Genomic DNA, 144,179 nt, shown 5'->3' on the forward strand with positions numbered 1-144,179 from the left:
AAAAATCGTGCCTCATCTCAGTTAAATGGATGACCCCGTATTTTTACCTGGTGACCCCTAGTTGTAGAATCTTCACAAGATGAAGGACCCTCCCTGTTTCAATGTTTTTATGAAGCTTTGAAAACTTCTCAAAACAATCAAGGCTTTTTCATACAGTCTTCCAAACTCCTCTTGGTGGGTTGACTTTATAAATCCCAGATTCAGATTCAGATTTACATATCACATGTACATTGAAAAGTACAGTGAAATGTGTTGCAACACAAACAAAATGTTGGAAGAACTCAGCAGCTCAGGCAGCATCTATGGAAAGGAATAAAGAGTTAACATTTCCGGCTGAGACTCTTTGTAGGACTAGAAAGGAAGGGGGGAGAAGCTAGGATAAGAAGGGGAGAGGGTGGGAGGAAGGAAGCACTAGAAGGTGGCGGGTGACAGGTGAAGCCAGGTCAGCAGGAAGGATGGATGAAATAAGAAGCTGAGAGGTGATGGGTGGAAAATGCAAAAGATTGGAGAAGAAGGCATCTCCAAAACTTTCATTGGGACCCTACCACCAAACACAACTTTACCTCCCACTCACTCCATGTTTTCCACAGGGATTGCTCCCCCTGTGATTCCCTTATCCATTGACCCTCCCCACTAATTCCCACCTGGCACATCCCTGCAAGTGGAAGAAGTGCTACACCTGCTCATGTACCTCTTCCCTCGCCTCCATTCAGGACCACAGTCTGGCAACGCTTCACCTGCAGACCTGTTGGGGTCATCTACTGTATGCAGTACTCCCAATGTGGCCTCCTCTACACTGCTGAGGCCCGACAGGGGACCACTTTGTCAAACACCTTCGCTCCATCCACAAAAAGCAGGATTTCTCAGAGGCCAACCATTTTAATTGCAATTCCCATTCCCATTCTGAAACGTTGGTCCATGGCCTCTGGCCTCCTCTACAGCCGTGATGAGGCCACTCCAAGTTTGGAGCAGCAATATCTCATATTCTGCCTGGTCAGCTGCCAACTTGATGGCATGAACATCAATTTCTCCAACATCCAGTAACTTTTCCCCTTCACCTTCGCTCTTCTTCATTTCCCCACCTTAGTCTCTTACCTCTTTTCCTTACCTGCCTATCACATTCCCCTGTTGTCCCTCCTCTTTTTCTTCCTCCACATGGTCTACACTCCTCTCTTATCAGATTCCTTCTTCTCTGGCACTTCATGTTTTCTACCTATCACCACCCTCCCCCCAAACCATGTATTCCTTCTCTTCTCCAAGGTCTTGGCCCAAAATGTCAACTGTTTATTCATTTCCATAGATGCTACCTGACTGCTGAGTTCCTCTAGCATTTTGTGTATTGCTCCAAATTACCAGCATCTGCAGAATCTCTTGTGTTAATCAAATGTGTCATTTTCATTAACAACCAAAAAAACCTAAGGATGTGCTGGGAGCAGCCTGCAAGTATCAGCACACATATCGGTGCAGACACAACTTGCCCACAGTCTAGAGCAGAACAATGCACAACACAACAAACAACAAATCAGCAAAACAAGCCCCCTTTCCTTCCTCTCTCCCGCCCACCCACACACATGGACAGTCCTCCATCTCCAGGACCTCCAGTCTCCAGGCTTCAGACAACAGGCTTCAACTCCAAGACCTCCAATCAACCTTCAACCTTCGGTATCGACGCTCAGACTAGCTGATGACAGGACCCTGAACTCTATGCTCGAACACCACCGTAAGTGGCCACGGGCTGTAGTGCCTCCTCTTGCCGCCTGCTTGCATGGATATCCAATCCCAGGCCTCACTGATCTGGGACAACCCAACATCTCTGGTTCACCCATCCACATTGCTGGCCTTCAAGTGCAGAGCAGAGGCCTGGATGGCGGATATCTATTTCCTGAGTACACGGCTACAGCATGTTTGAACCCCACTAGATTACCATAAAATTCTTACATTGTCTTACAATGCTTCAATTGTGACCAAAACTATCATTGTGAAAATCTTGCCACTATCCTCTTAAACGTGGACACATCCCACGCCTGTCATAAAGAGTGGAGATACAAACTTCAGTAGCAATTACTAATCAGTTTTTATCCTGACTATAATGAACTTTTACCCTTAGATACATGAATGCGTGTCCTCATTAACTAATCTGTAACCTACACTTGTCATGCTAGATCTCAAGGTTTGCTACAGTTAAGTATATAATTAGCTTAGTAGATAATCCATGCAAGACAGGATATTATTAGGCAGCAACATTACTGTCTGGCTGTTATCACCCATATGGTTACTGCAGAAATATCTTGGCCTTGATGAAAGGCACACACCACCAGATTCAAGGAGAGCTTCTATCCAACTGTTATCAAACTCTGGAATGGATCTCTCATATACCAACGATGAACTCCTGATCTCCCAATTTACCTTGTTGTGGCCCTTGTTTGTTTACCTCCACTTCCCCTGTAACTACTATTCCGTATTCTGCTTCTTTCTACTGCCTCGAAGTACTTACATCTGCTTGGATGGCGTGTAAGCAAATTTTCATGTGACAATGATAAACCTATGTTACCAGCAACCTGAGGTGCGAGTGGTAACACCATATCCCCACAGGAAGATCCTCCACTCAACTGTTCCTTGCTCTTCTTTCCCTTCCCAGACTGTTGCAGTAATGATAGATATCTGCAAATTAGACCTTAGTTTAACCCTCTAATCTTTGGCCACTTTTGTTCTTGATTACCTATCCCTAAAGTAAAAAATAATTTTCCTTCAGCCTTAGCACCTAATAATTTAGTGACTTCAATTTCAAGTCAATGTACCTAATTCCACTTCTTCTGAAGTGGAGTTAATTGTATTGACTCCTGTTACCACTCTTTCCATTGAACATTCTTCATAATGCCATCTCATTACTCCTATCTTCTCAAGAGCAATTGTCCACCTCTTAACCACTTCATTGTATCGCTCTCAACTGAATTTCCGACCTTCCTTTTTCCTGTGTCCATCCCTGGAGCTCTCTCCCATACACAGGTATCTGCATTTTCAAAGCCGTGTATACTGAATCTTCATCCCCCATTTATCACAATATTTCTCCACCAGCTAATTTACTCAACCAGGTCCTGCATTCCCCTTTAATACCCCACCCCCATTAATACCATTGCCCCCCCTCACTCAGGCTACTCTTTTTGTACAGATGTTGTCTTGTGCCATTTATTCCAAGAGTCACAAAACTGAATGGTTATAACACACAAATAGTCTAGAATTGAAAGATTACATTTGACTTCTTCATGCACTGTACAAAGAACCTTTATAAAGCCCTCAATCCCATCTCCTCCATCCTTACTGATAGTGAGATACCTATGTGGTAGATTCATTTTTGTCTCAACGACTAAGACTGTCTGCTTCCCCTACATCACAAGGCTCAAATTCTAACTTCTTTTGACCTGAACTTGGATATCTCTCCACCCTCTATCTTACCTTTCCTTCTGTGAACTCATCAAAAAACACACTTCCTGCTCCATAGATCCTAATCTCACTGAACTACAGGCAGACGTTTTGTGTTGTAACCCCATCTTGGCTGTTAGCTTCGCCTCCATAAGAACTGTATCTCTTTTAAACCTGCAGTCATCACCCTTCCCCTCAGAAACACACGACCTTCTGCCCTTGCTAATAACCACTCTTATGTAACCTGCCTTTCCTTATAAGATTGTTTGACTATGTAATTACCTCTCAAACTAATGATAGTCTAACATGTTGAATCTCTCCAACCAGGATTTAATTCCTGACATGGTATCAAAACCAGGACTGTGACAAAAGGAACATGTCTCTTGAGATCTTTTTGAACTGTCAAGACCTGCTGGCATGGTTGACCACACCATTCAAAACTAATATCATGGCACAATATGCAGCTGGATGCAACTATGCTCAGTTGTTTCATTCTTATTTATTTACGTGCAGCTACAGAATCACGACAGCGTGCTCCATCCTTGCTCCCATTTTTCAGCAGTATGCTAGCACTTTCCAATTCTACCTGAAAGCACTTGTCATTTTCAATATCACTTTTCTTGTTCCCTCCATTGGTAGATTGTTTAATTTCATCCGACTTATCTTGGGAAGACCAAAGCCATTGATGTTTAACCTTACCACATTTGTTGTTCAACTGCAGTCTAGCTCTGTCCTTGGAAGCTTACTGAAATTAAAGCAAACTGTTTACTTCCATTAATCATATTTGACCTGGGCTAGCTCTCTGATGGCTTTCGTTTAGCTCCCTAATATCCCAAGGCTCTCTTCCTGCCTCAGCTAACTTGCTGAGGAAACAATGTATTCTTCTAACTTTCAGAGTGTTTCATTACACTCCTGGCTGCTTCCCTCAGCATGCTCTTTATAAACCTAATTCCTTCCAAGTCTCTGTTGCCCACAACTAACTTGTACGCTTTCATCTTACACCCTATTCTCATGGCCCTACAATGGCTCCCAGTTATTGTCAAGCTTTAATTTCAATATTTCCAAATCTCCACATAGTCCTCTCCCTCCATAACTCTAACTTCTTTCAGCCCTTTAGCATTCTGCACTGTCTCTGCTGCATCAATTCTGGTGTCTTGAGCATCCCTGAATTCGCACATGCCACCACTGACACCTTTGTAACCTTATTAAAACAATTGCCAAGCTCTTCAGCTCCAGATTTACCTCCCTAAGTCTCACAGACTCTTCATCCTTTTTCTGCTTTAATGTTTGACCATGCTTTTAGACCATAAGGAATAAGAGCAGAATTAGGCCACTCGGCCCTTCGTCTGCTCCACCATTCTATCATGGCTGATTTATTTTCCCTCTCAACCTCATTCTCTTGCCTTCTACCCATAACCTTTGATGCCCTGACTAACCAAGAACCTATCAATCTCTGCTGTAAATATACTCATTGACTTTGCTTCCACAGCCATCCTGGCAATGAATTCCAAAGATTCACCACCCTCTGGGTAAAGAAATCCCTTCTCAGCTCTGTTCTAAATGGACGCTACTCTATTCTGCGGCTGTGCTCTCCTGTCCTACACTCACACACTATAGGAAATATGTGCTCCCCGTCCACTCTAGGCCTTTCAATATTCGATCCATTTCAAAGAATTCCACTCTCATCATTCTTCTAACTTCCAGCGAGTACAGGCCCAAAACCAACAAATGTTCTTCATACGCTCTTTCATTCCTGGAATCATTCTCGTTAACCCCCTCTGGACACTTAACAATGGAAGCACATCTTTCTTAGATAAAGGGCCCAAAACTGCTCACAATATTTAAAGTGCAGTCTGACCAATGCTTTATAAAGCCTCAGCTCACATCCTTGCTCTTACATTCTAGTCCTCTCATTTGCCTTCCTTACCACCAACTCAAACCGCAAGTTAACTTTCAGGGAATCCTGCACAAAGACACTGAATTTCCTTTGCATCTCTGATTTTTGAATTTTCTCCATTTAGACAATAGTCCATGCCTTTATTCCTTTTATCAAAGTGTGTGACCATACACCTCCCTACATTATATTCCATCTGTCACTTCTTTGTCCATTCTCCCAATCTGTCCAAGTCTTTCTGTAGACTTCCTGCTTCCTCAACTCTACCTGCCCCTCCACTTATCTTAGTAACATATGCAAACATGGCCACAAAGCCATCAATACCTTTATCCAACTTATTGACCCCAGAAGAACACCACTAGTCACCAGCAAACAACCAGAATAGGCTGTCTTTATTCCGACTCTTTGCTTCCTGCCAATCTTCAATACATGTCAGTATCTTTCATGTAATACCATGGGGTCTTATCTTGTTATGCTGCCTCGTGTGCAGTACCTTGTCAAAGGCCTTTTGAAAATCCATGTAAGCAACATCCTCTGACTCTCCTTTATTTAACGTGCCTGTTATTTCCTCAAAGAATTCCAACATATTTGTCAAGCAAGATTTCTTCTTAAGGAAATCATACTTACTTTTACTTAAACAACAGGAATTCTGCAGATGCTGGAAATTCAAGCAACACACATCAAAGTTGCTGGTGAACGCAGCAGGCCAGGCAGCATCTCTAGGAAGAGGTACAGTCGACGTTTCAGGCTGAGATCCTTCGTCAGGACTAACTGAAGGAAGAGTTAGTAAGAGATTTGAAAGTGGGAGGGGGAGGGGGAGATCCAAAATGATAGGAGAAGACAGGAGGGGGAGGGACGGAGCCAAGAGCTGGACAGGTGACTGGCAAAAGGGATATGAGAGGATCATGGGACAGGAGGTCCGGGGAGAAAGACAGTGGGGAGGGAACCAGAGGATGGGCAAAGGGTATAGGCAGAGGGACAGAGGGAGAAAAAGGAGAGTGAGAGAAAGAATGTGTGTATAAAAATAAATAACAGATGGGATACGAGGGGGAGGTGGGGCATTAGCGGAAGTTAGAGAAGTCGATGTTCATGCCATCAGGTTGGAGGCTACCCAGACGGAATATAAGGTGTTGTTCCTCCAACCTGAGTGTGGCTTCATCTTTACAGTAGAGGAGGCCGTGGATAGACATGTCAGAATGGGAATGGAATGTGGAATGAAATGTGTGGCCACTGGGAGATCCTGCTTTCTTGGGCGGACAGAGCGTAGGTGTTCAGCAAAGCGGTCTCCCAGTCTGCTTTTGCTTACTTTATCATGCATTTCTAAGTACCCCAAAACTTCATCCTTAATAATGGACTCCAACATCTTCCCAACCACTGAAGTCAGGCTAACTGGCCTATAATTTCCTTCCTTTTGCCTCCCACCCCCCCACCACCCTTCCTAAAGAGGGGAGTGACATTTACAATTTTCCAGTCCTCCAGAACCATTCCAGGATCTAGTGAATCTGGAAAGATCATTACTAATGCCTCCACAATCTCTTCAGAAACCTCATTCAGAACCCTGGGGTATAGTCCATCAGCTCCAGGTGACTTATCTACCTTCAGACCTTTTGGCTTCCCATGCATATTCTTCTTAGTCATAGCAATGACACTGACTTCTGCCCCCTGACAGTTTCACATTTGTGGCACAGTGTTGATGTCTTCCACAGTGAAGACTGAAGCATAATACTTTGTCCCCCATTACAATCTCTCTAGCGTTATTTTCCAGTGATTCAATATCTACTCTCATCTCTCTTTTCTTCTTTATGTGTTTGAAAAACTTTTGATATCCTTTTTGATATTTTTGGTTAGCTTACCTTCATATTTCATCTTTTCTCCATTTATGGATTTTTTGCATTGCATTCTGTTGCCTTTTAAAAGTTCTAAATCCTCTAACTTCCCACTAGTTTTCACTATATTATATGCCCTCTCTTTTGCTTTTATGCTGCCTTTGTCTTCCCCTGCCACACACAGTTGCCTCATCCTCCCTATAGAATACTTCATCTTTGGAATGTATCTATCCTGCACCTTCTAAATTGCCTCCAGAAATTCCAGGCATTGCTGTTCTGCTATCATCCCTGCTAGTGTCCCCTTCTATTCAACTTCGGCCAGCTCTTCTCTTGTGCCTCTCTAATTCCCTTTACTCCACTGTAATATTGTTATATCTACACAGGTTGACTCTGTGGTTAAGAAAGCATATGGTGCATTGGCCTTCATCAATCGTGGGATTGAGTTTAAGGGCCAAGAGGTAATGTTGCAGCTATATAGGACCGTAGTCAGACCCCACTTCGAGTACTGTGCTCAATTCTGGTCGCCTCACTACAGGAAGGACGTGGAAACCATAGAAAGGGTGCAGAGGAGATTTACAAGGATGTTGCCTGGATTGGGGAGCATGCCTTATGAGAATAGGTTGAGTGAACTCGGCCTTTTCTCCTTGGAGCGACGGAGGATGAGAGGTGACCTGACAGAGGTATACAAGATAATGAGAGGCATTGATCGTGTGGATAGTCAGAGGCTTTTTCCCAGGGCTGAAATGACTAACACAAGAGGGCAGAGTTTTAAGGTGTTTGGAAGTAGGTACAGAGGAGATATCAGGGGTAAGTTTTTTACACAGAGAGTGGTGAATACGTGGAATGGGCTGCAGGCGGTGGTGGTGGAGGCAGAAATGATAGGGTCTTTTAAGAGACTTTTGGATAGGTACATGGAGCTTAGAAAAATAGAGGGCTATGGGTAAAGCCTAGGTAGTTCTAAGTTAAGTTCTCAGCTTGCTCCTGCCCCACCGAACTCGTTTCTGCATACCTCAACACGGTTTTATCACCCCTTGTTCAATCCCTTCCTACCTATGTTCGTGACACTTCTCACGCTCTTAAACTTTTCGATGATTTTAAGTTCCCTGGCCCCCACTGCTTTATTTTCACCATGGATGTCCAGTCCTTATATACTTCCATCCCCCATCAGGATGGTCTCAAAGCTTTACGCTTCTTTTTGGATTCCAGACCTAATCAGTTCCCCTCTACCACCACTCTGCTCCGTCTAGCGGAATTAGTCCTTACTCTTAATAATTTCTCCTTTGGCTCCTCCCACTTCTTCCAAACTAAAGGTGTAGCTATGGGCACCCGTATGGGTCCTAGCTATGCCTGCCTTTTTGTTGGCTTTGTGGAACAATCTATGTTCCGTGCCTATTCTGGTATCTGTCCCCCACTTTTCCTTCACTACATCGACGACTGCATTGGCGCTGCTTCCTGCACGCATGAAGAACTCGTTGACTTTATTAACTTTGCCTCCAACTTTCACCCTGCCCTCAAGTTTACCTGGTCCATTTCTGACACCTCCCTCCCATTTCTAGATCTTTCTGTCTCTGTCTCTGGAGACAGCTTATCCACTGATGTCTACTATAAGCCTACTGACTCTCACAGCTATCTGGACTATTCCTCTTCTCACCCTGTCTCTTGCAAAAACGCCATCCCCTTCTCACAATTCCTCCGTCTCCGCCGCATCTGTTCTCAGGATGAGGCTTTTCATTCTAGGACGAGGGAGATGTTTTCCTTTTTTAAAGAAAGGGGCTTCCCTTCCTCCACTATCAACTCTGCTCTTAAATGCATCTCCCCCATTTCACGTACATCTGCTCTCACTCCATCCTCCCGCCACCCCACTAGGAATAGGGTTCCCCTGGTCCTCACCTACCACCCCACCAGCCTCGGGGTCCATCATATTATTCTTCGTAACTTCTGCCACCTCCAACGGGATCCCACCACTAAGCACATCTTTCCCTCCCCCTCTCTCTGCATTCCGCAGGGATCGCTCCCTACGCAACTCCCTTGTCCATTCGTCCCCCCCATCCCTCCCCACTGATCTCCCTCCTGGCACTTATCCGTGTAAGCGGAACATGCCCTTACACTTCCTCCCTTACCACCATTCAGGGCCCCAAACAGTCCTTCCAGGTGAGGCAACACTTCACCTGTGAGTCGACTGGGGTGATATACTGCGTCCGGTGCTCCCGATGTGGCCTTTTATATATTGGCGAGACCCGACGCAGACTGGGAGACTGCTTTGCTGAACATCTACGCTCTGTCTGCCAGAGGAAGCAGGATCTCCCAGTGGCCACACATTTTAATTCCACATCCCATTCCCATTCTGACATGTCTATCCACGGCCTCCTCTACTGTAAAGATGAAGCCACACTCAGGTTGGAGGAACAACACCTTATATTCCGTCTGGGTAGCCTCCAACCTGATGGCATGAACATCGACTTCTCTAACTTCCGCTAAGGCCCCACCTCCCCCTCGTACCCCATCTGTTACTTATTTTTATGCACACATTCTTTCTCTCACTCTCCTTTTTCTCCCTCTGTCCCTCTGAATATACCTCTTGCCCATCCTCTGGCCCCCCCCCCTTGTCTTTCTTCCCGGACCTCCTGTCCCATGATCCTCTTGTATCCCCTTTTGCCTATCACCTGTCCAGCTCTTGGCTCCATCCCTCCCCCTCCTGTCTTCTCCTATCATTTTGGATCTCCCCCTCCCCCTCCAACTTTCAAATCCCTTACTCACTCTTCCTTCAGTTAGTCCTGACGAAGGGTCTCGGCCTGAAACGTCGACTGCACCTCTTCCTACAGATGCTGCCTGGCCTGCTGCATTCACCAGCAACTTTGATGTGTGTTGCTTGAATTTCCAGCATCTGCAGAATTCCTGTTGTCTAAGGTAAGGACATGTTCGGCACAGCTTTGTGGGCTGAAGGGCCTGTATTATGCTGTAGGTTTTCCATGTTACTATGTTCTATGTTTACTTTTATCTTGTCCCTCTCAAACAACAGAGTGAATTATATCATATTATGATCACTGCTTTTCAACGGTTTCTTAACCTAAAGCTCCCTAATCAAATCAACACCCAATCCAGAATTCAACTAGTGAGTTCAACCACAAGCTGCTCTAAAAAACCATCTTGTTGGCATTCTACAAATTCCCTCTCTTCCCTCTCTTAGCACCAACCTGATTTTCCCAAACTGCCTGCATATTGAAATCTCCCATGTCTGTCATAATATTGCTCTTATTACAATGTGTTTTCTATTTCCCATTGAAATTTATATCCCATATCCTGGCTCCAGTTCAGGGGCCTGTATATAACCCCCATCAGGGTCTTTTTACCCTTGCAGTTTCTGAACTCTATCCACAATGATCCTATATCTTCTGATCCAACGTCACCTCTTTCTAAGGATTTGATTTCATTTTTTCACCAACAGAGCCACCTCAGCTTCTACCTGCCTATCCTTCTGATACAAGGTGTATCCTTGGATGTTAAGCTCTCATCTGTGATCTTCTTTCAGCCACATCTCAGTGATGCCCACGTCACACCAGCCAATCTCTAACTGCGCTACAAGATCATTTACTTTATTCCATATACTGTGTGCATTCAGATATAACACCTTTTGACCAAAGTAGCTTTTGGTCAACTTGGCAATAGTAATTAAGCAGTTCAAATATTTTGTTATTGTAATCTGTTTCCTAGATGTGCAAGGACATTGTTAAAATTCATTGATTTTGATTCCAGTACTGATGGAAGAGGCTATGGCCAAAAATGTTGTGCCTACTGGAAGAATGGTTCTTTTGCAAGGTTGATAAATGACCTCTTCAAAAACTTTTAGTAATCCTGATACAAGAAGCATATTTTCTTATCAAGACACATCTCATGCACAACATATTTTACATATACTACAAACGTTGTAGAATTCTGATCCAATGAATTAATTACAAGACAATCAACCAAATCACTCTGGTAGTAACAAGAATAAAAAAAACTCCCAGTGAAGATGTAACTCCAGTGAATTTTAAGTTGAAGAAATCCTATCCAGATGAAGTTGTCTAGAGCAATTCATTAGGCATAGAAAGATATACGACTTTGTTCATCAATGTTAAAAACACTTTAAGATGTACTCTTAGATTTTATTTCATTAATTGCAATATTCATTTATATTGGTCATAATTGATAATATAACTATTCATTTTTCAAAAGAAATTGATTCGACTGGATATTTTTAATCTACTCTTTCACACGTCTGGGAGCTGCAGCAAACGTTTTGGATCAGATCCAATCCTTAGCTGCATGCTTCCATAACTTTGAGCTTCTCCAAGAGAGCAGAGAGATTAGTCTGAAAGCACAATGAAATTTAATGAAAATAGTGTAACTGGGATTTATCTGATTCTTGCCGTTAAATGAAGACACAGCACCCAGAGATTTTTCACAATGAAAAAGTAATCTGTACTCAGAGCATCTGATTAATATGCACGTCCTCACCAGACACGCATATTACCAGTTTTCAATCTCACTGGAATACCCCTAGAAAGAAAGCACAGCTGTAACACTCCGAACGTAGGAGCAGATAAAATCATGCGCCTTAGTTTCAAAAGAGGCTGCAATGTTAATTCTTCGTTTCAATCACCTTCAAAAGCATTACTGCATCCTCATTGATGTTGGATATTCCATATATGATTAAAATCAAGCAGCATTCCTGTATTGCAAAGCTATGCAATTTTAAAATCATACATGCCTATGAAACACTGAGCTCTTCAACAATTAAAACTAATTATATCCCTATTTTAGGCAAACAACAGAGATGCAATTCTTATTGGCTTCGATCAATTTGGTCTTACTGAGAGCAGTTGGGACGCCTTGTCGGGGCAAGTGAAACGAACTGCATGATGTTATTGGTAGATTCGACAAAGGGCGCCACGATGTAGATGTACCTCTAGAAATGGGATGGGATCAATAAAAATTTAAATGTTACCCTTGTCTACCGTAGTTAAGAACAATATGGGAGCTGTTCCTCGAGAGTAAGCGTTTGTAATTTGTCAGCATATTTTCTGTTTATATTCACCCACCCCTCCAGTCCCAGTGCTTAATAAGGTATTGAAATTTGAACAAAAGAATCCCGCAAAAGGCAACGAATATCCAAAATGATTTGGAATTACCAAGTAACTGGATGAGCTCAGTGATATTTTTGGTTGTCGAAGAAAATACGTACTTCCGGTTATTGGGGCTGTGCAGTTCACATTGTTTCACCGATCTGTCTTATTATTATTTCGTTACTTCAGCTCTCAGCTTCCGGAACAGCCGGACTCGCCACCCAGCCAAGGTAAGAGAAACATCTGGAGCTGTTTCATTTTAAACTACAAGGATCAATTGAACTCACTTTGAGTAGATCTTGGTCTTTGTGTTATTTACTCTTTGAGAAACCCTTTCTCTAAGATATCTTTATAAATCTATAGTTTTATTTTTGAGGTTTGCATGTCCCACTGCTCCGCAAAATTGCATTGCCTGGCAATTTTAATCCGCCTCCTTTGTTCGTGCTGCCACCGACTTTTGCCTTCCCATAACCAGTCAGTCAATCGTTACTTTGCCATACCAAGACCCGCAACTGGTCCTCCAGCGAAAACCGATTTTATTTTTGCGAAGGCTTTGTCTTTGTTACAATTGCACGTTCCGACTTTTGAAACCGCCGAGATAAAAGTGATGAAGTAGTTGCAGTCTGGCCATGTAACAGATTTGGAAATCAAGATTGCTGATTGAATTACAAACGATAGTCACTCCTCAGTATTAAGATTGTGGAAGTAGCTTTGAAATGTGCGCCTTAACATTGTTAGCCTTTGCTGGGAATAGTGTTTAACATTATTTTGACAATTATCGGCAAATGTTTGAAAACATAACTGCACCTGCGAAGCTGAGTAGCGTAAATCAAAGAAGACAGGCAAGGCTTCAGTGACTGGTAATGGAATAGGGTTGTTCGGTCTATGTGAAAGATTTTCCTGTCGCTAGCCTTTTTTTGTTACCCCAAGCGATCGCTTCACTGCACAACGTTATGGATTCATTAGACGGACGCACAGAGACGCATTACACCACCATTGGTGAACCAGGTTCTCTGTTCCCATTTATTTTGCATGGCGATGCCAAACGTTGAGTGACCTTCTTATTCTCAACTTATTTTTATATGCAGCTTAATTGTGTTTTCAACAGACAGATTGTTTGACGGCGACCTTACATTTAGATATCCTATTTGCTATTTCCGGATCTTAAACTTGAACATTGGAATTCTGTTTCCCTCCTACAGGCACGGCGGTTTACTCGGCGCGACTGGTATTGTAACGCCGACCGAGGGAGCTCGACAGACCAGCAGCGTTGAGAACGGCTATTTTACTGGCCAACAAATGAGTGCCAGGATACACAAGGATTTGTCGCTTTCTTTGTCCTCTTGTACTGGAAACAGGAACTTTTCTCCGAGCAATGGTACCTGTGTGACCGAGGTGGGAAAGTTAATCCACTCCTTCTCGGCGACTGTGGTTCTTATCGTGTTGGTGATGCTGATATTCGGCGTAATTGCCGTATCTCTGTTCACCTTCCACTTTCACAAAAGCAAAATGAAGAAGCGGAAAATGCAGAGGGCTCAGGAGGAGTACGAGCGCGACCACTGCAGCCCCGAGGCGGTGAAGGGCACCTCGCCAAAGAGTGTGGCGGTGAGCCCGGGCCCTAAGACGGCGGCGGCGGCGGCGGCGGCAGCGGCAGCAGTCTGTCTGCCTCCCGACATCCACAGTAAACGACAGAGTCTCGACTCTCGGACCGGCCCGGAGAGAGGAGAATCGGATTCAGCCCTCCACTGTACAGACGCTGCAAGGAATCCAGTGTTCCATTCCATGCTTTTGTAATGAACTATCGCCTGACTGCCGAGAAAACTGTTGTGTAAAATACTTGAAGATAGCATAGTTTCAAAAAAATTAGAGGGGAGGGGGTGGCGACGGCCACAGCGCATGGCAAATCACATTAAACCCGATTTCCTATTTCTGGAAATCATATATTTGTGTTTATAAAGGAGACGCACCTATAGCAGAAATGTATGTCAGTTAACTCCAGATTTCCACTTTCGTAATTTTTCGTCTATATATAAAGTCCGAGATACCCGCCAAACGGTGCGGTGCATGCAACGATGGAGACCAACAGGAACATTACACCAACACTCGCTCTGGGGACTTTACACACGCAGGAGAGCCGCGGACTCCATAGCAACCGGATTGAGGCGCTGTCCATTGACTATATTTGTATAAATAAAGGCAACCATCAAACTTTACAATTGCTTTATTCAGATTCCCAAATATTACGATGTTTGATGCTTTTTGTAAGTTTTGACTTTGAATTCAGTGAAGACTGGTGATCTCAGCACAGACCAAAGGAACACTTCAGATAGTCATAAGATCTAACCCTGTAAAACCTAGATCTTTGGACTCAAACTAAAAAATTAGAATTACTAATCTCGATTTGTTTTCAATTTTGCTTATTTTATGTGTGACTATTCACTCTTTGAACATTTTGATATATTTATGTTTAATATCTGTTCAACTTTAACTGATAAAGCCCGCTTATCTTCTTTTTGTTTAACACGAGGGAATTGAATACGCATTTCTAACAATAACCAATTACATGATTTTTACTGTGATGTATACAGTGGAAGAGGTACAATTAAAATCTATCCGGACATGTGGCCTTTATCAATAACATGTTTTATAAAAGGCTAACTCAAAAGTTTTAGCTGCGTCCCTGAGGTACTCTTGGTAAGGCATATGACCATTGCAGTAAACCATCGTATGCTGTCCAAACCTTTGGAAATCTTTTCCTGAAATATTATTGTGATATATTCTTCATGAAAAGTTACAGATCGTGAAACGTGAGTTGAATAAGAAAGCAATAAAACGTGGTACAGTACTCTTGCGGTGTACGTGCAGTTTAAATGTGCAGGACTTCAAATATAGCATTTCGAGTTATCCGGAAAATGTAAGAACCCAAGATTCCTGACTGTATTTTGGAAAATTCCACCATTTAACGCCTTTGTTACAAGGTGTTGCAATCGATTTAGAAATGACGACAGTATTTCAGTCATTTTAAAATGATGGGGTCTTGGTCGCCAAGCATGTGCAAAAACATATAAATAATATGCTGACTTAGTTAAACATAATACGATAGACAACGACCAAAGGGATTTTTTTGTACACATCACTGCCACTGCCACCTTGTCTGTTTCAAGAGGATCGCGCTTCTAAATGGCGGATGAAACGGCATACTAATATGGAGCTGTCCTCGGGTTCTGGTGCTGAAAATCAAATCCTCGAGAGACGGTCATCTGACAGATCATAAACCAACATTTACCGAGCAGTAATCTAATAGTTTTGCTGCTTCAGCCTTTCATTTGCTACAGCACAACTGGTAGTGTTATTCCCTTCGTAACGATTAACCAACCTAGAGAAGTTTGCCACTATTAGTTGCCATTTGGTTTACATTTTTGCACAGACTCAGATCCATTAAGATTGACCATTTGGATTAATTTTGTTGTCTTTCTAAGGAATTATTATTACCGCAATTATCTCAGTTCAGTTTATTATAAAAGTGTTCAATTGTCTGTTTGAGAGATGAATATTATATCTGACTATCGCCAAGCTAGCTTCCTATCTGAAAAAAACGTAATATTCAAATTTTGATTAGCTGTCTTTTGGATTATTTTCCAGTTTTGGGCTGAGTAATTTCCCAACGGCATTTATTGACGGACGAGGATAAAAATGTGAACCACCAGGGAAATGTAACCTCCGCTACCAGAAACTGTTGTTGCTCTGGTTTTAAGTATCCTGGATGCCGATTATCCACAAATGTAAATATTTGTTGATATTTACTCATTAAATGGATGTTTTTATTGACTTGCTGGAGTAAGCATATGGTACCAAGAGTAACACTATAATTGACAGTGATGATATTGGTTTATGTGATTTTGCAGAATTAGCATAAATATTAATACTTAGTAGCTTTCAATAGTATGTCAATCTTACCAAAAACCCAGTATAAAAGATAAATTATCCATTATCAAAGGGGAAGATTTTATTAATTTATTAATTTATTCCTTGCTGGCGATTTTACTTTAACAATGAGGTTGTTATGTTTGAAATTAGTAAGTAAATACTATTGAAACAGGAGAAATGATCATCTTTCATTTGTTGCTCCACGTTGTCTGTTTGTTGTGAAGGCCGCGTGTTCTATCAGTGACTTTATTCTTATAATATCTCAAAACAGAGCCACATTAGTGTAACTAAATCGTAGACATTCTTCTTGGAAGAGCCCAGTACTTCGTTTGTCGGGGGAACTGAGGAACTTCCGAAAAGGTAGCATTTATTCCAATCATATCAACATGATGATTGGTTTCAAACCCAATGGAGTACAGGTACGAATATACAGCTTTAAAAATATATCTACGTTTGAAGGAACATTGTCATTATCAAATAGCTTGTGATATCTTATGTGAGAAACTTACTGTACTGCTGAAAGTCCACTTAGCGATGATTTTAAGGCCCTTTGTTGAAGATTTTCTTGATAACCATATCTTTGATTTAAGTATGGCAATACCGAACGTTGCTCATCATGATAATGTTCTGGCCTTTAAAAATAACTTAATTTCACAGGTCATTTGTTAATTCCACTGTGAATTTATACTGAGCTAGCGTCCGAATCTTTTAATTTTCTAGTACCAAAGAGGACTAACACGTTATTCTTCCTTGGCACTTTAACCCATCTATATACTTTCTCCTACCTTCTAACCTGTTCTTCCATTTCCCCATATTTGTTCACCTGCTTATAAGACATCTATTTTCACCACTATTTCCTTGACCTAACAAAGCAACTAGTATTAAGATCTATTTGCTCACAACAATATGAATATAGATTTGACATTAACAGACATTTGGAATGATAAAAGTTTTCATAAATACCAATCAGCTTTATTGCTCATGTAATATTGCCTCGACTCGCCGGGTGTACGTGTATTAGCTCCTGGGATAGAAGAAAACTATTCATCAGAATGCGTTACTTCCAGGATTAGCTTGCGGGACCCCAGCCCTCGAACTGGCGTATTCATGGAAGTCATGGCAACATAATCACTGTGTCTCATTCTGAAACAGTTGGATACGATGACCAGTAAAGGACGCGGGGCTAAAGGTTCACCTTAAAGTGCTGGAAAAGGCGAAAGATATGCTGGTGCTAAAAGAAGAAAGGGGAGCGGCAATTGTATTGGCGTGCTTGCCTCCAGTCAAGTCGTTGAACCTCGTAAAGCACTGCTTTATAGTTGTGGAGATAGGGTGACGAGCAGTGTAACTAACATGTCGCTTACTAAGAACCCAGACATATTTTCTCTGACCTGTAACATAAGCGCCACACAGTATTTATCTCCTTTCAAATCTCCAACACCCTAAAATACAGCTTCGTTGAACCCTGCGCTTTTTTGTCTGTATGCCGTTCCATCCTCACCTAATGTTGACCTACTCATAGAGACTCAAAAGTCATACATGTGGACTCCTTTCCAGCTGTCGTATAAGCCCAACCATGTAGCTACTTGCCGAATGACTTGCTGCAATTGAGTCTATACTTGACATCTAAAGACCAAACTGTAAAGAGATCCACCAAAATGTTACCCTCATCTCACACCGAACTTATTTAAACTATTCAGTGGTTGTTCGGTGGTATAACGTGACTTCATAAGTGGGCCACAGATGGACTGATCACTTTACAGAAAGTCCGTCCCAGAAGCAGCATTGCCAAGAATTTCCACAGGGCTCTGCTGCCTTGATAGTCAGCTGTGTACACCGCCGACCACTGGGCCAGCCTTTGTACGGGCGAAGGAACGTACGATAATACACAACGGTGAACCCGACTTACTGTTTTCGGATCTGTGAATTTAAATCCACAAAGAATCTCCAGTAGTATCATTTATGAAATTGTATTTAACTTTTTTAATAAACCGAGAGCAGTTTCCCGGAGACTCGCGGCTTCGTTTCAACTTTTTCGGGCAGCTCCAACTTTCCGATTCGCTGGGGGAAGACATGGGTTAAAGCATCCTGACCTGGGGCGGGACGGGACGGCGACGGGAGGACTTGATTTTTGCCTGTACGCTTGCCTTCCAAGTCTCACGTTCGCCTTACAGTTACTATCTTTCCCTTTACTATAATGACGTGTGCTGCCGTTTATTATTCAGTTCGCCACTTCTTGGCTGACACGTTGAATGCGAAGTCGCAGGTGTGGCAACTTTCCTCTCAGTACTGTTCAGATGCCGACGAGCATGGTTGGACATCTTTTCTGTGCTGTATACTTACTTCAAAACTTTAAACATCTCTGACTTACTGACTGACTGACTTGGTTTTTCTAGGAGCCAACGGACTCCCTATTCGAGCTTTACACCATTCTCCCCTACGCTCTCCTCTCTCTTCACCCAGGTGTTTGGCGGTATGAGTGGCCCTGGTGAATAACTGCTCTATAAGGAAGAGTCTAATGGGTTCCTACTTATTTCAAAATTGTGTCGGATCCTTGCTTTCTTCCTAGCTAGCGAGCAATCCACTCGGGGGAAGTGTTTTATCGGATAACCCGATATCCACCGCGTTACCTCTGTGTAGTCTGGCAATTGATTCGATATTGAAACCTTGAACCCGACGGAAGCTGTTAATGTGCTCAGAAATCGCTATTGCTATATTCAGACAACGTTCTAAAGTTACCGGAACCTGTGTTTCAATGCTTAGAGTATTATCTGGTTATCAAAGCCGATGCAGTTTATGTTTAATGTTCTAAAACCATCTGGGTTTTCACACGTTCAAGAGGAATAATAATTGTGGAATGATAATTCAGTTAATTCGCTACCATGTATCATCACAAGTACCAATGCAATAATTTTTATTACAGAATTATATTTTCGGGTCAATTGTCTTCGGGGGATGGTATTTAATTGGAGACATCGTATTAAGCCTTCAAACGGGTTTCTCAGACTCTCCCCTTTTCTCTGTTCAACGTTCCTTGCTTCGGCTGTCCAAAAACACCACTGACATGGATTCCGATTGCATACTTTCAATCATAGCAACAGCTACCGTAATGACTGTAACCTCTCGGCGTGCTTTTCCAGCGACACTAACCAGTGAAATACATTTTGATATGGAGCTACAAAAGAAATAGAAAATATGTTGCAGCCTTTTCAAATGTCTTTTAACTGTTAGCAAATTGTCCGGTTGCTTTAGGGATATTGATTGAGAGAAAAATATTGGACAGGACACTGGGAGAGATCCTTTACATCCACCTGGGAGAGTGTGCAGGGCCTCGGCTTAACTTTTCAGTTGTGAAGCAGCACGTCCCACATTGCGGCAATCCCTCGTCGGCACTCCCGATTGTTGGTGTAATTTTTTTCATCTCAAGCCTCTGGACTCGAGTTGAAAATGAGCCCGGAACTTTCTGACGCAGACATCAGATAACTAGACAGAGATCTGTCACCTTCTTGTTTCCATTCTTTCTATAACTCATGAAAATAGATTGGAAAGTAATTTAGATTATGAAGACATTCAGTCCTTGTTTATTGTCATTTAGAAATGCATGCATTAAAAATGATACAATGTTCCTCCAGTATGATATCACAGAAATTTGAATTATTTACCCCAAAATGTGTTGAGCCTAATATTTGAAACTGCTTTTCATTATACATGGATAAATTGTAGGTCTTCTTACAAATGCTTTCTTTTTGTTATATTATAGTATTTATAAATTAATTTAGTTCAAACCTTTGACCATTAATGCAACTAACTACACATTATCACCAAAGGCAAACTAAGCTATAGCAGGAGTTCATTGTTGGGTAAAACTTTTCTTTGACCTCTTTGACCTTGATTTTACTCTGTCCATGAGTGTATGTATGCCCCTTTGCTAACACAAACTAATTCTTGTCTTTTGATATAGAGACAAGCTATCCCAACTCCTTTAAGACGATCAGGACATACTTGCTCTCAATCAAAGGATGTGCTTTACAGCTCCAGTCAAAGACTCCTGAGTCAGCTGCTATTCACTGAGAAGGCAGGGGAAATGGATTGAAAGGGATAATAAATCAGCCATGATGGAATGGTGGAGCAGACACGATAGGCACAATGGCCCAGTTCTGTTTCTATGTCTAATGGTCTTATGGACTCCAAGTGTGACCAACAAAACTTACAACCTCTGTGTGAAGAGGTAGGGGCTGAAACAAAATCTGCCCATAATTTCTTACCAGAATTTAAAACCTAATTTTATTATCTCAGGTGAACTCTTTTCTACCCTAAACTCCCGCAAGTCCCTCAGTGACCTGGCCTTCCTGGTCAAAATCAGGTTTTCTGTCCCCCAGCTCCAGGAGCAGTGCATCTCTAGTTGGCGTGGAATTTCAGAAAACATTCAGGAAAGTTTTGTGCTGGAGGTTTGATAGAAGAATCAATCGTGTGATCAAATAAATATAGCAGATTGGATAATGAAACGTTGATGGATAAATCAATTTTGCTGGGGCTACCAAGAGCAGTAATATTCCTAAATACATCTTGTTAACAGTGCCAGAAATTACAAAGACTGATCCCCTGAATGTTGAGCCTGGTGGGATGGAGGGCTCTGTCATAGCTGCCAAGTTTCTGAGTATTATTCGGCCTTGCCTCCTTTCCTCCCCTCAGATGCTGCTCAGAACCCGGGTTTGAGGAGCAATCACAGTTAAGGAAGAAGGAAGACTTCTGAGAACCCTGGTATGGGAAGTCTCATCATCAAGACATATAGTGGTATGCAAAGGTTTAGGCACACCTGGTCAGAATTTCTGTTACTGTGAATCATTAAGTGAGTAGAACATGAAATGATCTCCAAAAGTTATAAAGTTAAGATGAAACATTCTTTTCAACATTTTAAGCAAGATTAGTGTATTATTTTTGTTTTGTACAATTTTAGAGTGGAAGAAAAAGGAAAAGAGCACCATACAAAAGTTTGGGCACCCCAAGAGATTTGAGCTCTCAGATAACTTTTACCAAGGTCTCAGACCTTAATTAGCTTGTTAGGGCTATGGCTTGTCATCATTAGGAAAGGCCAGGTGATGCAAATTTCAAAAAGATTTATAAATACCCTGACTCCTCAAACCTTATCCCAACTATCAGCAGACATGGGCTCCTCTAAGCAGCTGCCTAGCACTCTGAAAATTGAAATAAATGATGCCAACAAAGCAGGAGAAGGCTATAAAAAGATAGCAAAACGTTTTCAGGTAGCCGTTCCTCAGTTTGTAATGTAATTAAGAAATGGCAGTTAACATGAACAGTGGAGGTCAAGTTGAGGGCTGGAAGACCAAGAAAACTTTCCGAGAGAACTGCTCGTAGGATTGCTAGAAAGGCAAATCAAAACCCCCGTTTGTCTGCAAAAGACCTTCAGGAAGATTTAGCAGACTCTGGAGTGGTGGTTCACTGTTCTACTGTGCAGCGACACCGGCACAAATATGACCTTCATGGAAGAGTCATCGGAAGAAAACCTTTCCTGCATCCTCACCACAAAATTCAGCATCAGAAGTTTGCAAAGGAACATCTAAACAAGCCTGATGCATTTTGGAAACAAGTACTGTGGACTGATGAAGTTAAAGTAGAACTTTTTGGCCACAAAGGTATGTTTGGAGAAAAAAGGGTGCAGAATTTCATGAAAAGAACCCCTCGCCAACTGTTAAGCACGGGGGTGGATCGATCATGCTTTGGGCTTGTGTTGCAGCCAGTGGCACGGGGAACATTTCACTGGTAGAGGGAAGAATGAATTCAACTAAATACCAGCAAATTCTGGAAGCAAACATCACACCGTCTGTAAAAAAGTGGAAGGTGAAAAGAGGATGGCTTCTACAACAAGATAATGAACCTAAACACACCTCAAAATCCACAATGGACTACCTCAAGAGGTGCAAGTGGAAGGTTTTGCCATGGCCCTCACAGTCCCCCGGCCTAAACATCATCGAAAATCTGTGGATAGACCTCAAAAGAGCAGTGCATGCAAGAGGGCCCAAGAATTTCACAGAACTAAAAGCCTTTTGCAAGGAAGAATGGGCAAAAATCCCCCAAACAAGAATTAAAAGACTTAGCTGGCTACAGAAAGAGTTTACAAGCTGTGATACTTGCCAAAGGGGGTGTTACTAAGTACTGACCATGCAGGGTGCCCAAACTTTTGCTTCGGGCCCTTTTCCTTTTTTGTTATTTTGAAACTGTAAAAGATGGAAATAAAAAAGTAATCTTGCTTAAAATATTAAAGAAATGTGTCATTTTTAACTTCATGCCTTTTGGAAATCAGGTCATCTTTTACTCGCTTAGCTATTCACAGTAACAGGAGTTTTGACCAGGGGTGTCCAAACTTTTGCGTGCCACTGTATGTGATAGAAACAGAGAAGCTGGGGGAATGAAATGGAGTCCATAGTGGATAGTGATGTAGTTGAGATAGTTTTGGGATTTGGGTTTGTAATGAGTATCAGTAAGATGAAGATTGGTAAGTCAAGAAAGGGAAGGGAAGGGAAGGATCATATATGAACCATGTGAAAATCAGAGAGACATGGAACTTGGAAGCAAGACTAATAAAATTAAGTGAGATGTAGGAAGCAGGAAGAATATTATCACCAATGTTCTGGAAAAAGAGCTGAAGGAGAGGGCTTGAGGAGGGAAGAGAGGACTATAGTAACAAGCATTGGCTGGCCCCATGGTATTTCCCATAGTCACACCTTTGATATTAAGTGAGTAGAGTTGAAGGAGAAGTTGCTTAAAGTAAGGAGTGTGTTGGTAAGAGAGGGATTGGTTGACCTACTATTCAGATGTTCTCCTGTTCTCTCTACAAAACCCTCACATATATTTGGCATGGAATGTTTTTCCTTTCTACATGTATGCTGATGGATCTACTGAGTGTTCTGTTTTCAGCACTTTTGGTTTTTATTTCAGATTTCCTGCTTTTGAAATTTCGTTCATTTTGTTTATTTTTGGAACAAGAGACAGAAAAAGAAATTTTGCTCTTCTTCCTTCATTGAAGGTTTTGGTAGTAGCAGTGATTTGAACATGGTTTTGTGTAATATCCCTGTGAACCTAATCCTTTCCCTAACCTGGCATAGCTCCCCATCACTTAGCAATAGATTCACCTCATGGATTTCAGCAGAACAAGGAAGCTCCAATACTATCTGGAGAATTGGGAATGGGAAAAAGCATCTGGCAACTGATACCTACATCCCCAGATTTATAGTCCTGTTGTTAACATGCATCTGAAATATTATTGGGTAAAGTATCATACGCCACATATCTGAAACAAATTTATCCAATCTGTTATCCTGAAGGCAGATCATTGGTGCATAGAACCAGTGGAGAATATGTACCAAATGCCATGGTGAAAGAAGATCCTAATTCATCTGCTGGGCTCCAGTTTTTATCAGGTGTTCAACTCTTGTAATTTCTCTTAATTAACTGCTCTTAACGAGGGAGCATGGGATGTTTTTAGTGTACATCTTGTTCGATAATCAACCACTTTGCAACCATATCAATGTACCTATTGATTACAATGACTTCAGTTGATAAAGATGTGTATCAATGATAACACCTTCTCCAGATCTATGGTAAATTCCATTTAACTCTACATTTTCCATTTTCAATACATGGATGATACCTCCAGTCGACTACTTTACATCTCCTTTATCCTCCACCCTCCCCCTGATGTACAATGCTCTCCGAATCAGCAGTGACCTTGAAAAACTTCACAATCAGAACATGCCCAGTTGGTGGTCGTTAAAACTTTGAACCATTCTGAATAGGATTTTTGAGGTCTTGTGAGTGTTATAATAGATATAGCACGACCATCTGCCTCTGCTGCCTAAGATTCAAAGCTTTCACATGAAAAGCACCCATGGGAAGACTCCTGCCAAAGATTTGTGGTGCTAATAAACTCACTAGCATTTCCTACATCTCCAGTCCTACAACTTGCAGCAATATTACTTTCTCCTCTTCAAGTAAGGTTGGACTGCTAATTTTGAAATCCCCAGTTATGTAATTAATTTAAATTCTACAGCTACTGTGGTGGGATTTGAGCTTGTGTTTCTGGATTACTGGTTTAGAATTTTAACCATTTGGCACTTCTGTTGGACTTTGTTGTGTGGTGACAGGACAAAGAGTCTGCAATAATAAGGACCGACCTGTAAGTGCCAGAGATAAAGGGAAAGTATTTGAAATTACCTTCACCCAGAATTGCTACATATTGTAGATGATTTATTTCACCCTCCTTCTGAGACCCTCATCATTAAAAAGCCAGTTTTCAGCCAATCTAATTCATATAACATAATGAACAGTTGAGAGCTCAGAGTGTAGCAAAGACTATAGAATCAGGCAGCATTCCAGCTGTTTCATTGATGATTTGTTCTCCAAAAACACATGTGCCTCCAGCTGAGCAATTCTAATACAATTCTGGCACCTGACAATATTGAACATTCCCAGATTCAGCCTATTGACAAAGAGCAAGACAAATCCAGTCCATCTAATTGCCAACCACTCAGTTTACTTCCAGTCATCAGCAAGGTGATGGAAATCAGAGATCTCATTTGGCATTAAATCAACATCACTAGTTCAAAATCAGCTCACTAATACTTGGTTTAGGTTTTACTAAGATTACTCATCCTGATCTTAACATGAACCAAAGATCTGAATTTCAGTAGTAGGGCTGCCTGTAATATTATAGCACCATTTTCCCATTTTCTTTTTTGAAATGTAGTCAACTTTTCCTTCATAATCAACAAGAGAAACGTGCTGCAGTGGATGTACTGGTGTGAATACGAACTAATATACTGTTTGCCTTTAGGACACCACCCAGAGGAACTCCTGTGGCTAGACGATTGACCTCCAAAATCAAAACAATCCCATGTACTCTATTTGATCAGCAATCACACATTGAAGAGGAAACAAATTTATTATTTTAATTAATTTATTTATTATTTTATAAATCAATTCCATCAATTTTTTATCAACTGACATGACTGTGTATCTCGTGATATTGTCAAGAGCATTGATATAACTGGACTGTAATATCAATAACTATTAACCCACTAACTAATTGTCTCTATCTAAGTTGCACGGGGAATACTGTGACTAATATTGTAAGAAGACTCCTAACCTATTTGGCCTCATCAAGAAACACAATTCAATTTAATCACAATTCACAGATCACAATGACAGAATTTTCTCACCACCATTCAGGACCCCAAACGGTTATTCCAGGTGAGGCAACACTTCACCTGTGAGTCTGTTGGGTTCAGCTACTCTATCCGGTGAGACCTAATGTAGATTGGGGAACTGCTTTGTTGAATACCTTTGCTCCATCCGCAACAAGTAGTATTTCTCAGTCAATGTTCCCTCTTATTTTTTTTACAGCTGTGCAGATCAACCATTACTCCGAGCAGGAAATTTCTACACGGTCTGAAACTGCAAAGCACTAGAATTCAGCTTGCTCCTGCCCCACCGAACTCGTTTCTGCATACCTCGACATGGTTTTATCCCCCCTTGTTCAATCCCTTCCTACCTATGCTCGTGACACTTCTCACGCTCTTAAACTTTTCGATGATTTTAAGTTCCCTGGCCCCCACCGCTTTATTTTCACCATGGATGTCCAGTCCCTATATACTTCCATCCCCCATCAGGAAGGTCTCAAAGCTCTACGCTTCTTTTTAGATTCCAGACCTAACCAGTTCCCCTCTACCACCACTCTGCTCCGTCTGGCGGAATTAGTCTTTACTCTTAATAATTTCGCCTTTGGCTCCTCCCACTTCCTCCAATCTAAAGGTGTAGCTATGGGCACCCATATGGCTCCTAGCTATGCCTGCCTTTTTGTTGGCTTTGTGGAACAATCTATGTTCCAAACCTACTCTGGTATCTGACCCCACTTTTCTTTCACTACATCGATGACTGCATTGGCGCTGCTTCCTGCACGCATGCTGAGCTCATTGACTTCACTAACTTTGCCTCCAACTTTCACCCTGCCCTCAAGTTTACCTGGTCCATTTCTGACACCTCCGTCCCCTTTCTAGATCTTTCTGTCTCTGTCTCTGGAGACAGCTTATCTACTGATGTCTACTATAAGCCTATCTGGACTATTCCTCTTCTCACCCTGTCTCTTGCAAAAATGCCATCCCCTTCTCGCAATTCCTCCATCTCCGCCGCATTTGCTCTCAGGATGAGGCTTTTCATTCCAGGACGAGGGAGTTGTCCTCCTTTTTTAAAGAAAGGGGCTTCCCTTCCTCCACCATCAATTCTGCTCTCAAACGCTTCTCCCCCATTTCACACACATCTGCTCTCATTCCATCCTCCCGACACCCCACTAGGAATCCACCTACCACCCCACCAGCCTCCAGGTCCAACATATTATCCTCCGTAACTTCCGCCACCTCCAACGGGATCCCACCACTAAGCACATCTTTCCCTCCCACCCCCCTCCCCCCGCTTTCCGCAGGGATCGCTCCCTGCACGACTCCCTTGTCCATTCGTCCCCCCCATCCCTCCCTACCGATCTCCCTCCTGGCACTTATCCGTGTAAGCGGAACAAGTGCTACACATGCCCTCACACTTCCTCCCTTACCACCATTCAGGACCCAAACAGTCCTTCCAGGTGAGGCAACACTTCACCTGTGAGTCAGCTGGGGTGATATGCTGCGTCCGGTGCTCCCGATGTGGCCTTCTATATATTGGCAAGACCCGACGCAGACTGGGAGATCGTTTCACTGAACACCTACGTTCTGTCTGCCAGAGAAAGCAGGATCTCCCAGTGGCCACACATTTTAATTCCACGTCCCATTCCTATTCTGATATGTCTATCCACGGCCTCCTCTACTGTAAAGATGAAGCCACACTCAGGTTGGAGGAACAACACCTTATATTCCGTCTGGGTAGCCTCCAACCTGATGGCATGAACATCAACTTCTCTAACTTCCACTAATGCCCCACCTCCCCCTCGTACCCCATCCGTTATTTGTTTATATAAACACATTCTTTCTCTCTCTCTCTTTTTTCTCCCTCTGTCCCTCTCACGATACCCCTGGCCCATCCTCTGGGTTTTCCCCCCTCCCCCTTTTCCTTCTCCCTGGGCCTCCTGTCCCATGGTCCTCTCATATCCCTTTTGCCAATCAACTGTCCAGCTCTTGGGTCCATCCCTCCCCCTCCTGTCTTCTCCTATCATTTTGGATCTCTCCCTCCCCCTCCCACTTTCAAATCTCTTACTAGCTCTTCTTTCAGTTAGTCCTGATGAAGGGTTTTGGCCCGAAATGTCGACTGTACCTCTCCCTAGAGATGCTGCCTGGCCTGCTGTGTTCACCAGCAACTTTGATGTGTGTTGCTTGAATTTCCAGCATCTGCAGATATCCTCGTGTAGGCACTATAATTCTTTTGTTTTTGTAATATTTAGAATGATGATTACTTGCCAAAAAATGGCAGAATATAGAATATTTCACATCAAAGAAACACAACCCACAACTCGCAACACAAGTAAACAATGTTGAGAAGTCGAAACAACTGAAAGGCATTGACAGATAAAAGTGAAATGTTTGACTAGATGTCGTCAGCACTTAGTAGGCCAGAAATTCATTAACAATGAGCTACCAACTTCCGTTCTGTGTTTATTGTTACAATTGGTAACATGCAGACACCAACAGAATCAACAAACTCATTCGTAAGGCCAGTGATGTTGTGGGGATGGAACTGGACTCTCTGATGGTGGTGTCTGAAAAGAGGATGCTGTCCAAGTTGCATGCCATCTTGGACAATGTCTCCCATCCACTACATAATGTACTGGTTGGGCACAGGAGTACATTCAGCCAGAGACTCATTCCACTGAGATGCAACACAGAGCGTCATAGGAAGTCATTCCTGCCTGTGGCCATCAAACTTTACAACTCCTCCCTTGGAGGGTCAGACACCCTGAGCCAACAGGCTGGTCCTGGACTTATTTCCTGGCATAATTTACATATTACTATTTAACTATTTATGGCTTTATTACTATTTAATTATTTATGGTGCAACTGTAATGAAAACCAATTTCCCCTGGGATCAATAAAGTATGACTATGACTATAACTATGACTATGCTGTAACTTGAAACACTGACAATGTAAATACATTGAAGCTCTAAAATGTTTCAAAGTAAAGATTACGGTACACATTATTTAGAAAATGTATGGTTTATAGTCACTAACACATAATTAATTAAGTGTTTTTCACAATTTTACATATTAACATAGATCTCAGTTTAAATTAATTAACATAATTTCAAAATTTATATTAACTTTATATAAAAAGAAAATTCCAGTTATGCAGCAGCAAAGGCTGTGTGCAGGGAAGTATTTCAGTTATTGCGGAGCCATATACCCTCACAGTTTAGAGGGAACAGTGCTCCCAGTGGTCAATCATTTTAGCTCCACCGCCCTTTCCCATTCTGACATGTTGATCCATGGCCCCTTTTACTGCCATGAAGGGGCCACTCTCAGGTTGGAGGAGCAACAATTTATATTCTTTCCCTAACCTCATTCCCACTCCCCCTTCTCCCTTTTTCCATTTTCCATTCAAGCACCTCTCTTACCCCTCCTGTACTCCTCTCCTGTGTTTCACCTCACTCTCGCGCCCCCTTCTTCTCCCTTTCTCCCACGGTGCACTCTCCTGTCCTATCAGATTCCTCCTTCTTCAGCCCTTTGCCTTTTTCACCTGTCACCTGCCAGCTTCTCACTACATCCCCTCTCCCCCACTCACCTGCCTTTCCCCTCTCCTGGCTTCACCTATCACCTTCTAGCTTGTACTTCTTCCCTTCTCCCCACCTTATTCTGGCTTCTTCCTCCTTCCTTTCCAATCATGATGAAGGGTCTTGGCCCAAAACATTGTTATTCCTCTCCATAGATGCGTCTGACCTGCTGAGTTCCTCCAGCATTTCTGTGTGTTAAGACTGAATTTTCTCCTTCTTCTCCAAATATTTTTTTCAATCTAATTCAAAATGTCCCCCCTCCTAGCAATGGGTGCCACGCTTTGAGGAACATAATCTTGCATAAAACGGATGCTATCGGTCCTTGTCATTATCAGATCCCTCACAGCTGCTCACAAGTGACTATTTCCATAGAGTTTCTTGGGGCAATGCTCCTCAAAGTCCACGTGTCCGAACAAATGAATTTAGAACCCCAAGTTATGACCAACATAGCAAATTGAATTAAATTAAATTACAAAATGATAAAAAAAAGCTCACTGAGTGCATTGCAAGGAGGAAGTGCTCGGAGTCATGAGCACTAGGCAGGGACTACTGAGGTGGTGATGCTACAGTGCTGGACTAAGTGTCAGAAGCAGTGTGCTATAAACAGAGCGATGGAATCCTGTAACCAATGAGCCGTAGTACGCACAGCAACATTAATATCTAGTCAAGAGAGTACGATATTGCCCTGACAAGTCCTGTCCTCAAAAATTGAAGTTGTCTAATTGTCAATGCTCTGGAGATGATAGCTGGCAGCACTTATTCCCTTTCTTCATTTGTGAGTACTCTGAAACAGATGTAATTACAGCTTTGGTCTGAATACAGATACTGGGAGTTCAATTCCAGAGGTTAGAGAAGATTTGGCTGTCCTTGACTCCATTAGCGCTGCATTGCTTGATCATGATGCCACTTGAAGTTAGTGAGGATCTGCAGGAAAACACTACAGTGGACAGAGTTACCCTGGCACAAAGGATGATGGTTTTGAAAGGAGCCAATCACCTCAGTCCCAGGATATATCCTAGCCCAAACCTCTCTAAACTGCTCCTCTAATGATCAACCATTTACTTTACATGTTTTGTTTTGTTCTTTAGTTATTGAAGCATTCCATGCCTGGCTACAGCAAGAATTGAGTGACCTTCAGCCATTGGCTGCACGATGGCAAGCAGCATTCTGATTTCCCAAGTCCTGGGCAATTACCATTTCCACCGAGAATGATCACCTCCATTTTATGTTCAATAATAATTCTATTTTCAGGTTCTGACCATTAGTATCAGTGACAAAGGCTCAATTAGAACAGCCAAATGAACGAATGTTTGACCTGAATAATTCACCTTCTGATTGCTCAAGACCTTCCTATGCCTATACATAAACAAGCAGAAGTCTGGTGTGTTTTTCTTCTCCAGTTTTGTGTGTGTTGTTGCTAATGTAGTTAAACCTTGAGCTACATAGAGCATTGTCCAAGTTCTCCGTATAGTTAATACTTTCTAATCCGAGCAGCATCCTGGTAAACTATTTCTGTACGATTTCCAAAGCCTCTGCATCCTTCCTGCAGTGGGGCAACTGGAACCCCTCTGTGTTGAGAAGTCTAGACACTGTGATTGGAACAGCGCCAACTACATCTGAAAATAAGGTGGTAGCCATGTGGCAGCAGACTCACCATGGTCAAGCTCTCCCCCATCCTGATCTCAGGTGATTTGGGGTGTGAGGTGCACCAAGTCTCCACTGGCTACTGCCTTATCCAATATATTTCTGACGTGGGATTCAGCCTCACTCTGTCACTGATGCTCAGTTAACAGCAAGTCTTTGGCACCTCTGACATGGTTATGTGTCCGATTTAAATTACCTGCCTCCAGGGTCCTGCTGTGTTTAGCTTTATCTATCTGACCTACTGGTTTTGCATTGTGTTCGGGTGTAAAAGTGACATCTTTCTGGTCAATGACAAATAACTTCACTTCATATCTCTATTGATTCTTTTGACTCATCATCATCAGGAAGTAATGCCAAGCCAATTTCCATGTAGTTTTGTACATTAATAGCACATGACTTACTGGTTTTAACTGCATCAACATGAGGATCGTGACTTGCCTGAAGAGGACATTACACATTATTTCATGTTGTCCCTAGTCAAGCTGATAGATTGCAACAACATCTTGCTCTAGGTCTATCCAAGTGAGCTTTATATAGGGTTGACATTGATCGGCACAGTGCACTTGTTATTCTGAACCTGAGCCTGCCTATCTCTCTGCATTGATCACCTTATCCACTCCATGGACTTGCAATATCCTCTCCATCGTGCATGCTTTGTAGAAATTACATTTCAATCTGCAATTTCCATACACTTTTATAGACAATAGGTGCAGGAGTAGGCCATTCGGCCCTTCGAGCCAGCACTGCCATTCACTGTGATCATGGCTGATCATCCACAATCAGTATCCAGTTCCTGCCTTCTCCCCATAACCTTTGATTCCGCTATCTTTAAGAGCTCTATCCATCTCTTTCTTGAAAGCATCCAGAGACTTGGCCTCCACAGCCTTCTGGGGCAAAGCATTCCATACATCCACCACTCTCTGGGTGAAAAAGTTTTTCCTCAACTCCATTCTAAATGGCCTACCCTTTATTCTTAAACTGTGGCCTCTGGTTCTGGACTCACCCATCAGCGGGAACATGCTTCCTGCCTCCAGCGTGTCCAATCCCTTAATAATCTTATATGTTTCAATAAGATCCCCTCTCAGCCTTCTAAGTTCCAGAGTATACAAGCCCAGTCGCTCCAATCTTTCGACATATGACAGTCCTGCCATCCTGGGAATTAACCTTGTGAACCTATGCTGCACTCCCTCAATAGCAAGAATGTCCTTCCTCAAATTTGGAGGCCAAAACTGCGCACAGTACTCCAGGTGTGGTCTCACCAGGGCCCTGTACAGCTGCAGAAGGACCTCTTTGCTCTTGTACTCAATTCCCCTTGTTATGAAGGCCAGCATGCCATTAGCTTTCTTCTCAGCCTGCTGTACTTGCATGCTTGCTTTCAGTGACTGATGTACAAGAACACCTAGATCTCATTGTGCTTCCCCTTTTCCTAACTTGACTCCATTTAGATAATAATCTGCCTTTCTGTTCTTACCACCAAAGTGGATAACCTCATATTTATCCACATTAAACTGCATCTGCCATGCATCTGCCCACTCACCCAGCCTGTCCAAGTCACCCTGCATTCTCATAACATCCTCCTCACATCTTACACTGCCACCCAGCTTTGTGTCGTCGGCAAATTTGCTAATGTTACTCTTAATTCCCTCATCTAAATCATTAATATATATTGTAGATAGCTGCAGTCCCAGCACTGAACCCTGCGGTACCCCACTGGTCACCACCTGCCATTCCGAAAGGGACCTATTAATCGCTACTCTTTGTTTTCTGTCAGCCAGCCAATTTTCAATCTATGTCAGTACTCTGCCTCCAATACCATGTGCCCTAATTTTGCCCACCAATCTCTTATGTGGGACTTTATCAAAGGCTTTCTAAAAGGCTTTCAGACACTCGCGTTGCTGTCCTCAATATTTGAAACATCTAAGCTGCTTCGGCAGCAATAAAACAGAAAGTACTAGAAGCAATCATCAGGTCACTCAGCGTCTGTGGAAAGAGGAACAGAGTCTCTTTCCCAGCTTTGATGAAAGACCTTGGATCTGAAACATCTGTTTTTCTTTCCACTGGTGTCCTGCCGAGTGTCTCTGGCACTTCAGAACAAAACTAATTGGCTATTTCAGGCATCTGCAGTTGTTTTGATTTTCAGTTCCCTTTTTCACCTTTTGTCTCATACTTTGCTTCCTTCTGCTAATAATCAGTGTATCCAGCCTGGCTTTGGACAGCTCCTCTCTCTTGTGGAGCATTTATCTGGAGTTACCTTTGACTCACAGGGTCAATGTTCCCTCAGAGTGGATTTAGAGTCATCACAGAGGTCAATCTCTTCAGTTCAGTGAACCCATCTATCTGCTGGCAACCATTAATAAGTTATCAAAGATTTCTCCCTACTCCTGATTTCAGGAAGAACTATTAATAACCAACTGTTTTTTTTTCAAAACGTGTTCTGCTGTCCTAACATCAAATGCCTTCTTTGGTGCATCATTTGTGGGATTTATGCTACAGTACAATTCTCTGACATTGTGGCCAATGTGATGTAACAACATTGGTAAACAGGAGAAAATCTGCAGATGCAGGAAATCGAAGCAACACACACAAAATGCTGGAGGAACTCAGTAGGCCAGGCAGCATCTATGGAAAAGAGTGCAGTCGACGTTTCAGGCCGAGATCCTTCATCTGGACTGGAGAATAAAAGATGAGGCGTCAGAGCTAAAAGGTGGGGGGAGGGGAGGGGAGGGAGAGAAACACAAGGTGATAGGTGAAATGGGGGGGAGGGGTGAAGTAAAGAGCTGGGAAGTTGATAGGTGAAAGAGATACAGGGCTGGAGAAGGGAGAGTCTGATAGGAGAGGACAGAAGGCCATGGAAGAAAAAAAGGGGGGAGGAACACCAAAGGGAGGCAATGGGCAGGAAGGAGATAAGGTGAGAGAGGGAAAACGGGATGGGGAATGGTGAAGGAGGGGGAGGAACCATTACGGGAATTTCGAGAAATCAAAGTTCATGCCATCAGGTTGGAGGCTACCTAGATACCCAGACGGAATATAAGGTGTTGCTCCTCCAACCTAAGTCCCAAACAGTTCTTCTAGGTGAGGTGACACTTCACCTGTGGATCTGTTGGGGTCATCTACTGTATCTGGTGCTCCTGGTGTGGCCTCCTGTATATCGGTGAGACCCAAAAAAACCATGATCTCCCAGTGGCCACCCATTTTAATTCCACTTCCCATTCTGACATGTCAATCAATGGCCTCCTCTACTGTCCTCTATGATGAGGCCTCTTTTCCTTCTCTCACCTTATCTCCTTACCTACCCATTGCCTCCCCCTGGGGCTCCTCTCCCTTTTCTTTCTTCAATGGCCCCCTGTCCTCTTTTATTGCCTTCTCTCTTCTCCAGCCCTGCATCTCTTTCACCAATCCACAGCTCTTTACTTCACCCCCCCCCAGTTTCACCTATCACCTTGTGTTTCTTCCTCCCCTCCACCCACCTTCTAATCTTTTTTCTCCAGCGCTGCTGAAGGCTCTCAGCCCAAAATGACCACTGTACTCCTTTCCATGGATGCTGCCTGGCCTGCTGAGTTCCTCCAGCATTTTGTGTGTGTTAATAACATTGTTACTCTCGCCTATCTTGTATAGCCACAGAGAAAGTGTAAACTGCTCCCTCCATTCTCTCGATTCCGATTACTTGCACAAGTGGCCTGAGCGCCTTTATTTGATGGTTTCATGTATATCTTAAATGAAAGGGCAACACACGCAAAATGCTGGAGGAACTCCGTCACCCAGGCAGCATCTCTGGAAATGAATAAACAGTCGACGTTTCAGGCCAAGAACCTTCATTAGCATAAAGAATAAGATCGGCATGAAGCCATTCGTCTGATGGAAGGTCTCAGCCTGAAACGTTGACTGTTTATTCACCTCCATAGATGCCTCCTGACATGCTGAGTTCCTCCAGCATTTTGAGTGTGTTACTGGAGATCTCCAGCACCTGCAGTACAGTGTCTCTTGCGTTTCTAACTCACAGAGCAGCTGCCTCTCCCTGCACAGTCAGTTCTTAATTTCCAGACACTTCTGACACCATCAGCTTCACTTTCTGAGGTACTGGAGGATCGAAGTTCTGTTACAACACCAAATGTGGCTTACTAAACAAAAGAACTTACAAAGAGATACTCTTCCTTTCTCTCGTGTCGATCTGTCACACGAAGACCATGCAGTAGCTTTTGTTTCTGAATACTCTCCCAAAGGTTTCAAGATTGTCAAGCCGAGGAGTGGTAGTGGGGACAAGCTCCCACTACCTAAAAGTGCTCCTCATGGCATGCGCCTCAAATAGCCTCTGACAACCAAGTCCAGCTCCTGGCCGTCTCGTGTGGCTTAGCCTCTAAGCCCGGTGTAGCTGTTTCTACTGACAGGAGAAGGGGTGAAGTCGGGTCCTGGTGCCTTAAAGCCAGTGCTTCGAGTAGATGGAGCTTGTCAGCCTGGAAAGGCAGTCCATCTTAGAGAGGGAAAACTCTGATTTCAAAACTCCGCTGCCTTGCGGCCATACCCACTCATGGGAAAGGCTTTGGGAGTAAACCCTGAGGACAAATCCGGAGCTGGAGTCCCTAAGGCAGTCCGACGTTGCCTTCAACCTCGTTCTGGCAACTCCTGCGACGACACTGGTGCCAAACTGTATCGGCCCTTGCCCTTCCCTTGGACAACATCGGTGTCGTGGAGAGGGGAGACTTGCAGCATGGGCAACTGCCGGTCTTCTATACAACCTTGCCCAGGCCTGCGCCCTGGAGAGGACACTCCAGCGTCGCATCACTGCGACGGTAGCAAGACTTTCCAGGTGCAGATCCATGGTCTTGCGAGAATAATGGATGTGACCACCATTCTCCCGAAACATTGTTGCAAAAACAATGCAGAATGCAGTTCACAAACAAGAGAAAATCTGCAGATGTTGGAAATCCGAACAACCCACACAAAATGCTGGAGGAACTCAGCAGGCCAGGCAGCATCAAGGGAAAAGAGTACAGTCGACATTTCAGGTCAAAACCCTTCAGCAGTTGATCATATCTATATCCTTAAAGGGGTACACACCCAACGTTATTTGCTAAACACGTTACAATTGCAATCAACACCATGTTTAAGTAATCAGTTTCGGTTCTCGCCAGACAACATATCTCCAAGCATTGGTGCACCTTTATTCCAAACATAGATGAAAGGAAAGTGAATTCCAACTGTGAACTTAGGCTGGCTGCATTCAATATCAAGATGGTATTTAACCAAGTGAAGACCTGAGGAGCCCTGGTGAAATTGGAGCAAGGAGCTCTGAATCACAGGGAGCCATGCCCAGCTCAGAATCCACTCACCTCATCGCCCTGTGTTGCCGCCAGAGCTTCTCGGAGCTCTGGTTGGGCTATAGAAACCCCTCGCTCAGTGCCCAGTGACTCACTTCTCCACACAGCCCCTCCACAGCTGAAACACTAAAATGCAGCAGCAAAAGGCGTCAGTCACACATCCATAACCCTACTGCCCACATCGAGGGAGATGAGGATACTCCAGGGGCCTCTGAGATGCTGTGATCACGGCCATTGTCAAGAAAGGAAACTGGACCAGATGTAACTACAGAGGGGTTTCGCTGCTGCCTGCCACAGGGAATGGTACCACCAAGGTTCTCCTCAACAAACTCCTCACAGAGGCTAAAGATCTGCCTCCTGGAATCTAGAGGCACAGTGGGCATGGCCTTTGTAACCAATGACTGCAGAAGTAAGGCAGAGACCACGCACCATAAATAGTCTTCATTAACCTCATTAAATTATCAGTGGGGGGAGGGAGCTATGGAATATCTGCTAGAAAGGTGACCCCTCTGTATCACACTGCCTATCAACTTTCTCATTTATTCTCCCTTTTCATGTCGAAGGAGGCTATTTGACCCATTCGCTCTATGCCCGCTCTCAAAACAATTCGAGCAATTCCATCCCCACCACCTTCTTACTTTCCTGCACTCTAACCTTTCCCACATGCTCACTAAAACACCAGGGGTTTAACTGGTCAGGTCACTAAACCTGGGAGCAACATTGCAAACCATCCAAGTTGCAGAAGAATCTCAGAAGATGCAGGTGCTTCTCTGCAAACGTCTGATTTAGTTGTGAATGTGAATGTGAGACTCCCCAGGTGACCCGGGAATGAATGCACAGAAACAGCAATAAACTAGACTGAGTACAGAGAACATCAGCACAACCTGCTTTACATTACGCATCAGATGTATACAAGACTATGCTCCAGACTTCACCTTATATTTGGTCAGTTCAGAAAGAGCATTTGACCAGAAGACAACAAAAAAGAAATGCAAAGTTGCAGCTGGCACTACACCTGGTGATGGCAGGTTCAAAGTTAAAAGTTCAAGTTTTTAATCAAAGTATGTATGTCATATACAGCCTTGAGATTCACCTCCTTGCAGGCATTCACGAAACAGGAGACGCAATAGAATCCACGAAAAACCCCGCACCACTGAGTCCCGGCAAGCATCCAATGTGCAAAAGAGGACAATGGTGAAAACGGTGAGCAAAAAGGTAAGGTGTCGAGTCCCCGTAAGTGGGTCCACAGCTGCAAGGTCAGCTCAGCGCTGAGGTGAGTGAAGCTGGTCCAGGAGCCCAGTGGTTTCAGGGCAACATCTCCCCCAAACCTAGCAGTGTGGGACCCAAGACTCCTGCACCTTCTACTCAATGGTAGGAGTGAGAGGAGAGGGAGAAGGGTCAAACACAGGCACACATCACAGAACACCAGTTCGTTTTCCTCTCTTGGGGCTTTAACGCTTTAATCTGACTCATCTGTTTAACTGGGTCGGAGTAATGAAACTGAGCACAGGTTCGTTTTCCACTCTCGGGCCCCGACACGGTGTCTGCCCCCAGTGATGGCCGCCCCGATAATGGCTGTGCCTACATCCTCAAGAGTCAAGTTTGCCGAATCCTTCATGAGATCATAAAATCACCAGTTCGTTCAGACGATTCAAACGTACGGTTCGTAAAGGGAAATTACAGGCTGCAGGTTGCAGTGATCGTAGTTCAGAAGTATATCCAGTAGAGTATCTAGTAGTTTTGAGTGTTGCCGGCAAAATGTTGCCACACGTCACCAGCACTATCTTGGTGATGCTGTGTTGAGAAAGAAGAAATTTTTGAGTGGAATCACTGTGTCTGTCTAAGAAGAAAAAACACTTCTCTGTTAGTCTGTTGTGGAAAAAGTGTCCATGGGATTGTTCTTGTTGTCAGCACTAATGTACGTTTTGTTCCCAGTGCTAACATTTCACAAAAGTCTTGCCATCGATATTGGAAGCATTTAGCATTTTAATTACAGATTTCTATACCAGCAAATCGTGCTTATTGTTTGCTATATATGTAAGTGCACATGTATTAGTTCTGAGGTACTTAAGAAACACCTGAGTACTTCACAGGATCATGGTCCTTGAAATGTTACATAAAATTCTAGAGTCATTGAAGTCGTACCTCATTAACAGGATCAATACTTCTAAGCTGCATTGAAATAGGGACATGTGAATGTGGTTATCAAGTGTTCAATTTAGTATTGCCCAATCAGAGCTGAGAGGAATGAATTAAATTTAAGATGAAGGACTCTGGAGTGGATTCATTTTGGCAGATGGTGGTCAGAGATACCAGCAGGATGCCAGAGGTGGGATCGGAATCAGCATCAATGGGGAGAGACACTGGCAACTCTGCCTACAAGTGCCAGCATTTCCCCTCATAATGATCATGTGTATAGAGAACCTCAACTTTCTCTGCAGTCCTCATTGCTGTCTTTCTAAATTGTGCTCCATATTTGGCTCCAACTTCCGACAGTCTCTAGCAGTTATAGTAGGAGAGGTACAAAGGAGAGTCAGTGGATGTTGCTTACATGGATTTTCAGAATGTGTTTGACAAGTGCTGCATATGAGGCCACTCAACAAGATAGGAGCCCATGGTATTACAGAAAAGATACTAGCATGGATAGAAGACTGGCTGACTGGCAGGCGGCAAAGAATTGGAGTAAAGGGGGCTTTTTCTGGTGGCTGTTGGTGACTAGTGGTGTTCCACAGGGGTCAGTGTGGGGATCACTTCTTTTCATGTTATATGTGAATGATTTGGATGACAGAATTGATGGTTCTATGGGCAAGTTTGCAGATGATACAAAGATAGGTGAAGGGACAAGTAGTGTTGAGGAAGCAGGGAGTCTGCAGAATGACTTAGACAGATTATTAGAATGGACAAAGAAGTGGCAGATGGAATATAATGTAAGGAAGTGAATGGTCTTGCACTTTGGTGGAAGGGAAAAAGGCATAGACTATTTTCAAAACAGGGAGAAAATTCAAATATCAGAGATGCAAAGCAACTTGGGGGTCCTTGTGCAGGACTCCCAAAGATAAACTTGCAGGATGAGTTGGTGTTAAGGAAGGCAAGTGCAATGCTTGGATTCATTTTGAGAGGACTAGAATATAAGAGCAAGGTTGTAATGCTGAGGCTTTATAAAGCATTGGTCAGACTGCACTTGAGGTATTGAGGGCAGTTTTGGGCACCTTATCTATGAAAAGATGTGCTGGCATTGGAGAGGGTCCAGAGGAGGTTCACAAGAATGTTTCCACGTATAAAAGGTTTAACATATCAGGAGCATTCGATGGCTCGGGGCCTGTACTTGCTGGAGTTTAGAAGAATGAGGGGGGATCTCATTGAAACCTATCAAATATTGAAAGGCCTAGATAGAATGGATGTGGAGAGGATGTTTCCTATAGTGGGGGGGGGGGGTCTAGGACCAGGGGACACAGCGTCAGAATTGAGGGCTGTCCATTTAGAACAGAGATGAGGAAGAATTTCTTCAGTCAGAGGTTAGTGAATCTGTGGCAAACTAGGGTAGATCTTACACAGTGAACGGTAGGGCACTGAGGAGTGCAGAGGAACTAAGGGATCTGGGAACACGGGTCCTTAATTCATTGAAAGTGGCATCATGGGTAGATAGGGTTGTAAAGAAAGCGTTTGGCACTTTGGTCTTCATAGATCATTGTGCTGAGTACAGGAGAAAGGATGTTATGTTGAAGTTGTCAAAGACATTGGTGAGGCCTAATTTGGAGTATTGTGTGCAGTTTTGATTAGGTTAGAATTCTATTCCCTAGAACACAGAAGACCAAGGGGAGATTTGATAGAGGAATACATAATTATGAGGGGTTTTAGATAGGGTATAGATGTTTCCTTAAGGTTGTTATAGCCGGAGGTGATAATGGGGACACTACCAATTAACTGTTCCCAATTGCATGCGCCTCAAGTTGCTTCCGATAACCAAGTCCAGTTCCTGGCCTTCATGTGCATCTTAGCTACTAAGCCCAGTGGAACTGTTTCTAGTGACAGGAGAAGGGGCAGAGGTGGGCTACTGGAGCCTTAAAACCAGGTGTTTCAGGCAGACGGGGCTCGTCAGCCGTGGTTGGCAGCCCACCTAGGAGAGGGAAAACGCTGGTCTCAAACCCCTCCTGTCTTGCATCTATACCCACTCATGGGGAAGGCTTCAGGAATAAACACCAAGGAAAAATCTAGAGCTGGGGTCCCTAAGGCAGTCCTACGTTGAGCTCAATGCTGACTAGCAACTCCTTCCAACGCTGCTGGTACCAAACTCTATCAGTCTCTGCTGTTCCTTTGGGATGCATGGAGAGGGGGAGCTTGCTACATGTGCAAAAACAACTTGCTCTCCATATCGTACTGCCCAGACTTGGTACCTAGACACGTAACACGCAATATCCATGGTCAACTCTGATCAACGGAGGTAAGGTAAATGCAAACAGGTGTCTCCTCGGAGGTTGGGTGAGACTGCAACTAGAGGTCATGGGCTAAGGGTGAAAGGTGAAATGCTTAAGGGGAACATGAGAGGAACTTCTTCATTCAGAGTGTGGTGAGAGTGTGGAACAAGTTGCCAGCACAAGTGGTGGATGCGATTTCAATTTCAATTTTTAAGAGCAGTTTGGATAGGTGCATGGATGGGAGGGATATGAGGGGCTATGGTCCCAGTGCAGGTCGACGGAAGTAGGCAGATTAAATGGTTCGGCATGGAGTAGATGGGCTGAAGGGCCTGTTTCTGTGCTCTAGTTTTCTATGGCTCTCTGACTCTAGAGTCAAGGAGTGAAGAATTTAGGCTTGGTATTTTGAATGTAATCCTTCAAATAGCCAAGCACAGCAGATATGCTTTAAAAGTTGGAAATCCTTGCAGCTAATGAACACTGTGATATTTTGTACAGGGACTAGCAACATCATGAACATCATTAATAATGTCCTTATGTGAATTCAAACAGTGATCACTCATCAACAATTCAGCAAGTTTACCTTAAGCGGAGCTATGCTGCGCTTCAGAAACAAAATAACACATTCATTTTTTTCAAACATTGCAATTACCATATGAGCAGTATTTTCAGCTTTAGATTTCTGAAGAGCAGAGGCACAATCTCACAATACAGAAATCCTCTGACGTAAATAAATATTTAAGAAATCATTGTGGAGCGTTATGTCTGTCTGTCTAGGTACCATATCCGATGCGGACTTTGGTGACCATGGTTTTCCATATAGATATATCCTTTGTTTTTTGGATGACTTCCATTTCCTCGGTGTGTAGCCACCTGGCTATGCTTTTGATGTACATAAGCCGAGGTCTTCCTCTGGGTTTACTCCCCTCTATCTTTCCAGAGAGTATGAGTTTTTCTAGTTCATCTTTCCGCGTGATGTGTCCTAGGAATCTGAGTTGTCTTTCTCTTATTGTTGGTATGAGTGATCGAACTGCTTGGGCTCTTCTGAGAACTTCTTCATTTGATGTGTGTGTGGTCCATGATATTTTTAACATTCTCCTGTAGAACCATAATTCAGCTGCTTCTAGTCTCTTTTCCATTGTTGGAGAAATGGTCCAGCATTCACTTCCATAAGTCAGGATAGAATAAATGTAGTACTGCAGTATTCTGTTTTTAGTGTACGTGCTCATCTTTCTGTCTGTTAATATGATCTTCATTTTTTGGAAAGCTTCTTTCGCCATTGCTAATCTGTATTTGATATCTGTATCACACCTGCCATTACTTGTTACTAGGCTGCCAAGATATTTGAATTTGTTGACTTGTTTGATGTTTGTATTTCCGATCTTGATCACACATTGTAGAGCATAATAGTTTTCCAAATTTATGGGTGACATAGAACGTGGAGGTGTGGTGAACTGTGAAAAGGGAAGCGATAGACTTCAGGGACATGTGGCTGGGCTGGAACAGAAGATAAAATTTAATGCTGATAAATGCAGCGCTACATGTTGACAGGAATAACCAGGGGAAAATAAACTGAAGGACACAATTCTAAAAGAAGTACGAGAACAGAGTGATGTGACGCACAGTTTGTTGTAAAAACATCAGAACAGGTTGAGAATATTTTCCTGATGCAGTTTTGGCCCAATATGTCAACAGTTCCTTTCCTCACACAGATGCTGCTGAACAGTCTGTGTTCCAGCACACTCTTGTGTCTCTCTTGAGAACTATTGTGACCATTTTTGTGTGCCACACTCTGGGAAAAGCAAAAAGGCTTATAGAAGATGCACAGGAAGGAATTTGATTAAAAGAATTCTAGGTATTAGAACTCCAAGTGGAACAATGAAAATTTGAAGGAGACTTGACCAAATTAATTGAAATCATGCGGGGTATAATAGACTAAAGGGAAATTATTTTCACCAGCAGGAAGGTCAAGAACCAGAGGACATTGAATGGATGGTAATAGAACTGAAAGCAGTATAAAGTGAATTTAAACGCAAACAACAGGAATTCTGCAGATGCTGGAAATTCAAGCAACATACATCAAAGTTGCTGGTGAACGCAGCAGGCCAAGCAGCATCTATAGGAAGAGGCGCAGTCGACGTTTCAGGCCGAGACCCAACGCAGCAGGCCAAGCAGCATCTATAGGAAGAGGCGCAGTCGACGTTTCAGGCCGAGACCCTTCGTCAGACGAAGGGTCTCGGCCTGAAACGTCGACTGCGCCTCTTCCTATAGATGCTGCTTGGCCTGCTGCGTTCACCAGCAACTTTGATGTATGTTGCCAGTATAAAGTGAAGCTCCTTTTGACACAGCAGGTGTTTCGAGTTTAACATGCATTGCCAGTGTAGCTGTGGGTGCAGAATCCGACTAAGTATTAAAAGGGGTCCGTATGAACTCCTGAAGGGGAGTGGGAATAGGAATGGCTGAATTACTCATGAACTTGATGGGCTGAATAGCCTCCTTCCAAGCTGTAACCATTCGGTGATTCTGGGATTCTTTAATGGAGCAGGAAAAGTGGTTTTGAAATGGCAGCTGAGAGTGCAGAAAAGCAATCATCAAGAATCCTGGACTGGAAATGGATCTGATTGGGACTTATGTTTATATATAACTTCCTACAACTACTTTTAAATATTTTGGAGCAGCAGTTTTTAAGGTAAAATTATGGTAACAACGTTCCAGTAATTAATTTACTTTTAAAGTATTAAATCAAAACAACATCCACAAAATGCTGGAGGAACTCAGCAGGCCAGGCAGCATTGATGGAAAAAAGTAGTCAACGTTTCAGGCCAAGACCCTTCGGCAGGGACCTTTGCTGGGTTCCTCCAGCATTCTGTCTGTATTGCTTGGATTTCCAGCATCTGCAGATTTTCTCCTATCTATTATTAAATCAAAATGTTATTTTGTAGAATACAATAGATAATAGACACTAGACAATAGGTGCAGGAGTAGGCCATTCTGCCCTTCGAGCCAACACCACCATTCACTGTGATCATGGCTGATCATCCACAATCAGAACCCTTTTCCTGCCTCCTCCCCATATCCCTTCACTCCGCTATCTTTAAGAGCTCTATCTAACTCTTTCTTGAAAGAATCCAGAGAATTGGCCTCCACTGCCTTCTGAGGCAGAGCATTCCACAGAACCACAACCCTCTGTGTGAAAAAGTTTTTCCTTAACTCTGTTCTAAATTGTCTACCCCTTATTCTTAAACTGTGGCCTCTGGTTCTGGACTCCCCAACATCCGGAACATGTTTCCTGCCTCTAGCCTGTCCAATCCCTTAATAATCTTATATATTTCAATCAGATCCCCTCTTATCCTTCTAAATTCCAGTGTATACAACCCCAGTCTCTCCAATCTTTCAACATATGACAGTCCTGCCATTCCGGGAATTAACCTCGTGAACTTACGCTGCACTCCCTCAATAGCTAGAAAGTCCTTCCTCAAATTTGGAGACCAAAACTGTACACAATACTCCAGGTGTGGTCTCACCAGGGCCCTGTACAACTGCAGAATGACCTCTTTGCTCCTATACTCAACTCCCCTTGTTATGAAGGCCAACATGCCATTAGCTTTCTTCACTGCCTGCTGTACCTGCATGCTTACTTTCAGTGACTGATGAACAAGGACACCTAGATCTCATTGTACTTCCCCTTTTCCTAACTTGACACCATTCAGATAGTAATCTGCCTTCCTGTTCTTACCACCGAAGTGGATAACCCCACATTTATCCACATTAAACTGCATCTGCCATGCATCTGCCCACTCACCCAACCTGTCCAAGTCACCCTGCATTCTCATAACATCCTCCTCACATTTCACACTGCCATCCAGCTTTGTGTCATCGGCAAATTTGCTAATGTTACTTTTAATCCCTTCATACAGTTTCACTAAATCCCCCCCCCCCTTATCTGAATAGTGTTGAGGTTTGGTTTACCTTTAGATATTTGTTGATCTCACAGTAATACTAAACACCACTTACAAACTAAAGAGTGTTCTCTCTTTGCTTATCAATGTCAGCCCAGAATAGAATTGTGGATATTTTAATCAATAGTGTCAAGGCCTCTGAAATCTACGAACCTTCATTTCTTGTCTACACAATATTTGATATGTTTCAGATCTGCAAGCTTGTAACTGAGATTCCCCCAAGCAAGTTAGTACAGCCTTTGATTCAGTCAGGTATCAGGCTGTGGACACATGTACTCTGTGGGTAGACTCTCATGGAACTCCATTTACAGTTCAGGCTTCCTCAGATTTCCCAGCCCACTGATCTGCATCGGGCTGTGGAGAGTGTAGAAGATCCAAAGAATTGAATGCTGTTCATAGATCTTTTTATTTGATTTAATTCCAAGTTAAATATATTATGTTGCACATTGCCGGGTGTTTAATTTGTACATAAAATTATAAATAACCTTTTTTTTCAAAAACATTTTTAAAAATATTCAGTATTCTTTGAATACTTGTGAATGTGAACCAGTCGCTCACTGAGATCCTAGTGGAGCACTCCATTGAAGACCACCTGAGACAATTTTAGACAAATCAGTGTAGTCAAGTGGCTGGTAATAAGGGTGCCAGTAATCCAAATTAAAGAAAAATGCTTGGAAACATTTAAATAGGTCAGTCAGAACTTACATAGAGAGATTCAGACAATATTTCATGTTGCTGACTATTCTGTATCTAAATTAAAGTTAGTGAGTTCCCCTGGAATTCTCAGTAAGTTCTAGTCCCAACAGTTGAAGTCCATGTGATCTCCTGGATTCTACACCAAAATCTACACGTGTTTTTAAGATATTCACAGGCTTTCAATTTCAGTGGCGAACTCACTAGCTATCAAAACCATACATGGCAGAGCCAGCAAGTTAACCCAGGGAGCTCTCTTTCTAACTACACCTTGAAAATCACCAAGGACATGGTCCCTCTACCAGGACCATGCTAGGACCATCAATGCATTTCATTTTGCTATATTCCATGTATTTAAGGGTGTTTCTGTTTTATTGCTGGTGTTATTTTTCATACTGTGTACATCATTTTCATCCTAAACTTTAAAACACATTTAATAGGGCTTGTATTGCTTTGCAAAGGCTTATGCATGTGAAACCTTTTTTTCAGGGAGGCCCTGTTCTGCCTCAGATCTTATGTATGAGCTAGGAGCTTAGCTCTCAGTGAAAGACCATCTCACCACACTGCAAGAATCTGTGTTAATCCAGGCATGGTTTCTGGGTGCTGGAAATGTGTAAGGTCATTCAGCATGGAAACAGGTTTTTCAGCCAATCACTTCCATGCTGTCCTTCAAGCACCATCTACAATAATCTTATTTTCCCTCTTTACGTATTCATCAACTTCCCATCCCTCTGCCTCTCCAGCCACCCAATTAAAGGCAAGTACAGTAGCCAATTATTCTGTCAATTTTCATCTCTTTGGAAGATTCTACGCCAGGCTACAACCATGTTTTTAAGACATTACGAATATTTAATCTCATTGCCAAATAGTGGATCTAAGAGCAATGCCCCATTTTGGGAGGAAAGCAGGACATTCAGGAAAAGCTACTAGACCTTCTGTGAGACTACTATAAGTTAAGGATGTTATGCGCATAACATTCCACACCTGAATGACTTATTGCTTATAAATGGCTCCCAGTTTGATTTATTATCAAACAATGTCAAAAGAATTGGCTTCAAATGGAACAGTTGTCAGTTCATTCACAAAAAGACCATTCAAAAAGCAGATGAGATAGGGATAGTCAAAGCTCAGAATGAAATATTGCCCAGCATTTCCATGGGAAAGCAAAAATGCCAACATGTAGTATACACCTGCAGTACCTTTGATGGAGATAACACCAAGAGTGCCAAACCAAAGTTGGCTCTTGGGGTTGAACAAACGCAGTTAAGCAAAGAACATCAGTGATGCTGAACCAGAAGGAACAGTCTCACATCATTGGGATTCAGAAACTATAGTAGAGATTAGTGGAAACAAAAGATGCTTGGTTAAAATTGAAGACAGGATCCAACGTGGTCTTATAGGTAAAATTATTTCTGATATAGACTAATCTGTCCAGATCAGGGCTTCCCAACCTTTTGTATGTCCTGGACCCCTACCATTAACCAAGGGTTCTGTGGACCCGGCTGGGAACCTCTCGTCTAGATAATGAAGCAATTAATCACGATGTTGTATCTGAGTTGGAACCAGTGCAGACTTCAGGAAGTGAAACTCCAATCCAAACAAGTCTGATTAGAAAGGTAAACCTTCCCTGTTTGATTCTGTATTTGAATTTAGTCCAAAAGTTAATTCAACACCAAACCTGTAAGGAGATCAGGAGAATTCTGAAAACTTGTTACTACAATAGTTTTGTAGTTGTTGTTCATTAAACATGTAAAATGACAAGTTAATTGTATCTCATTATTGAAACTATAGAAGGAATATAGATAAAAGTATTTTTCTCTATTTAATAAAAAGGAGAGAAGTATGGTGTGTGGTGTATTTATTTGCATGGGCATAGTGTAATTTACGTATCTGTATGTGAACATGCTGTGGTGGGGCTGTAAAACTATGAAAGTAACTCTGACGGGAACTAATAGTCTCTAGCAGGCACCTGAAGACTCAATGCCCGGGAAAGGAGTGTGGAAAAAGAGCTACCTGTCGATCAGGTCTGCGATCGAGATTTAAAAGGCAGAGCTTCGCGGCAGTTTCTCGGCATTGTCTGCGACCAATTAACAAGGATTCATTAGAAAGGGCGAACAAGAGTAACACAAGTGGAGCAGCCATTCTTTTCAGTGTGCCAGTGTTTAGTGTGGCTTTGGCTCATCAGGGTTAGGCAAGTTCAGGCTTGGGTGTTGTAAAGCTCCTCGCTTTTTGTGCTTCCTCTCCTTGTGTTCATTCTCAGTCTGTTAGGGCATAGTGGTGTAGCGAGGGTGGCTCCACGGGCAGTGTTTTGTACTCTGTGGCATGTGCGAAGTCTGGGAAACCTCCAGTGTCCTGGATAAACACATTTGCACCAGGTACACTGAGCTGCAGCTTCTGAGAGAATGTGTTAAGGAACTGGAGCTGCAGCTCGATGACCTTCAGCTCATACGGGAGACTGGGAAAGTGATAGATAGGAGCCACAGGGAGGTGGTCACCCGTAGGTTGCAGGAGACGGGTAAGTGGGTGACTGTCAGGAGGAGGAGGAGGGGAAATGCGCAGTCAGTGCAGAGTACACCTGTGGCTGCTCCCCTCAGTAATAAGTAATCAACCTTAGACACTGTTGAGGGGGACCACCTATCGGTGGGGGGGGGGGAGCGGGGAGCCACAGTGACCACGTCCCTGGTACTGATTCTGATGCCGTGGCTCAGATGAGCAGAGAAGTAAAGATGACTTCAGTGTGGATAGGAAATTCCATAGTCAGAGGAACAGAGATGTGATTCGGTGGGTGCGATAGAGACTCCTAGATGGTACGTTGCCTCCCAGGTGCCAGGGTCAGGGATGTCTCAGATCAGCTCCATGGTATTCTCAAGGGCGAGGGCGAACAGCCGGAAGTCTTGGTACATATCGGCACCAATGACAGAGGTAAACAAGGCAAGGGGGTCTTGAAGAGAGATTTTAGGGACCTAGGTAGAAAGCTGAGAAACAGGACTCCAGGGTATTAATCTCTGGATTTCTGCCTGTGCATGTGCCAGTCTGGGTAAGAAGGGAATGATTTGGCAGGTGAATGTGTGGCTGAGGAACTGGTGCAGGGGGCAGGGACTCAGGTTCATAGATCATTGAGATCTCTTCTGGGGAGGGTAGACCTGTACAAGAGGGATGGGCTTCACCAGAGCCCAAGGAGGTCCAATATCCTTGTGGGCAGGTTGGCTGGAGTTGTTTGGGAGAGTTTAAATTAATTTGGCAGGGAATGGGAACCGGATTGAGAGTGCTGAGGATGAGGTAGTTAATTCACTAACACAAGCAGTGTGAGACTTCTAGCAAGGAGAGGCTGTTGATAGGGCAAAATTGCAGTCAAAAAGATGAGTTGCAATGTAAAAGGCGGACAAAATCAAAAAAGGGTGAACACAGAACAGAAGGGGTTATATTTTGAAAGCACACAGTATATGGAATAAGGTAGATGAATTGTAGTAGAGTTACAGATGGACATGTATGATGTTGTAGGCATCACTGAATCATGGCTGAAAGAAGACTATAGCTGGGAGCTTATCATCCAAGGATGCACGTTGTATTAAAAGGACAGGCAGGTAGACAGAGGGGGTGGGGTGGTTCTGTAGGTAAAAAATGAAAGCAAATCATTAGAAGTAGGTGACATATGGTCAGAAAATGTTGAGTGGTTGTGGGTAGAGCTAAGGAACTGCAAGGGTAAAATGATCCTGATGGGAGTTATATACCGACCCCCAAACAGCGGTAAGGATGTGGCCTACAAATTACAACGGGAGATAGAAAATGCATGCCAAAAGGGCAATGTTACAATAGTTATGGGGGATTTCGATATGCAGATAGGTTGGGAAAATCAGGTTGGTGCTGGATTCCAGGAGGGGGAGTTTCTAGAGTGCCGACAAGATGGCTCTTTACAGCAGCTCATGGTTGAGCCCACTGGGGGATCAGCTATTCTGCATTGGGTGTTGTGCAATGAACCGGAATTGATTAGCGAGCTTAAGGTAAAAGAACCCTTAGGGGAAGTGATCATAATATGATTCAATTCACCCTGAAATTTGAGAATGAGAAGCTAAGGTCAGGTGTATCAGTAGGCACAAGGGAGGAGTTGGCCAAAATTGATTGGAAATGAACACTGGTAGGGATGATGCCAGAGCAGCAATGGCTAGAATTTCTGGAACCAATTCAGAAGACACTGGATATATACATCGCAAAGAGGAAGAAGTATTCTAAAGGCAACATTACAGTACTGTGGCTAAAAAGAGAAGTCAAAGACAACATAAAAGCCAAAGAGGGGGCATATAATAGAGCAAAAATTAGTGGGAAGTCATTCCAGGATTGAATGGCTTGTCATATGAAGAGCGTTTGATGGTTCTGTGCTTGTATTCACTGGAATTCAGAAGAATGAGGGGTGACCTCATTGAAGCCTATTGAATGGTGAAAGGCCTTGATGGAGTGGATGTGGGGAGGATGTTTCCTACGGTGGGAGAGACTAAGACCAGAAGCCACGGCTTCAGAATGGAGGGGTGTCCTTTCAGAACCGAGATGAGGAGAAATCTCTTTAACGAGAGGTTGGTGAATCTGTAGAATTGTTGCCACAGGCAGCTGTGGAGGCCAGGTTTTTATGTATATTTAAGGCAGAGGTTGATAGGTTCTTGATTGGTCAGGGCATGAAGGGGTACGGGGAGAAGGCAAGAGGTTGGGGCTGAGAGGTATAGGGGATCAGCCCCAGCCATGATGAAATAGCAGAGAAGACTCGATGGACCAAATGGCCTCTGCTCCTATACTTATAGTCTTATGGGATCTGTAGCACTGTTTTGGGTTTTTTTTTGCGGCATCCGTTAGTCTCGCGAGACCATGGATCTGCGCCTGGAAAGTCTTGCTTCAGTCTGTGTTAGAGTAGCGTCTGTTGTGGCTGTAGAGACCCACGTGGGAGTGACAGTCTCGGCTGCAGCGACTGCACTTGAAGGCGTTGTCCTCCAGTGTTGTCTTGGTGCTGTTTTACCGATGAGTGCGCTTTTCTTCAGCGGCAAGCCTCAGCTTCTCTTCTCCTCTTTTTAGACCTCTGCGTAGTTCCAGCCTCCAGCGAGAGCGATCACTTGCGAAGTACTCCCACCTCTCGATGTTCATGTTCAGTGACTTCATGTCTCTCTTGCAGACATCTTTGAAACGAAGATGGGGCCGCCATTGTGCTCTCTTGCAGGAGGCCTGTTCCTCGTACAGCAGGTCTTTCAGGATCCTCCTGTCTGACATGCGGTGTACATGGCCCAGCCAGCGGGGATGGCATTGTTGGAGCAGCGTGAAGAGGCTGGGTTTCTGGGCGCGGGCCAGGACCTCATTGTTGGTGACTCGGTCAGTCCACATGATGTCCAGGATGCGTCTCAGGCTGCGAAGGTGGAAGGCGTTGAGACGCCGCTCCTGTCTGGAGTAGAGGCTCCAGGTCTTGCTGCTGTAAAGCAGTGTGCTGAGGATGCAGGCCCTGTAGACTGCAACTTTGGTGTGCGTCGTCAGCTTTCTGTTCTCCCAGATTCTCTTTGTCAGGCTGGTGAATGTTGAGGCTGCTTGTCCGATCCGTTTGTTGATCTCGGGGTCTAGGGAGAGGATATCCGTGATGGTGGAGCCAAGGTATGTAAACTCGTGAACTACCTCCAGCTCGTAGTTATTGATGGTAATGGCAGGGGGGTGCTCAACGCCTTGGCCCAACACATTGGTCTTCTTCAAACTGATGGTCAAGCTGAAGTCCTGGCAGGCTCTTGAGAAGCTGTCCATGAGGCGTTGCAGTTGCACTTCAGGCTGTGTTGCCAGTGCTGCGTCGTCTGCAAACAATATGTCTCTGATGAGTACTTCACGAACCTTGGTTTTCACCCTCAGCCGGGACAGACTGAACAGCCTCCCGTCCAATCTGGTGTGGAGGTAGACACCATCAGTTGATGTTCCGAAGGCGTGCTTCAGCATGACTGTGAAGAAGATGCCAAACAGGGTGGGGGCAAGCACACAGCCCTGCTTCACACCACTGCGGATGTTGAAGGCCTCCGAAGAAGAGCCGTCGAACTGAACGTCGCCCTTCATGTCTGTGTTGAGTGACTGGACTATCCTGAAGAGTCTCGGGGGACAACCAATCCTGGCGAGGATTTTGAACAGGCCATCTCTGCTCACAAGGTCGAAGACCTTCGTGAGGTCAATGAAAGCAATGTAGAGTGGTTGTCTTTGCTCTTTTCATTTCTCTTGTAGCTGTCGAAGGAAGAAGATCACGTCGATTGTGGAGCGTTCTGACCTGAAACCGCACTGAGACTCGGGATATACCCTTTTGGCTATTTTCAGCAGTCTGTTCAGGATGACGCGGGCAAAGACCTTCCCAACAATGCTCAGCAAGGAGATTCCCCTGAAGTTGTTACAGTCACTTCTGTCCCCTTTGTTCTTATATAGGGTGACAATGTTGAAGTCTCTCATGTCCTGCAGCACTGCTCCCTCTGTCCAGCACTGGCACAGTAGTTCGTGCAGGTGGATTAGCAGGATGCCCTTTGGACACTTGATGGCCTCTGGTGGAATGCCATCCAATCCTGGTGCCTTCCCAGTGGGCAGGCTGTCGATGGCTTTACTCAGCTCTTCGGTAGTCAGCAATGCACCAAGTTCCTCCATGACAGGCAGGCATTCCACTGCGTCTAGCACGCTGTCTGAGATGCTGTTTTCTCTGGAGAAGAGTTCAGAGTAATGCTCCACCCACCTCTCCATCTGTTTGCCTTTGTCATTGATGGTCTCACCTGTTATGGTTTTCGGTGGTGCTGTCTTGCTCTGGGTTGGCCCGATGGCTTTCTTGATCTCCTGGTACACTCCATGGATGTTGCCTGTGCCAAATGATGACTGAATGCTTTCGCATAGTTGTAGCCAGTAGTCATTTGCACAGCGCCTGGCTGTTTCCTGGCCCTGCTTCTTGCTGTCCTTAGCGCTTGCAGTGTCGCCTGGGTGGGGTGGCATTTGTGCTCTAGTCGTGCAACTTGCTTCACCTCGATGACAGCGGTGAGCTTACTTGAGCTCACTTCAAACCAGTCCTGTGTCTTGCCCTGTTTCTTCCCGAAGGCCTTTGAGTGCAGTGCTGTGGATAGTGTCCCTGAGAGAGTCCCTGAGAGAGTCCCATCTCTGCTGAACATCTCCTTCTGGTGGGTCTGCAAGGAGAGCATCCTCCAGTGACTTGACGACCTCTGCAGCTTTGGGTGTTGTGTCTTACTGGCATCGATGCGCTGCTTGCCTGGAGGCTTGGTGCAGTGCATCTTCTTCGGCCAAAGTCTGATCTTGCAACAAACCAGAGAGTGATCCCTGTTACAGTCGGCATTCTGAAAGGAGCGAGTCATGAGCACGTTTCTCAGGTGATGGCGTCTTGTGATTATCAGGTCTAGCTGGTGCCAGTGTTTGGAGCGGGGATGTCGCCAAGACACCTTGTGCTGAGCTTTGGTCTGGAAGAAGGTGTTGGTGACACACAATTCATGGAGAATGCAAAACTCGAGCAGTCGTTGCCCGTTGTCATTCATGCTGCCAATCCCATACCGCCCCAGGCAGCTTGGCCAGGAGTCGTGGTCGGCGCCCACTCTGGCGTTGAAATTGCCAAGCAGTAGCAATTGTGCCTGACTTGGGATCTCCTGTATCATCGTTGAGAGCCGGTCGTACAACTTGTCCTTTGCGTCTTGTGCAGAGTAGACGGTTGGGGCATAGACGCTGACAAGGTTGACAGGCCCATCGGATGTGTGGAGTTGAAGTGAGAAAATCCGCTCTGTCCCTTTCTCACTAGGCTCTACCATCTTCAGCAGCAAGTTCTTCACGGCAAAGCCGACACAATGCTCTCTGGTTTCGTCTGAGCCCTTCCCCTGCCAGAAGAAGGTATAGTCTCTCTCACGTAGGGTTCCTGATTCTGTGAGACATGTCTCTTGGAGTGTTGCGACGTCCAGTTGAAGTCTTAACAGTTCAGTGTTAATCACTGCTGACTTGCGTATGTCGCTGATCTCCAGAAGGTCATCTGATATACCAGTGGTCTTGGTCCGTATATTCCAGCATCCTAGTCTGAGTGCTGGCTTCTTTCTTTGTCTTCTTGTTGTGCCTGGTGCAGTGTTTACAGTCCGCAGTTCGGGCTACTTGTACCGCTAAGCCCCACGCACCCAGTGGAGCGGGCGGACTGTGGCGGGACAGCACCTAATTGGCTGGGGGCTGCCCAGCTTGAGACGGGTGGTAGCTGTCCAGTGAGACGTGATGGTCTCTCCCTCTGTCAAAAGCAACCCCTGGCGCCTTGCTCTACGCCAGTCAAGCACAGGCTTATAACCGGTAGACTGCTGCTTTCCGTGTTGTGCCGTCGCGATGAGGCGGCGCTGGAGTGTCCTCTCCAAGGCGCAGGCCTGGGCAAGGTTGTATGGAAGACCAGCAGTTGCCCATGCAGCAAGTCTCCCCTCCCCACGACACCGATGTTGTCCAAGGGAAGGGCAAGGGCCAATACAACTTGGCACCAGTGTCATCGCAGGAGTTGCCAGAACAAGGTTGAAGGCAACGTCGGACTGTCTTAGGGACCCCAGCTCTGGATTTGTCCTCAGGGTTTACTCCCGAAGCCTTTCCCATAAGTGGGTATGGCCGCAAGGCAGCAGAGGTTTGTAATCAGAGTTTTCCCTCTCTTATTTGGACTGCCTTCCCAGGCTGACGAGCTCCATCTACCCGAAGCACTGGTTTTAAGGCACCAGGACCCGACTTCACCCCTTCTCCTGTCAGTAGAAACAGTTCCGCCGGGCTTAGAGGCTAAGACACACGAGAAGGCCAGGAGTTGGACTTGGTTGTCAGAGGCTATTTGAGATGCATGCCGTGAGGAGCACTTTTAGGTAGTGGGAGCTTGTCCCCACTACCACCCCTTGGCTTGACAACCTTGGAACCTGTTTGGGGTTTTAATGTCATTAAATGGCTCACTGATGTTGTTTAAAAAACTTCTAAAGATTTCAGGACTCTGAATGTTAGAAACAATTCTATCAATCTCCCTTGTGCTAAATTATTCAGTTTCACTATCGGTGGGTGTTACCTGTACAATCTGTCATGAAACTAATGCATGTCCTCATAATTCTGAGCTCAGGAAACAGCCCTCAAACTATAAACACCGTAATGCAAATAGAGAGCTTGTAACAGCCAGGGAGTGTTGAGAAATGAATGACAGTACAGTATGCTCCATTGATGGAGGGGAAGTCCGTGCCCTCCCAGGGCCGCTGAGAAACAAAATGGGTTTAAAGCATCTTTTTGTGCATGGCAAATTGCCAGGCATATGTTTGTAAGGATGTGAGTGCACTCCCTAAATACCTGCACTTTGGAGATACCTGAAGTCCTACGAATAGCCATGTCAAACAAGTAGAAAGAAAAACAAAGGTTTCCTGCCTAGAGATGAGAGTAGTTTTAAGATTATCTGATGATGTAGATATCAAAATCAGCAGTATGGAAGGATTACAAGCCTTAGGAGACTCAGAGGACCTATTGACCTTAACTTTGACTTTGTGTTTGTTCTTTAATTTTGCTGAGGTCGTAGATGTGAGACAGCAGCTGGAATTGTGCATTTCCGTTCATTTATTATTGAGCAAAAACCCACTCAATTTCCATCGGAATAGATGAGCTTTCTTTACTAAAGCTCTGCTTATAAATGTAGACGAGGTGTGACTATCGACTTAAAGAATGATCCCCTCAAGCCTTAAGCATTAACAGTTGATCTGGCTGTGAGTGAGTGGTGCCAGTTGTTAGTTAGACTAATGCAGCTGAGAATCTGAGGGCTGCTAAATGCCCAGCTGGAAGATAAGGTGCTGTTGGAGTCGTGAAGTCATACAGTAATAGAGCATGGAAATCGGATCCTCGGCCCAAATCATTCATCCTCAGGAGGTTAGTAGAGGGAGTTCCGAGAAATATGATCTGCTATCACTTAGATAATAAAAGCCTGATCAGGAATAATCAGCATGGGAGATCACCTCTGATGAATCTTGTGGAATTGGATTTGATTGTCACGTGTACCGAGGTACAGTAAAAAGTTTGTCTTACATGCTGTTCATACAGATCAAATCATTACATAGTATATTGAGGTAATACAAGCTAAACCAACTACAGAATGCAGAATAAAGTGCAACAACTACAGAGAAAGTGCAGCGCAGTTAGACAGTAAGGTGCAAGATCATAACGAGGTAAAATTGTGAGGTCAAGTGTCTGTGTTATTGTACAAGGGAACCATTCAAAAGTTTTATAACAGTGGGGTAAAAGCTGTCCTTGAGCCTCCTGGTACATACTTTCAGACTTTTGTATCTTCTTTGCAATGGGTGAGGGAAGAAGCGAGAGGGGAGGTGGAGTTTTTCGAAGAGGTAACTAAGGTATGCACTTTATATGCGCTTCAGTAAGGCCTTGATAAAGTCCCGTATGGCAAGCTAATCTGGAAAATCAGGTTGCATGGGATTCAGGGGAAGCTAGCAAGGTGGATTCTAAATTGGCTTGGTGATAGGAAGCAGAGGATGACGACTGATGGTCGATTCTCTGAATGAAAGGCAGAAACGCAGCTATATAGGACCCTGGTCAGACTCCACTTGGAGTACTGTGTTCAATTCTGGTCACCTCACTATAGGAAGGACGTGGAAATCATAGAAAGGGTGCAGAGGAGACTTACAAGGATGTTGCCTGGATTGGGGAGCATGCCTTATGAGAATAGGTTGAGTGAACTCGGCCTTTTCTCCTTGGAGAGACGGAGAATGAGAAGTGACTTGATAGAGGTGTACAAGATAATGAGAGGCATTGATCGTGTGGATAGTCAGAGGCTTTTCCCCAGGGCTGAAATGGCTAGCACGAGAGGGTATGGTTTTAAGGTGCTTGGAAGCAGGTACAGAGGAGATGTCGGGGGTAAGTTTTTATACGCAGAGAGTGGTGAGTGCGTGGAATGGGCTGCCGGCGGCGGTGATGGAGGCAGAAATGATTGGGTCTTTTAAGAGACTCCTGGATGGCTACATGGAGCTTAGAAAAATAGAGGGGTATGGGTGAAGCCTTGGTAGTTCTAAGGTAGGGACATGTTCGGCACAGCTTTGTGGGCTGAAGGGCCTGTATTGTGCTGTATGTTTTCTGTTTCTATGACTAGAGGTGTACATCAGGGATCAGTGTGGACACCTGTGTTATTCATTCATTACTTGTGTAAACAATTTGGATGTGAATATACATGGCATGATTTGCAAGTCTTCTGATGATACTAAATTAACGGTCTTGTTGATGGAGAAGCAGGTTACAATGAATTATAAAGAGAAATCTTGGTCAGTTAGGGAAGTGGAGCAAGGAATGGCAAATGGATTTCAATTCAGCCAAGTATGGGATGATGCATTTTGGACATTCAAACCAGGTAGGACCTATACAGTGAATGGCAGGGCACTGATGAGTGTCGTGGAGCAAAGGGACCTGGGATTACAAGTTCACAGTTCATTGGAAGCAGCCACACTAGTAGACAGGATGTTAAGGAAGACATTTAGCATGCTGGCTTTCATCAGTTAGGGCATCAAGTTTAGGAGAAGGAACATGATATTGCAGTTGTACAAGTTGTTGGTGAGACCACATTTGGAATTTTGTGTACAGTTTTAGACACACAATCATAGGAAAGCTGGAGAAGGTGCAGAAGAGATTAATGGGGATTCTGCCCGGACCAGAGGGTCTGAGTTGTAGGGAGGTTGGCACACTGGTACTTTATTCCTCGGAGAGTAGAAGAATGAGAGGTGACCCAATAGAAGTTTACAAATAGATAATGGGCGCAAATAAGATAGAAAATCATACTTTTCTCCAGGATAGGGGAGTCCAAACACAAAGGCACAGATAAAAGATAAGAGGTGAGAGATTTTAAGGAGATCTGAGAGGTAACTTCTTTACACAGAAGGTAGTGAGTAACAAGAATGTGCTGCCAGAGGAATTGGTCAAAGCAGGGACAACTGAAACATTTAAGAGCCATTTGTATAGGTACATGGAGGGGAAGGCCTTGGAGGGCTATGAGCCAAATTCAGGAAACTGGGATTAGCAGGCTGGATACTGTGGTCAGCATGGAGGGCCTGTTTCCATTCAATGACTCTATGACCCTGTCCTGATTATGGTGCTAGTTCCAAACTAATCATGTCTCTGTAAACTTCTATTATTGTATTTGTCCAAGTGTGTTTCAAATATTGCTATTGTACCTCCCTCAACCACTTTCTCTGGTAGCCCATTCCATATACACACCACCCATTGCAAAAAGAAGTTTCCCTTCATATCCCTTTTAAATCTTTCACTTTTCACCTGCAAACTATGCTCTCTAGTTTTTAGTTCCCCTTCCCTGGAGAGAAGACTGTGTGTATTTACGTATCTGTACACTGCTCAACCTCCTACCATCCAGTAGTCATTTGTTGGAAAAGTGTATCAGGCTAAAACCAGAGAGATCAGAATGGAAGTGGGATGGAGATCTATGTTTGGGATCTTAAACATCCTTATGGAGCGAACAACGATCACCTTTGTAACCTGAAGAAGCATCACCGCATCTGCTGTTTTGTCATGATGTAGCCTTTGCAACTCAATATTGCACTTTACAGTTTCAGGTACCCCAACATTGTGTCTCAGGATATTTCAGTTCCAATTTGTTCCTTTGTTTCTCTTCTCTTTAGTCTTTAACTGCTGGTTCCTAGGACAAGTTCGGGCTGTACTCAGTTGCACACAATCTCACTGGTTTTTGCAACATAAAATTCACCAGTGTTCTCATCTTTCCGGATCCAATGAAGGGGTAACGATCTGAAGCTCTGCTTCTGCCTCTCTCCTCATGGATTCTGCCCGATCTGCTGAGGGCATGGGGCATTTTCTGTTTTAGTTTCAGGTTTCTGATATCTGGAGTCTTTTGCTCCAATAGTTGAAGATATTTCTGAAAAGAAATTCTGTTCTTTAAAACCATTGTCTAGGATGGACAACTGAAAATTCATGCCAGGGTACAAGAAAACCTGGAATAAAAAAAGTGAAGTGATATTACTACTACTGTTACTCCCTGAAACATGAGCTAAGTGACTTAAAACTGCTTTAACAAAATAATTGCTGAACATGATTTTTCTCCAGCATTGTGCGAGGATGTCATGAACAGAGCAAGCACAAAAAGAGAAATAATGTATGAAATCATGAAAAGGCAAAGTAACTTCATTGGACGTGTGATTAGGAAAGGGGGGGGGTTAGAATGCACGGTAATTATGGGAAAGATTGAAGGGAAGAAAGCAAAAGGAAAGCAAAAACAAATGATGATGGAGACAGCAGCCAGTGAACTGGAAATAAATACCAATGAATTGATCCACTTGACCTGAAACAGAAATGTGTGGGCCATGGCAGTCAAAGCTCAGACTGGGCATGGCACCTGATGATGATGATGATGATGATGATGATGATGATGATGATGATTGTGCAGAAAGTATTCTAATCCATGATGCATATAATTTAAATGTTCTGCTTTGCAAATGCTTTGCTTCTTCTTTTGATGTACATGCATCATACCTCAATGCATTGTGAGCTCATTACATCAAACATGAAGAATCATTATTAAATATCATTCTACTACATAGAATATGAAACTTGTCTTAAGATAAGATGCATTTTCACATTATACATTTTAATTGTGAATGGTGTATTGTGTACATCTAATAGAAGAATATTTTAAGATCTTAGTTTTTTTTTGCTCTTTCATTTTTCATTCTAAAATCAATGAATGCTAAATTTCAGTAGCTACATAATGGCCAAAGTTCTGTATGCTTTGAATTAATTTACTTCAGAGCATTTGTAAGATGGAAGATTACTTACATTTCTTGATTGTAATTATTCTATGGATCACATCTGTAAAGGGGTCCAGCTTACCTTAGCTACAGCATTGACTCCAGCAGCATTGCAATGTATCTCAGAATCAGAATCAGGTTTATTATCACCAGCACGTGACATGAAATTTGTACAGTATACATATATAGATTTAAAATTATGCGAAAAACAGAAATACCATATATTTTTTTAAATGAGGTAGTGTCCAAGGTTTCAATATCCATTTAGGAATCGGATGGCAGAGGGGAAGAACCTGTTCCTGAATCGCTGAGTGTGTGTCTTCAGGCTTCTGTACCTCCTACCTGATGGTAACAGTGAGAAAAGGGCATGTCCTGGGTGCTGGAGGTCCTTAATAATGGACACTGTCTTTCTGAGACACCGCTCCTTGAAGATGTCCTGGGTACTTTGTAGGCTAGTACCCAGGATGGAGCCAACTAAATTTACAATCCTCTGCAGCTCCTTTTAGTCCTCTGCAGTAGCACACCATCCCCCACCATACTAGACAGTGATGTAGCTTGCCAGAATGCTCCACAGTACATCCCACTCTCTCCACTTCTGATCCCTCTATGAGGATTGGTATGTGTTCCTTCGTCTTACCCTTCCTAAAGTCCACAATCAGCTCTTTTGTCTTACTCTCGTTGAGTGCCAGGTTGTTGCTGCAGTACCACTCCACTAGTTGGCATGTCTTTCGTGGCCATTTACAATGGAATCTACACTATTAAGATCTACCAAACACACATGTATAAAAGATGAAAACCTGCAGCAAGTTACAGTCTATTTTTAATTCAGTACTCATTTGACTTTTGAACTCAGCAAAAATCACAAATCAATCAAGTCAACATTCCTCATTACTCCTTTCAGCCCTCTCCCTGCTCCTTATAAACAACCTAGTTCTTGCAAAAATCTCCGGGGAAACCTCTGCTCTTTGTTTGAAGAATTTTAATTTAACCAAGAAAAATAAGTGTTTAAATACAATTTAAAAAGAAAGCAGAAAACATAACCTTTTAAAGCAATGCTTTCTTATAAAATGTCATTAAATAATTTAACTAAGACAAATCTTCAAATAGAATTTTGACTTAAAATTGAACTGTTCTTTGTGATTCTCCCTCTCTTCTCCAGGGATTGTCACCAGACCTAAGGAAATGCATACACCTAAAGATGTGGCTTCATCGTCTAGTGCTCTTGTAACAGAAGTTGATTTCTCAAATAACTGTGTTGCTAAGGCAAGAATCATTCCATATCACTAACATTAGTGGATGGTCTTTGTGACTATCTCTATGTTTGGCTGATAATACAACTTACCTGCGTCAAAATGGCAGGGACACAAGAGACTCTGCAGATGCCAGAAATCTTGAGCAACACACAAAATGCTGGAGGAACTCACTAACTCAGGCAGCTTCTATGGAGGGAATAAACAGTCAACTTCTTGGGCCGTCAGGTCTCAGCCCAAAATGCTGATGGTTTATCCCCCTCCTTAGATACAGCCCGATTTTCCAAGTTCCTCAAGCATTTCGTATGTGTTGCTCAAAATGATAAGACCATAAGATATAGGAGCATTGGTCCATTGAGTCTGCTCTGCTATTTCATTATAGCTGATTCATTTGCCTCTCAACCCCAATCTCCTGCCTTCTGCCCGTATCCCTTCATACCCGGTAAACTCTGCAAAGTAGGGCATCCTCCCATTGTATCAGAATGGCTGCAAGGGTGCAAGTACTCATTCTGTCACAATGGCGGGGCATTGAGAGCAAGGGTGAACCCAAATGCAAGACACATCTTGTGATGTTACTTAGATTTAGTTTATTGTTCGATACCAAGAGAGCAAAGCAGAAGCAAGAATAGCAAACAGGATAAGGACTCAGGACTACGACTAGGCTGGGACAAGGGTCTGGACTTGGACTAGGAATTGGCTCCCAGAACTAGAGGAGACATGAAGAGGCTAGGGTGTGGACTCTGAGCCAGAGACTAGGCAAGGACCCAGTACCTGGGTCTCGCCTTGGGCTCGGACCCCAGAACCAGGCATGGACATGACATGGGCCAGGGAGAGGAGGAACATGGGAACACAGAGCCTCAGTCTTGGGAGAGCAGGTACATGGAACCATGGACACATACACAGAACACAGAGTCGGGACCCCTCCTTGGGTACAGTACATAGGGCTGGGACTCACACACAGAACAGAGAGCCGAGACCCCTCCTTGGGGACAGGACATAGGGCCGGGACTCATGACCCTCCGCAGGGCAACGGCAAGACGGCCTGAATTACCCCAACAGAGGCGAGGACTGGACACAACAAGACAGAACATGACCCCCCGCGGGGCAACGGCAAGACGACCTGACCTACCCCATGGAGGCAAGGACAGGACAAGACAAGACACGACTCCCCGCGGGGCAATGGCAAGACGGCCTGACCTACCCCATGGAGGCAAGGACAGGACAAGACAAGACACGACTCCCCGCGGGGCAACGGCAAGACGGCCTGACCTACCCCACGGAGGCGAGGACAAGACAAGACAAGACCAACACGAATGAGCACCAGACAGTACTTATCTAGCTCCGGCAATGGAACTAGACCAAAGTGCAGGCGGGGGCTGCAGCCGAGGGCTAGAGGTGAGTGGGGCAGAGAAGGGATTCAGACAAGAGGGAAGGACAGGAATCACAGACCACCAGGGCCAGGACTTGACTTGGTGCTAGAATGCCACCAGGGCCAGGACTTGACTTGGTGCTTGAATGCCACCAGGGCCAGGACTTGACTTGGTGCTTGAATGCCACCAGGGTCAGGACTTGGACGTGGTACTTGGATGCTGCCGGAGCCAAGACTTGGATGTGGTGCTTGGAACCTCCGGGTAGTGCCGAGCTCTGGACTCAGCCTGGGAACAGTAGACAGTGGCTCCTGATTCTCTCCAGCGGGTTAACTGACGGACCCACCTTGGTGAGGAAACTTTGCAGGCTAGCTTTGGCGAGGTAACTGGACAGGGTTGCTCCGGTAAGGAGAGGCGAATTACCGGCACTCGCTTCGGCAGAGACGAGGCTTGCTCCGGCCAGATGACATCGGCACACCGTACCTTGGATGACTTTGCAGACGCTCCCGCGCCGAACGGCTGAAAGCCAGAGACTATAAACTATCGGTTCAGCCGAGCGTTAATTGCCTCTAATCACCAAAGTTGAGGGACACGGGAAAACAGGGAAACAACGGTCCAGATCGTAACATAAACAAGGTAAATTTAAAGGGACCCTGATCAGGACCATGACACATTCCTTCTGTGGAATACCCTCACCTTCCAGTGTTGTTTACATCATGTTGTTTGCAGAGGGGAAAATATACACTTAGTGGCCACTTTATTAGGTTCGCCTGTACACATTATTAATGCAAACATCTAATCAAGCAATCATGTAACAGCAACTCAATGCATAAAGACACGCAAACATGGTCAAGAGGTTCAGTTGTTGGCCAGACCAAACATCAGAATATGGAAGAAGTGTAATCTAAGTGACTTTGACCATGAAATGATATCTGGGGCAAAACTGGGTGGTTTGAGTATCTCAGAAACTGGCAATCTCCTATGATCTTCACGCACAGCAGTAAACTCTCTAGAGTTTACAGAGAATGGTGAGGAAAACAAAAGCAAGTTCCATTGAGCAGTGGTTCGGTGGGCAAAAATGCCATGTTAATGAGAGAGGTCAGAGGAGAATGGCCAGATTGGTTCAAGCTGACAGGAAGGTGACAGTAATTCAGATAAGTACAAGTTACAACAGTGGTGTGCAGAAGAGCATCTTTGACGTGAATGGACCGTAGCAGTAGGACCACGAACACAGACTCAGTGGGCTCTTTATTAGATACAGGAGGTACCCAATAAAAACATGAGGAATTCTGCAGATGCAGGAAATCGAAAGCAACACACACAAAATGCTGGAGGAACTTGAGTTTCCTGAATCCTGAAGAAGGGTCTCAGCCAACTGTTTATTTATTTGCGTGGATGCTGCCTGATCTGCAGAGTTCCTCCAGCATTGTGTGTATGATACCTAATAAAGTTGCCACTCAGTGTATTTCAAGCAACGCACATCAAAGTTGCTGGTGAACGCAGCAGGCCAGGCAGCATCTCCAGGAAGAGGTACAGTCAACGTTTCAGGCTGAGACCCTTCGTCAGGACTAACTGAAGGAAGAGTGAGTAAGAGATTTGAAAGTTGGAGGGGGAGGGGGAGATCCAAAATGATAGGAGAAGACAGGAGGGGGAGGGATGGAGCCAAGAGCTGGACAGGTGATAGGCAAAAGGGATACGAGAGGATCCTGGGACAGGAGGTCCGGGAAGAAAGACAAGGGGGGGAGGAACCCAGAGGATGGGCAAGGGGTATATTCAGAGGGACAGAGGGAGAAAAAAGAGTGAGAGAAAGAATGTGTGTATAAAAATAAGTAACAGATGGGGTACGAGGGGGAGGTGGGGCATTAGCAGAAGTTAGAGAAGTCGATGTTCATACCATCAGGTTGGAGGCTACCCAGACGGAATATAAGGTGTTGTTCCTCCAACCTGAGTGTGGCCTCATCTTTACAGTAGAGGAGGCCGTGGATTGACATGTCAGAATGGGAATAGGATGTGGAATAAAAATGTGTGGCCACTGGGAGATCCTGCTTTCTCTGGTGGACAGAGCGTAGGTGTTCAGCAAAATGGTCTCCCAGTCTGCGTCAGGTCTCACCAATTATATAAAAGGCCACACCGGGAGCACCAGACATAGTATATCACCCCAGCCGACTCACAGGTGAAGTGTCGCCTCACCTGGAAGGACTGTTTGGGGCCCTGAATGGTGGTAAGGGAGGAAGTGTAAGGGCATGTGTAGCACTTGTTCCACTTACACGGATAAGTGCCAGGAGGGAGATCAGTGGGGAGGGATGGGGGGGACGAATGGACAAGGGAGTCGCGTAGGGAGCGATCCCTGCGGAAAGCAGAGGGGGGGGGGAGGGAAAGATGTGCTTAGAGTTGGGATCCCGTTGGAGGTGGCGGAAGTTATGGAGAATAATATGTTGGACCCGGAGGCTGGTGGGGTGGTAGGTGAGGACCAGGGGAACCCTATTCCTAGTGGGGTGGTGGGAGGATGGAGTGAGAGCAGATGTACGTGAAATGGGAGAGATGTGTTTAAGAGCAGAGTTGATAGTGGAGGAAGGGAAGCCCCTTTCTTTAAAAAAGGAGGACATCTCCCTCGTCCTAGAATGAAAAGCCTCATCCTGAGAGCAGATGCAGCGGAGACGGAGGAATTGCGAGAAGGGGATGGCGTTTTTGCAAGAGACAGGGTGAGAAGAGGAATAGTCCAGATAGCTGTGAGAGTCAGTAGGCTTATAGTAGACATCAGTGGATAAGCTGTCTCCAGAGACAGAGACAGAAAGATCTAGAAAGGGGAGGGAGGTGTCGGAAATGGACCAGGTAAACTTGAGGGCAGGGTGAAAGTTGGAGACAAAGTTAATAAAGTCAACGAGTTCTGCATGTGTGCAGGAAGCAGCGCCAATGCAGTCGTCGCTGTAGCGAGGGAAAAGTGGGGGATAGATACCAGAATAGGCACGGAACATAGATTGTTCCACAAAGCCAACAAAAAGGCAGGCATAGCTAGGACCCATACGGGTTAAGTGAACATTTCCTAAAGCGAACCCAGTAAAGTCCACATTTTTTGCTTCTGAAACAGGGGTGCTGTAGAGAATATAATGAAAGTCAATTTCTGGTCAGCCGAAACCTTATTGCTAATGTATTACTGAAAGTTACAATAAATAAATATTACTAAATAATTAGTGCAAAAGATAGTGTTCATAGACTGTTAGAAATCTGATGGCAGAGAATATGAAGCTGTCCCTAAAGTATTGAGTGTGGGTCTTTAGGTTGCTATCTCTCCTCCCTGATGGAATTACTGAGAAGAGGGCATATCCCAGATGGTGAGGATCCTTAATGATGGATGTGCCTTCTTGCTGGTGTTGAATGCCAAGCTGTAATCATGAAGCACCTTCAATAATTCCAAAAGACTGAAGTAAGGTAAATACTGAAACGCTTTTATTCGCAGTAAAATGTGACCTCCATGCTGAGTGTCTGCCCCTGGTCTGATGGGGAGGGGCAAGGCGAAATCGCCTTTATTCAGGGATCGGTGGGAGGAGCCACAGGGGCAGTCAGCAGAGGGGCGTGTCCAGACAGGTAACCCAGTTACAACACATATATAAGGTTTACCACAAATCAATAAACAGCAGGCTGAGGGAAGTATTGCTGTTGTCCAGGTGGTCCAGTAGAGAGGCAGAAAGATTGCATCTGCCGTAAGACATGTTGTGGCAGTAGGCAAATTGCAGATCGTTGCTCAGGCGTGGTTTACTTTTTGTTATGACCAACCTCTCGAAGCATTTAATCACATTAGATGTGAGTAGATCAGGCAATAGTTGTTGAGGAAGCTCACTGTATTCTTCCAAGGCACTGGTATGATTGATGGCCTTTTGACGTGAGTGGGAACTCCTAACTGCAGCAGTGAAATATTGAAGATGTCCTTGAACCAGCCAGTTGGCCAGCACAAGCTTGTATTGGAACAGACAAGTTTAAAGGGATGGGGAATGCAGAGAGTTTTATGCAGCATGTGATATAAGGCAGGAGCAGGAAAGGGTGATGTAATGGGGGTGGAAGTAACTGTCTGGATATATGTATTGAAATAATCCCGAAGTAAATTATCAGACCAAGGATGGAAGAGTTCAGTTTAGTCTTAGGTAGTTAGCAAAAAGAGGTATAACTTTGTAGCTAGGGAACAGATTTCATGACAGCAATCAAAGACAATCGTTTGACCTTCCCGATATTTCTTAAACTAATGCACAGAATGTTGAAGAAGCTATGTGACAAGTCAGAATGGTAGAAGTGCAGAGAGAGGTGGTGGTAGGGTAGGATGAAGTGTCACCATCTCAAACATGCAACAGCCTGTACTTACATCAGGAGCACCACCAAGTTCAGGATTTCTGTCTAAACGTGCACAAACGCAGTAGCTTTGAATCTGCTGACAGCTGGTTGCAGCAATGTCTGCAATGTTGGGCTCCAATATTAGATCCTCACAGCGGAAGTGCAAAGTGTTGCAGTGATTTCCCCAGCGCTTCTGAATGGGGCATTTTTATGTTTACAGAATCAGAATCAGGTTTATTATCACCGGAATGTGTCGTGAAAAGTGTTAACTTTGCAGCAGCAGTTCAATACAACACATAAAAATATAGAAAGAATAAATACATAAATTACAGTTTATATATATATAAAACTTCTGACTATATATATATAGAATAGATTAAAAATAGTGCAAAAACAGAAATAATATATATTTTAAAAAGTGAGGTAGTGTTCACGAGTTCAATGTCTAGGAATCGAATGGCAGAGGGGAAGAAGCTGTTCCTGTACCGCTGAGTGTGTGCCTTCAGGCTTCTGTACCTCCTTCTTGATGCTGACAAGAGAAGAGGGCATGCCCTGGGTGATGGGGTCTTAATAATGGATGTCTCCTTACTGAGGCACAGCTCCTTGAAGATGTCTTGTGTATTACGGAGGCTAGTACCCAAGATGGAGCTGACTAATTTTACAACTTTCTGTAGCTTCTTTCAGTCCTGAGCAGTAGCCCCCTCCCCACCTCATAGTAGTTTTCGAATGTTTTAGTTGATAAATCAACTTTCTTCAAACTCCTAATGAAATATAGCTACTGAATTGCCTTCATTATAGCTGCATTGATATGTTGGGACCAGGTATTAGAACTTCAGAGATCTTGACACCCAGAAACTTGATATCGTTTTTTTATGTATTAAAGTGTTTTGATTCTCTACTTAATCAGAACAAAACTAATACTTTTAATTATTTGAATACTGTAAACAGATTTAAATGTTTTTCAGTGTAAGAAACATTCTAGCCTTGATTCCGGGCTCTCCCACTCCCTCTATACAAGGTGAAGGGATTCAGATCTGGAGGTCTCTGACAGCACACTGGGCCTTTTTGCTGAGGCTGGATCCAGCTTTGTACAGTAAAATTGCCCATGGGTAACAGCAAACACAGGCTGCTTCTGCCGATAGAATCTTAGCAAACGTGTTTCCGACAATGTTGCCAAGGAACAGCACATAGATGAGAAATAGAAGAGCCCAGCAGGTGGTCCCTGGGGGGACTTGACATGGCTGCAAAGCCATTGCAGGTGATCCTCTGCCTGCTCTTAATTGGTGCTGAAAGACAGATTGTATGGGCATAGCTGGTGCTAAATTGTCACGTCACTCAGAGATACACAGTGATCGCTAATTTCGGAACTATCGGGCTAGTGCAAAGCAGAATGTTGATTACTTCTGACTGAAGAATGCTTACTGCTAATGTGAAGTGGGAAGGTATGCAACATACACCCCTCAGATCCTTCTTCGTCTTGTTAGAACAATTCCCCAGACATAATAATAAGAAGGTTCGTCCATCGTCATCGATGAAAACCTCGACACCATTAGTACTTTTTTCGAGGTCGAGTTGCGAGCTCGACACTCAACCCAGCACGGATGGAAAGCATGCCCGACTGGATTCAAACTCGGGAACCTTTGCTCTGGCATCCGGCACTGATGCCACTGCACCACCAGCTGGCGATGGTGCCGAGACTAGAGCTTGATTTGGACTTAAGTGAGGGAGAGTTGCGCAGTGTCAGCCTCACTCTATCTTCCCAGTTCCCATCTGGATCCAGTGGCAAGACAAGAGTCGAGATGGCTGGAGATGGGACTAGGCACAGTGGATGACCAGGACATCTTCTGTGTCTTGTTGTGCTCTACGCATTCCATGACGCTTACAGATACTGTCTTCTTGACCATTGGACCTTCCATTGGTTTGTCGCTCAATCCGCCGGAGTCTGTCTTCACATGCTGGGATAGACAACTCCCTATGTCACCGAGGGTTTGAGACCCGTCGGCTACCCTCACCTGGCTTAGCCGGCTTGTCGAAGCCGTTGCCCGGGGTGTGGCTGCTGTCGCATGCAAACAGCTACGGGGAGCCACAGGTGAGAGCTGAGTGCCAGGTGGGGACCAAAGATGGACTAACTGTCTTGAAAAGGACGCGACATGTTCCCCCACCAGAGATGCTGCCCCTCCCTGACACCCCATACACTCCAGACATAAATGTCATGGTAAATAACTCCTTTGCTCCATCAACTTCCAAGTTATTGGTGGTCTTTTCTTTCAATCTCACATCATAGTTGTCCTTCAGTCTGTGGAAGAACTAGATTAAATGCCAGTTTTTAACGAAATTTGAAGGGACAAAGTATTAAATTGGACCTCTCAATAATTTAGGAAGTAAATGACAAGCAAGTGTGAATTACTTGACGCATTTGGTATTGATTTTAAACTTTCTGTGTACTTAATCTTCCAAAAATTTTAATTTACATTCAGTAATAAGTTTAAGATAAGCCAATCAAATTTAAGGTCCTAATTTGTTTTCCAAGAGCCTATGAGCAAGAAATGACAGGAACTAAATAACTGTAATCTCCACTGCAATTTGTTGGTACAGGTATTACCTCTTAATTACCTTAGGTCAGCATTGTAGCACAGCTGATTCATACTTCCAGTGGCCTGGGGTCTGTCCTGACCCGTAGTGTTGTCTGTGTGGAGTCTGCATTCTCTCTGTGTGACCCAACAGGTTTACTCAAGATTCTCCGGTTTCCTCCCATATCTCAAGACTGGCTGGTTAATTAACCTATGTAAATTGGTTAGGGATAGATCCTGGGGTGTTGATGGGGAGAATAATACAGGATCAGTGTAGGTTTGATGGTTGGCATGGACCTATTTCCATGGTTATAACTATTTTCTGAAAAGCATCTTGCACTCCTCAGATGCTCTTCATCATTTATCAAGCCCTCCAGTGCCGCTAACCTCTCACATGTTCAGTTATTGAACAGGATACCAATTCAGACTGAACGCTAATAAATCTCCCACTGGTTTCTTACAACTAGAGTTAATCTCCCTCTTTTAAGAGAACTGCTAACTTTTAAGTATCGAACTTCCACCAGTAGATACATAAAAGAACAGGCAGCACCAATCAAACATGATGTCGGTAATCCAATGAACAGATGTTGGTTAATCCTGGGCATCAATTTCCACCCCATTTCGTGGATTATCCAGCTTCAATACAATGTGTAGCTTGATTGCACAGCAATCCAATTTTTCCACTAAATTTACAGTTCCCTACTTCCATGTTCAGAACAAATGTTTTTGAACAGGATGACAGGCTGATTAGAGAGAGTCTGTTAGTCCCATTGAAGCTGAGGGATTTGAGACTATTCCAGTCATAGTTTCCTCATGCATGGAGAGTCTGCTAATAGGCTGATCAACTTCACTAACCTTATGGATGAATGCGTCTTCCAGTGAACACCATTGTAGACTGATGATGAGTGGAATCCCTAATAGATTTAATTTCCTCTCCCTCCATTTTCTAAGACTATTGAGGCTGAAATGAATTTCATTTGACTCCACAGAGATTACTCAAGACAAAACAAAGACTGAACTCAGGATTATCCTGATTTAGAAAAGTAAAATGGTTGGGGAATTCCAAAATGAAGACACAAAACGTATGACACAGTCAACCAGACTCCCAATATCCAGGGAGAGGGAAATGGTGGTAACACTCAAGATCAATTTAATTAGAAATGGAAGAATTTACATGTAATATCAGTGTAAAGGAGGGAAGAAAAAAATAGAGTGATTGGTGGTGTACAGAAAAGAAGGGAGAGTGGGGCAAGGGAGAAGAGTAATATCCAGAAAGGTTATTCATGATTATGCTAAACCCATTAACAGCACCTTTCTATCTACAACAGCGGGAATGATACATTATCTAAAGTTGTCAGATATAAAAGTCATTTAAAAGGTGATGTTCTTTGGTGAAGTTGAGCTGCACCAAACCAGGAGAAACTCTTCCCACCCTGTCATTTGTAAAAATGCAATTCTGTTATTTCAGTTCCTTTGTCTTCACCCAATATCGAAGTTCAAGGTGCAAAGTATACTAATTACCAAAGCACACACATTATATGTCACCATACCCTCTCCTGAGGTTCATTTTCTTGTGGGCATTCACAGTAATCACAAAGAAAAGCAATAGAATCAATGAAAAACCACACACAAGATGCTATTGCCAAACCAAACAGACAGGGGTCTGTACATGAGGAAACTAAGGATCCAGTTGCACAGGAAGTATTGAGGCCTAGCTCTTGGAGCTTACTGACTAGTTTTGAGGGGATGATAGTACTGAATGTAGAGCTGCAATGAATGAATATGTTCTCAGGATAAGGTTTTTCATTCCCGAACTGGGTTTTCCATTCTTTTTTCAAAGAACAGTGTTTCCTTTCCACTACCATTGATGCCCTCATCATCATCTTCTCCATTTCACACACAATGGCCCTTACCCCGTCCTCCCACCATCATAACAGGGATCGTCTTCCCTTTGTCCTTGCCTACCAGGGCTTCATTTTCCATAACTTCTGCCATTTGCAAGAGGATCCTATCAATAAACACATCTTTCCCTCAGCCTCACCTCCACTATTATTTGTCTGTTTATTAATTTTTTGAGATATAGTGCAGCGTAGGCTCTTCTGGCCCTTCAAGTTGCACTGCCACAGATTAACCCTAGACGAATCGTGGGACAATTTACAATGACTAATTAACCTACCAACCAATATGCCTTTGGACTGCGGGAGGAAACCGGAAACCCACACGGTCACCGGGAGAACGTTCAAAAGCCTTACAGTTGGTGTCGGGAATTGAACCTGTGTCTCCTGTACTGTGAAGCTTTGTGCTAACCACAATGCTACTGTGCCATCCTTTCTGTAGGAATCGCTCTCCATGTGACTTCCTTGTCCCTCCCCCATTGATCTCACTTCTGGCACTTACCCCTGCAAGCATGACGTGTTAAATCTGCCCCTACACCTCTCCCCTCACCACCATCAGGCACTTCATCTGTGAGTCTCTCAGGATCATCTACTGTATCCAGTGCTCCCAGTGTGGCCTCCTTACATTGGTGGGACCCGCCGCAGATTGGGGGATGTCTTTGTTCTTGCTTATCTCCCATCCACCACCCACCACCCACCTCCTGCCTCACCTGGTCTCACCTATCACCGGTCACCTTGTACTCCTTCCCCTCCCCACACCTTCTTATTTTAACTTTTGCCCCTTCCTTCCCAGTCCTGATGAAGGGTCTCAGCCCAAAATGTTGACCATTTACTCCCCTCCAAAGATGCTGTCTGAATTACTGAGTTTCTCCAACATTTAATAATGTAGCCTTCGTGCAGAAAATTTATTTTTTTTACTAATAATTGAATAAGATCAGTGCATGTTAATTATGCTTAGCATTAGGGTGACCTCACCAACATATTCAAGATTTTGGGAGAAATTAATAGTTACGCTGAAGCTTTTATCCCTGAGCTACAGAATGTAAGACTTGGACGCACAGCTTGTTTCTGAGTGGTTATCTGCAAAGGGTAGAAATTTCATTATCTAAATGGATTTGAAATTTTCTGTCTTAGAAGCCTTAGTCATCATCTGTATTCAAGACTGATATTGATGACCTATTGGAGAACCGAGGAAGGAGAGTAAGTGGTAGAAAAGTGAAGGAGGTATTGAATCATATTGAATGTGGGCATAGTTGTGACAGTGTACAATCTAGTCTTGTTTCATTTTATAGTGTCCTTACTTTCCCAAATGTAGCCTTCTACTGAAGAATGTTGGATTGATTTTTCATCTTTACCGCTCAGACCCTAAGCATTCTCTCCAACTGCAATGCTAAATTTCAACTTAGCTTGACATGCCTTCACTTTAAAAACAAGAGCCCATCCATTAAAAACAGCAATTAGCTCCACATTGAGACTGACAGGCAGTCAGATTGCAGACCTAGTGACTGAAAATCAATACTGATATTGGTAAGTCCAAGAATATTGATAATTATATTGCTATTATATTATATTTACTATTAAAGCAACAATAGCTTGCATTTGGCGGGTGCTTTTAATACTGTTAAAATGGCCAAGCAAAAAATTAAGTCAGAAATCAAGGCCATGTGGTGTGACTCTTATTGGCTCAATTTATGTCTACTATCATGGTTTTTCTTTATTCGTGTCCTCTCCAAAATAAAATGCTGTAAGATTATCCCATAAATTATTTTAACATATCGCCATTTTTGTGTGGTGATTGAACATTTTTAGAATTCCCCTTTTTTTTTTAAGAACCTACATTGCACATTAAAGAAATGTCTACAAAAATCTAAAAATAGCCTTTATTTGGCAAATAAACATGCTGCAAATAATGTGTATGTATGCGGTATGTATGCGTTCATTTATAGTGTAGAATCTTTTGGGGCTAAACAGTTAAGTTTTGGAAATATTCATCAAGTCAGGGAGCCTCTGTGGAAGGAGAAACAGAAAATATTTCCAGTCTGATTTTCACAATCGATTGAATTTATGTACAAATGCCCATGAGCTACACCTAATGGCAAAGAGTTATTTACTCTAATCAAAGAATATAATTTTCATTTAGAAGAAGTACCCAATTTTTTTATATGAGATCAGAGTTCAGTTGCTAGGTGGCCTTCTCCTTGTCTCATGCGGGTTACTTAGTCTTTGAATCATCAGCATTAATGGACTACCTAACCATTGTTATCTGCAAATTAGAAAAAGTAATGATTGATATAATTTACAAACCTCTCTTTCATTAAATATCTTAAAAATACGCTGTTTAGATTACATATCCTGGGATTACAGATGCTTTCTCTATATTCATTTTTGCACCCAAGTCAGGTTCTGCATTAAAGTTCCACTGACAATGTAAGTGCATAATTTTGTTGACATTTCATTAATATTAATATAAGTAGGGTCAAAGCTGAGTTTTGCTGTGATAATCTAAAATATTAACACAGCAACACTTAAGTCAAAAACAAAAAAAAATGACTACTTAAAACAAGAGATACAATCATCCAAAGACCTGTGACCTACCTTGAATTAATAAATTCAAATGGTGAAAAAGGACGACACAAAAGAAATAGGTTAATTGAGGATGTTACAGGAAATTAAAAATGCTTTAAGGCAGCATTTAGTCCAATATAACATTACTGGATTACTTGGCAGATATCATTAAATACTTTCTAAATAGCTATATACTACCTTGGGCACCATGCTCCTTTCCTGCTTACGTCAAAGGCAACTTATTGCAGAAAGTGCACATTGAATTCCACAGCCATTTATTTCTAATCCATTATTCTATTGCAAACACTAATGACTCCAATGGGGGAGACTAGAAACCCCTGAGGAGGCATTTTGTAGTTGCTGAGTAAATTAGATTTAAAGCAGATAAGAAGTAGACTCAGGGCTTCTCTTGCTTATGCTGAGTTGCTGAAAAGAGTCAATGTCCTTTGCAGAATTATAATGATCCTCACCTCTCCTTACCTACCCAAAGCAATTATCCGTGTGGAAGGTATATATTATAAAATGCAGGCTGTTTTGTGCATTCTGTTCTGTACATGTGCTGCAATGCAGTCAGAGTCGTTTGTCTCCCAGGCCTTTTAGTTAATTCCCTGTACACAGTCATTTTGATTTCCCTTGCTACGGTAAGAAAAATTGTAATCTCCTGGGTTCAGTAGTTCTAGATAAAACACATTTGTTTAATAATGAGCGACTCCCAAAATTTCATATGCACTTTGATATCATGATGTGAATATATTTAATATGCTGTGTTCAATCATTTCACTTCCACCCTCGACCGAACTCTGAATTACTTCATGAGTAATCAATATTCCTCGGCTAGTACAACCATCTAGCTTGCAAAAGCTATTTATTTAGCTGGTTGATAGCAAATGGGTTTTAAATCTACCTAGAAAAAGCTTAATGAATATAGTATTCAGGGTAGATTTGATGGACAAGATTTCAGACTATATTCTTTCCATGATTGACAATCTACTTTTTAAGATACTGATTTCCACTGACCACATATATGAATGTAAGGATGGGTTGGAGAGTTCTGTTAATATGAATAGATATTGGCTTAAAGAACTGAGAAACAATTTTCAGTACCAACCTAAAATAAAGCACAACATATCTGTGAAAACAGATACACATGAATGAGATAAAAATTATGTATAATGCCTGAAGGATGAACGAACACTCATTCCAACCAGAAAATATGCCCTGGCTCCCAACATTGCTCAGATACGAACAACAGAGGAATTTCTGAAGATGGTGAGGAGGTCTGATATAGAAACTAATTTGAGGAGTTAATGAGAATTGTTTAACATTTAGCTTTATATGTAATAAAAAATTAGTATGAAAGCTTATCTTTATTACTGATCTCTGAAGATAAAAAAAAGCTTTTTATTTTATGAATTAAAAACATTGAAACTAGACTTCATAAGTTTTATCTTATTGAAATAGAGGTTCATAGGCAAAAAAATGGTAATTTTCCTGGTGATTTAAGGAACTTTTGAAAAAAGCTGAACCCATGCCAAAGGCTACAGGTTAAAGTTTTTCCATGCCAGGTCGTAAGCTGGGTAAGCATTGGACATTGGTGTCATTTGGTCCCTAAAAAAACTGATTATTCTTTGTCACTACAGTGCAACAAGGAAGCTCATAGGTAACGCATCTGCAGTTGCCTCTAGATGCCTTAACTTTGGCTAATGAGGAGACACTGGATAACATCTAATTCATACCAGTCAAAGAGCTGCCTTTGGATACTTTGCATCTCAAATTAAATGCCAATCAAGCCTAGCTGTCAAGTTTCTGCACAAAACTCAATGTTTTCCACAGTAGATTGTGATTGTATGAGCTTTTCCAGGTGAAAAGCACTTCTGATAGCCAAAGATATCGAAGCACAGCCCCCGTTCGTTGGTCAGACCGCAAAGAGATTGGAGTCATTCTTAATGTGACTTCCATTCCCAAATTTGATGTGAGAAATGATGTCACATTGTTGTTCATTGTCAGTGGGTGCACATTTCCAGAGCACTGTATTCAATGAAGCAGGACAATTTCTGGGGCCACTCAGCATCTTGCACCCACTTCTGCTGCAGAGTACGTGGATTCTGAGGCATACATCACAAGTACCTTTGAGGGTGCTGCACTGCCATGCCCACACTCGAATCCATTTGCACTGGACACTTAAGCGGTGGTCCTGTTAGGTGAGTTCCAAAAGCTAGAGGAGCAAGACAAATTGGAACGGAGTCTTTGTTGATTCCACAGCAGAGCTAAGATAACCACATCCTTCTGCATCAAACTATACAGGCAGACAATGCTTGTGTCTATCTGTGCTTAGACACCAAGCTCTAAGGGTATTGTGACCCTTTAGTGAAGGATGGGCCTTGCAGAAATCATGCCTCGTCCGACATGCCCCCACCACACAACATCACCATGCAGCAATCAAGATCTTCAGCAAGGTTAAATAAATATGAACCATTCTTTATGAATCCACAGACCACCAATGTGAAAAGTAGATATCAGCAATGAAATTCAACCACCATCGATGTGCCAGTTCAGCCTTCAGTCATCTGAGAAGAAGGGTATTCAAAGGCTAAGGCTTCAAACTTGGCTCCAGGCTGACAGCTTCAGAACGGTCCCAGCAACAAGAAATCTGCTCTAGGAGCAGGGTGGCTTGAGCAGCATCTGTGGGGGGGGGGGGGGGGGGAGAAGTTGCCAATGGTTCAAGTTAAAACTGCATCAGCATTTGTAGATGACACAGAGCATGGAGATGAAAAAAACGAAGAGGAGGATGTGAGCAGATATCGCCAAGGTACAGAGAGGGTGGCGGAATGATTGATAGGTGACAGGTGAAATTTAACGCTGAGAAATGTGAAGTGTTTGTTGGGAAGAAGAAAAAGGGGAAACATAAAATAAAGAGCACATTACTAAAAGGAGAACCAAATAGAGAGATCTTGAAATGTATCTGCATTGTTCAAGGAAATTGGCAGCACAGGTCAGAAAGGTCAGGAACAAAACTTGGGACCCTGGGCTTTATAAGTATGGGCAGAAAATGCAGGAGCAAAAAAAAATAGTGACAAAACGACATAAAACACCATTCAATTGCAAATTTGGTCGATTGTCCAGTTTTGGCCAGCATGCTTTAGAAAAGATGTATAGAGTGCTTCTGGAAGAGATTTATGAAAATGATTCCTGATTGAAGGAATTAAGATGGACAGAATAGAAAAAAATGTTGTTGCCCTTGGAAGAGAGGAGTTTGCAAGAGAGGCAACTTAAAGTGAAAGAGGTACTTAAAATCATGAGAAATATATAAGACCATAAGACCATAAGACAAAGGAGCAGAAGTCAGCCATTTGGCCCATCCAGTCTGCTGTGCCATTTTATCATGAGCTGATCCATTCTCCCATTTAGTCCCACTCCCCCGCCTTCTCACTATAACCTTTGATGCCCTGGCTACTCAGATACCTATCAATCTCTGCCTTAAAGACACCCAATAACTTGGCCTCCGCTGCCGCCCGTGGCAACAAATTCCATAGATTCACCACCCTCTGACTAAAAAAACTTCTTTGCATTTCTGTTCTGAATGGGCGCCCTTCAATCCTTAAGTCATGGCCTCTCGTACTAGACTCCCCCATCATGGGAAACAACTTTGCCACGTCCACTCTGTCCATGCCTTATATAAAGGGTGGACAGACAGAAAATGATGGATTGGTCAAGAGGTAGAATTCATAGGCAAAAATAACATGAGGATTTTTTTTTTTACTTGCACTGGTTAGAATACTAAGACAGAGAGAGAGATTCAATCATAGTATTGGATAAGTATGTCAAAAGAATGAGGGAAATGTGATCATATTTCTCTTCCACAGAGCCGGTTTGAATGGGCATATTGGACCCATACTGCCAATCTGTGATTTTCATTACACAATATTCTGAATTATAGATGTTTCATTTACTCCGCTGAGTTTAATGACAGAACATTCTTTGTGTAAACAAGCTTTTGCCTGACACTCGGCCAGCTTGATGTTTTGGTGCTCAAAGCAAAGAGAACCAAGCTTAAATAAAATACTCCACATCAGCACAGAACTGACCCTACCCGCCCAGTGAGCCATACCCCCCCTGCAACCCACCCATTTAACACTAGCCTAATCACAGGACAATATACAATGACCAATTAACCCACTAACCAGCCCGTCTTTGGACTGTCGGAGGAAATCAGAGCACACAAAGGAAACCTCGCAGTTACAGGGAGAATGTATAACTCCTTATAGACAGCACTGGAGTTGAACCCTGAACTCCAACACTCCAAACGGTAACAGCATCACGCTAACTGCCACATTGCCATTGTGCCGTATTGAATGGGTTTAGACAAATATTGTTGTACATGCTCTTTGGAGTGAATCGAGGTGAACTACTTTGTGTGGGAGGAATGAATCCGATAGTCAGAGGTCTGGCAATATGGAATCAGAGGGCATGGGAAACCAGTGGCAACTCAACAACATCCTAGCTACAGGACTCTAATTATCTTGAGATCTGTTTGGTGGGTTGGAGGGGAAGGCTCCTGCTCACTCTGGCCTGCCATAGAGCAACAATGCATTTGAACCGCCTTCATCTCCTTTTAGTCATTCTCCGAGCTGAATTTAATGACTGCAATGGACCACAAGATCAACAATAAAACAAACAGCAAGAAACGTAGTGAGCAAGACCAATGCCAATGGCTTTCTGCTCTTGATGAGGTGTGGTCAGGTGAGACCTGGAAAAGGTAACCTGAGACGACGCGGAGAGATTCAAGGTCAGGGCATCGGTGTTTGCTGGACCACGTCATTGCCTATGAGAGATAACTGAGCAACCTGCTGTCAGGAATCTGAAGGTGGCTGGAAAGACCACCAGTGGATGTTCAGTGATGAGCTTCTGCCTGACGCCAAGGTGATGAAAGACACAGCAGGCCACCTGTGGCTGGCTAACTATCACAGCAACTGGAGGGTTGCAGAGTGCAAAGGAGTAAGTTCCTAACAACTGCACTCATGCACAGTGGCAGCAACTCAAGTCCACTGCCCAAAGCCCATGCCTAGTGTCGTGCCTGTATTATTCTCATTGTATCAGAACCGGGATCAGTTCAATGCCAATAACACTGTGATTCGTGACCTTGAGCAGAAGCGAGCAGGCCTTTCTGTATTTGCATTCCCCAGTTGCAGAAAATGTTTTCAGTTTCCAGCAGGGGTAATTGAAACATTTGTAACATTTACCAATTAAATGATAATTTAGAAGCCTTTACTGCTGGGGTAACATGGTTGACTGGTTTACTTTCAGTTGTTGAAAGGGTATGTATTAGATGAGCTCATCCAAAGCAGATCTGACATAGATAAATTGGAAAATATATGGGATATTAATTTGTTATCCACCAAAAGAAGAAACCATCCCAGGGAAAAAAAAATCTGCAGAGATTTATACCTCCTATCTCTTGCAAAGAAAAAGCAAATTAAACTTCGAGATTCTATCAAAGTTACAGCTCACCTTGTACAGTCTGGAGCGTAATATTTCTAAAGCTGCGATAATTCAGCGATCACCACAATACTGACATGACACTGCTACAACATTCCAAAAATAGCAGATCTGGAAGAGACATAACAAAGTTCGGAAGAAGTACAAGTACCAATATATGGAATATAAACATTTTTCATGGGGCATCAGGGGAAAAGAATCAAAATTCACATTAATTGAAAATTTGAGAGTTCAAGAATACCATTAGAAAGTTTGCCACATTTTTATTAGGTGCTGTATTTTTTTTTTGTTCCTCTGGTGCTTGTAATATTCCTTTATGATTAAGGACCTTAATTTCTTACACTTGGTTATTTTCAGCTTTCTAAATGATTAATTCACCGGTCACATTACATAAGCATTACCAATTACAAACATTGCATCATGTTATAGTTCTCTGCACAGTTCTTAGTTATGTTTACTAGCTCAGAAAGAAAAGAAGCTATGAGAGTTCCATTATAACTTAAACATAACTTTCTATAGAGTAAAAAAAATGCCCATTAGAAGTACAAGTAAAATACATTAATTCAACAGGGAAAATATAGGGTTGGAAAAGGTTTGAAGTAAAATTAATTAACCTATTAATACTTTGGGCTACTCCACGACGTTAGTGATATCAATGACTCTTTATTGAAATGTAATTTTGCCATTAGGTTTGATCCCATAAACGACCGCAGGCCCCACGTAGGATACAACAATAATGTTGGATTGAAGGGTGATGGAAACACTCCCTCCCCCAACCTATTACTACCGCTTCATAAAAAATATATTCCCAAATTACAATCAGCTCGACAAAAAGCAAGCATAAGGTAATAGTTTATAATGATGACACAAGAGGCTGCAGATGCTAGAATCTGGAGCAGAAATATACTGGAAGAACTAATGGGTCAAGCATTATGTGTGGAGTCAATGTTTCAGGTCAAGACCCTGCGTCTGAGGAGGGAAGGGGGCCAGAACGTAGGAGTGAGAGGGTGGTGGTGGTGGTGGGTGTAGGTGCAACCAGCTGAGGAGAAGATGATGGGCAGATGAAGTCTTCTGGGGGAAGAGGGAGAGTGTTGAGAAAGAGGCTGGTAGGTGATAGATGGAAAACATAAGAAGAAAGCATATATTAGGCAGTTGGATGGAACCAGACAAGGGACTAATGATGACACAAAAAAGATTGCAGATGCTGGGAAACAAGGAAAGGTTAGGAAATTGGGAAGTCTGATGACAGAAGCAAGAGGGGAAGGGAATAGGAAAGGTGAAGCAAGGGATGAAGCCCGGTGGATTGATATGTGGGTGGAGGGCAGATGGAACGATGTGGGGGAGGTGATAAGTCTGGGTAAAGCAGTTGGAGGGTGGGGGAGGTGGGATGATAGAAATGGTGAACAAAGGGAGAGAGATCCTGGGTGGACTCGTGGCAGTGGGAGAGGAACACAGAGAGTGGGTATTCAATTCAATATGCAAACAACAGGAATTCTGCAGATGCTGGAAATTCAAGCAACACACATCAAAGTTGCTGGTGAATGCAACAGGCCAGGCAGCATCTCTAGGAAGAGGTACAGTCGACGTTTCAGGCCGAGACCCTTCGTCAGGACTAACTGAAGGAAGAGTTAATAAGAGATTTGAAACCAGCAACTTTGATGTGTGTTGATTCAATTCAATATAATTGAATTTTCTAATTTCAGATAACTCACTTCCCCCGTCTGGGATCTTCCTCCCTTTGTCCAGCTTTGCTATCACTACACCTCCACCCCCCATTATATGGACTCATACCATGGATTGAAATTCCCATCATCTTTCCCTTCTCCGGTTCCATTTATCACTTACCAGGCTTTGTTTTTCCTCTTCCGCAACCCTCTCCCATCCACATCTATCTGTCTAAATTTTGATTTTTCTCCTTGTGTTTCAACCAATCAACTACCAACCTCCAACTTAGCTCTCCATTCCTTCTTTGCTCGCCCTTCTGGCCATTGTCTGGTTTCACCTTTCACCTTTCACCTACCGGCCCCTGTCTTCTAACTCCCTCGTGCTTGTACATTGGCTATCTTCCCTCTACGCTCTCTGTAACGATACAGTGTTTTGACCTTTGCTGCCGCTGATGCTGAGTTCTTCCATTGGTTTATTTTTTGCTTATAATAGTTTACTAAGAGTTTCTGAGTAAACTGCTTGACTGCAAAGATACATCAAGGTTACAAGATCCAGTACCAAGGAATTTTTTGCAGCTAATTTACTTCTTTGAAATGTAATTTTCAAAAGGCTGTTCCTCAGGAAGACGGCATCCATCATTAAGGATCCCCGTCACTCTTCTCATTATTACCATCGGCAGGGGTGCGGGGGAGGTACAGGAGCATGAAGACACACATCCAATGTTTTAGAAACAGCTTTTTCCCCTCCACCATCAGATTTCTGAACGGACCATGAACCCATGAACACTGCCTCACTATTTTAGCTCTCTATTTTGCATTACTTATTTAGTTTATTTTTTATTATATATATTTCTTATTGTAATTTAGAGTTTATTTTATGTAGTGTACTGCTGCCACAAAACAACAAATTTCATGGCATATGCCAGTGATATTAAACCCAATTCTGATTCATACAATTGAAAGCCGGTATTAGTGAATATTTAATTAATACATTTATACCTCCTTTCTGCACAGAGGAATACTTGGAGAAAAAGAAAAGCCTTGACGAACTACTCTAGGTGGAGGTGTAGTGGAAGTTTTGACGTATGAAGGCAAAGCATCTTCCCACTCCAGACCCCTCACTGAAAAATGATCATCCGCTCAAGTAGAAACCAGGACCAATTGCATCAGATCTGGCAAAAGCAGCACACCAAGAAAAATACAAGAAAGCTGGCCATAAAGCACCCCAACACGAAGATACAAAGGAAGAAATCTCTTTACTCCTCCAACACTAGCTAGATTCAGTCCCATCTCAAAAGAAATCTATATCCTCGCAGAGGATTATAACAAAGTTTTAAATTGGGTGGTGGGATCAATGTAAAAGGTCTCAGCTAATCGCCCAGCAAATGATTTACAGCTCTGCCCATGATGAAGATAACGTAGGTTTGGACTGTACTCTTCCTGTCTATGGCAGCTGATCCAATTTTTTTCCTTCCGCAATCAAACGAAAAGCACCTACCACATTTCATTAGTAAGAAACAGAGACCTAAATATTGATCTCACAGTACAGCAAAAGAATTGAGTTAAATCTTAACCTTTTAATAATAATAATCCTGTTAGAAATTTCTATTGATTGAAGCTTGGCTGCTATTGTAGAAAGAGAATTCTCACATTGTATGTCCAATTGCAGGGAAGCAATGCTGGAATTTCTAAAGGACTTGTTGGTACCAATCCATTTTCAATGTATCTACAATTATGGAACACATTCTCCATGCTGTCAACACAATTATAAGGGACTCTGTGATGGAGAATGTATGATACAGTTTATTCTCCTTTATTACAATCATTTATAAACAGCTATATTTTAACAGCTATATGTACACAGCCTAACTTAAATAAATTTGCACTAGTTTTGATAGGTGGATGTAAAAGCAGTGAACTGTGTGTTCAGAAAAGTGCAACGGATGAATTCTCAACAATCCCAGTTTGTATCCAAACTGAAACCTTTTTAGTTATTTCCAATACAGTGAAAAACCTGCAAACTGGTGAATGTTAAATAATGATTACCATTCAGGTGCAAAACCTCCTGAAAGACCATGATGAAAGGTCATTAAGCTAAAGCGCTAACTTTGATTTGTAGGTGCCACTTGCACTTAATGAGATAATCTATTTTTATTCTGAGGAATCACAAAGAATTCGAAAACCCTATTTTGAAACATAATTAGTTTAATAGAATTAATGCAAATAAGAAGGTAAGTCTTTATTTATATAAGAACCTTCCATGATTTCAGAACATCCTTCGAGTAAAATAATTACTTGTACAGCACAGTTACTGCTGTAATGAATAAATGAGAGTAGTTGTTTTATTTACAGCAACCTCAGACAATTAGAAATTAAAAAGACAAGCATATATAAGGTATTAGCATAGGTAGTGTACTAGCTGTTGACTGAGAATAAATGTTGGGAAAACTTTCCCATTGTGCTCAGAACAGAGGCTTGGGATCTTGAAAGGATACAAATGAAACTGCAGCAATACCTCATTGGTAAGCTCACTGTAAGCCAATCAAAGGACAGAAAATCCCCACTGAAAAATGTCAAAGAGATGCTTAGCAAGAAGATGTAATGTTTGACAGGAAATCAAAATAATAAAGTATAAGGAGATCTAAACGAAGTGCCCAAAAGGTGAAATCAGAAGCAACACTCTGACCTGTTTAATTAGGGTGCGAATTACAGAGCTGCTTGAATTACACTAGATATCAACGGCATCCATCAGACTGGAGTAGTATTTAATGCAAAGAATGCTACTGCGGTGAAGGGAACTATTAAAATGCATAATTAAATCAAGTAATATTATTCATATCCAGACAACAGGAATTCTGCAGATGCTGGAAATTCAAGCAAGACACATCAAAGTTGCTGGTGAACGCAGCAGGCCAGGTCATGGCCTGAAATGTCGACTGCACCTCTTCCTACAGATGCTGCCTGGCCTGCTGCGTTCACCAGCAACTTTGATGTGTGTTGCTTGTTATTCATATCCAGTACACATTTGAATAAGACTCCAGGTTATTAAACTGAAAGAATTTCCAAAAAACATGTGTAAGATTTTAGTATAGCATTATATGCTCATGACTATTTGGATATAGGTGATGTCTTTCATTTCCTTAGGTACATTACAAGCAATAAATTACTGTAAAAGCATTATCACTGGTATAATAGAGGGAATATTATAGCCAATCTGCACACAACTATCTCTCACAAACAGCAATATGATAACGACCAGATAATCTGTTCAGACATGTTAATTTGGAATACCTCCTCAGCTTTTCTTCAAAATGATGAAAACTGGGTTTAGCTTAAGACTGTATTGAAAAAGGAGAACTCTGACAATTTAGGATCCCCTCAATATAGCATTGTGGCTAAGTCTCTGGAGTGGGACTTGTTCCCATAACAAGTGGGCATGTTACTGCTTGAGCCACAGAATTTAATTAGAAGTGGACATTTTCAAATAAAGAAAATTGCTTCATCTAGTGAATGTGCAGTCTGCAGGTTTATTAAAGGAGGTGTGTGCTTTGTGCCTTATGAAGTAATTGTCAGGAAACAAACAAAATTAAAATAGCCTTTCTTTCTCTCTGAGAGGCTAACTTGCATAAATCATCTAATACCAATTTAGCTGCCAATTATACATCCTACCTGTTTTTCACTTCCATTAATTTCTATTACAACGAACAACAAGATTTCTCTCCCTGAATACTTTTGGGTGTATCTTATGGATTTTGGGCTGCTGATCATGAAAATCACCATGAAATTTCCCTAACACGCACCATTTTTTAAAGTGACTTATATGTGTTATTTCAATTCATAATTCAAGTAGGAATAACTGATCTCAAGATTAAGGAAGGCATTTTTGTTGGTCCAGGTAATCAATAACAGGCACTTTGAAGAAATTCTAGTGGGACCGGAGAAAATTGCATGGAAGGCATTCAATGATGTTGTTGAAATTTTTCTTGGCAACGATAAAGCACCAAACTACATGCAGCTGGTTGACAACATGCTTCAAGCATTTAAAAAAAACCATGAAGTGCAACATGTCAGTAAAGATTCATTTTCTGCATTCCCATTTAGACTTCTTCCCTGCAAACCTTGGCTCAGTCAGGGACGAGCATGGTGAAAGGTTTCACCAGGACATTGCGGTCATGGAGAAATGGTATCGGGGCAACTGGAATCCATCAATGCTGGCTGATTATTGTTGGACTCCTGAGCGAGAAGCCCCAGACACTGAGTACAAGTGAAAATCATTGACAAAACTTCATTAGCTGAGTTGAACTATTGCAAAGTATCAGCACCGTTATGCAATTAAATGCATTATATTCATTAAAAGTTAATTTCTTGTTTCTCCAACTTCCTACATGATACAAGCAGTCTGAAATCATACTTGTGTTTAGCTTCAAGTAGTCTATCATAAACAAAAACATTTCCGAGGAAGCAACAATTTTGAAAAAAACAATTGTTGCTCCGTGAAACCCAAATTGACCCTGCTTTGAAAAGAAATGTTGAAGAATTGAGTTCACTTTAAGCCAAACTGTGTGACTGCATTGGAACACAGGGGGAAAAAAAGCAGGACTAGGCTATGCAGGTCCCCAAGCCTGGTTAACCATTCATGGCTGATCTAATCTTGGCCCTAACTCCACGGTCACTGCATGAGCTCCTTCTTCCTCTCAACATGGACTCACTGAGGTATGGTGCCCAGATGCAGTTTTGACTGCCATCCCACTTGTAGTAAACTATCCTTGAGTGTGTTGGTAGTGATGGTTCTGAATTTGTAGGCCACATGGTCACTCAATGAAATCAATGAGATTGCCTGCTCTGCCCCCTGCCGCACCAGGGTTATCATTGAAGAGACAGTATCTATGGAGCAACGGGAGGCTTTGTAAGGAGAATAGATCCTCCATGAATGTGCAGCATTATTGATTGCATCAACATTGACTCCTGTCGTACCTATGAAGGGTCAGGAAAAGGATGCCCTGAATATCCTTTCGGCTGCGATGATGGGAAGCCTGAAATGTGGGCCTGTGCACAGTATCTTGAAAGCAGAAGCTATGCAATAATATTTTGCTTGACCTCCAGACCCACATTGTCAGATTTGGCTCTTGATTTCTATGAAATACAAGGGAGCAAATGCTAAGGAGTGCTACAATCAGTTCCATTCCTCTTTTATTTATTTTTTATTTTTTATTGGAGATACAGCATGGTGACACCACCCTATTACACCATGTGACTGATGAACCATACATCTTTGGACTGTGGGAGGAAACCGGAGCACCCGGAGGAAACCCACAGGACCACGAGAAGAATACACAATCTCCCTACTGACCTCAGCGAGACTGAACGCACACAATTAACCTTTTGAAGCACACATTTCACTTGCTGTCTGGACAACACTACTACGTGGATGACATTATATTGCAGTAAATCCTCGCTATCCATGAATAATATTGGACACTGATTTCCTGTGGATAACAAAACTGCAGTAATCACAAAGGTCCTACCCTTTGTACCTAATATACCTCCTAAATAAATATAAATACACCTTATAATGTTCTAAAATATTAACATGAATTTATAAACTCATTAAAATATTTAAACATTTAAAAGGAGATGATATTAGCTAAAATAGTACTTCCTTTGAAACTTTCAAAAGTGATCCATTCTGAAATCATACTGTGCAGCCTTGTAAACAAAAGCCACTTTCTATTAGAGCAGAGCATGGCAGGGAGCCTTTTGATGTGTGTGGTCTGGAAACTGATCACCATATTTATATAGACAATGACTGGTTTCTCAATGTCTTCATATTTACTAGAAAACTCAAAGTAGGGCCTGAAACTGAGCTCCATAAATGTGCAGACAGGAAATCAACACAAAACAATACTCCAGGTGTGGCCCCAACAACATCTGTACAGTTGTAATAATACTTCATTATTTAAAAAACACCAACTCCCTTGCCACAATGGCCAACGTGCTATTTGTCTCCTAACTGCTGCAGCTGCTTACTAATTATTTTGTGATTCATGCACAAGAACACATACATTCCTTCGCAATTCATTTTCCCCTTTGAGATAATCATCTGTCTTTTGATTCCTCTTTGCAGAGTGCATGATCTCACATTTTCCCACATCAAACCACATATACCCACACATTCTTTTATCTATATCTTGTTGCAAAGCCCATTTTCCTAACTGCCATCCCAACTATTTTAATATTATGAGCAAACTTTGATGCCTACCCTCTGCTTCCTTCTCCTGCTCATTATCGTAAATAGTAAATAATTGACCTCCTAGAACTCACCCTTGGTTTACAATCTTCCAGCCTAACATAGCACCATTTACTCTCACTCTCTATCTTCTATTTGACAGCTATCCTTAAGTCCACGATAACACACAGACACCAATACTATCAACTTTTATCTCATATACCAGCCTTTCATTTGATACCTTTTAAAAATCTAAATACGGTACATCTGCAAGCTCCCCCCTACCAACTGCCAGGCATGCTAGTGAATTTAGAATTACTGTGCACTACTTTTAATCGAGCACCTTTGCTTCATCCGCCGCAACAGACGTGATTCCCAGGTGGCCATCCGTTTTCATTCTACTTCCCATTCCAACGTGCCGGTCCAAGGCCTCCGTGATGAGGTCACTGTCAGGTTGGAGAAGCAACACCTCTTCTTCAGAACCTGGAGGTGATAGGTGGAAAAGGTAAAGGGCTGAAGAGGAGGAATCTGATAGGAGAGGATAGTGGATGATGGGAGAAAGCGGAGGAGGGGCACCAGAGGGAGGTGATGGGCAGATGAGAAGAGTGACAGCATGAACATTGATTTCTCTAACTTCTGGTAATTTCTCCCTCCTCCCTGGTTCTCTTTTTACATTCCCCATTCTGGCTCCCTTCTTACTCCTTTCACTCTTCTCACCTGCCCATCGCCTTCCTCTGGTGCCTCTCCTCCTTCCCTTTCTCCCATGGTCCGCTATCCTCTCCTATCAGATTCCTTCTTCTTCAGCCTTTTATCCTTTCCACCTACCATCTCTAGCTTCTCAGTTCAAACCCGTCCCCCACCCACCCACCTTCCCCCTCACCAGGCTTCACCTATCACCTGCCAGCTTGAGCCTCTTCCCGTCTCCCACCTTATTTTGGCTTCTTGCCACTTCCATTCCAGTTCTGATGGAGGATCTCAGCCAGAAACATCAACTGTATTCCCCTCCAAATATTACTGCTCAACCTGCTGAGTTCCTGCAGCATTTTGTGTGTCTAACTTTCAATCTTCTTGGATAAGCAGGACCAAAGAAATCAATGGTTCGTTTTATTATCCAGGAATGTATGTAGAAAACAACTCTGAAATTTGTCTTCTCCAGATAGCCGTAAAATACAGAAAACCATTTAAGTAGTTGAAAGAAAGACATCAATCAGGAAGCAAAAGATTGAATGTTGTCTGTCGGCTGTGAATATCTCCACAGAGGATGATGCACAGATCACCCTCTGACCCGTTGACATTCTCCACTATTTTGTTTCTTCCTTCAGAGCAATTAACTTTTGTGTTTCCTGTGGCTGAGCCACAATGAAAGATTTTCCTCTGGTCTGCTGCTTTCTGAGTCACTCAATCGCTCTGGGTTTACATTTCTTCACCTGTCCTGGATAAATCTCCAAATAATAAATAAATTTACTAGGAGAAGGAAAACTCTGACTTTAAACCTCCGCTGCTTTGCGGCCATACCCACCCATGGGAAAGGCCGAGAGTAAACCCTGAGGAAGAAATCTGGAGCCGGGGTCCCTAAAGCAGTTTGATGTTGCTTACAACTTCACTCTGGCAACCTCTGCGACGATAGTGGTGCCACGCTGTATCGGCGCTCGCCCTTCCCTTGGACTACATCAGTGACGTGGGGAGGAGGAACCCGCTGCATGGGCAACAGCTGGTTCTTCAAATCTTCCCACCCAGGCTTGAGACCTGGAGAGGACACGGTCCACCAGAGGCACAAACCCATGATCCCCTGGGATCAATGGCTGCCTACTACTACCAATGCTGAGCCTCAGAGGCTATGGTGAGGTGAGCAGTACTTCACAACCAGTGCCTTCATAGATAAGGAAAAGTGCTACGTTGTACTACCCTCCCCCACAGCTGATTCCCCAGGGCTCCACTCCTCCTGCTCGGCTCCTGCAATGAGGTGCAGGCCAATGAACACTTCAGGTAGGTTCATTTTGTCACGGTCCTTCACCCACACGGTCTGGCTTCCAAGTAATCACACTGCCCATTTGCGCACAAAATTCTCATTTTATCAAACGGAAAGCAAGATTAAAAATATATGGTATAATGAATTTAAGAAAATGGTACACAAGAAATAAAATAATGAGAAAATAGGGAAAAAGACCATGAGGTAAGACTCCAAGATGATCCCTAAGATAAGATAGACACACCAAGTACGTAATCTTCAACCTTCTATATTTACAACCCATGGAGCTGATAGTAGAAACACGAAAATTTAAGTAAAAAGTCAATCACGCTCAATAATTTTCTTCATAATTAAATATTGTTTCCTGACAAGCAATATATCAAGATGTATTTAAAATCTTTGAACATAATTGTGGGAATATACTCATATTATAAATACACACCAGTCATTGCCACATACTGCTGTGGCAGTAGAAATAAAAGAGAGATGAGCCTTAAAAACAAATGCCTTTCAAGCAGGATTACAGAATTGCTGCTTAATTAATTTGATCCTGCACAATTGCAAAATAGCTCCTGAGGGATCTGCAATAACATAACTTCGATTAAAAAAATATATTAAGTGAGCTGAAGCCTCATTTGGACAAAAAATTATGATTGTCGAGCTTTCCTGTCATTAGCAATGATATTTAATTTAATGCTTTTTATAATAAATCTGTAATTAAAGGAGCACTTCTGCACTATGTTTCTATCGTGTTAATTTACTCTCAGCTTTGTATTGAAATGCAGGTCAGAGCAGATATTTTCTACTTGGCAGGGCTCAACCAGCTCCTGTATCAAGGGATTGTTGCTGGCTGCACAACTGTCAGCAGGCATTCTGCGAGGGTTGTCAAGAAAGATCAATACACTTATATAATTATACATCACTGAGCCCTAATTTGGGGAATAAGATAGGTGCAAAGAGGCTAAATTTTGCAGTGGACTGATTCCTGTCCATCTTCTTTCCTGCATTTCTTTTGCTCCCATTTATCAGTCCAGCTTTAAGGGCCTCACCTATGTGAATGAGGGGAGTAATTTATCGGAACAGCTTTCAGAGCGTCACCTATGTGAATGAGGGGAGTAATGTATTTTAATGAAACTCGCTGTTAGATTTATTTACAAACACAGTTAGCTTAATGCTATTACGGTGCCAGCAAGCTGGGTGTAATTACACTGCTCTCTTTAAGGAGTTTGTATGTTCTTTCCGTGACTGCATAGGTCTCCTTTGGATGCACTGGTTTCCCACCACGTCCCAAAGACATATGGGCTAGCAAGATAATTATCTGGTGTGTAATTGGACGGCATGGGTTCACTGGGCCAGTTTTGTGCTGTAACTCCAAATAAAAGCAGAACAGCAAGAGGAGCAGCAAAAATCAACTAGCTCATCAATGATTGCTTTCCTTCCCCCTGTCAGGCTCTCCCGTATTCTTTCTCTAGTCTCTGGAGAGTAAGAAGGTAATTTAACCCAACAACAAAGCGACTTTATTCATGTAAGCCACTGCCCAGCATCTAGCCATATGAAATATTTTTAAAGGGTGTCATAATACCAAAATAACAATTACTATCCATGAAAATCGCCACAGATATAAAGCATTTGTTACATTGCTCCTTGACCAGTGGCTGCTCTATCCCTATGTGTGTCAATTTGGTGCAAAGCCCTTGAGATATTTGGTCTATAGTTGTCTTCCTCAATCTGGTACAAATAGATTGGTTTTTCCAGTGCCTGTTGCCAAGCTGTGGGTATTTGCAATGCGGAGTGAATGATGCTCCTCTGCTCCTCTGCTCTAAGTGCTGTACCATCAGGGGCCTTAGTGAGATGGAGCTTATTTCTGCAATAAAGAACCACCTCCTGTAATCACTCATGGACACCAGTGTTTTCTGCCATTTCTAATGTCAGCCTGATGGGGGCTTTACCTTCACTTAGTGTTGGAAGGTCTTTGGACCTGCCTTCTTTGGACTGTTTTGGCTGCTCATGTGAACATCTGAATAGCCTTTCCAATAATCTACCTAGTCTTTGCACAGGACTACTCATCAATCTTTGGATGGAGCCACGTAAGAATGCTGACAGTATTCCTCATGTTCTATGTCCTTTTGTTACTCTTCAGAAGGCTTTTTCCCAGGGCTGAAATGGCTGCCACAAGAGGACACAGGTTTAAGGTGCTGGGGAGTAGGTACAGAGGAGATGTCAGGGGTAAGTTTTTTACTCAGAGAGTGGTGAGTGCGTGGAATGGGCTGCTGGCAATGGTGGTGGAGGTGGATACGATAGGGCCTTTTAAGAGACTTTTGGATAGGTATGTGGAGCTTAGAAAAATAGAGGGCTATGTGTAACCCTAGTAATTTCTAAGGTAGGGACATGTTCGGCACAACTTTGTGGGCCGAAGGGCCTGTATTGTGCTGTAGGTTTTCTATGTTTCTATCTATTTTCAGCAATGCCTGTATTCCATGAGTAATTGAATATCACTGAGCGATTGTTTTCTGAAGCCTATTTCCCTGAAATTTGAGAAGTAATTAATTATTACCAGATATAATTTCCTCCCAGTATGAAACAAATTGCAGCTGACTTTTGTACAGATTCTGTCTGGGACTTCTGAATTTGCAATTTCCAATGGATAGTTTCATTCTGGGGATGCATGGATCTTTTGTTTTTGCTGCTAGTGTCTCCTACAACATCTATTTAGATTGGGATATCCCTTACTTCCTCAACCTTTGTTGCACCTGGCTTCAGGCAGCCTCCGATGCTTGTGACCTGTGAAGGGATCTTGCTTCAGTTTCATCTTCAAATTTTATTCGTTTGAGTTCAGAAGCATCTCCTTGAATCTGTATATCGGGCCTCTCCGTTTCTGATCATGGTCTAACGCTGCCTCTTCCCTCACTTTTCCTTCTCCAAATATGCTGTCTGCTGTGATTTTAACCTACTGAGGTTTCAAGTGCAGCATCCAGTCTTCAGTAAAATGCTTGTATTGCATTGGCATTCTCCTTCCACTGGTACCCACTGAGAAGCACACTGACACGAGAAAATCTGCAGATGCTGGAAATCCGAGCAACACACATGAAATGCCGGAGGAACTCAGCAGGCCAGGCAGCATCTAGGAAAAGAGTACAGTTGATGTTTCAGGACGAGACCCTTCAGTTTCCAAATATCAACTGTACTCTTCTCCTGGATGCTGCCTGGCTTGCTGAGTTCCTCCAGCACTTTGTGTCAGAAGTACACTGAAATGGGTTTAATAGGTTTAATTTTCAAAAGCCATTGCCTTAAAAAGGTGGCATCCATCATTAAGGACCCTCATCACCCAGGACGTGCTCTCTTCTTATTACTACCATCAGAGGAGAGGTACTGGGGTCTAAACATCACACACAATGTTTTAGAAACAGCTCCTTCCCCTCCATCATCAGATTTCAGAATGGACAATGAACCAACCCATGGACACTACCTCACTATTTTTGCCCTACTTATTTTACACATATTTCTTACTGTAATTTATAGCATTTTTATGTATTGCACTGTACAGCTGCAGCAAAACAACAAATGTCATGACGTATAATACAGTGATATTAAACCTGATTCTGAATCTGTGAATTTCACGTCACCTCGCACCTAAGGCCGGTACCTGTTCTTTGTATCAAGAATACTTATGACTAAGTGGTATTTATTTTCTTGTTCAGTGAAACTAGGAAATAAATACTTATTTGCATATATTATCCGTAAATTCTGTGCTTCACTGAATCGATCTTGCCATGTTCCACAAATGGTGAGACTTCCATTAAGAAGGGCCTATAAATCAAAATGCAAACTAATTCTTCTCACTTAGGCTGAGATGATATTTGCCATCTAGTTTTCTTGTTCAGTGAAACCAGAAAGCAAATATGTAAATAAATCACAGATCAAGAAAATTAGAAGACAAAACCATCTCATCCTGAATGAGGGAAGACATCAGTTTAGGCAGATTTATTTGTTTCTTTGTGAATCCGCTCAGATTAATCACACAGTTTACAATCTCACAGCACACGTCCATGATTTATTTAATTTGGTAGAGATCCAGATTAGGGTCTGATTTCCCATTTCACTAGCGCTAAATAGCACTTTAGACAGCATTGCTTGCTATAGTCTTCATTCTTTCTCTGAAATACAGCCAACAGACATGACTTTAAATTATTAATGAAGTTCCTTTGTTTGTGAAAGAACTTATAGTGTCAGTCAGCAACCTTACACTTCTGTCTCTTTCCAACTCTCTCACTCTGCAATTCCTACCACCTAAATCCTGTTGTAACATCAGCCAGCTGTTAGTCACCAGAAACACGGAAGCATCACATATAATACACTTCCGGTAATATGGCGGCGCATTTAGACACAGCAGCCGCACTGGGTGGAGCCAAAGGTATACTTGTTCATTCTGTATGTCTCTTTATACAATTGCAAGTCCTATCTTAGCTGGATACTAAGAACATCAAGTTGGTTGGTTGGCATCCGTCTGTCTCGAAGGGCAATGGGTGATGATGATCATCATCACAAGCCGGGGCAGAAGGTATGGAGATCCTGAGAGGCCCAGTCGTCAAGATCCCCCTCTTGGCCTCGCCATTGTAGTCCAAAGGAAAGCTTATGAAGCAATACATTTGGCACCAGTTTGGCTACAGGAATTGCCAGAAGGACATTCAATGACGTCCACCCACCCTAGGGGCTCCATTCTGGATTTGTTGTTTGGGTTTACTCCTGTAGCCTTTGTCTCCCCTGAGGCTGCCCACAAGGCAGTGGGGCTATTTACCCATAGCTGAGGATCTGATTCACGAGCACCAAGGCATGCCGGAACACCGATGGGCCGGACCTCCTCCCCATCCTCTGTAGTTCAGCCTGAGTCCGAAACGAGTTCCGTTTCTGTGTGTCACCAGCGAGGAGCCACTACATGAGACTTACTGTTGGAGAGGCAGGGAGGACCTACACATTCAGCTCTCCTTTTCGCAAGACCGTTAGCCAGCTGTGGAAGCTGAAAGTGAGAACAACAAGCACTACCCACTACACTACCACAATAGATGCATCACAGCAACCATTTTGACACCAAGAGCATCAGTACTGCAGGACTATCCCATCAGTGAGTTGCTCGATAGTGATGGAGCCAGACTTATTGAGTACTGTTGTTGTGTTGTTCCTTGGACTTGTTGCGCACTGTTGTGACCGAGGAGCTGTGCGGTCCAACAAACAGAGCTAGAGATAGTCTTGGACATTTTTGTTGGGATCACAGGACCCTGTTGGAGATTGGTAATGTAGAATAATGCAAACGCAGTTCACTGGTTCATTGGTGAGACCGATGACAGGGGAGCTTCAGTAGTGGTGAGTACAAGGCCAAGGCCGTGAGGTTGCCTGTCGCAGCTGCCCAGGAGAGGAGACACTGACGCAGTGCAGGAGAGGTGCTGTGGGGTCCAATGGTATCTGTACTGGGTTGTGGGTCTGTCCCTTCCTTCGGTGCTATCCACCAATGTTCGCAAACTGGACCAGGACAACATCTCAAAAATCTACAGTCTTGCCACTCAGGGACTTGGACTATATTATTTTATTTTATTTGTTTCGTTGTGACGATATATTTTTCTGAAAGCGTAACCATATGTGCCAGTTTTGCTATGTGCTATATGCTGTTGGTAATGTGTTTTGCACTTTCGCCTGGAGGAATGATGTTCTGTTTGGTTATATTTATGGTTGGTTGAATGTTAATTAAACTTCAACTTGAATTTGATTCATATGTTACACAGCCACGATACCATCACCCATAAGCCATCTCAAGCCTCTGCTCAGTATTCATGGCTGGTGTCTTGTGATCTGCACAACAGAATTGGACAAGCTGTAAGATGGCCTTCCAGTCCATCTTATCAGAGATCATGCTGGCTGTTTGTAGAATAATGACATTCCTCTGTTCTTTCCCTGTAGTTTTGCTAATTATTCTCCTTCAAGTGCATATTCAGTTCCTTTGATAGCCCTGATTGACTCTACTTTCACTACCCTTGCAGAACGTGAGCTGCAGATGCAGATGAGTTTCTTTACCCATCACGCTGAATGTTGACAGAAGACTATAGATGTTGGAATCTACAGCAAACCTAAACTGCTAGAGGAACTCAATGGATCAAACAGCATCTGTGAAGCCAAGAGAAGGTTTTGGCTTGAAACCCTCCATCAGTACTGAATTTCTACCTGGTTCAAACCATTTATTAAAAGGTCATAAGACCATAGGGCATTATTAGGCCACTTGGCCTGTCGAGTCTGCTCCACCGTTCAATTATGGTGGATTTTTTTCAGCCCTATTTTTCTATCTTCTTCCTGTAACTCTTAATCACCTTACCAATCAAGAACCTATCAATCTCTGACTCAAATATACACATGGACTTGCTCTCCACTATCCCCTACAGCAACAAATTCCACAGATTCACTACCCTCTAACTGAAAAAAATTCCTTCTCACCCACTTCAAAAGGGATGTTCCTTCATTCTGAGCTGTGCACTCGGATTCTAGACTCTCCTCCTAATAGAAACATCCTCTTCATAACCACTCTAGCAAGGCCTTTCAGTATCTGGTACATTTGAATGAGATCATCCCTCACCCTTTTAAACTCTATTAAGTGCAGGCTCAAAGTTGTCAAACACTCCTCATATTTTAAGTCTTTCATTCCTGGGATCATTCTTGTGAGCCATCTCTACACCCTCTCCAGTGCCACATCTTTCCTATGTAGGGACCCAAAATTACTCATAATATTCCAAGTGTGGTCTGACCAATGCCTTATAAAAACTCAGCTGTACATTCTTGCTTTTATATTCTAGTCCTCTTGACAAGCTAACATTGCATATGCTTTCCTTACTACCAACTCAACCTATAAGTTAAGGGAATGCTGAACCAAGACCCTTTACGCCCCCAATATGGAAATTTCTCCCCATTTAGAACATATGCTACACATTTATTTTTCCAACCAAATTCCGTAACCCCGCTTCCTTTTGCTGTATTGCATCTGACATTTCTTTGCCCACTCTCCTAATCTGTCCCAATACTTCCCCAGACTCCCTACCTCAGCAACACTATCTGTCCCTCCACCTATCATCTGCTAACTTGGCCACAATGTCATCAATTCCTTCAAACAGATAATTCACATATACACTGTGGTCCAAACGCTGACCCCTGTGGAGATCCACTAGTCACTGGCAGGTATCCTGAAAAGGACACCCAATCTTCTATCCTTGCTAAGTATCTTGCCTTTAACACCATGAGCTCCTATCTCATGTGTGGCACCTTGTCAAAGGTCTTCTGATAATCCATGTAAATAATGTCCACTGACTCTCCTTTGTTTAACCTGCTTGTTGCCTCCTCAAAGGACTCTAAGAGATTTGCTAGATAAGATCTCCCCTTAATGAAGCCATTATGGTTTCTCTCAGTTTGCACAATCTGAACCCATCATAGTCTAATAGAACTCTGTCAAATAATTTCTTAGCTTTCTTTGCTGCAAGAACAAACCCATCTTCTCCAATCTAACATGGTAGCTAAAGCTAAGGTAGTAAAAGACAATCCTGTTCACTTTTAGGAAATATTTTCTTCGCACTCTCTCCCTCAGTCTTTCACCACCTTCCCAAAACACAATGGCTAGAATTGAAGCATAAATCGCTCTTTACGAAGGTTCACCATAACTTCTGCCTAGCAACACAATTTTAAATCACTGACGCATTGCCCCTAAGAACTGAAATCTTGAGCAGACCAATGGGCACTCCATTAGATTCACTACAAATTCTCAACTTGTCCTATAATCAAGTACAGAGTAATCACAAAGAAGAGAAAATCTGTAGATAATGGAAATCAAAGCAACACACACAAAATGCTGGAGGAACTCAGCAGGCCAAACAGCATCTATGGAAAAGTGTATACTCAACATTTTGAACTGAGACCCTTCATCAAGACTGGAGAAAAAATGATGAGGAGACGCAGTAATTCTCAGTAAGTGCTCCTAATAATTTCCTAATAGAATTCTCCAACGGGAGGAGAAGATGGCAACGTGCCTGCGTGTGCGCAGCCCTCCAGTGAAAAATAATATTGTATCTGTTAAATAGGGGCTGTGGACAATTCTGATTTGATGGAGAATGGACATGAAAGCACAGAGGAACATCTGGAGAAATTTCTGAAAAACCTGTTCGCTGCTGTCGTTACTTTGTAGTCGGGAATCTTTCGGAGGGTAGGCCTCAAAATCCCTGGCCTTGCCTGCTTTTGGCGACCGAGAAGGAGGTCGAATCGTTCGGACAGAGATGGCGCTCAGTACTCGGTGTCGGAGAGCTGATCAGAGCTCGAAGTTTTCAGATGACTCAGAGTCGGATTGTGGTCGGCATGGCAGGGAGAGTTTTTCTTCCTTCTCCCGTCTGCGTGAGATGTGGGACATTTGAGAAACTTTGAACTTTACTGTGCTCATGGACCTCTTCATCAAGTTACGGTATTGTTACACTGTGTAACTATACGTTATAATTATGTGGTTTTGTCAGTTTTTTCAGTCTTGGCCTGTCCTGTGTTTTGTGATATCACATCGGAGGAAATAATGTATCATTTCTTAATGCATGCATTACTAAATGACAATAAAAGAGGACTACGTGTCTTCATAATCTAACTTCCGGTAATTCCCTCCCCCTCCCTTCCCCTATCCCTATGTCACTCTGCCCCCTCCCCCAGCTGCCTATCACCTCCAGTTTTGGTCCCCTAATCTGAGGAAAGAGCAGTTTTGGTCCCCTAATCTGAGGAAAGACATCCTTGCCATAGAGGGAGTACAAAGAAGGTTCACCAGATTGATTCCTGGGATGGCAGGACTTTCATATGAAGAAAGACTGGATAAACTAGGCTTGTACTCGTTGGAATTTAGAAGATTGAGGGGGGATCTGATTGAAACATATAAAATCCTAAAGGGATTGGACAGACTAGATGCAGGAAGATTGTTCCTGATGTTGGGGAAGTCCAGAACGAGGGGTCACAGTTTGAGGATAAAGGCGAAGCCTTTTAGGACTGAGATTAGGAAAAACTTCTTCACACAGAGAGTGGTGAATCTGTGGAATTCTCTGCCACAGGAAACAGTTGAGGCCAGTTCATTGGCTATATTTAAGAGGGAGTTAGATGTGGCCCTTGTGGCTAGGGGGATCAGAGGGTATGGAGGGAAGGCTGGTGCAGGGTTCTGAGTTGGATGATCAGCCATGATCATACTGAATGGCGGTGCAGGCTCAAAGGGCCGAATGGCCTACTCCTGCACCTATTTTCTATGTTTTTTTTCTATGTTCATGGTTCTGCCTCCTTCTACTATCCATTGTGTTTTCCGTTATTCCTTCTTCACCTTTCCCGCCTATCACCTCCCTGCTTCCCTTCCCCCATCACTTTATCTTTCCCCTTACTGGTTTTTCACCTGGAGCCCACCAGCCTTCTCCTTCCCACCCTCCTCCACCTTCTTTATAGGGCCTCTGTCCTTTCCCCCTTCAGTCCTGACGAAGGGTTCCAGCCTGAAACGTTGACTGACCGTTTCCACGGATGCTGCCCAACCTGCTGATTTCCTCCAGCGTGTTGTGAGTGTTGCTTTGACCCCAGCATCTGCAGAGTATTTTGTGTCCTAATAGTTTGTGCTTTGACACTAGAAATGCCAGCAGAGATAATTTTATACATTAAAAATTGAGAAAACCAAACATGCAGTCTGTGGTTCCATCACAAGCTCTGTCCCTGAGGCACTAACTTCAACCTTCTCCCTGGCAACTGTATAGGAATGAACCAGTTTCAAAATATAACACTGTGCTGAAAATTGTATTTCATAATTCTGCAATTATTAAAACTGACTATTTATGTAACCTAGTAACGTTACAGACATTATCCATCCAGCCTTGCCTCAGCTCATTTGTTGTGAAAGCTCTATCCATATTTTTGTTATCTTGACAGTTGACTCAGCCATTTGCTCTCTTGTTTTAGCTTTCATAAATGTGGTCTCTCTAAGTATTGCTCCATTTATCTGACTTTGTACCAATTACTGTTGACCCATCATCCTGTACCTGCTAACTACATTGGCTCTGTTAAATAAAACTTGGTTTTTCGTATTCCCATCTCACTGTCTCTGTAATCTCCAGAAGTCTAAAATGTTTGAAGTTTGTGTGCTTCTCCAATACTAATTTTCTGATCATCCACAAATTTAATTGTTCTGGTATTAACATTATCTATTTAGCTTTTGTGGCTCCACAAATTAATATTCCTCCCTAAATCTCTGTAGCTCTCTTCTTTTCTCCTTAAACTGCCTCTTGTTTAGTTTTTTGTTAACTACCCTGCAATCTGAATTGAATTTATTTAAATCTTACATCCATCCCACAATGTGAGGGAGTAAAAATCTTTGTGTTATGACTCCATTGCAATGTACAGACAATTGAATTTATAAGTCTAATTGCTTGTAGGAAGAAGCTGTCCCATACCCTTTTGATCCTGGCTTTAATGTTGCGGTACCGTTTGCCAGATGGAAGCAGCTGAAACAGTTTGTGGTTGGGGTGACTGGTGTCCCCAAAGGCCTTCTTTCTGCACCTGCTGCTGTAAATGTCCTCAATGGAGGGAAGTTCACTTCCACAGATGCATTGGGCTGTCCGTACCACTCTCTGCAGTGCCAAGCGGTCAAGGTTGGTGCAGTTTCCATACCGGGGGTCATACAGCCAGTCAGAATGCTCTCAATGGTGCTGCTGTAGAAGGTCTTGAGAATTTTGAGGCTTATGCCGAACTTCTCCAGTCACCTGTGGCGGAAGAGATGTTGTTGTGCTTGTTTTGCCACAAAGCTGGTGTGTACAGTCCAGGTGAGATCTTCGGTGATGTGTATACCGAGGAACTTGAAACTACTCACTCTCTCAGGTGCAGACCCATTGATGTTGATTGGGCTGAGCTTGTCTCAGTTCCTCCTGTAGTCCACAATCAGCTGTTTCGTTTTTTGGAAATTGAGGGAAAGGTTGTTATCTTGGCACCACTGTGTAAGGGTGTTAACCTCTCCTCTGTAGGCTGTCTCGTCACTGCTAGAAATAAGGCCGATCAATACCATGTCATCTGCAAATTTGATCAGCAGATTGGAGCTGTGTGGCAGTACAGTCATGGGTGTCAAGGGAGTAGAGGAGGGGACTCAGGACACAACCCAGGGGAGCACCTGTGTTGAGGGTCAGAGGGGCAAAGGTAAGGGAGCCCACCCTTACCACCTGTCGGCAATCTGATAGAAAGTCTAGGATCCAGCTACACAAGGCAGGGTGCAGACCAAGGACTCTGAGCTTCCTGTCAAGTCTGGATGGAATTAAGATGCTGAATGCCGAACTGTAGTCCAGGAACAGCATTCTAACTTATGCATCCCACTTCTCTAGGTGAGTGAGGACAGTGTGTGGTCCTATGGCTATGGCATCTTTGGTAGACCGGTTCCGTCGGTAGGTGAACTGTAGGGGGTCCAGTGTGGGCAGAAGCATACAGCAGATGTAATCTTTAACCAGCCTCTCAAAACATTTGCTTATAATTGAGGTGAGTGCGACAGGGTGCCAATCATTCAGGCAGGATACCTTGGTTTTCTTAGGTACAGGGACAATGGTGGGCGTTTTGATTTGACCTCAGTCAAATTTTTTAAATGTCGTTCTTGAATAGCATCTGGGTGCTGTATGATTACAAATTGTTGAAGTAGATACCGTATATATTGCGAATTTTGTAGGGTGCATCCAAGTATTTTTCACTGACAAAAAAATCAGATGAAATTCAATACAAATCAGATCAATAAATAAAAAAGCAATGATGTCCATGTCATAATGAGAAGCTTTGAAGTATTGTAACTTGTGCATCCAGTGAAGTTAATGTTCATTTTTGATGAGTAATGTTTTCACTTTGGGTTCTGTATCATTGGTTTAGGACGGTGTTGTATAGGTTCCAGTCCTTACACAAAGATTTTTCTGACAGGAAAAGTAATGATGTTATTTACTTCCAAATAAATTACTACAGATTTTGGGCGAATGAGGAAATGAAACTATTGCAAAACAAAGTTGTAGTCAAGAATCAAATTTGCTTTAAATTAGTTAGCAAGTATATCCTCTGCTGTCAGTCTAAAACTCAACAGAGCTTGCAAAAAATATCCATTATTCATTTTACAGCATCAAAACTCATTGTGAAATATACTTCTTTTATTCGGTCTGTTTTATGATTTTAATACAATGGAAAGTTGTGACCATAATTATACACATAAATATTTGATTGTTAATTGTAAAAGCAGCCATTGACATTGAGTAAATCTTGTGTTAACTGTCACCAGCTTACTGCGGTTGATTTGGGTCTTCTTACCACCTTGGTTCTCATCACCCTAAAACATGAGGTAATTGTTGGCGGAAAATATCATTTTCTGATGGATATTTTGTGGTAGAAATTTCCTTTGATGTAAAGGAAGTAGAGGAGAGGCAAAAATAAAATGCTTTGGGGGTAAAATATTCTACTTCTGTCTCATTGCAGGTGCATTAATGCTGGCATAGACAACTTTACGGACATCCTAGGAAACCACCCACAATGAGATACGACTCCCTTGGTTGCGTTATCGAAACATGCTCTGTAAAATTGGGTGCCCAAGGTGAAAGTGGGATCTCCAATGATCAGATTCTCGCTTCGAAGTTCCTGATATGCTTACCCATCCATTCAGCACTCTCCATCAACAGTTTTGGATATCACTGTTGATCTTTGATCAAACCTTTCCCTGGCTCTTATGGAAGGGATTTGATTAATGAGGTAACATAGAACATAGAACAGTAAAGCATGATCCCTCCTGTACCTCCTACTGCTAAGATTCCTGCCGTTAACTCTGTACTCGACCATCAAGCTTGACTTTCCAAAGTGTATCACTTCACACTTTTCTGGATTGAATTCCATCTGCATTTCGCAGCCCAGCTCTGCATCCAATCAAGGTCCCACTGTAACCTATGAAAACCTTCTGTATTATCCAAACACCAGCAACCTTTGTTTCATCTGCAAACTTACTAGCCCACCTTTCCACTTCCCCAAACAAGTCATTTATAAAAAATCACAAAGAGCAGGGGTTCCAGAATAGATCACTGTGGAACACCACTGGTTACCAACCTAAAGACAGGAAACACTCCATCTACAACCATACCACAACCATACCCTGCCTTTTGTGGGCAAGCCAATCCTGGACCCTAGGGTTTCTGACTTTCTGCATGAACCAATCATGGAGAACCTTGTCAAGTGCCTTAATAAAGTGCACATACATCACATTCACTGCTCTACCTTCAATGTGCTTTGTTACATCCTCAGAAAATTCAATCAGGCTCATGAGGCAATATCTTTCCCTCACAAAGCCATGTTGACAATCCCTAATCAGACTATACTCTCCAAATGCTGGTAAAACCTATCTCTAAGAATCCTTTCCAATAGTTTGCCCAGGATTGACATAAGACTCACTGGATTTTAATTCCCAGGATTATCCTTATCACCTTTCTTGAACATAGAAATAATACTTGCCACCTTCTAATCTTTTAGTGCTACCCCTGTGGCCAGTGAGGATGCAATATTATTACCAAAGGCACACCAATCTCTTTTTTTTCTGGAAGTAACCTGGAGTATATTCCCTCCAGATCCGGGAATTTATCAATCCTAATGTTTTTCAACAACTCCAGCACATCCTCTTTCTTACCATCGACAAGTTCCAGCATATCAGCCAGTTTTCCAATGTCCTCACAAATGTCACGTTCCCTCTCAATGGTGCACACTGAAGCAAAGTATTCATTAGGGACCTCCCACACCTCCTCCAACTCCAGGAACATGTTTCCTCTTTTATTCCTTATCAGTCCTACCCTCAACCTAGTCATCCTCTTGTTCTTCATGCAGGTTAGAACACCTTGGGGTTTTCCTTAATCCAACTTGCCAAAGCCTTCTTATGTCCCCTTCTAGCTCTCCTATGTCCCTTCTTAAGCCCCTTCCTGGGTACCTCGTAATTCTCCAGAGCCCTATCTCATCCTTGCTTCCTAATCCTTAAATATGCTTCTTTCTTCCTTTTGACTAGATATTCCACAACACTTGATTCCTTCTCCCTACCATCCTTTCCCTGCCTCAATGAGACAAACCTATTCAACACTCCATGCAAATGTTCCCTAAACAAACCCCACACCTCTGTTATGCATTTCCCCAAGTACATCTTTTCCCAATTTACACTCCCAGGTTCCTGCCTAATGGCATCATATTTCAACTTCTCCCAATTAAATACTTTTCCATACTGTCAGATCCTATCCTTGTCCAAGGTTCTGGTAATGGTCAGGGAGTTGTGTTCACTGTCTCCCAAATGCTCACCCACTGAGAGATCTGCCACTTGTCCAGGTGTAAGGGAAAAGTTACGTTTGGTTCCTCTTTGGAATGTTCTAAAATGAGTAATGCAAAATGGAATGTTTTTAAGACAAAATGTTGTCAGCGTGGAATGTGGTGATATTCTAGAAGAGTGCATGAATGCACATCTTTGAGTTTAGCTACCGGTGAAGAACAATTTCTTCCTATAGACCTATTGTCTCTGTTTCTAACTTGTGTGTCGAGGACAAAGATCACAAGAGTTGAGAAGATACAGGCTGGTATCACTAAGGGATGGAAAAGTACTTGGGTAAAAGTTATGTTAACTTTTTGTAGGGATCTTTAAGAGGCGATTTCTTTGTACAAAGGGGGATCTTCTCTTGGGCTGGGTTGCAACTAACATTAACAGCTGGAGATAGAGACAAGAACTTCAAGAGAAAGAGAGAGATTAGAAAAGTTGTTGGACAGTTCAGTTCCCTTCAGTGGTGAGGCTTAGAGATTGGTGATGGATATTATTTTGTCTCCTCTACTACTTCATTAACCATTTTTCTTTCTTCCACAAATAACAAGATGTATCCACAGGCGTAACTGAATTTAGGGTACTAGGGTGAATAAACCACACTCATGGCTAAAATATTGTCCACACATTGCCCTCACACATGTTGGAGGACCAAGATGTAGATCTGTAGTGGTGATGTCCTGGGTATAGTTGCCACTTTGTTAAATAAGATACTGTTTTATTGCTTAGTACTGGATCTGGTATAGCCTCTCCTCTAGTTGGTCTGCCCACATATTATGTCAGAAATCCTTCCAGGAAATACTTGGATTCTGCTCCAACTAAATCTTTTGCACTAGGGAGATGCCAATTAATATTAGGAAAGTTGAATGCACCCGTGCCAACAACCCTGTTATTTTTGCACATTTCCAAAATCTAACTCCTGATCTGCTCCTCGTTGTCTCTGTTGCTAATGGGGAGGTCTCTAGAACACTCACAACAGAGTGATTGCTCCTTTTTGGTTTTTGACATCCATCCACACTGACTCAGTAGAGGATCTCTCCATGACTTCCTCCATTACTGCCCCAGCAAAGCCACTCCCCCAACTCTTTTACCTCCCAGTCTCTTCTGAAAAATCCAAAAGCCATTCCTACCATTGTGACAGCCAAGTGTCTGTAATAGCCTCAACATCATTGTTCCGTGTACTGATTCATGCTCTAAGTTCATCACCCTTGTTTGAGATACGTCTCACATTAACGTGGACACATTTTAACCTATTAAACTGACTGCAATTATGCCCTATCCACTACCTATCCTTCCTCGCAGTCTCTCTACACATCATAACTACCTTTTCACCAACTGCTCCGTCCTCTGACTTGGCACACTGGTTCCCATCTCCCTGCCAACATAGTTTAAACCCTCCCCAACAGCTCTAGCAAACCTGCTCACAAGGACATTGGTCCCCCTCAAGTTCAGATGTAGCCTGTTCCTTTTGTACAAATCCTATCTTCCCCAGAGGGGATCTCAATGATCCATAAATCTGAAACCCTGACATTCAGCCAGACATTCAACTGTTTTGCAATCCTATTCCTACCCTCACTGGCACATGGCACAGGCAGTAATCTAGCGATCACTACCCTTGAGGTCCTGCTGTTTGGCTTCCTACCTGGCTCCTGATATTCACTCTTTAGGACCTTATTCCTCTTCTTACCTATATCGCTGGTACCACAATTTCTGGCTTCTCCCCTTCCCCCTTCAGAATGCTGTGAACCTCACCTGAAACATCTCTGGCACTGGCATTTTGGAGGTAACATACAACCCGAGAGTCTCTTACAAGTGCACAGAATCTCACGTCTGTTTCCCAAACTATTGAATCCCCTGTCACCACCATCTTCCTTTTCTCCACCCACCCCTCCCCCACCCGGCCACCCTTCCTTCTGAACCACAGAGCAGACTGTATGCCAAGGACCTGATTGCTGCAGCTTTCCCCTTGTCGGTTATTCCCCCCCCACCCCACTGCCCCAACCGTATCCAAAGTGGTATACTTGTTATTGAGGGAGATGGCCACAGAGATATTCCGTACTGTCTGCCTAGTCCCTTTTCCTCCTCTGACAGTCACCCAAATACCTGCCTCTTGTAAGTTAGGTGTGACTGCCTCCCTGTGGATCGTATCTATCAACTCATTCTCCCAAATCCGCTGTAGGTCATCTGGCTGCAGCTCCAGTTCCCTAACATGGTCTGAAAGGAGCTGTAGCAATCAGGGACACCTCCCACATCGTGCAAGAGGAGCACATGACCGCCTGGAGAACCATTCGCAGTACTAATGATGAAAGAAACAAAAACCTCAACCTAGCTTCCACCTCTCTCGCCAAAACCTTATGAGCCAAAACCTCAGTTTCCTATGCTAACATTGTCCACTCTAACAATGGCTGCTCCGCTTAAAAGTCCTGACAGGCCCCACTCACTAAAGCTACAGTACTGAGCAAAAGTCTTAGGCACATGAAAAATAATTCTTAAAAGTGAAGAAGCTTTAAAAAATAATGAAATGAAAAGATTCTAAATATCAAAAAAAATTACTATAAAAAGAAGTAAACAGTAAAAAACTAAACCAATTTGGTGTGACTATCCGTTGACTTTAAAACTGCATCAATTTTCTTAGGTACACTGATGTGCAGTTTTTTTAAGTAAATCATCTGGTAGGTTGTTCCAAGCATCTTGGAGAACTTGACACAGTTATTCCGCAGACTTTGGCTGTTTGCTTGCTTCTGTCTCTCCAGATATCCCAGACAGCCCCAGTGATATTGAGATCAGGGCTCTGTGGGGGCATACCATCTGAAACCATATGAAAAATTCAGGGTGCCCTAAGACTTGTGCGTGGTACTCTAAGTGTCTTAAAGTAAACTGGTTGAAATGAGGAGCAACACACATCAAAGTTGCTGGTGAACGCAGCAAGCCAGGCAGCATCTCTAGGAAGAGGTACAGTTGACGTTTCAGGCCGAGACCCTTCGTCAGGACTAACTGAAGGAAGAGTTAGTAAGAGATTTGAAAGTGGGAGGGGTAGGGGGGAGATCCAAAATGATAGGAGAAGACAGGAGGGGGAGGGATGGAGCCAAGAGCTAGACAGGTGATTGGCAAAGGGGATATGAGAGGATCATGGGATAGGAGGCCTGGGGAGAAAGACAAAGGGGGGGGAACCCAGAGGATGGGCAAGGGGTATAGTCAGAGGGACAGAGGGAGAAAAAGGAGAGTGAGAGAAAGAATGTGTGTATAAAAATAAATAACGGATGGGGTACGAGGGGGAGGTGGGGCATTAGCGGAAGTTAGAGAAGTCGATGTTCATGCCATCAGGTTGGAGGCTACCCAGACGGAATATAAGGTGTTGTTCCTCCAACCTGAGTGTGGCTTCATCTTTACAGTGGAGGAGACCGTGGATAGACATGTCAGAATGGGAATGGGATGTGGAGTTAAAATGTGTGGCCACAGGGAGATCCTGCTTTCTCTGGCGGACAGAGCGTAGGTGTTCAGCAAAGCGGTCTCCCAGTCTGTGTCGGGTCTCGCCAATGTATAGAAGGCCACATCAGGAGCACCGGACGCAGTATATCACCCCAGCCGACTCACAGGTGAAGTGTCGCCTCACCTGGAAGGACTGTCTGGGGCCCTGAATGGTGGTAAGGGAGGAAGTGTAAGGGCATGTGTAGCATTGTTCCACTTACAAGGATAAGTGCCAGGAGGGAGATCAGTGGGGAGGGATAACTTCTGCTTATGCCCCACCTCCTCCTCGTACCCCATCCGTTATTTATTTTTATACACACATTCTTTCTCTCACTCTCCTTTTTCTCCCTCTGTCCCTCTGACTATACCCCTTGCCCATCCTCTGGGTTCCGGCCCCCCTTGTCTTTCTCCCCGCACCTCCTGTCCCATGATCCTCTCATATCCCCTTTGCCAATCACCTGTCCAGCTCTTGGCTCCATCCCTCCCCCTCCTGTCTTCTCCTATCATTTTGGATCTCCCTCTCCCCCTCCCACTTTCAAATCTCTTACTAACTCTTCTTTCAGTTAGTCCTGACGAACGGTCTCGGCCTGAAACGTCGACTGTACCTCTTCCTAGAGATGCTGCCTGGCCTGCTGCGTTCACCAGCAACTTTGATGTGTGTTGCTTGAATTTCCAGCATCTGCAGAATTCCTGTTGTTTGGTTGAAATGAGGTACTGGTTTTTAAGGAATTACAGGTGCCAGTAGTTTGCTTACTTGTTGGACAGAGGTTTCATCCATAATTTTGGGATGAGCATTCTCGTTGTGCAGATATTGTCTATGTGTCTTTGATTAGACAACTCAAAATGGCCCATAAACAATTTCTATCCTATTTAATTTAAAATAATTATAAATTCTTTCTGTTGCTGATTTTTATTCGTTTCTGCAAATTGGATATTGGTGTAAGGATTAGAAAGAAGGAGTAAAGAGATCTGAAGTTGGATTTGATTAAGTGGCCAACAGCTTTCCCTTGTTCCAGTCTGCTAATCTCTTTCTTCTGTCTCTTCAATTGCCAGCTCAGTTGGCACTTGAGTGAAAGCACTAAAATGCATTAGGCCCTGAGAAAGGAATGCTGTACGTAGGGAAATTCTTAAGATCATATTCTAGTGGCTCAGTTAGTGAGACTGAACATGGAGGATCTTGATGGGATCATAATAAATTTGCTACAATTGGCAAAAATAAACCATATCTTTTTTTGTACTTGAAACCCCTTTTTACTGGGTGTCTCTGGAAATGCGACTCGTTAGCCCCAGGCTAACAGCCACTGGATTCTGCGGGTGAGGAACCCACCTCTCTCAGACTTCGTACATCTGAGGTGTATACGACTTTGGGCCCGCTATACCCGTGAGATTGGGATGCCTCGCCAACCCAAACCCCGGTCTGTGTGAATGCTGTGTGATTTACTGCCCCCTCCCCTGCGATTGTCTGTCAGCAAGAAATAACAGACTGTACACTGTATACAATTATAAAGAAAATATATTTAAGAACGTTAGCTTAACCAAGCAGTTATTAAAGAAAAGGAAGAAAGAAACAAAAGAGCCCATCATAACTAAACAGTCAAATGTGCACATAAGTTGGAGCTCATCTTGCAGCTGTCTGTAATTCACGCGCTGGACCCTTGGTCTGTGTGAAAGCACACACCATCTTCTGAATGTCGCTTGAAATGCATCTTGAACAAACGGGCTCTCCCATGAGAGTACTGCTTCTTCCTGCTTGAACCATTCATCTGCACAAAGCACCTTGTGCAACAGGGATGTATCCTCAGCCATCTTCCCTCCTGCCTTCTCCCAGCTCCAGCCAAAAAGACCTCAAACCACACCAGTTTCTCTCACAAAAGCCTCTCCACCCAGCATTCTCTAGACCCTTCTTTATGTTTCATCATAATTCCTCAAAGTGCATTCATAACTTCTACCACGATGATGTGAGATTAAGGAAATGAAAATATTCAGAAGGGAATTATGTAGAAATATTGTTTATGCAAATTAAACAGCATTTGGGGCTCTGCCATTTGTCTGATATAAAATCCCTGGAAATGAGCAAATCTCCAATAAATCTAGGCTCTCCATCAGACAGTGCACAAAGTGTTCATTACGATAGTGGTCATAATGATAGGGATGTATGAAATATACATTATAATGATCACAGAAATGAGGGACCAGTGAAAAAGTTAGAGCTAGTCTTCCTGGAGACAAGGTCAAGATGTGAATTGATACCATTGTCAAAAATTATGAAGTGTTCAAACAATTAAGTATACTGGTATCACACTTAATGATATTCCACACGCCTGTTTCGTTGTGATGACCTTGACTTGGAGAAAAAGAAGTGACAACCATACTTAAAAAACAAAAAAAAAGGATAACATTGTAGTAATGTACTATGTGACCTGCAGATCAGCTTGCTGAATTGGTCCAGTCTGCCTTCTGAACCCAGTCAACATCTTCTGAGCCAACAAGAGCAAATAACATCATTGTTGCTCCACCCATGTAAATTCAGTAACATTATTGTGCGATGTTGATGCAATCTAAAATAGTAATTGAAGGGGCAGACGATGAAAAAGAAGAAGTATTACTCTTCAATCAACTTTTAATAACAGTTATTTTTACTTGTGGTCTGCTCAATAAATCTATATAAACCACAGTAGAAATTACAAAACAAAGTTATTTACAAGGTTGTAAGCATTGGCTAAAGTAATGACATCAGAGCCAAAAGAATTACAGGCAACACACACAAAATGCAGGAGGAACTCAGCAGGCCAGGGAGCATCCATGGAGAAGAGTATAGTTGACGTTTCGGGCCAAGGCCCTTCAGCAGGACTCGAGAGAAAAAAAAGAAGAGGAATCAGAGTGAGAAGGTGGGGGGAGGAGAGGAAGAAGCATAAGGTGAAAGGTGAAACTGCAAAGGGCAGGAGGGGTGAAGTAAAGAGCTAGGAAGTTGATCGGCGAAAGAGATGGTATAGTGGTTAATTGTGCATGGCAATACCTTCTGCTACTTCTGCTCTGGGAAAGAAATAAGTATGTATGTCAGTTGAATCCAGATGTTTTCTTCAAAGAGGAAAAGCTACAGTGTGGACCATTCCCCAGTAAGGTGAGGCACAGCCTGGCTCGTTCCCTAGGTGGAGCTTCCATTACATTGCCCGCTCCAGCTGTTGCTCCGAGATGTTTGTAAGGTCGTTTTTGCCAGTTCATGGAGTATTTAGTAGTAAGTCTCATTGTATGTTAGACCATAAGATACAGGGGCATAATCAGGCCATTTGGCACATTGAGTCTGCTCTGCCATTACATCATGGCTGATCCAATCTTCCTCTCAGCCCCAGTCTCCTTGCTTCTCCCCATATCCCTTCATGCCCTGACCAATCAAGAATCTATCAACCTCTACCTTAAATATACATACAAACTTGGCCTCCACGATTGCCTGTGGCAAAGATTTCCACACATTCACCACTCTCTGGCTAAAGAAATTCCTCCTCATCTCCATTCTAAATGGATGCCCCTCTGTTTTGAGGCTGTGTCCTCTGGTCTTAGACTCTCTCAGGAATCATCTTCTCCACATCCACTCTAACAAGGCCTTTCACCATTCAATAGGTTTTAATGAGGTCACCCCTCATTCTACTGAATTCTAGTGAATACAGGCCTAGAGTCATCAGATACTCTTCATATGACAAGCTGTTCAATCTTGGAACTACTTTCATGAACCTCCTTTGAACCTCCTCTAGTTACAGCACATCCTTTCTTCTAAGATAAGGAGCCCAAAGCTGCTCACAATATTCCAAGTGAGGCCCCACCAGTGCTTTATAAAATTTCAACGTTACATCCTTGCTTTTATGTTCTAGTCCTCTTGAAATGAATGCTAACATCACATTTGCCTTCCTCACCATAGGCTCAACCTGCAAATTTAGCCTTTAGGGAATCCTGCATGAGGACTCCCAAGTCCTTTTCCACCTCAGCTTCTTGTATTTTCTCTCCATTTAGAAAACAGTCAACCCTTTCATTTCTTCTTCCAAAGTGCATGGCGATACACTTCCCAACACTGTATTCCATCTGCCATATCTTTACCCATTCTCCTAATCTGTCTGAGTCCTTCTGCAGTTTCTCTACTTCCTCAAAACTACTTGCCCCTCCACCTACCTGCATATTGTCTACAAATTTTGCAACAAAGTCATCAATTCCATCATTGGCACATAAAGTAAAAAGAATCGGTCTCAACACAGACCCCTGTGGAACATCACTGGTTACCAGCAGCCAGCTAGAAAAGGCTCCCTTTATTCCCACTCTTGGCCTCCTACCAATCAGTCACAGCTTTAATCATGTTAGAATCTTTCCTGTTGTTAAGTAGCCACATGTCTGGCACCTTCTCAAAGGCCTTCTGAAAATCCAAGTACACACCATCAACTGATTCTCCTTTGTCTATTCTGCTTGTTATTTCTTTAAAGAATTCCAACAGATTTGTCACGCAAGATTTTCTCTTGAAGAAACCATGTTGACTATGGCCTATTTTATCATGTGCCTCCAAATACCCTGAGACCTCATCCTTAATAACCGACTCCAAAATCTTCCCAACCACTGAGGTCAGACTTACTGCCTATAACTTCCTTTCTTCTGCCTCTCTCCCTTCTTGAAAAGTGGAATGACATTTGAAATTGTCCAGTCCTCCAGAACCACCCCAGAATCTAGTGATTCTTGAAAGATCATTACTAATGGCTCCATGATCTCTTCAGCCACCACTTTCAGAACTCTGGGGTGTGCACCATCTGGTCCAGGTGACTTATCCACCTTCAGACCTTTCAGTTTCCCAAGAACCTTTTCTCTAGTAATGGTAACTTCACACACTTCATGACCCCCAACACCTGGATCTTCTACCATGGTGCTAATGTCTTCCACAGTGAAGGCTGATGCAAAATACTTATTCAGTTCGTCCGCCATTTCCTTGTCCCCCATTACTACCTCTCCAGCATCGTTTTCCTGCAGTCCAATATCCACTCTCACCTCTCTTTTACACTTCATGTTTATAGTTTAACAGATAATTCTGAACTACTCAATGTTTACCTTCAATGAATCTGTCACTTAGCATTCAGAAGAGAAAAAATGATACTATTGGTAACAGATCTTCATACCTACTTTGAAATAAAGACTCTACTTGAAGCTGATTTAGTTAGCACTCTTGTGCACAAGAAAATATCCTGAGTGCTAAATGATATATCATTGTAAAGAGAGACTGGTCTATAGGCATATGGACCTGGGACCAAAGGAGATACGTGAGGAGAGGTTTCACATCAGGAGTAAAATCAGAGAATGTGAGAGATACTCCGTAAGTCAGGTAACAAGTATGGGTAGAAAAAGATTCAGTCTCTCAGACTGACGATCTTTCGGCAGAACTGATAAATAGTCAGTTCCTTCACAATAAATTAGACCTGAATTTGAAGCCTGGTTCAGAAATCCAGGATATAAAGTTGGCTTGAATAATGATGGGAAATAATAAAGACAAAGTGTAGCTTGCAGGCTCCATAAAGTAACTGCAGGGTGGGGCAGAGTATAAAGCTAGAAATATTTTTGTCAGAAAAAATGGTAGGTATCATAGGGGATTCCAAACAAAAAGAGAAAATGCTGAAAAAACTCATCACATCAGGCAGCATCTGTGAAAATAACTAGAGAGAATACTATAACGGATCTGGCATTGTACAACAAGAGGATTAATTAATGACCTTACCGGTATAGTGATGACAGATTGTAGAAGCAATCACAACATGCTTCAATTTCACATTCGCATTGAGGGAGTAAAAAATAGTCGGGAGAAATATTTTAAACTTAAATAAGGGCAACCATGGGTGCGTGAAGGCAGAGCTAGCTAAAATGAACTGACAAGTTGAATCAAGTCATCAGTTGGATGAGATGCAGTGACAGAGGCTTTTAGAGATTTTTCAGAGTGCACAGAATAGGTATATTCCTAGGAGAGGTAAAAATTCCAAGGTGTACACACCATCCATGGTTAACTGAAAAGAGCCAAACTGAATGAATTGACAGCAGGCGAAAGATTGGACAAAATTTAAAAACACCAACTAATAACCGAAGGATTAATAAGAAAGGAAAGGTATGAGATGAAGCAATCTAGAAAGATTTTCTAGATACTGTTTTAAAGTAGAGGGATGTTAACAGAATGAGCATTGATCTGCTACTGGGGAATTACTAATGTAAAATTAAGACATGACAAACAAAGTGAACAGACATTTTGTATATGTTTTTCAGAGGATACACGTAACATCCCAGAAACAGCTATAACTTGGGAATTGGAAGGGAGCGCAGAACCCAGGGAAATTATAGGTACTGGGCAAATTATCAGAGCTGGGGTGTGTTAAGTCTCCAGGTGCTAATGGGGTGTATTCCAAGATCTTAAAAGAAATGGTTACTGGGATAATTGATACATTAGTTTTCATTTTCCAGTATTCACTATTCACAAGGAAATAAAGTATACAGTTATTCACAAAGGGAATTATTTTATTCACCCTTTTATTCACAAAGGGAGGCATACAGAGAACAGGAGCCTACAGGCAACGTCAACATGGTTTTGTGAACCACCATGCTAGAGGAACTCAGCAGGCCAGGCAGCATCTATGGAAAAGAGTAAAGGGCCAAGATCCTTCATCAGGACTGGAAATAAAGAGGAGAAATCAGAAAAAGAATGTGGGAGGGGGAAAAGGAAGAAGTACCAGGTGGTGGATGACAGGTGAAACCAGGAGGGGGAAAGGGGTGAAGTAAAGAGCTGGGAAGTTGATTGATGAAAGAGGTACATGACTGGAGAAGGGAGAATCTGATAGGAGAGGACAGAAGACCCTGGAAGAAAGGGAAGGAAGAGAACCAGAAGGAGGCAATGGGTAGGTAAGGAGATAAGGTGAGAGAAGGAAATGGGAATGGGAAACGTTAAAGGGGGGCCAATTACTAAACGGAAATCGATGTTCATGCCATCAAGTTGGAGGCTACCCAAACGGAATATAAGATGTTGCTCCTCCAACCCAAGTGTAGCCTCATCGCAGCAGAAGAGAAGGCCATGGAATGACATGTTGGAATGGGAATGGGAAGTAGAATTGAAATGGGTTGCGACTGAGAGACCCTGCTTTTTCGGCGGATGGAGCATAGGTGCTGACCAAAGCCATCTCCCAATCCATGTCAGGTCTCACCAATATACAGGAGGCAGCAGCATGATTGAAGTTCTTGGAAATATTCAGGAACTAATGCTTTCACTGTAATGAGATTGCTAGAAGACATTTAATAACAACCCTTAGCACTACAGAAGGTAACAGCTCACCTGTAACATCGTCATGGATAGAAAATTGGCTGGCTTACAAGAAGGAGGTGTTAGGCATAAATGGGTCTTTTTCTATCTAGTAAGATATAAAGTGTGGTGTGTCACTGTGTGCTTGGATGAAGGCACCATAGACTTGGTTGCTAGATTTGTTAGTGGCTCAAACGTAGAAAGGAAACTAAGCTGTGACAATAAGAAATCTACAAAGGATAGAGATAGGTTACCTCTGGGTTTACAAGAGATAGGTCGACAGAGGGATAGAGATAGGAAAAAGATATGACAGATGGAGTATAATATGGGAAAATATGAAATTTTCCACTTTGACAGGAAAAACATCTTATCTAAAGGCAAAAGATTTTAGAATGTTGGTGACGAGGGATCTGGAAGTCCAGGTACATGACTCACAACTAGCCAGTGTGAAAGTATAGCAAGTAATTAGGAAAGGCGACAGCATGTTATTGCTTACCGCTAGGAGAATTGAATAAAAAAGTAGAATTGTTATGCTTCAGTAATATGCTAGGGCATTAAGAAGAAACATCAACATGTTGAAAAGTTCAGAGAAGGTTTATTCAATTAACATGTAGAGTAGTAGATGGGCAGTCTTGCGAGGAAAGGCTGGACAGGCTAGACTTGTATTTGTTGGAGTTTAGAAAAGTGAGATGTGACTTGATAGAAACATATATGCATACTTAAAATTTTATTTAGAGACACAGCATGGTAACAGGCCCTCACAGGCCAACAAACCCACGCCGTCCAAGTGCACACGTGACCGATTCACCTACTAGCCTGTATGTCTTTGGAATGTGGGAAGAAACCATAGCACCCGAAGGAAACCCATGCTGTCAGAGGGAGAAAGTGCAAACTCCTTATAGTCAGAGACGGGAATTGAACCTGGGTTACTGGCACTCTTTTACACTAACCAGTATGCTACCATGCCATCAGTATAGGATTCTGAGGGTTTTGACAATGCATATGGAGAGAGTTTTTCTATTTTGCAAAATTAAGGCAGAGACAAGGTAGAACTTTCTCTTTTTGAAATCATGAGTCTTTGGAACTCTTTTTGTCAAAGGGAAGTGGAAGTAAAATCTGAATATTTTAAGGCAAAGATATTGATATGCAAGGGGTTGGAAAAATTACTGGGAATAGACAGGAATGCGGAGTTAAGAGAACTTTCATATTAAATAGAAGAACAGGCTCAAAGAACTGAGTGGACTACTCTTGTTTGTAATCTGCAAGTGTACATGTACAATGATTCTTTCTAATATGATCATACCTTATGGATGCCTGAGTTATTACTCCTGCAGTAGCAGAATGCATTGTAACAAAAAAAATTAAACATTTTAAACATGAACTCCTCACTCTGTTTCTATACAAATTTCACATCACATGTCGGTGATAATAAACCCGATTCTGATTCTGATACCCACAGATGCTGCCTGTCCTGCTGGGTATCACCAGGTTTTCTCCTACTTCAGAATTCCAGCACTGCAATTTGTCACTTTTTGTTCACAAAATATCTGATCTGGGATACATTGTTTGAAATTCAGTTTCAAAGAAAATTAAATAAAAATGCTAGGCCAATGAAAGTGAGATAGAATATTCACTTGCAGAAAACCAGCACAGGCACAAGCTTAGGGTGACTCAATGCTATCCATTAAATAGATGAATTAGAAAAATTACAATGGAAAGCCAAAATTATTAATAAGCAATAATTTCCAGAAGTAAATAATCTGCGTGAGTCCATGATTGCTTTAATCACCTGAATATTCCATTTAAATATTGCCCGAGGTTGGTGCTACCAAACTAGTAAAATATTGTCAGCAAATGAAAACACAATATAAATGATAGGGCAAGTATCCACCTCAGCCTTATTCATTCAATATTATTCAGTGAAGACATTGAAACACTGAGTTATTACTGCTGCATCACGAGCAGAAGGTATTAGAACCAAAAATAAATGGATCTGTCAAATCACACTTGCTAAGATTCAGATTTTGCATTTTTTCCATTCAATCCTCAGAATGAATATCTCTCAAGACTTGTGCTTAGGTAGCAATGAATATATGCTGATAACAGATTGTTTTCCTTCATAAATTGGCATGCTGACGCTCTCCGGATGAATTATAGTTATATACAGTTAAATTATTTCATGCAGACAAATAATTTATGTGTTGACTTCCCATCTATTTAAACTGTCCTTGTTTAAATAAATGATTAGTTATTAATCCCTCTCCAGAGTATAATGTGATCACATACCTAAATCCTTTAGATGAACTATTGAAATAAGACCAATCTTTTTTTTAAACAATTCATATTTAAACTAAGCATAAAATAGTGAGTTACATTGTGGTGTAGGCAAGTTGTAATATATCTAATGGATGGTGGCTATTCAGACCTTGCCTTCAGCACAAGCATATTTTCTCTCTGCATATATCAGTCACTTTATGTTGCCAATCCTAGTAAACACTTCGAACTTTGTAGATGCTGAGCAGGTCATGCTCCACGATAAATTTGGCTTGAGTCTGACAGCATCAGGATTCTTTCTAACCCGATCATGCTCTGTGAAAGCCAAGTTATATTATCAGACAAACGCTATTGCCTGACAGCCTGCTGAGAAAATAATTGCAATGACATTGGTTGATTGCCTAAAACACTGCCTGACAATATCAGAGACCAAAGAAAGCAGTGAGATAGATTTTCAAGATTTGTGATATTCTTTACATATTTTTCCTACATAACAACATTCACTTTGTTTCTTAGAACCATGTCGTGTTCTAGCACTGAAATTGACCATTCAGCCTGTCAAGGCCCAGATATCAGTTCCTCCCTGCAGACAGCATGGCATGAGCATAAGTTTCTGTTCACCCCACTTATTCTTTAATATTTCCTCATCATCCAACCACCCACTTCAGTTTAATAAGCTCTTGCTACTGACTCAGATACAGAAAATCTATACTAGGGTTCCATTTCAACCCATTTTATAGCAATTAATGTCCTGTTCTGACCAATCTGATTGAAGACTTTATTTCTAACTCCTTCTTTTAATTGTCTCTGTGTGGTTATGATGACAGAAAACATTATATTGCCACTTAGCCAATGAGAATCCTTCACAATCACAAAGGGTATTATCCAGTCATTCCTGCTACCTTTCTATTCTCAGCTCCAGGATAAACACAGCCATAAGCTCAAGATTTTCATACAATTGTAGCTGATTCCTTACATCACACTTCAAAATTAGTTCTGAAGTTGACAGAAACACAACAGGTTGTGGCTCTCACCCATCCTAAACAAAAGAGATTCTGCAGATGCTGGAAATCTTAAGCAACACACACAAAATGCTGAAGAAACTTAACAGTTCAGAGAGCTTCTATGGAGGGAAATGAACAGTCAATGTTTCGAGCTGAGACTCTTCTTTAGGACTGGAAAGGAAGGGGACAGAAGATAGAACAGAAAGGTGGGGAGGAGGGGGAGGTAATTGGTGAGACTAGATGAGGGGGAAGGAGCGTGGTGGGGTTGGTTATGATATAAGAAGCTGGGAGATGATAAAGGGCTGAAGAAGAAGGAATCAACCAGGAGACAAAGGAAGGAGTTGGAAAACCAGAGGGAGTCGATGAGGGGCGGGTGGGGAGAAGGGAAAGGGTAAGAGGGTAAACAAAATAGTGAATGGTAAAAGAGAGAAGGGAGAGAGGAAAGAAGGGGGAGTAATTACTGGAAGTTAGATAAATTGATGTTTATGCCATCAGGTTGCAGGCTACCCAGATGATAAGATGTTGCTGCTCTGAACTGAATTTGGTCTGATAGTGGCAGTAGAGGAGGCCATGGACAGACATCTTGGTATGGGAAAGAAAATTCGAATTGAAATGGGTGGCCAAGAGAAGATCCTGCCTTGTGTGGCAGGCAGAGCGAAGGTGCTCAACAAAGTAGTCCCCCCATCTGCACTGGGTCTCACCGATGTAGAAGAGGACACGTTGGATTCAATAGATAGCCCCGACAGACTTGCAAGTAAAGATTTATAGGCGAATCGTCATGCTAATCCTGCCTCTTTTCTGATTCCATGCCATTTACTGGCTGAAATCCTGGGATAACTTCAGATATGTTATTAAAGCCTTTGATAAGTAGAAAGGTTACCAGAGAACCTAGCAGGAAACTCTAGGTAGGCAGTCTATTTCATATTAGGAATAGCTTTGTCTTCTTAACTAGTTCCTCGGGATCGAGGATGTCCTATTCAGACTCCAGGTTTGTAGGTTCTAAGATATCTAATGAGGCCAGTGCTGGAACCACAGACCCACTAACCAATTAGGCAGCTAGTGGGTAGTTTCTGAAGAGGTCCACACCTTTCTCTACTTACACAGGGAACCTGCATGCTCCTATTGTTTAGACTCCTGTTCTCCATGCCATCCTAAGTAACCCTTCTCCATTTTGGGCCAGCAGTGTCTTGGTGTCAGGGGAAAGGCTGTATTTCTACAAGATGGCATTGAGCACTTCCTTGAACCTGTTCCTCTGCTTCCCTCATAATCTCTTCCTATGATGGGGTTTGGAACCGAGTGTCTGCTTTGGGAATCAATGTTACTGAAATTTCCCTAATCAAGGTCAGATTCAGTACGAGATCATCAAACGCAATTTCTCCTCCTTCCATCCTGACTTCTCTGAAGCCCTTGACATGGTCACTCACACATTCCTTTCTGTTGTCCATTTTGTTGGGTCTGATCTTGCATGGTTCCATTTCAATCCATTCCACTGTTTATTGATTCCAAGGGATAACATTTAAGTCCATATTCATCAATGGTGGGCTTCTGTAAGATGACCTCTGATCCTTTATGTTGTCTGCTGAGAAAGGTGGAGATTCCAGAAGTACATTAATGATATAAAAGCCTACCATTTCATTATTTCAACTCCTCCACTATAGTTTTACTATTCGTAACTGCTTCCTCTCATCATTTATGACCTTGGACAAATCTTGGCTGTCACCCTGCTTGGGTTACTGCATGTAAGAGTATTCCTGAATATCATAACAGCTGAAATAAACTATGACCTTTCCTATGGAGCCTGGTTTGTGGAAAACATATTTTTATTTTTCAAACATTAGGGCAATGGGCTATTAGAAATAGAAATATTATCAGTGCATTCATATCCTTGCAATCATATAGAACGTGGAAAATGAACACCTAGGAAATGTTTCAACAAAGTTAGGGACTGAGAACATGAATCAATGAGCAAAGGGATAATTATACAAATCTGATTTCAATTAAGCACATATAGTACTGGTAGAACAACCTCCAAATAACCACAGCATGTGATGCAGAAAATACATACTATTAAATCATAATGCTGATTATGTCCCAAGTGCTGGTGAATGAGACTGGTAAACCTTTTGTTTGTGAGTTCCTCTGAAGTTGCAAAGTAGTATCAATGGTACAGACCCATGCTTGTGAGAAGAATCATGCTAGACACCCGACTGATGACAGAGTTGGTGACTATGTCATGAGCACACACCGGAAACATGCCAACTGAGCAGATCAAGGAAGCAGCCAAGATTGAAAGATGTCCCCATTATTCTGATCTCAACATACCAGCCAATAACACCTGTTAATCTCAGAGAGACAAGCAAAAGTTAATCCTCAAATAAAATGCCATACTGGCTTTATTTAAAGGAGTAATCATCTATTATGGATTAAGTCCTAGCTGATATCATAAACTTAGCCACCACTACCTCAGTACAGACTAATAAAGCCTCCTGCATAGAATTTGGACATACCTTCATCCCTGTTTTCCCTCAGCCTGTTTAGTTGCTGGTCGGTTATGCATCAAAGTTCTTGCAAGAGAGGGAAAATGTCACTGACACACAATGTGTTTGGGTGATGGGTTGGGTGATGTCTCAGTGTGTGTTTGCTGTGAGACGGTGCAGTGAGGAGTCCAGCAGTGCTGAGCATGTGAGCTTATAAATGTTAGGTATGAACGTTGATTGTTGGTGGTTAAACAACGGGCTTTTGATACATTGAGAAATGGCTCAATCTAATGGTGCAGTTGGTAAAAATGCATCTGGATGCAATCACTAATCTTTACACTTTAGCGTCTAGAGCAGAATTCACTGCTCTATAAATGTACATGTTGCAGTTGTAGACACATCAACCATTGTAGTATTAGAATGTCTTGGTTTTCAATCGTCAAAATAATGTTAAGACTTATTTACAATTCACATCTATCCTGAGCAACAAATATCTGGAGTGCTATTTTTCAAGTACTGCTAAAGATGCACTGACAGGAAGGCCACACTGGAATCAGCTTTATAGCTATCCAGCTGGAACAGTGATATGCAGGGCTGATCATGACAGGCCATGGAACATAAGGAAGAATTCAGATATGTTCATTTCCCCAAAAACAAAAAGATTGAAGAAAGGTGAAAATATTGGATACCAACTTAATAAATGCTTTGTGAGTGCATCCAAGGATCCTGAGATGATTAAGAGTGTGAGATTTTATTCGAAAGTCTCCTTATATTACTATCTGCGATTCATCAACAAACCCAGTTGAATTTATATGCGTTGGGCAGTGCAATAACAGAATTGTGCTTTGCAGCTTGCCTCTGAAATTCCATGCTGTTTGCTTCAACAGAATCTAAATTCAGAGGCAGTGCACAATGCGCTGTCGCTTCAATATTAGTGCTTTTATTTTAATGCTTCTAGGTGTTACCACCTCCCTGTACCTTTGTACATGGTTTCTCTGTCTATGATCTCTTTCAGGTAGTCAGTAGTTTTTTTTTTATTAGTTCTGCAATCAATATCGTAATACAGCTCTAAAAGTTATACATGTCCTCAAAGGAAAAACTAGTCAACATTGCATGACGAGGAACGTTTCAGAAGGAAGGGAATTTATGTTACCAGGTGTCTTGGAATATACGCGAACAAAAAATTTAGATGTCAGTCAAAAACACTAAAAACATCTTAGAAATGTTTATCTTGGTGTAAGTTAACTTAGTTGATATTTGTTTAATATTTGCAACTTTGATGGCTCCTCTGGCCATTAGCTTTATTCCCTTGCTGACTCTCTTACCTCTGCATCAGAACAGTACGTTTTAAACCCCAGTTAAGGATATCCAGTTCATAACTGAAGCTGCCCTCTGGTAGTGAAGGACTGGTGATTTCTCAGGCACATAATCCTTCGAAAGATAGTCAATATTGAGGATGTCTCTGCATGCTAAGTTGGAAAATAAACACCAAAAATTATAAAAGTACCAAAAAATAGAGGCACAAGTGGCCCAACTGGCCCCTAAGCCTTCCTTTTCAGTCTACATAATGATGACTGATCTACCCTAGGCCTCAACTCTTCCTTTTTGCCAAATCCCCATAAATACCCTATGTACCTTTTGGGCCCCTTATCTCAGAAAGGATGAGTTATCATTGGAGAGAATCCAGAGGAGAGTCACAAGGATGTTTTCGGGGATGAATGGGGTTAACATATAACCATATAACAATTACAGCACGGAAACAGGCCATCTCAGCCCTTCTAGTCCGATATGAGGAGCATTTGACAACTTTGGGCCTGTACTCACTGGAATTTAGAAAAATGCAGGGGAATTTCATTGAAATCTACCAAATGTTGAAAGGACTAGATATGGAGAGGATATTTCCCATGTTAGAGGTGTCCAGTACTAGAGGACACAGCCTCAAAATTGAGGTAATGAGGAATTTTTTTAGCGAGAGAGCAATGAATCTGTGGAATGCTCTGCCACAGACTGCAGTGCAGGCCAAGTCTGTGGGTATATATAAAGCAGGTATATTTAAAGTTGTCAGAGCATCAAAGGATATGGCAAGAAGGCAGGTATATGGGGTTGAGTAGGATCTAGGATCAGCCATGATGGAATGGTGCAGCAGACTCAATGGGCTGAATGGCCTAATTCTGCTCCTATGCCTTATGGTCTTATGGTGGATGGAGCATAGGTGCTTGGCGAAGCAGTTTCCCAACCAACGTAGGATTTCACCAATATACAGGAGGCCACACCGGGAGCACCGGATAGAATAACTGACCCCAAAAGACTCAGAGGTGAAGTGTCACCTCACCTGGAAAGTCTGTTTGGGACCCTGAATGGTAGTGAGGAAGGAGGTGTAGGAGCAGGTGAAGCATTTGTTCCACTTGCAAGGACAAGTACCAGGAGGGAGATCAGTGGGTAGGGACAAGTGGACAAGGGAGTCACGTAGAGAAGGATCCCTATGGAAAGCAGAAAGTGGGAGGGTGGGAAAGATTAGGGATCCCATTGGAGATGGCAGAAGTTATGGAGAATTATGTGCTGTATACGGAGGCTAGTGGAGTGGTAGGTGAGGACAAGAGGAACCCTATCCCCAGTGTGGCAGCGAGAGGATGGGGTGATAGAAGAGACGTAGATTTGGGCAGTGTTGATGGTGGAGGAAGGGAAGCCCCTTTCTTTGAAGAAGGAGGATATCTCATTAGTTCTGGAATGAAAAGCCTCATCCTGAGAGCAGATGCAACGGAGATAGAGGAACTGAGAGAACAGGATGGCATTTTTACAAGTGCAGGTTGGGAAGAGGTATAGTCCGGGTACCTGTGAGAATCAGTGGGTTGATAAAAGGTATCAGTAGATAGACCATCTCCAGAGATGGAGACCAAGAGATCGAGAATGGGGAGGGAAGTGTTGGAAATGGACCAGGTAAATTTGAGTGCAGGGTGGAAGTCTCCTGCCTTCTCCCCGTATCCCTTCATGCCCTGACCAATCAAGAATCTATCAACCTCTGCCTTAAATATACATAAAGACAAGGACTGGATCTTTTCCAGGAAGAAGCAGAGAGCTTTAAGGCCCTCCTGATGGGAATGGGGTTGTAAAAGGACTGGACATCCATAGTGATCCCACACTCACTCCTGCTGGTTAGTCACTTGGTATTCCCCCAGTAACGCCTCCCACCGTAGATTCCCCGGGCCACATGCCATAATCGCCCTGCGTTCTGGTAGCCCCTGTGGGTGCTGCACACAGACCTTCCCTGATTCCTCCTCCGGCTCCACCTCTTCCACCTTGGAAGGATCCAACACTGGCAAGTGTCAGAATATCAGGGACTCTCTTCGGCCTGCTGTTCAGGAGCTCAAGTTGTCTATCACCTGCTGTAGCACAAAATCAGCCACTTCTGAAAGGTGTGGGGGGGGGTCAATAAATTAATCTGCTGTATCAACAGCCCGTTCTTATGTTCCATCAGTCTTCCACCTGTGGGCAGTAGGCGATGTGGAACACCCACAGAATGCCAGACACATCTCCCTCCAAAAATAAATTTAATCCATGCTCTTTCCTTCCATCAGAGCCTTCGCAAGTAACTGCAAAATTTAGAACAAATAATTAATTTTCACAGTGGAAAACTCCAACACAATTTCCAAAGAGCAAAGAGAAAGAAAAGATGACTAGGTGGCGGGCCCCTGACATATTTACACATTTATTCAGCCACTTAAAGGAGCAGCCCTCTTAAAAAATATTCACTTCACTGAATAGCAAAATATTTCAATCTGTCCCCTTTTCCACTGAAGCATGGGATTAATTCAAGCACCCTTCTGAAACAGATTTAACACATGACCTTTGCGCACACTCTCTCGCTCTCTCTCTCTCTCTCTCTCTCACTTTAGTAACTCACGTGTGGCCACACCTCACGCAACAGTGGTAGTTTATATTGGGGATGGTGGAAGGCAAATGATCCCCTCCCTCTGGGGGGTGGGGCGGGAAGGCACCCCACCTCCCGCCTGACCTCTTCAGCTGCTGAAGGTCCGCAGGGGCTTTTGCAGAGCCTCCAGCGAGGGATATAGTGAACCCTAAGGGGAATGAGAGAATCCTGCGGAGGACAGAAGGAGCCTGCCTAGGGAGGGGGGTGCTTGAAGAATGACCTTTCTGACCTCTCTTCCCCGGCAGTGCTCCCTCCACCCCTTGAACCTCCCCTTTGGGACCCTGGTCCTGAGCTACGGCAAAAACATCTCCTTACGGGTCGCACATGGCTGTTCACCCCCAGGCTGCTTGTCTAACTTGAGCATCCGACTACGGAGACCTCCTCCCATGTACTCTAATCTCCCCAAAAATTAGGCAGCTATAGTGCCCTCTAGTGTTGGTCCCAATTAGGGCAGCACCAATCCCTTTAGATTGTGAGCTGCTGCTTTAACTAAATACCCTGCAATGGTCCAGATTAATCTATTATCCTCTGGTGAGATATCACCATCAGGATAGATCCCTGTGACCATGGTCCCTTCCTCCATAGTGCTCCACTCTTCCCGAGGCTGCAAATCCCACTCAAAGAGTGAGGGATACCTGACCTTCACTGCTGCTATCACTGTGCTCACAGCAATTCGTCACCCCTGAGGAAAACTCTTCTTTGGGCATCATTGATTGCACGGTGGGATGACAGGCACACTAGGACCCCCATCTCCTTGCTGGATAGACTTCCTCCAGCACCCCCGGCATCCCAGATCCTCAGCAGCCACGTGGACAATGGCTCCTCTGGCTTCTGTCCATCCCTGTCTCCCAGCTCCCTGATGGGGTCTCTCTCTCAGTGAGACCTGCAATGTTATTGTCCCCAGGTCCCTCTCCCACAGCCTGATGCTCTTCCTCACTCTGTTCCATGGAGGCTGCAGGCGCTATAGGCCGTTGGCCCCCTTGCTGGGTCTGGCCTTTATTGTCTCGGCTGTGTATGGGGAAAGAGGAAGAGTGCACACTTATGGGGGGATCCTCTTTTCCCCATCCTCACCTTCTAATCAAATGTCCCCATCCCACATTCACATGTTGGGGTTGCGCCCCCCACGACATCAGGGCTCAGACTTTAATGGGGTCCAGATGCCAGATAGACCTGTGGTTGGCCTCTAATAGCTCTACCTTCAGCCAACAGGCCATCTCTGTGCTTTTATCCTCCATCTCTCTGGCCCAGATCTGCACTGACTGGGCAGCCTCTCCTATGGTAACACATCACTGGTTTAGTAATTCCATCTCATTCCTCAAACTATCCACCTCTTTCTCCTTTGGTGAGATTACTTTGTGCTGCTGCCTTACTGTAGCTGCCAGCAGATAGAAAGCATCCCTCTGGATCCCCATCTTCTTGGGGAGCCCTGCCTTTTGAAGTATAGACACAATGTGGTGTCCCATTTTCACCCTGCAGGAGTCTACGTACGTCCCATAGTCCTCCAATAGGTTGATGAGACTCCCAAATCCTACACTGTTGCTGGATCACCCCAGGACTCAGTAGTCTCATACAGGGGGTTCTCTCTCTTATGTTTCCTTCTAAAGATACTCATTTTCTGTTCAATCACCGAACCCTGCTCGCAGTGCCAATGGTTCTGGGAAATCAGGTTCAAGGATTCGGTGAGTGGGGACAAAAGAGACTCACTACCATTAAGTAGGCTGGTGATTTATTTAGAAGGCAAAACAGACACTAAACATTCAGTAAGCCCTTCAAGCCAACCTTGGTTATGGATACTTATTTAAACTGAGCATCTGAAGTAGCACGACAAAGCAACAGTAAACATACATACAAGGGCCAAAACTTATTTAAAATGTGCCCCAGGCCCTCTGCACTGCAGCACATCTCCACTGTTAACAATTTTCATGGCATCCTCGTCTACCTAGCCCACGCCAACCCGAGAGGAAAAGAGACCTCGTGGTTATTGTGTGCTAGATTTAAACCCCACCAGTGCCATGACATCATTGGCTAAGCGGAAACTAGTGGGAGAGGCTGCAGGGGCCAGTCCCTACCTCCCAAGGGTGAGTGGCTTTCGATGAGCAGATAAGTCGAGACACTTACTGCTCAAAAGCCACAACACCATTACACTCGGCCTACAGGCTAATATAACCCCACAGATGCCCCAGTATACTACACGCATAACGTAACACAATAATACCAGAATTATCAGCCCACAAGTTAATACCCAGTGTATTACAGTAGCCCCCAGATTCCCAATGACCCAAAAGACCACCAGCTTCCCCCCAGGGTGTAATAGTTTGGAACTGGCACCCTACTTTCCTGATCTTATTTACCAGTTGCTAGAAATTATCAGCCAGGTTTCCCAGACTTGTGCAGCACTCCTGACCAACCACAGCATGGGTGCCACCTTAAGGACATTATAATATTTCAGTCGGGGCCCTTGTAATTCCTGCACCAGCCTCCCACAGGACCCAAGGGAACACCTTGTGAAGCACTGGGAATTTTTCCGCCTTAATTTGCCTCAAGACAGCAAACACCTCCTCCTCTGTAAACTGTATACAGTCCCTGACCTCACTGCTGCTTTGCCTCACTTCTATAGTCTCTGTGTTCACCTTCCGAGTAAATACAGATGCAAAAAAATCCACTAAAGATCTCCCCCATCTCCTTCAGCTCCATGCACAGGTGACCACTCGGATCTTCCGGAAGACCAGTTATTATTATCTTCCATTTGCCGGGTCATCACTCAGTCACTCATACTATCCATATCCCACTGCAGTATCATATTATCCTCATCAAAACATGCCCTTCCACCTATTTTCATACCATTAGAAAAATTGGATAAATTAGATTCTGCCCAATCCTCCAGCACATTAATGTAAATAATAACTAACCAAGGGCCAACAATTGAGCCCTGACTGCTACGCTAATGTCACTTTTCTAGTTACATGAAAAAAAATCTTATTCCAAATCTCTGTCTTCTATGTGACAATTTATTTTCAATCCATGTTGATGTACTTTCTCTAATGTCATGAGTTTTAATTTGTACACCCAGCCTTTATGTCGTTCCTTGACAAATGTCTGTTGCACAACCAGTACACCATATTTAGTAATCTATCTACTCATTACAGTCTCTTAAGAACTCAAACAAATTTGTCCTACATAATCAGCCTTTCATGGTTTGGTAAGATCAAACTTTCCTTAATGATTCCCTATGTTTTTCTTCTTTGCTTATTGACTCTAGCATTTTGCCAACAATAGATATCAAGTCAGCTGACCTATAGTTTTCCAACTTCTGTCCTCCATTCTTCAACAACGGAGTCATATTTTTGCATTTATTTCTAATCCTCTGATAGTATCACAGAATTCTGTGAGATTTGAGAAGCTTCAACGAGTATGTATAGGCTACCAGGTCTGAGCAGCTTGTCTACCTTTCATCCCTTGAGTTTTCTTCAACTCATGATTGGGATTTTTATAAGTTCGCCTATGCTATTTAGATGTTCTCTTTATATCTGAAAAAGCATCTAGTGCTTTCCCAGCATTTATGATGAATAAACTCTTCAAGGGCTTCCAGCCATGTACAGGTATCAATTTTAACCAATGTTTTGCTGACCAACTCTGCCATCTTCATCAGGGATGATGCCTGGATATGTCTAGTTTGGTGGTATTTATACCCCTGTCATCCATCCCTCCTGATTGGTTAGTCCTCATCCAATCAGTTTCTGCTGTTCCACTTTGTTTACAATCACATTCCAGTTCTTACTTAGAGTGAGAACTTCGTCCCTGTTAAAATTCTTTTCCTCCAGTTTTATCTCAATGGCTTCCTTTATCAGGCGGTCCCAAAAGCCACTGGCATGGCACAGTAGCTTTGTGCCATCAAAGTCAATCCTATGGCCATAGTGAATGCAATGTTCTGCTATTGCTGATTTCTCCAGGTAATTCAGATACCTCTCCTATGCTCCATGATGTGGGTTTCCACCGTGCATCCTGCCAATATCCACTGCTCCCCATTCACAGGGAATCCTGTAAACACCAGCCATCTTGAGTCTCAGGTCACCTTTGACCCACATAAGCTATCACTTGAGCTTCCTTATGGGTTTGTGGATGGTATCAATCCAGTATTTCTTCAGGATCCTGGCAATCCTTCCAGAAACCATGGAAATATAGGAAGGCAGGCGGTAGCGACAGGTTCCTCCTTGTTGATAGGTTTCCTGGTTTGTCCATCAGCCTTTTTAAGGGCCCGATTGATTTCTTTCACCTTGTAGCCATTCTGTAGGAATGTCATGCGTAATCATTTTATCTCCTTGTGGGGACTCTCCAGGTCCAAAATAGTTTTCACACCTTTAATCAAAGTAGAAAGAACCATCTACACTGGGAGGTGTGATGGTGGCTGTCATTGTTGAGGTTTAAGTCCATGTGAATGGGTTTCTGATGGACGCCATGACCGAGGCTACCATCCAGTTTCCATCATATTAGAATATTCAGGAACAGAAGGCAACCATTCTTCTCCATCTCCATCATAAATTGAATGTTTGGATGTATATTGTTCAGATGGTCGTGGAACTGTTGGAGTGCCTGGAGGCCATGAGGCCACACTACGAAGCTGTCATTGACATATCTGAAGAAGCATTTGGGGCATAAGGTCAATGAACTCAGAGCGCTGTCCTCAAAGTCTTCCATGTAAACATTAACACTAGCTGGCGACACAGGCAATCCAAGGACACTCTGTGCATTTGTTCATGGTAATTCCCTTTATAGAGGAAGTACATTAATGTAAGGGTGTGTTTAACAAGGTCAATGGTACCCTTGTCAAGCCTTGCCTGCAGGAGGACCAAGCTGTCCTTAATGGTAACTCTCAAAAACAGGGACACCACGTTGAAACTGACCATATACCATGTAAAAATCTTTTTGGACCTGGAGAGTCTCCACAAGGAAATAGGATGATTATGCACAACATTCCTACAGAGTGGCTACAAGGTGAAGGAAATCAATTGGGCTCTTAAAAGGGCCAACAGAAAAACTAGGAAACCTAACAATGAGAAGGAACCCGTTGCTACCGCCTGCCTTCCCTATATTTCCATGGTTTCTGGAAGGATCACCAGGATCCTGAAAAAATGCTGGATTAATACCATCCACAAACCCATAAGGAAGCTCAAGTCACAGTTTATGCAGTACAAAGTAGGCCTGGCACTCAGGACGGTTGGTGTTTACAGGATTTCCTGTGAATGCAGACCCGTGTATATTGCCCTGATGGTATGCATGGTGAAAACCCGTATCAAGGAACACAGGACGTGTATCAGTTTGGGGTAACTGGAGACATCGGTGGTAGCAGAACATTGCATTTGCAATAGCCATAGGATTGACTTCAATGGCACAGAACTACTGTGTTGCACAAATGGCTTTTGGGGTCACTGGGTGAAGGAAGCCATTGAAATACAACTAGAGGAAAATAAGTTTAACAAAGATGAAGGTCTCGCTCTAAGTAAGAACTAGAATTCGATTGTAAACAATAGCAGAAACCTATTGGATGATGACTAACCAGTCAGGAGGGACGGATGACAGGGGTATAAATACCACCAGACTAAACATTCCCAGGCATCATCACAGATGAAGTTGGCAGACGTTGTCATCGAAATGTCAGTTAAAATCAATACCTGTGCCTGGCTGGAAGCCCGAGAAGAGTTTATTCCTTATTTTATTTTTGCTCAACATTCATGTTTCAGCCACTACTGCCAAAAGAGATCATTCATTTTATTTTCAGATTTGGTTGTCTTTAAATTGCTTTTGTACTTGCTCCTGAATAGTTATAGCATTTTAAGGCTCAATAAGGGATCTCTGACAATTATAGTAAAGTATTATTTAATAAACTATTAAATATTTTCATTACTCCTCATTGGAGTCACATTCCAGCATTTTATTCATTAAATTCAGGTTAACAGTAAAAATACCCAAACTTCTGGATTACCATCTGTTGTAGCATGGATGAAATCACCAGAGAGACAGAGTCACTGGTAGATACAAAGCAGCTTCTTTATTCGACACAACAAGGTACAGCAGGCATCATACGGACGGAGATGCTTTTGGTAGAAAGGTCTGCTAGCCTAGTGTGGGCTCGATATTTATATGCTAAACACAAAGGCAATCGCTACTTAAAAAGTTATAGACAATGCGTAGACAATGCTTCCTTTTGAAGCTACATACAAACATCACACCTTCTGACTTCATCCTTTCCTTCCGATGCCAACATGTCTGGGTTGGTATCCACAGCCTTTAGGAATGCAAGTTAAATCCACAATACATTTATTTGGCATTTTACGTGCTAACATAGAAGACAATTAATATTTATAAAGTATAGATAATACTGTCTTTGAAACTACAGCATCTGGTCAAACTACAGTGCCAGAAGCATCTGGTATTCGCACCTTTTTAGGAAGCGCATTGTTATGGACTCAATCCACAGTACTTTGTCAAATAGAAGTCTGGTGGCCAAAGTCACTTAAGTGTAAACGAACCACCTACCCCAAAAAAACTCACTCTAACACCATCTCTGGCCTTTCATTGATTATTCATCTATGTCAATGTACGAATATTGATATTCGTCAAAAGTGTAAAGTCAGTAACCTGCCTCTGCACTGTTTTTCCATGTGTAATTTGTGCCAACTCGTGGCCTCTGTGACTCTTGAACATTGTGTTCAGTGTTGGGCTGCTGAAGGGTTTTATTTTGACATTTCCTCACGTTTTTCATCTGAATGGTTTTGATTCAGTCTACCCCATTGCTGTGCTTTCAATCCCCAGGCATGCACTAATTGTAAGACAATCAACTTCATTGGAAGCACACTGAATTCATTAGGAATAAATTGAGTCACTGTTAAAAAATTTACATTATCTAGGACAATTGGTTATACAAATTTTAGAGGTATAATTTGGAGAATGAGGGTAACTAGTGTATGATTTAAATTTAGGCTGTGAGCTGTTTGACAATCCAATTAATGTGATGGGCAACCTTATGAAATTGGTTTATTAACGTAAAACTATGGTTGATGCAGATGGAAGATTGGTGAGGATGGGTGCAGCATGATCCCTCTCTTTGCTGTCTACTCATTTACAAGTCCCACTTTTTTTGGATATGTCTTCATTAATGCTGAATTGTGGTTTATTGTAATTAATCTTTCCCCTGCAGAATCTCATGAATGTGTAGATGATGGCTCTGTTAAAATCCAAACTGCAAAATTCAGCTTCTCTGGATGTTACTAAAGCAGCAATGTATTAAAATACAACTGCAGTGTCAGAAATGTTTTAACAGCATTCAGAAAAATATCATTAAGAATAGAATTTTACTCTGAGCCGGATTTACATTTGTCATAACATTATATTTTAGTTAACCAAAAAGGGGAAAAAATTAGACTTGAGTTTATTGTAATTGTTTACATTAACAATTATTGTCGCCCATTCTTCCATTATTTCATTTTCTACTATGAATAACCAAGTTAAATGTGAATTGTTTGCCAACAGCCAAACAAGGATGATCACATCTAAGCCCTTTTGCTCAACCGTTTAATAACATACAGAGGCCTAAAAATTGCCATCAAAACAGTATTGTGGATCACCAAAGAAACCACTCAGAGTGAAGGTCATAGAAAATAAGTACTTTGATACACGATCTATGGAAAAGTGATTTGGGGTTTCCATGTGAGAAGTGGTAGCGACATCCTGGAATGGTCTTATGGCATGTGAAGTGTGACGACAACTCTGACCTCATTGGGCAGACATGAAAATAACAGGTCAAAGATGTGTGTTGATATTGTAGGTCTTTTCATTGGTGAAACTATGTGAATAGATATCTAGGACTTCCATAATCACATTCAGGTTTGTTGATTAATAATAATTACTGGTGTTATTATTATTAACAATATTATAATTAATCATTATTATTGGTATTATTAACCAATATTCATATTTCTTGGTTAATGGTTAATCTCATTAATCAAGAAATGCACCATACTTTTGCCACTGAAGACTACGTAGAGCTGGCACTAATGAAATGTATGCAATCTTAGCTGTGCTCATTAAAGGTGGCTAACTCCTCAGTAACCTGGAGTGCCTCATTTGATGCTAACCAGTCTACCCTCTGCGGAAGATAATTATTTTTCAATATATTGATAATGTTTAATTCTTGGAAAAAGCACAGAGTTGGATATTTTCTAACATTTGGTAATCTTTTTACTTATTTCATGCTGAAAAGAAAATAGAAGGACAATCGTCAAAAGCCTTCTACCTGTTGACTAATGATGTTATCTAGATTAATTATGAACAGCATACAAAATCAACTGAAATAACTCATTATTTGTGCCCTGTGATTTCTTTAGGATGAAACACTAATTTCAAATTTGTTGACAAGTACATAACAAATAACAGTTGTGGGCTTGCATTGGTTTATTATTGTCACAGTGAGATGCTTGCCTTACATACTGTTCAATACAAATCAAATCATTACACATTTCATTGGGCTAGGGAGAGGTGAGGCAATAACAATGCAGAATAAAGTGTAAAAACTACTGAAAAAGTGCAGTGCTGATGAATGATAAAGTGCAAGATCCTAACGAGGTAGATTGTGAGGCCAAGAGTCCACCATATCATAAAAAGATCCTTTCAAGAGTCTGATAACAGTGAGTTAGAAGCTGTCCTTGAGCCCGGTGGTACGTCTTTCAGGCTTTTGGGTCTTCTGTCCGATGGGAGAGGGGAAAAGAGAGAATGTCCGGGATAGTTGGGGTCTTTGATTATGTTGGCTGCTTGTCATGATACGTACTAGTTCCTTTCCAGGTCCTCTTTATGACTACATCATGAAAGTAAGGCTTCAACAGCTAATTCTTCACTTCAATGATAAGGAATGTCAGTTTAAATATTTGTATACAAAACATTATATTTTGCCAGCAAAACGATCCTCCTTTATGCTAACTGCATTGGAGATAGATTTCTGCTACGTTCCATACCGTTTCAGTAGATGCATGTTATTTGTTGCTTGTTTTGAGTGAACTGCTAAAAAAAAGATTGCAGCTATTTATTTAAACATGTAATAAAAGTAAGGCACTGAACTTGCAATCACAAAATGTAAACTTTGAAAACACATCCTCAGGGAATAATAAAAAGTACAGTCAGGCAAGTTTTAAGTAAAATTGGGGACCGATTTCAAAAGCAAGTAAGTAATTTGTCATCACAGTGAAAGTGTCATAATATCCTCAATGGATCACATACACAAGAATTAAAGGAAGCTAACATATCTCCATGCCTACAAGATCATCTGAATTTTTCACAAAGTATGGTCTGATGTCTGGTATTTTCCTAAAAAATATGTACTATCTTAACAATGCTGTGAGATTTAACAGATGTAAGTGCAAAACCATGTTGAGTACCACTTGAGAGGTTTGGTAAGGTGCATTAATTGGCGATTCCGTTACAACTGATGTGTACAATATTCATTTCACATGTTCCAAAGCACAACTGGTTCAGTGCACCTTCAACTTAATTTATTTATTTTAAGACCAGCAGTTTTTTGTCAAGCTTCATTTAATCACTGCATTAAGTTGCGACGCACTTTGTGCCCGTTTGATGTGAAAACAATAATATATTCATGGTGTGGCTTCTAATTTGAGAATGTCTTTTCTTTAGGAGGAAAGAAAACAAGAAAATCATGGTTATCAACTTTCATTTTTATGCACAGATGTTCAAAATCATACTAAATCTGTTTAGATTTTGTTCTTATGTGAGAGTCAACATATTCTTATGAATTTTACCTTCAATCATAAAGTGATAAGTTGGGCATTCTCTGAAAAAGGATCTAGTGCTTTCCTGGCGTATATGATGAATACAACACTTCTCGGCTTCCAGCCCTGTACAAGTATCAATTTTAACTGACATTTCAGTGACAGACTCTGCCACCTTCATCTGAAATGGTGCTTGGGTATATCTAGCCTGGTGGTATTTATACCCCCATCATCCATCCCTCCTGATTGGTTAGTTCTCATCCAATCAGGTTTCTGCTGTCCCACATTGTTTACAATCGAATTCCAGCCTCGCACCTGATTGTCTGCCTGCACTGTACTTTCTGTGTAACTGGAACGTTTTTTTCTACGCTCTGTTATTGTTCTTCCTGCGCACTCCCTCAATGCACTGATGTGATGAAATGATCCACATGAATGGCATGCAAAACAAAACTTCTCACTGTACCTAGTACATGTGACAACAAGAAGCTAATTTACCAATAATTAGCTTGGTTGGATTTATTCTATTTTGCTTTTGTGTGGCACCTACCTGAGTCAATTTCCATATTACCATTTTAATATTGTTGCTTGGCCAGTTAACTCTGGTATACATGTCTGTAGGATGTTATCTGACTCCATGGCCTGTCAGTAGTGTTAATGATGGTTAGGCTACTACCGTCAGCATTAGTAGAAAAGGTTTTATTCCCAAAAATAGATGGAGTTTTACCAATGGAACTATAGAGGTGTGGATAAACAACCGCTCCAGGGAAATATTCATTCCCAGCTGTTATTTAAAGGGTTATACAGTGCCTATAAAAAGTATTCACCACTCTCCCCCCCCCCGGAAGTTTTCATGTTTTATTGCTTTACAACGTTGAATCACAGTGGATTTAATTTGGCTTTTTGACTCAGATCAACAGAAGAAGACTCTTTCGTGTCAAAGTGAAAACAGATCTCTACGAAGTGATCTAAATTAATTCCAAATATGAAATACAAAATAATTGATTGCATAAGTATTCACCCTTTCTAGTCAGTGTTCAGTAGATGCACCTTTGACAGCAATTACAGCCTCGAGCCTCTGTGTGGCTAGGTCTCTGTCAGCCTTGCACATCTGGACACTGCAATTTTTCCCCATTTTTCTTTACAAAACTGCTCAAGCATTGTCAGATTGCAAGGGGGTCATGAGTGAACAGCCCTTTTCAAGTCCAGCTACAAATTCTCAATTTGATTGAGGTCTAGACTCTGACTTGGACACTCCAGGACATTAACTTTGTTGTTTTTAAGCTATTTCTGTGTTGCTTTAGCTTTGTGCTTGGGGGGGGGGGCGCGGTGTTATTGTCTTGCTGGAAAACAAATCTTCTCCCAAGTCGCAGTTCTCTTTCAGACTACATCAGGTATTCCTCCGGGATTTCCCTGTATTTTGCTGCATTCATTTTACCCTCTACCTTCACAAGCCTTCCAGGGCCTGCTGCAGTGAAGCAGCCACCACCATGCTTCACCGTAGGAATGGTGTGTTTTTGATGATGTGCGCTATTTGGTTTATGCCATACATAGCCTTTAGTTTGATGGCCAAAAAGCTCAATTTTGGTTTCATCAGACCATAGAACATTATTTGGCATGACTTCAGAATCTCCCAACACACACAAAATGGGGGTCTCGACTCAAAACATCGACTGTACTTCTTCCTATAGTTGCTGCCTGGCTTGCTGTGTTCCACCAGCATTTTGTGCGTGTTGCTTGAATTTCCAGCATCTGCAGATTTTCTCGTTCAGAATCTCCCAAATGCTTTCTGGCAAACACTAGCTACAAGTGTTTTTTTCCCCCAACAGTGGCTTTTTCTTTGCCACTGCCCATAAAGCTGCGACTGGTGAAGCAGCCGGGAACAGTTGTTGTGTGTGCATTCTCTCCCATCTCAGCCACTGAAGCTTGAATCTCCTCCAGAGTTGTCACGGGTCTCCTGGTAGCCTCCCTCACTAGTCCCCTTCTTGCATGGTCATTCAATTTTTGAAGACGGCCTGCTCTAGACAGGTTTACTGCTGTGCCATATTCTTTCCATTTCTTGATGATTGACTTAACTGTACTCTAAGGAATATTCAGTGACTTAGAAATTTTCTTGTACCCATCTCCTGACATGTTTTTCAATAACCTTTTTGTGGAGTTGCTGGAGTGTTCTTTTGTCTTTATGGTATAGTTTTTGCCAGGATACTGACTCACCAGCAGTTGGACCTTCCAGATACAGGTGTATTTTTACTACATTCAATTGATACACCTTGAATGCACACAGGTCTCCAAAAACAGATCTCCATTATGTGACTTCTAAAACCAATTGGCTACACCAGTGACGACTTGGTGTGTCATACTAAAGGGGGGGGGGGGAATGAATACTTATGCAATCGACTATTTTGTTTTTTATATTTGTAATTAATTTAGATCACTTTGTAGAGATCTGTTTTCACTTTAACACAAAAGAGTCTTTTTCTGTTGATCAGTGTCAAAAAAGTCAAACTAAATCCACTATGATTCAATGCTTCAGGGAGGAGGGTTGATTACTTCTTATAGACACTGTAAGTTGAAGAACTGAGTTATGCTATGTTGTCATTTTATAAAACTCTAGTTAGGCCACATTCAGTTCTGTTCACCACACCTTAGGAAAGATGTTGAGGCTTTAGAGAGGGTGCAAAGAAACTTACTAGGAGGCTGCCTGGGTTAGAGGGCATGTGCTATAAGAAGAGTTTTGACAGACTTGGGTTATTTTCTCCAGAGCAGCAGAGACTGAGGGGAAATCTGATACGTGTATAAAATTATGAGGGGCACAGAAAGAGTAGTTGGCAGCCAGTATCTTTTTCCCGGGGTTGAAATATTTACTACCAGAGGGTATACATTTAAGGTGATAGGGGTAGGTTCAAAGGAGATGTCGGGGACAAGATCATTACACAAACAGTAGTTGATGCCTGGGGTGGTGGTGGATGCAGGTACAACAGAAACATCCTAGAGGCTCTTAGATAGGCAGATACATGTGCAGGAATCCAAAGAATATGGACACAGTGTTGGCAGAAGAGATTAGTTTGGTTGGACATTTGATTACTAATTAATTTGCAAACATTGTAGGTTGAAGACCCTGTACTTGTGCTGTGCTGTTCTATGTTCTATCTCAAGGATCAGGAATCCAAAGGCAGTCTGCCATGAGTAAGATGGAGCAGATAATTTACCCAATACACCTCCTGCTCAAATCTCAGGAGAGGATTTCCTTAACCTTTTCTGTGCCATTTCCTCTCCATGCTCTCCTAATTAGAGAGGGATTAATACATTTGTGTCAATTAGTGTCATTCAATTGTTCCATGATGAGTGGGAATTACATAAAACAGATGTAATTCTTTTCCATTTGAACTTTCACGTGCTTGCAATAGTCATTTGAAAGAATTATCATGTCTGCCCTAGGCAGAATTTCTACCCCTTCTACTAAGAAAAGTGAAATAGATCAGCACAATGCACTGTAATTCCCCTGTCTGATCCATAATTGTGGAATAGAAGTGGACTCATTATTCAGATTTCTTTTGTTGCAAGTTGTCAAATTTGAATGTAGTTTATCTCATTTTTTTTTACAAATATAACTAACAGAAGGACATGGTTTAATAGATGAATAAATCAGCAAGGCATTGCCTGGCACTATGGAGTCATATCCGAGTACTTATTGCTAATTGGCACCCTGGTTTATCTACAAATTAAGGCTTGTCTGTAACAGATAAAAAATTCCAACTATATTTCACTTTACAGTTGCTTTTTTTAACACAAAAGATTGATAATTATCTTGATGCTTAATTTGTGTCCATCTGCATCATTAAAGAAGATTAATTAATGCAAATTAATGAAAATTAAACTACTCATATTAGCAAATCCAATTATGACTGCCTTTCGTAGGTTTTGTTAACAATTGCTTTTTATAGTTCACGTTTAAATGAAAAAAATGTTTTATTTAAATTACACATACTGTATTGGCAATGAAATTTTATTAAACAAACCTATTTTGACTATTCTTTTGAATACAATCTCCCAATCTAAGGTATCTCTATTTTCCTTTGTCTATCTGATGCTCTTTTACACTAGTATATACTTACATGTTTTTCTATTTTTATGAAATATTGAGAAGTAGTATTTTACACAGTGTTGGTTACCAGAGATCCAGACAGATCAAGCAATTTATTGGTGCATGAATGCCATCCATGCTGATTTTCAATTTCTTTGAATTGGAAATGAAATGATGTGCTATTGTATTTACTGAATTGCTGGAACAACTTAAAGTAAACTTAGTAACCTATCACCTTTGACTGACCTGTCTGAGCTTCTTGCTGTTTTAGAATATCAAGGATACAAATATGAGGTGTATTGGGATGGAAGTAAATGAAATAAAAGGCAATAGGCAATGTAACATAAATAATGGTGAATATTTGCTTATGGGATTAAGTATGTAGCTAGGAATTCAAGCTACCATTACACATTTTGTGTAAGCAAGGTCTTGTTACATAAAGCTATGTATATTGTTTCATTAACTTTCATCCTAAAACACAAAACACTTGTATCCGTGGTATCCTAATACAGCAAGAAGCTAAGACAGCTCACTTGAAGGCAATATGTTACCAATTTGGAATTCGCAGCACAACATTACATTCCCAACTGAAATAAATGTGAATTTAGCATAGCTGGCACTCATGCACAGTACATTGCCTGACCTGTGTGAGTTAGAGACAGTTCCTTGTGGACTTCAGTTGCCAGATTTAAAAAGTGACCTGGACCTGTCAAAACTTATCTGCTGAGCAGAAAATCGTGGAGTGAGTTGGAGCCAGTTCCTTGCAGATTTTATGTGCCAGGTCTAAAAAGTGACAGGGGCCTGTGGGGACTTGACTGCCAAGTGGGAGTTTGCTTCAGTTATTAGGAATGAAGCAAGAGCCAATAAAAAGAAGTGGGTGTAAACAGAGTGGCCATTGTGGGAGTGGGCCAATGTTAGAGTGGTCAGGCTTTGGCGAGAACAGGTGGAGGCTAAGGATGCTGAGTCATTTGGAATCATTTAGTTGATTGTAGAACTTAAGCTAGATGTTAGAACCAAACATCGGTTCCTTAAGGTCGTTATAGCTAGGCATGGTAGTGGGATAAGCTCCCACTACCTATTAAATGCTTCCAATGATGATGTCTCAAATAGACTCTGACAACTAAGTCAAGCCCCTGGCCTTCACATGTGGCTTAGCTACTAAACCTGGTGTAACAGTTTCTACTGACAGGAGAAGGGGCAAAGGCAGATTACTGTGTCTTAAAACTAGTTGCTTCGGGCAGATGGGGGTCTTCAGCCATTGTTGGCAGCTCCGCTAGGAGAGGAAAACTCTGATGTTAAACCTCTGCTGTCTTGCAGCCATACCCACTCATGAGGAGGCTTCGGAAGTAGACCGAGGAAATATCCAAAGCTAGATTCCTTAAGGTGATCCTGCATTGACACCATTGTTGTAAACTGCATTGGCCTCTGCCATTCCTTTGGATTCATTAGCTGCATGGAGGGGGATCCTGCTTCATAGACAACAGCTTATTCTCCATAACGTACCGCCCTGGCTTATGCTGGGACATAACATCCCTGGTCAACCTTGACTAACAGAGGGTCTCAAGACTCAAAAGGGAATTACAGAGGCATGAGAGAAGAGTTGACCAAAGTTGATTGGAAGGGGATACTGGCAGTGATGATGGCAGAACAACAGTACAGGAGTTTCTTCAGGCAATTTAGAAGGCACAGTATAGATACATCCCAAAGATGAAATATTCTAAAGAGTGAATGAGGCAATTGTGCCTGACAAGGGAAGTCAAATACAGCATCAAGCAAAAGAGAGAGCATATAATATAGCAAAAATTGGTGGAAAGTTAGAGGATTGGGAAGCTTTTAAAAAACCAATAGAAGGCAACTAAAAAAGCCATGAGGAGAGAAAAGATGAAATATTAAGGTAAGGAGACAATAATATAAAAGATTATACAAAAAGTTTTTTTTTCAGATAAATAAAGAGTAAAAGAGAGTTGAGAGTGGATGTTGGACCACTGGAAAATGATGCTGGAGAGGTAGTAATGGGGACAAAGAAATGGCAGATGAACTTAATAAGTATTTTGCCTCGGTCTTCACTATAGAAGACACTAACACTATGCCAGAAATTCGAGAGTGCTAGAGGACAGAAATGAGTGTGGTTGCTATTACCAGGGAGATGGTGCTTGAGAAGCTGAAAGGTCCAAAGGTAAATAAGTCACTTGGACCAGATGGACTACACCCCAGGGTTCTGAAAGAGGTAGCTGAAGAAATCACGGAACATTAGTAATGATCTTTCAAGAATCACTAGATTCTGGAAAGGTTCAGGAGGATTGGAAAATTGCACACGTCACTCCACCCTTTAAGAAGGGAGGGAGGTAGAAGAAAGGAAATTATAGGCCAGTTCATCTGACTTCAGAGGTTCGGAATATGTTGGAGTCCATTATTAATAAGGAAGTTTTGGGGTACTTAGAGGCACATGATAAAATAGGCCAAAGTCAGCATGGCTTCTGTAAGGGGAAATCATGCCTGACAAATCTGTGGAAATTATTTGAGGAAATAATAGGCCAGATAGACAAAGGAGAGTCAGTAGATATTGTTTACTTGGATTTTCAGAAGGTTTTTGACAAGGTGCTGCACATAAGGCTGCTTAACAAGAGCCCATGGTATTACAGGAAAGACACTAGCAAGGATAGAAGACAGGCTGACTGGAAAGAGGCAAAAAGTGGGAATGAAGTGGGCCTGTTCTGGCTGGCTGCCATTGACTTGTGGTTTTCTGCAGGGAACAGTATTGGGACTGCTTATTTTCACATTGTATGTCAATGATTTGGATGACAGAATTGATGGCAAGTTTGTGAATGAGACAAAGAGAGGTGGAGGAGGTAGGTACTGCTGATGAAACAGAGAGTCTTCAGAAGGAATTAGATTGTGAGAACGGACAAAGAAGTGGCAAGTGAAATATAGTGTAAGGAAGTGTATGGTAATCTTGGTAAAAAGAATAAAGGCGTAGAATATTTTCTAAATGGGGAGAAATTCAAAAATCTGAGGTGCAAAGGGACTTGGAAGTACTTGTGCATGATTCCCTAAAGGATAACTAACAGGTTAAGTTGGTGGTGGGGAAGGCAATGCAATGTTAGCATTCATTTCAAGAGGACCAGAATATTAGAGCAAGGATGCAATGTTGAGGCTTTATGAGACATTGGTCAGACTGCACTTGGAGTATTGTGAGTAGTTTTGGGCCCCTGATCTAAGAAAAGATATGCTGGCATTGGAGAGGGTCCAGAGGAGAATCACAAGAATGTTTCCAGGGTTACATATGAGGAAAGTTTGATGACTCCGGGCCTGTACTCACCGGATTTTAGAGGATAAGTGGGCATCTCATTGAAACCTATCAAATATTGAAAGGCCTAGTTAGAATGGATGTGGAGAGGATGAGTGGATGAGTCTAGGACAAGAGAGCACAGCCTCAGAATAAAGGGATATCCATCTAGAACAGAGATGCAAAGAAATTTCTTTAGCCAGTGAATGGTGAATCTGTGGAATTCATCACCTTTATTCACTTTACCGAAGTCATGACCACACACTTCCCAATGGAGGATTTATTGTTTATTCATTGAGATACCACACAGAGTAGGCCTTTCCAGCCCTTTGTGTCACACTGCCCAGCAATCCCCCAAGTTAATCCTAGCTTAAACATGGGACAATTTACAATGACCAATTAACCTACCAACCAATATGGAGGAAATCAGAGCAGCCAGAGAAAACCCACGTGGTCATGGGGAGAACATACAAACTCCTTACAGGCAGTGACGGGAATTGAAACCAGGTCATCTGTACAGTAGAGCGTTGTGCTGACCTCTATGCTACTGTGCTGCCCATTTAAAATGGAAGTGGATAGGTTCTTGATTGGTCAGGGCGTCAAAGGTTATGAGGGGAAGGCAGGATAATGGGGTTGAGGGATAATGGGTCAGCCACAATGGAATGCCAGAGCAGACTTGATGGGCTGAATGGTGTAATTCTGCTCCTGTGTCAGATGATTCTGATATCTGAACGATGATCACCAGTGTGGATTAGAGTTGCAAAATAACAGATATCAGGATGTTAATACAAATAAAAATGATGCTAGTTACAGAAAATTCACAGAAGTGAAAAAAGAATAAAGAGGGAGAGCATAGGACTGTCATTGAACATAAAAGGTATTACTGAAATTTTGCAAGGAAGTGCTAACTGCAAAAAGGCTGTAAGTGCCACTCAGGAGAGTTTAACCTGCCCGCGGGATTCATAGGACACACGAATATCCCTGGCAGGTTAAGCAAAGAAGAATCCTAATAGTGACATACCAGATGAGAAAGACTCAGCAATTACTGAGGTTGAAGCAAGGAAATCCAGAGGCAGTCCAAGCTGGGCAGCACGTGGAGCATATAAAGTCTGATAGGCTGAGATGCATTTACTTTAGTGTGAGAAGCCTGACAGGGAACTCAGTGCATGGATCAGCGCGTGGGATTTTGACATTATATCTATAATAGGAACAAGTTGAGGGATGGGCAGGACTAACAGCTCCAAGTTCCAGCGTACCAGTGCTTCTTGTGACAGAGTTGGAGGTGAACAAGGAGGGGAAATTGTACTATTGCCTAGAAAGAACAATGTGGCAGTACTTAGAGGAAACATCCTGGTGGGAACATCCAGTGATGCCATATGGGCATAATTTGGAGATAAAATATTTGATTATACTGTAGACCCCGCCTCCCATTAGTTAGCAGAAGTTAGATCATTATTTATGTAGGGAAATAACAGATAGGTGTAGGAATAATAGGACTATAATAGTAGATGACATTAACTTCCTTATTATTGGACTGCTTTAGCAGTAAGGGATTAGATTGGGAAGAATTTGTTAAGTGTGTTTACTGAAACAATATGTAGACGGTCCTGCTAGGAAAAGGGCCACATTCAATCTCCTCTTAGGAATTAAAGCTGGGCAAGTAGTTGATCTATTAGTGGAGGAGCACTTTGGGACCAGAAGCTATTATTTCATTACCTTCAAGATAGTCATGGGAAAAATTAGTAAACACAAAATAATCTGCAGATGCTGGGGTCAAAGCAACATTCACAACACGCTGGAGGAACTCAGCAGGTCGGTCGATGCTGCCCGACCTGCTGAGTTCCTCCAGCGTTATGGAAAAAATTAGGACTGCTCCTAAATTAGGCGAAATTTAATTTCAAAGGTATCAATCAGGAGATCTCAAAGTGTGTCCTAATGGATAAGGCGTCTGACTTCAGTGTTTCATGCAAAATCATCAGAAGAATGAAGGTTCAAGTCCAGTCCTGGTTGTTTGGTCTCCTACCTCCAGGAAAGACAAGATTGAATGAGTGCAGAGAAAATTTACAAGGATGTTGTCAGGGTTGGGTGAGACTAGAACTAAAAGTCATGGGTTAAAGGTGAAAGGTTTAAGGAGAACATGGGGGGAGCTTCTTCACTCAGATGGTGGTGAGAGTGTGGAATGAACTGCCAGTGGAAGTGGACGATGGGAGTTCATTTCAACATTTAGGAGAAATTTGGATAGGTACGTGGATGGGAGGGGTACAGAGGACTATGGTATGGGGTGAAGGTTGAAGGGACTAGATAGTCTTCACAGATAGTCTTGTAACTTTGTTAGCCAAAAGAGAAGTCCTGGAAGACCAGCAGATAGCTAATTATTTAAGAAGGGCAGCAAGGATAATCAAAAGAACTACTGGCCGTGAGTTCTTGAAAGGGGTTCTAAGAGGCAGGATTTATTTGCATTTGGAAACACAAGGACTGAGTAACAATAGTCAACATGGCTTTGTTCATGGGAAATCATGCCTCACAAATATACATTTATTGAAGAGGTGTCAAGAGCATTGTTGAGGGCAGGGTGGTGGCAAGACCTTTGACAAGGTCCCACATGGTAGTTTGGTCTGGAAATTTGAAACATATGGGATCCAGGGTAAGTTAGCCAATGAATTTGATAGGCTCACTCAACTTCCCTTTCAGATGCTGCTGAGCAAATTCACCCACAATTTTTCTAATCATGGTTTGTACAATTTAACTCAATCTATATTAGCAAAAAGTATACACTACCAGTTGCCATTCAAAGATGTTAACATGCTTGCTTGTTTCCAGAAATGGGGTTGGGAAGAAATAATTTTAAAGATCTCGGAAATACAGTACAAAGCTCATCTCGATGTGCCAAGTATAATGATTCAATATAAGCAAATAATATTCAAACTGATTTAATTTATAACTTCAGTGATTTCTATTTCATATTATATGAAATATAATCGAATATTATATGCAGGGTATATATGTTTGGGCAGTTGGCGCAATGCTTTTCAGCAGTTGTCAGTAAGATTGGGGTTCATTCCTTTTACTGTCTGTAAGGAGTCTGTAAGGAGTCCCCATGACGGCGTGGGTTTCTTTGGGGTACCCTGGTTTCCTCCCATGTCCAAAGATGCACAGTTAGGGTTAGTGAGTGGTGGACGTAGTATGTTTGTGTTGCAAGTGTGGCGACACTTGCCCTGCGCAATCCTCGCTGATTTGATCTGACACAAAATGATGCATTTCACTGTGTTTCAATGTAAATGTGGTAAACAAAGCTGATCTAATCTAAAATCTTGTTTTTTATACACAAGGATGCAATAATATTTATCTGACAACTATAACAAGTCTGAATTTTGCTGTACTAATAACAATCTGTCAGCATTTACTGTTAATAATGGGAAAATCTGACAACAACTTCTGGTATCCAGATATGTACAGTTAACTACAAATTTTAGAAGCTGCTGTCAACAGAACCCGGCTTCTCCATGGGTTCCACTTTTATGATCTTAACTGAGGTCACTGTGATAGTGTGAACTTGCATAATTTTCCATAATTCTTGCTTGAAAACCAGAGTAAAAAATGATGGACCATGAACAATGAGGATAAACTGAGTTATTTTAATGATATAATAACTAATATTACTACTGAACAACTGTGGTAGACATGAAAATTTTATTTTATAAATTAGTACCATTAACTCAAGAAAATTAATAATGTGAATACTTTTTCATTTTCTTCTTTTATTTCTTTCTCTGAATCTCAAGTTTATGTTCCAATCTTTACTTCCCTTCCTGTTTAATAGTTTACATATAATTTATAATTTCTGCTGTTCAATTATTCCTGTGTTGCAGTTTGTACATTCCAGTGAAAAATGTTCATTCAGATTGGTTGCTCCCACAATGTAGTTACGCAGGCATTCCAATGAAGAAGGGACAGCAATATATGTCTGACTCAGAATAAAGCACGACTTGAAGGAAAATGCAGAGGTGTTGCTATTCCCATATAATTATGAATTTTAAACTTCTTTGTAAACTTTGTAAGTTTAAGAGGCTATGATAAGTTACACAGGACATCATGTAGGTGATCAACACTACAGGTGCAATATAGGGTTGTGGTAGGAACAGATGTTT

At 42.5% G+C, this 144,179-nt stretch overlaps 1 long non-coding RNA gene across 2 annotated transcripts; it reads left to right on the forward strand.

Moving 5' to 3' along the window:
* The first annotated feature begins 14,037 nt into the window (after positions 1-14,037).
* On the forward strand, positions 14,038-81,183 carry LOC134349026 (uncharacterized). Of its 2 annotated transcripts, none has more exons than XR_010018562.1 (3): positions 14,038-16,027; positions 16,444-16,591; positions 80,892-81,183. It is a non-coding gene; the product is annotated as an uncharacterized LOC134349026 (long non-coding RNA). The 2 variants fall into 2 exon arrangements; XR_010018561.1 differs by lacking the exon at positions 80,892-81,183 and adding an exon at positions 25,590-25,717.
* Positions 81,184-144,179: the final 62,996 nt, after the last annotated feature.

The sequence above is a fragment of the Mobula hypostoma genome, chromosome 7, assembly GCF_963921235.1.
Source record: "Mobula hypostoma chromosome 7, sMobHyp1.1, whole genome shotgun sequence".
NCBI lineage: Eukaryota > Metazoa > Chordata > Chondrichthyes > Myliobatiformes > Myliobatidae > Mobula > Mobula hypostoma.